Source organism: Xenopus laevis, chromosome 9_10L, assembly GCF_017654675.1.
Source record: "Xenopus laevis strain J_2021 chromosome 9_10L, Xenopus_laevis_v10.1, whole genome shotgun sequence".
NCBI lineage: Eukaryota > Metazoa > Chordata > Amphibia > Anura > Pipidae > Xenopus > Xenopus laevis.
The window spans coordinates 35,860,359-35,999,059 of record NC_054387.1 but is presented as its reverse complement, the minus strand read 5'-3'; the positions used below and the strand labels follow the sequence as shown (position 1 = coordinate 35,999,059).

Below are 138,701 nucleotides of genomic sequence, written 5' to 3'. Positions count from 1 at the left end.
TAATGCCCTGAAATTGGTGGAGATCAGTTGAGATATTTTACTTCCCTTGCATAAAAGATGTCTCCTCTGGAACCCCACAAAGTGTTGGACACTAGCAGACAGGACCGCCATCAGAAATCGCAGGACCCGTACGACAAAATTTCCTGGGTCCCCTGGGCTGCACCCACCGCAAGTCTCACCTACAGGTCAGCCCTCCCCACCACACAGTAAAATAGCATAGCAGAGGTTGCATCCACTATTATGCAAAGGTGCATTCTGCATTTTTCATTCTGAAGGTTTATGTAGGAGAACAACTATGCAAGAGCTACCCTTAGTACATCTCTCCTTACATACTGTGAGTAAGGGGGTTCTAGTGTTTCTTTCCAAATTCCGTGTTCAAGCTTACTCCTAGGGTTTCTGAAAGGGGCTTCTCATCCTATTATAGAAATGGCGTAACTTAAAGTTAACTGACTCCACAGTAAAAAACAACAGTGCCCAAAATATTGGTACAAACTCTGCTTTGCGCACATAAATTGAAATTGCACATCAGGCAGGGCCTCCACTAGGTCCACCAGTAGCTGCTAGTTATTCTGTATCTAGTGCTATACCCCTGTACAGGCAGACTTTTATTTAATAAGAGATGACACCGGGGCTTAGCAATGGTCTTAAGAATACTGGAATGTGTCTGAGTAAAAATGTCCAAGACAGTCTGTGTCTAAAGATGGACTGAATCAGAATGTAGTTGCATCCCTAACGGCATCTGAAGATTAGGATACATGCCACAATCCATTCCTTCCATTGTCCACATTATATTCACACCCTGCCCTTTATGTTAAGCCGGGGACATATGGCAACATTCCCTGCATTGTCCACAATATATTCACACTGTGCCCTTTCTGGTAAGCCACATCTTATTCACGGTAATGCCATGAGATAGTCCTTTATTGCCCCCCCAACAAAGAGATTCCTTACACTAGCAGGATATACTTCCAACATCAGGTCTAAAGTAGACATTGTATTCCATTGTATTAAACCAAGCCCAAACTTTGCAAGTTGCAACCTATCTTCCATTAAGAAACCCTGTAATTGATGTCAGCGCAACTGATATGACTGAGAGCAGCTGAAGTGTTGGGTTTCTTTGCTCATATACATGCATGTTGTTCCTGCTGATGTCAGTAGTTTGCAGCACTTAACACCTTGTTATTATCAAGTGCAATGATTTTGTGAAGCAGTTCCCCTTCACATACTTGACATCTCTGTAAATAGCAGGGCTATTACACAAACACAGGGAATAATGCACCCACTGTTCACCACTAAAGCATAACAATATCATACAGGCTATAACTTCATATCATACTAAAGTAGGGGTTATATTATACTTTATTACACAAGCTTAGTAATGTGATAAAAGAGACGTAATTAAGCACAACATATCTGTCCCCTACTGTTAATTATAAAGATATTAGAAATCGTTAATGTGCATTGATAGTATATAAAGAAATCCACAATGATAGCCAAATAGCATTGCTATTTTCCATTAGGCTGATGGCCTCAATCGAAATATCATAGAGACAATGACTCACTCATGCATCTGTCTATGTCAGGAAGGAAAAGCACAAGACTGGAAAGGACATACTTGTGGGGAGCAGAAGAGAATATGAAAGGGTGATAGAAGAGAGCAGAGGGGGAAAGAAAGGAGGGCAAAAGCAGTGGAGGAATAAATGAACATAGATAGTAGCAGGTCCGGATTTGTGGAAAGGCTGCCAAGGTCAAGGATTACGGCAGCAGGATTTTTGGGGGCGGCATGCTGCCCGACCGCACCCACATTGGTTCAGATATACTGGGGATGTGCAGGAGATAAAATAGTTTTTAAAATTTCCCGTGCGCCAATCCCCATTGCTCCGATTCAGACGATGGAAATCTACACAAATCAAAGGGAGGGGACAGGGCGACAAATGTCCGCTATGTAAATCCAGCCGTGAATAGAAGAGGAGAGTGAGAGGGCACAGCAGAAGAGAAAATGGAAGTTTGAAGAGGAAAGGGTTGAGAAGAAGGTGAATGAGTATGAAAGCAGAAGAGAAAATGGAGACGATGGAAGACTGTGAAGGTGAGGGACTAAGAAAATGAAAAGCACAAGACTGGAAAGGACATACATGTGGGGAGCAGAAGAGAATATGAAAGGGTGAGTCCAGAACAGAGGGGGAAAGAAGGAAGACAAAAGCAGTGGAGGATTAAATGAACATAGAAGAGGAGAGCGAGAGGGCACAGCAGAAGAGAAAATGGAAGGTTGAAGAGGAAAGGGGGGGTTGAGAAGAAGGTGAATGAGTATGAAAGGAATGCAGAGAATTGGTTGGGCAATAGGGAAAGGGAATACAGAAAGCATAGGAGAAATGAACAAATCAACAAAAGTGGGAATCTGGAAGAAGTAGAGAAAAGGGAGATCAAGAAAAACAGGAATGAGTTTAAAAAGGAAAGGGAGACTGATATTTTAAAAGTGTAGAGTACTACGTAAAAGAAGGTAAGGCTGGAAACAAATAGGAAAGACAAAAAGGATAAACAGAAAGTTTGGAAGAAGAGAGAAGATGGTGCATAATGCTGTAAGTCTGTGCCCCCGGCCACTCATGTACCTACCAAACCAGTGGCCACAACTCACCAGATTCAGCTATTTCCGAATTATAATCTCCCATATATGGCAGGACGCTATGTCCATTCATTTAGATGAGTTCTGTGAAATATCATCTCCGCAAAGCCAGCTGATACAATTCCTTCAGTTTGCCTCCTGGCAGCAGAATTCAATCTGGTCAATGCGAAGTATTTTATCACTTGCTAAAGAAGGACCAAATTATTATTTTTATTACTCTAATTAGTAACTCTCCTGTAGGGAAGGGAATTATTTATGGCAGGGTCTATTTCCCACAGGAAACCAGATCCTGACATTTTTTTTTATTCACAGCAGAGAGAAAGAAATGCTCCATTCCAAGCCCAGAGGGGGATTCAGTCTCAGCCAAAACATCTGCACTGAGCAATCTTATCTTCTTGAGAATCACTGACAATCAGTAGGGCTTATTTGTGAGCACAAATGCATTGTGAAAATTTCAATCATCGGTTTTTGGATGCCATTTTTCTGTAGCGCAGTGTGTAAATGGCTGCACTTATTGTGATCCCTAGCAACCAATAAGCTGTTTGGTTTTAAACAGGTGACCAAGCAATGCTACCTGCTGATTGGCTGTAATAGGTTATTGCTCCTGGACAAACTTAGTAGAGTTTTCCCCAATGAAAAGGCACCTATCCTGACACAAATCTCCATTTGCAAACAATTAATCTTATTTGGACTGAGATGCTACAGCTGTTATAACCCTTAAAAGATAAGGAAACCCACATTCACCATTGAATTGAAAAGTTACTTTTGTTTCTTTGCTTGGTGCTCCTTTAGGAGAAAAAAATAAACCAGCCTGGGTCAAAAAGTATAATTCTGCCACCTTTTTACTTTCCCATGGGTCCCCAGTGTAAAAGTAGTGGCTGATTTTTTGAAACCTCAGAGTCGCAGTAAAAAAACATGATCACAGAGAAAACTGCATTATTTTTTTAACCACAAGACTTTTAAAGATTTATCAAATTATAAATAAAAAATAATTTTGAGATGCTAAAGAAGTCAATGGGAAGTATTTGGAGCATTCAAGCAAGTTTGTTTTTGGAGTTTTCTGCTATTGCAGTTTTTTCTGCGGTTGCAATAATGCAAGGTTTTCGCCCCCCCCCACCAATAAATTCAAATTTGAATAAATTTGCTTAATAGTATCTTTTGTAAAGTGAGTGTCTTAGCCCGAGGGGGGACCATGGGAAAGGTAAGTACAATTGTGGCATTTTTTTTTTTTTTTGCTGGCAAGTGCATTTTTTTTTCTAAAAAAAAGCACTGACCAATTTGATTCAAAGTCTGGCAAATACCCATTATATCAAGTTAGGGCAACCTTACCCGCAGTGCTCCAGCTATTGTTAAACTACAACTCCCAGATCCTCAAACCAGCCTAAAGGCTGCCAGGGCATACTAGAATTTGTAGTTCAGGATATCTGGATGGGATTGCAGTCCATGGCATCAGCAGGTAGTATTACCAGAAACATCTGTTGCTATGGACCTCATTCAAACGTTACTACTTTTGTTACATTACTCCATAAGAGCATTGTTGCTTTCTTTAAGACCAGTGCTAATAGCTTCAGCAGTGTCACTGCCATACATGGAAGGTCGGTTCTGGTCAGGGTTTTCTCCAGAGATGACTAAAGCCTGGCACTGTTCCCTAACCTTCTAAACATCAGCAGAGGGCATGAATTCCCAAGCAGTAAAGTCTGCGATCAGATATATCTCCCCAATTCTCTTTAAACTGCATCTCAGACAATATACAACATATAAATAGCTACCAATCGTAGATATCATTTCATTATTCTACCTACAGTAGCTGGCTACTTCTACCGCAAAGGCAAATTTGGCAAGTCCTAGAAGCAGCAGTTTCTTTTCATGACGGGACAGGGATCTCTAATAAATGTAAGCTAGCACGTTGTAGCAGCTGATAATGATAAAATGCCTTTGCTTTAGTCCCAAGCAACGTATAATAGAAGCCTATTTATGAAATTTCACTGATCTTTATAAGAGGGCAGTGACCTTTACTTATTGCATCCCCCTTGACAGCTTATGGAAAATGGGAGATTTATAATGACTCTGGGTACACTGTGCTGAAGCCAATTTTAGCTTAGTCCAATAATGGTTTAATAAACAAACAGATCACTGGATCATCATTAGCAATAAATGTGTGTGGTCAGCACTTCACCAAACCAATACCAAGAATAATAACAGAATACTTGGTACTTGAAAAAATGAGAAATTAAATAAATTAAAAGTACTTTCCCAAAGACTATTATCCACACTGCTACTATAGGCACAATCTCCCCCTACTATACCTGCTATTCCACAGTCACACTCCCTTCCCAGAGACTATTATCCCACTGCTACTATAGGCACCATCTCTCCCTACTATACCTGCTATCCCACAGTCACAGTCCCTTCCCAGAGACTATTATCCCACTGTTACTATAGGCACCATCTCTCCCTACTATACCTGCTATCCCACAGCCACAGTCCCTTCCCAGAGACTATTATCCCACTGTTACTATAGGCACCATCTCTCCCTACTATACCTGCTATCCCACAGTGCCTTCCCAGAGACTATTATCCCACTGTTACTATAGGCACCATCTCTTCCTACTATACCTGCTATCTCACAGTCACACTCCCTTCCCAGAGACTATTATCCCACTGTTACTATAGACACCATCTCTCCGTACTATACCTGCTATCCCACAGTCACACTCCCTTCCCAGAGACTATTATCCCACTGTTACTATAGGCACCATCTCTCCCTACTATACCTGCTATCCCACAGTCACACTGCCTTCCCAGAGACTATTATCCCACCGCTACTATAGGCACCATCTCTCCCTACTATACCTGCTATCCCACAGCCACAGTCCCTTCCCAGAGACTATTATCCCACTGTTACTATAGGCACCATCTCTCCCTACTATACCTGCTATCCCACAGTCACACTCCCTTCCCAGAGACTATTATCCCACCGCTACTATAGGCACCATCTCTCCCTACTATACCTGCTATCCCACAGCCACATTCCCTTCCCAGAAGCTATTGGCCCTGTTGCGAGGGGTAGAGCAGTGTTGCCTGCACAGGTAATGGCTACAGTTTTGGTGTCTTAATGAGCCTTTCACAGTCATCTTGGTAACAGCTGCTGCTCTATGGACTCCCATTATATTCTGTTCCAGGACAATCACCACAGCAAGAAATCCTCTGAAGAGAGCTCTTTAATAAGTACACCTAGCTCTGTAGCACTACTTACCCACTACACTTATATACCACCATAGATGGAAAGCTGGTGTTGGCTACTCAGCCTATAGATCTGAAATAAATCACATACATGTTCAAAGGATTGTAGATAGCGGGGAGTAATTATTCAGGCACTATGTAGTGTGCTGTTTGGGCCTATGTGTACTTTTGAATCCCAATCCAGGCCTGCTTGATGATGAAACCTACAGTAGGTCTATAGCGCTCCCCTGTGTGGAAAGATTGCTAATGCACGTTAGGGCAGAGTGGGAGTGAAAAGCAGGTATAGTGATGTGTGATGAATCCTTCCTTGGAATGCAAACTATTCCCAGCCTGAAGGTCTGCATGTCCATTTCCAGTGAGAGCAAATGTAAAGGGGAGGGGGTACATACCACAGCACAGAGGAGGGGGACATGGAGGGTACAGTGTCTACCTAAAATAGTAACATTCCTTGTGAGGACAGTGCTGCAGTCTGACTTCTTGTTCACGATGGATATAGGGAGGGGGCTGCAAAGGCTTAGTCATTCCTGCTAATATTCATTCCCAAGACCCTTACAGACTACAGTGAAGACAGATATATTTTTACCTCCTGTTGTTAGGTTGTTTCATATAGCTCCCAAAATTACTAATGTCACAGAATGAAGTCAAGTAAAGGAAAGGCCAAGAATCTCTCAAGAACGAATGGATTTCAAGAGCTCGTAAATTATAGCTTATAAAAAGTCCCAGCAGTATTGAAAACTATACTAAATAGGACTGTACATTGTCAGCTAATAATGCCTTGCAAGAAAGAATAAACTGTAGAAAATTATAAAAATACCATTTATTTACCTTATATATGGCACAAATGATAGATAGATAAATGATAGATAAATAGATAAATTATAGGTTGTATGATTCCACAATGTCACACATTTATGATCATTATTTCCATTACACATATTTCTAAAGCAGCAACATATTCCACAGTGCTGTACAATAAATAGATGTATATACTGCACACACAAGATTATATGAAAAATCAACCAATAGCCAATACAGTGGTATGAAGGAGGGAGTACAGTCCATGGGTCAATCACTAAGGGTGAGATTTACAGGTCTGGGATTAGTTATCCAGAAACCCATTATCCAGAAAGCTCCAAATTATAGTACAGCCATCTTCCATAGACTCCATTTTGAACGAGTAATTCACATTTTAAAAAATTATTTCCTTTTTCTCTGTAATAATAAAATAGTATCTTGTACTTCATCCCAAATAAGATGTAATAAATCCTTATTGGAGGCAGAACAATCCTATTGAGTTCATTTAATGTTTCAACAATCTTTTAGTAGATTTAAGGTATAGAGATCCAAATTACAGTAAGATCCGTTATCTGGAAAACGCCAGGTCTCGAGCATTAGACTGTAAACTCTATGGGGCAGGGACTTCCTTCCTACTGTAGCCCTTATCACATAGCACTGTGTCCTTATATGAGCTCTGTGTACTGTGTATACTTATGGTATTTATTGACTGATGTCCTCCTTGTGTGTACTTTTATATATTGTATTTTAATTTATAATGTATTTATACTGCGGCTCTTCATTGTCAATGTATGAGTTCCAGCATGCACCAGCATGGGGTGGTTCATCATTAAGTTAACTTTACAGGAGCAGCCCCTCTACAACGTGTTTTAATATGATCAGACTGTTAGCTCCACTGGGGCAGAGACTGGTGTGTAATTGGTACAACACTGCTGAATACTGTATGTCTTTAGTATGGTAAAATGTTAATGGTTTAATACAAATGTTTAAGTAATGGTAAATACATATGTATACATATGTTTGGGTTGGCCACTAGGGTGAGCTAGAGGATAACAGTTCTGAGGAAAAGTCCCCAGTGGGTAGAGAATAGGAAGTCATAAAAGGGAAGGTTAAGGGATTTTTGGGCATAGGGCACTGAAGCAGTAGAGTCATCTCCTGGAAGAGCTACTGAGCCTAGATAGTGAGAGGTCTAATGGTAAACAGTACGCTCTAGGAAGTGTAAGTTAGCTAGGTAACTAGCATGGGCAGCTATGGCCCTAACTAGGAGTTAGTGGGCTTAGTGTTCCCAGCGGGAAACCCACCAGCCAGGGCTTAAGAGGAGAGATTGATCCGGATACAGCTGGCCAGGGCCCAAGAGGGGTGCATACAAGTGTGAGTCCACCCCCGGCAGTTACGGGAAGATTCATATGTTTAAAGCCTGGAGATTGAGCCCTGTGAATGTGCTGCTGTTCCATTGAAGGCCGTGACAAATAAATAGGATGTGTTTGACTTCAACTCTCTGATTCTTGTATCTTAACTGAAGATTGAAGGGTTAATATGGGTATATAGGAGATAGTTGCCCCTGTTACATGCTGGTGCTAAATAAAAAATAATAAATATGATGGTCTATTATATAGGCTGTTCTAAATCTCTAGTCTTCAAAGTTGTCAACAACTCCCTGCTTACTGTGGAGTTCTTAAACCGACCCACCTAAAACTCACTAAAATACAAGTGGTAACACAACTGTGTGTAATTCCATGCTTTGGATTGTAATGCTTTCGTTTTCACCAAGAACAAAGCTATTGTTTGCTCCTTGTAGTGGGGTCTATTATTATTGCTCTTATTATAGGGCATCAAATGCAATTTTGTCAGGTGCATCTTTCCTTCACACCCACAGTAACACTGGGATTATTGGAAAACAAGCTTCATGGTCTGTGTTGCTGTGCCCTTTTACAGCAACGTTTTAGCCCCACTTAGGGGCACAGGACTATATGTAAAGCTCTTTGCCCTCAGAGAGACATTGCCTTCCACTTCCTGGTTCCTTGGCAGAGAACTCTCTTCCCCAGGTGATGACATCACTCCCCTCACCTGCAGTTCATTAGCACTGCCCATTCTCTTTACATTCTGAGACTCACAGAGCATTCTGGGAGATTTGTACCATCCCTCCACAATTCCCCCAAACACAGTGCCACAATATATAAAGTTCAGCCCAAACTTGCCTGCGGCAGGGGTCCACGTCGCTAGTGCAGAGAGCTTAAAACCGTAAATTTGGCTCTTAGTTACCAAGAGCGGCAACCAGGGGGGTGCAGCCGTCTGAGGCAAGTGCCTCAACTCGCCTCATTGGCGGAGCTCCCCTGAGTACCCCCATAGGCCCCCCAAAGGCCAGCTTTACAAAGTAAGGGAACGGAGAGACCAGGAGCTGTTAACAATAGTTCATTGAATTTAAACAATAAAACTGAAATAACCCCTAATAAAAAAAAATCAGCAATTTTCCCCACCTATTTCACACATGTTTACAACCTAGGAAAGAGCCTATGTTGCCTATCCCTTGTTCCAGGCCTGATTTCAACCTGCGGACCTTGTTGGGTTGGGCAACAATTGAACAAAAATTAGTGATTTCTTTTTAGAAATGTATTCAGCCTCAGAACAGAATCTGGTTGCCACTGGTCCCCAGCAAAGCAGAGAAGCAAAGAAAAAAAAAAAAAAAAAAAAATATTATAAAAACTGACTAATAAATAAAGTACGTTCTAGGTCTGCTTGAAGGGGCATGCATCCTTTAGTGAGATCTTCCCTAAGCTCATTGGTTACAGGAACATGAAAAATGTAAAGTTTTTCATGGGAAAGTCCCAGGGCCGGATTTCTATTTCCGGCGCCCCTAGGCCGTCTGAGTCATTTCAATCCCGCCCCCTCACCTAGGGTTGCAACCTGGCCGGTATTATGGGTGATGGGTGATCCCAATGTTATTAATAGGGAAAAAAGATAAATACATAGGAAAGCCGGTATTTTTTCCAGAAAAGGTGGTAACCCTACCATCACCAGGACTGGGGCTTTTGTGCGTGGGAGATTTAATTGATTGTCAAAATCTCCCGCTCACTCCGGCAACAGCATGCCGCCCCTAAAATTGTGCCGCCCTAGGCCCGGGCCTTTGTGGCCTCGACACAAATCCGGGCCTGGAAAGTACTGATTTTCACCACATACAGTATTGGACTGGTTTATAAAGCAGCCCCGAAATCCAGTATCAGAGGGCCAACACAGTTGGAGCCATTTATAAACACTGGGCAAATTTGCACCTGGGCAGTTATAAGATGTTTGCATTCATTGTTGTTCTTGCAGCTGGCTGAAAAAAGTCTAATCAATGATTGGTTGCTATGGGTTACTGCCCAGGTGCAGATGTGCCCAGTGTTTATAAACGAGGTCGAGTGCGACTGGATCCTCAACAGTTCAGTTTGAATGTTCTACTCTTTTGTGTACAGTCACACTGCCGAGGTGTAGAAGTTTTGTCCATACCAATGAAACATGGGCAGGCTTAATCAAATCAAACAATTCCTGCTAAAATCCAACTGAATGGTTCAAAACTGAAGGAGTGGCACCCTATAAAATAGGTTATACAAAGTTCTATATCCATGTAAAGACGTTTATGGCTTGGGCGAAATAATGAGGACAACAGATGTAAAAATTTCATAGCTTGAACTTTGAACCAATATGTTATTGTAAAATAAAATATGCTAAAGTAACAAAAGGGCCAACCAGAAAACCCTAGTAAAGGGCCATACGGGGGATCCAGCCTAACCCCGTCCCCCATCTTAGGGCCCACCCCCAATAAATAACGGTGCCAGCTCAGATAATAAACACGATTGTAGGGTAGAGTCATACGTTTGGCAGCAGTTGCTATAATCATCATTGCTATAATATAGCACAGGTAAATGTGACTCAAATTCCATAGGGGAAGGTGAGTCATCTAATAAGCTCCAATCACCCTTTAAAGATGCTGACATTAGTGATTCACCGGGAGTGAATTTGCAGCAAATTTCCATGAATAAATTTGCGAAATTGCAGGCGTTGAAAAAAAATTTGGACGAGTGACAGAAAAGTCGATCTTGTCAAAATCGCCGCTCGTCAACACTACTCGGACGCCCATTGACTTTAACACTAGCGTCAAAATTGCCATTGGCGTCAAAATTGGCCCATCACTAGCTGCCATATTTCGTATCTAACCCTTCTCTGTATGCTAAAAACACACATATATTGGTTAGTACCCCAGGGGCCCTCTTTACTCCTGTTCCCAGCAGTCACTTGGTCTTCTGTATCTATTGCAATGCCCTATTTCTATCCTGTCTTCTGCAAACCATGCTCTAATGTTTTTCACAAAACCTATTTGATAGAGTTGCTGTGTCATAGATGTGCTTTGGCATGGACATATTAGCAGTAGTAAGGGCAGAGAAAGCAGGTTATTACTTTGGCTCTGCACTGCACATTGGAATCTCTAAGGAGGTTAATGGCAGATAGTGGCGGTTGCTAGGTAACAGACATGTGGGAAGGAGCAGGTCCCTGCATGGTTCATCGTAGGATGCTCTGCCTCTCTCAGGAGCTCACTCGTTTTCTTTTCCAACGTGAAGACATAAACTCTTCAGTGGAAAAAAAGGGAAAAAGGAACAGGCTCCAAGTCACAGTGGGAAAGGAGGGGGGACCCCTGAGGACAGATCATCTGCTTGAGGGCACAGTATGCGTGTATGTGTTTGCAAAATGTCATATATGCAGATATTATACAGGGAATTATATTTACAGTAACAAATATGGAACATTTTCAGCTTTTTTAAAATGATTGTTATTGATTACTCTTTTGGCCCATTCACTAAATTTCTTATAAACAAATCGAACCTTGGGGTAAATGAGATATTTAAGTTACCAGGGGCAGCAAAAAAATCCACTCCTGATAATTTAAAGAGACGCAATTCCAATTTTTGAAATAGAATTTCGAGTGCAATTGCGCTCTTTGCCCTAACAATGCGGCCAGTGGTGTAACTAGATGATACTGGGCCTTTGCCCCACAGAAATGTGATTTTAGGGACCTTAACATATCCAGAGGTTGACCTGCTATACCAAAATATGTTGAAATTGCTCATTAATTAGGGCCTCAGGGGCTCCCTATACTTCCTGGGTCCCCCTGCAGCCTCAGGGTCTGCTTCCTCTGTAGTTACACCCCTGGATATGGCTCCATGACCCCCTATGATGCGGCATTCACTTGGCCACCTGAGGCTCCTAAAAATCCCCTGGCAACCAGTGGGGTCAGCCAAAAAGTTGTGGACAGTTATACTGCTATGCTCGTGTCAACTGTGTAAAGTAACCTTTGCAAAGTCCAGTATCCCATAGCAACCAAACAACAGGCAGTATATAATGGTTCATAGAAAACACCTGGCTGGCTGGTAGAATTGGAGCAAAGTTTGCATACACTACGGCTACTTGGATGCAGCAAACAAACAAAAGCCCAACTGCTGCTCTGGATTTGCCAGGGCTGGGCCAACAGTGTGATTCACACTACAAACAGGAAAAGATGGCATCTAACTAAGTCTAAAATAATCAATTTGTCCAAGTATCATTCGTGGGGAAAAGTTGAACCTTATTTGATGGGGAGTCAAGAGATAAAGAGACTGGGAGGAACTAGAAAAGGTTGGTGGTGGATACAGGACCACACTGAGATACAAAATAGGTCCTGGCATTTCACGTACACAGAGGCCCAAACAGCCCCCACAGCCCCACTAAATTGTGACTGTTTATATGTAGCAAATCTGTGGCATTTGGCTTTGGCAGAAAATTTGTGAATTTACCGAGAAATTCGCGAAAAGTCGGAATATTCACCAAACGCATTGAAGTCAAATATTTCTGATGCACGACACGAATGACAATTTTTATATGTGCGACTATTTTGTCCAAATGCATTAAACTCAATGGCCATCCGAATAATTTACAAAACTGCGGCGAAAATTCGCAGACCAAAAAACGCAAACATTTTTTTGCCGGTTTCATGAATTTATTGGCGGCCAGCGAAATGCGGAAATTCGCCGTGAATCCATGCCTGGGCGAATTTATTCGCCCATCACTATCTATATGGCATCTTTCAGCAGCCCCTCTGGCATTTGCCAGAATCCACAGATTCAGTCCAGCCCTACTAGGTGGGTATGTTTTCTAGTGTTGAGATACTTTACCTTCCATACTGACAGTTCAACCCCTTTTACACATTAAGGTCACACGTGCTCTGTGAGAAGACATGTAGCATGTTCTAGGGGCTGCTATTTTTAGGTGAGGTATCTTAGGGGTCTTAGGTGGCCTTCCTGCAGGAGTAGCAAACAACTGCCTATGGGGTTAATTCAGTGTCGGACTGGCCCAACGGGAATCAGGAAAACTCCCGGTTGGCCCAGGTATCAGTGGCCCTCATGCTGCTAAACATTTGGCCTATTTCATGGCCATTCCTTATTTCTAGGTGAACAAAGAGTGTATGGCCAGATATCGATCGGTCAAGTTTGATTTTTTTTTTCCAGGACCACATTGGCTAGGGCCGAACGAGCGGATTCATCCGTAGTGGGCATATCGGGTTAAGATCTGCTCGTTTGGCGACCTTGCCAAACGAGAGGATCTTATAGTGTATGGCCACCTTAAAGGTGGCCATACATGAAGAGATCCGCTTGGTTGGTGATCTTTCACTGATATGCCCACCAACGGCAGGGCTATATTGGGTTAATCTGGACATTCGGCCCTAGGGCTGAACAATTGGATTACAATTAGGAGCAATGGGCTCCGACGGGTCAGTCAAACCTTCCCAATCGATATTGTGGCCAGACATCAATCGGGAAGACCCGTTGGAAGCCCCCATACACTGGCAGATAAATTGCAGATATTGGTCTAAAGGACTGATATTGGCAGCTTAATCTGCCCGTGTATGGTCACCTTAAGGTTTTCGGCCCGTGAATGGCCACTTTAAGGTTTTTTAGTGGGCTCCTGGATTAAGGTTTTTTGGTGGACTCCTGGTCTTAAGGTGGCCATACACTATAAGATCCACTCGTTTGGCGACATCGCCAAACAAGCGGATCTTTTCCCCGATATGCCACTAACGGCAGGGCTATATCGGGGGTAATCTGAACGTTCGTCCTTATGGCCGAACAATCGGATTACGATGAGCACAATGGGCTCCGACGGGTGGGTCGGGAGAAAAATAAAACCTTCACGATCTATATCATGTCCAGATATCGATCGGAAAGACCAATCGGAAGGCTTCATACAAGGGCAGATTAGCTGTCAAATTGGTCTAAATGACCGATATCGGCAGCATTATCTGCCCGTGTATGGCCACCTTAGGTTTTTTTTTAGGGAACCCCTGGTTTAAGGTTTTTGGGTGGGCCCCTGTTGTCTCAGTCCGACACTGGGTAAATTACCTATTTTTAGGAAACCATCCAACCAACCCCTAATATTGATCTAGTGATGGGATAAGCCAGTTGGAGAGGTATCAGTACTGGGGGCAAAATTTAAGGTTATTCTCTATAATTTGGATATAACTTAAAGCCAGCCCCTGCGCTCCTCTCCTTTCTACCCAGTTGGCCTCGCTGTATCTCCACTGTGCCAGTCTGTTCAGCACCTTAAAGAAGAAATCGGCAGCAGGGAGGAGATCGCTCGCAGGAGCAGTCGGCCGACTGGAGGTATGATGGCTTGTTAGTGGGAGGGAGCGCTACATCCACGTAATTGCGGACTGACAGTTGGGACTGACAGTGGGGAGGGCGCAAGGCGCACAGTTACATTTCCGATAAGTGTTTCCCACAGTAGGGAAAGCGCTTCCCGGGGGAATCCGGCTCTATGAGACTTTAATCGGCACAACAGCTGCTTCCTGCCATTATCCTATTAAACTGGCGCTGAGCTTCATGTACACCGGCCGCGACTCCTTCCTCTGCTTCAATCGCTGTGCGACATCGCGCCCGCTAACGCCGCCGCTACAGTGGACATGATATTGGTGGGCTCCGCTGGCAGACGGGCAGGGGGGCAGGTAAATTTACACGGATTGTGGGTGCAAATTACAGATACGATCATGTAGGGTGGGATATTCCCTGGGTACTGCAGCCCAATATGGAGGGGTAGGAACCGCCATGGGCGCTTTATAATCGCCAGTCTGTGGGGCTGGAGCCTGTTCCATTTAACTGGTTGTTTGTTTAAAAGAAAAGCGAATTAATTGACCGTCAAGAGAGTTATGTCAGGCTATATGTGCAGCAGCCTGTACTTGTTATTAGGATATCACCAGGCTAAGGACAGGGGCCTGTTTCAGTTGAAGAATATTACTCTGCTGTGCAACTAGAACAAGAATTTCCATGTATAGGGAGAATAGTCTTTACCCCAGGGCATTGGCAGAAATAAAAACTATTGGGGCCCCCAGTAAAATTATTTTAGGCCCCCTTTAAACTTTGGGTGCAAGATATTTTCATATAATGAAACTATTCATTAACAGTCAGTGCCCTCCTGGGCCCCACAGTTCCTCTATGATTGTGTCTCTGCCCCTGGTTCTCACTGTCAGTCAAAAGACAAAAACAAAACCAGGTGGCCATGTTGCCCTATGGGGTATTGTCAGGCTATTGGGCAGAATTATGTAGTTGTAACATAGTAACATAGTACGTTAGGTGGAAAAAAGACACACGGCCATCAAGTTCAACCTTCTAACTTTTTGTTTGACCTGCCTAATTGCCAGTTGATCCAGAGGAAGGCAAAAAAACCCCATCTGAAGCTAAAAAAAAAACCCCATCTGTTCGTCTTGGTGAGAATTTGCCAGATTTGGAGGCATAGGGGCTTTACCCCTGATGGAATGTTTGCAGTGTGTAGAACAGGGCAGTACCCCATTGTGGGGGGAGGGTGCTGTACCATTGGTATGGTGTCAGTAGGATATTTACCGTTTAGAAGGCAAGAGGCTGTTTTTGTGCAATTCTTGACTTGTCAATGTTACGGTATGTTGTTGTATCTACCAGTGAGAATACTTTAAAGAGGCAGTATACTCCTTTAGGCTACAGGAACACCAGGCTGAATCACAGTCTGCTGATAAGCACAGGCTAAACACAGCCCCTATGCTCTGTGTCCTGCTGGCCCAATGCAACCCTACATACAGAAAGTTTTGGTCCTCGCACGCCATGTCTTATAGGCTAGACAGAGATGCCTGGTGCTCAATGGTGGAGGTCCGGCCACCTCCCAATAGACCATGCAAATGAAGAAATCCAATGGCACACAGGACTTATGCAACACCGTAAGTGTTTATTATGGAGTGCAGTGCAATGTTTCGGGCAAACCCCCTTTGTCAAGCATGCTTAACAAAAGGGTTCACCCCGAAACGTTGCACCGCACTCTGCAGTAAACGATTAAGGTGTTGCATAAGTCCTGTGTGCCATTGGATTTCTTTGTTTGCCAATCCAACCCTAGACCTGGAACAGTGGGCAAATGACCTTTGGATTTGAGCCTAGCAACCTTCAAGACAAGGCAGGGGAGCCACAAAAGTAGAGCAAAATGTTCATTTACACCAGAAAATCAGCTATCATCAAATTTGAACCGGCCTTAACCCAATTTCATATTTCTGGTGCCAAAATGTTTAATTTATGTTAAACTATTGGGGTTACATGGTTTTGCTAGTTTTCTTTCTGAATTTAACATTATTAACTTATTATTATCAACACAATTATTGTTGTTAACAAGGGAACACCAACGTCAGTGTAAGTGGTGCTCCAGATTCATTAAAAAAAGGGGAGACCAGAATGAGTGCACAAAAAGACTATACTCACCAGATGGAGTAAGACTTTTGTGAAAATTACATTTTAATAATGAAAATTTTACTCCAGTTTCAGTTTACTCTACTTTTGTAAATACACTCTATGAACAATCTTCTCGCTTCCTACCAGGTGCCCTACCTGTAAGTGGATCACAGACTCACCATGTCTGCTCCTGAAGTTTCCAATGCAGGACCAACTCTGCTGCACCCCAACACCAGGACTTTAACACTACGTGGAATCAGGGGACATGCAGCAGAAGAAAGCAGCCAGGGAGCAGTGTCAGACTGTAAGAAAATGCACACCTCCCTTAACAAAGTGACTGCCTGCTACCGCCAACTGGTGCTGTGTGTTGGAGGCACGTCCGACTGTACTCGACTGAGGGAGGAATTGGAGGAGAGCAGGAAAAAGGCATTTGATCTGAGCACTGGTAAGTGACTTGTCCTGCAAGTAGAAGAAAGAGATCAGAGTATGGAGTGAGGGAGTAAAATTAATGGCAATGTATCATGCACAGCAGTAGAAATTATTCGATTTGTCAGATAGGTCATGTATTATTATGACCTGTCAGATAAAGCAAGTGCATGGGAGGAACTGAAGTTTGTCCAATAAAGGCAGCGTGTTTGTGGAGATGGGGAATGTAAGGAGACACATCGAAGATAAAGAGGTTTCATAAGAGAGTCTGAAGCTTGTCAGATAGAAGAGGTGCATGAAACTAGAGGAAGCTTGTAAGATAAAAAAGGTACACAAAATGAAATGGAGCTTGTTGGCTGGACCATGTGCATGAGAGAAGATGGAGCTTGTCAGAGAAAGTAGTTACACAAAATGAAATGGAGCTTATTGGCTAGACCATGTGCATGAGATGAAGCTTGTCAGAGAAAGTAGTTACACAAAATGAAATGGAGCTTGTTGGCTAGACCGTGTGCACAAGAGGAGATGGAACTTTCCAAATAAAGCAGGAGCACAAATGAAATGGAGCTTGTTGGGTAGACAGTTTACATGAGAGAATATGCAGCTTGAAAGATAAAGCAGGTACACAAAATGAAATTGAGCTTGTGTCCACCATGTGCATGAGAAGAGATTGAGCCTGTCAGATAAAGCAGGTGCACAAAATGAAATGGAGCTTGTCGGGGAGACCATGTACATGAGAGGAGATGGAGCTTGATAGCTTAGCTGTGGGTGCTTGTGAGACAGAGCCTTTGCATGAAAGGAACTAAAGCTTGCCCTAAAGAAGTGCATGAAATACATTCTAGACCCCTTTGTTGAGGGAAAGGTTTTTTTCATTCTGGTAAATACACTACTGCAGCATTTGTAAATTTGTTGTTCAAACTGGACCTCACTGAGCATCCAGAAGCTGTAACATTGTTATATTTTTGCAGCCGTACAGGGTGCACTCCCATTGTGTGGTCTGTATGTGTAGGAATTGAAGCTTGTCAGAAAGAGCATGTGTACGAACGGAGATTAAATTTGTCATGGAGTGTGGTTGCATGAAAACAAGAGATGGTCTGATAGAGCCGGTGTCTGAGCTTATTAGAGAAATGGTAGCTTGTTGTGCTGATCAGTTGGTCGACAAGGGCTGGAGCTTAACAAATGCATTAAAATAGTTGGAGCTTGTCTTGAGGTTAGGTGCAAGAATAAAAATATGTTTTGCCAGAGGAAGCAGGTGCATGAGAGGAGATGGAGTTTGTTGAGTAGAGAAGAGATGTGGCTCAATATAGAACAGTTGCACAGGAAAAGCTGGAGTTATTGGGTATTGAGAGTCCATGATATGAGATGGGTGTTGTCAGATAAAGCTGATACATGAGAGGTGAAAGAACATGTTGAGAAGGTTCATGAGGATTGCTGGATCAAGGGAAAAATAGTTAAATCTGTGAAGTATTATGTACAGTTTTACATATTTTTGAATCACACAACTGTGCTTACTGTAGATCTGAGGAACATGCTGATGGTCTTATTAATGAATGAGGGGATTAGCCAAGAAGACCGTGTCAAGCTGGAACGAATTTGGGTTCTCTTCCTCTCAACACTTGAGTTCTTCCAGCAGGATCTGTGCAAAGCCCACCACCTTTGCCAGCTTTTTCCGCTGCATGGACGACGCAAGAGACTAGTAAACACAGGGGTGATTGGCAAGACCTCAGAGGTGGCCTACAGGGCTAGGAACATTAAATCTCCCAGCAGTAGCAGAATGCAGGAGAACCAGCAGCGAACAGAGAGACCCTGCTCTCCAGACCTCGCTGGGCAGATCGAACACATGGAGAGGATGTTACATGACATGCAGATGAAAGTCAGTATCCCTATCTGGACTGTGGAGGCCACAGAGGAGGCCTGGGCAGAAGTCGCTTCCACTTGTGATTTAGATGAGTGCTCAGACAATGAGATCCTGGCAGGAGAGGACATTACCAGCAGGGGTTGCTGTGCTCATGGCCAGTCTCTGCCCAGGCCTCTTTGTATGGTCTCATAACATATCATGCATTGCTTACAACACTGCAGTAAATGTCTTTAATGAGGGTGGAAGCAATAAGTGAGTCAAAAACAGCAATCTACTCATGATGTTATATCCTCTGATGTCTTCAATTGTGATGTGGTCTGACCTCAGGATGCCTCTATATCCGTCTGTCCTGTACTTATATGAAAGAATCATAGACCAAAGAGTTCAGGAAGCTACTACAGTAGTCAAAATACAGCATGCACATTATTCAGCTAACCTACGGACTGCTGCTGAAACCATTACCATATTTATGAAGTTGTGGTGGATGAAGGGGGTTGTGCTGTAGAAGGGAAATTATAAATAAATTATCCACAGGTATCTGACACTCTTCCCATGTCCAGTATATTTTATGAGATTATTGTACAAATACTGTATAATTCTACAACAGTTTCTTAAAGGAGAACTAAAGTTTGACAAGGAAGTAGGGTAGAAATACTGCACATTATGTTCTGGGGTTCTGTGGCAGCCCAAGGCAACCACAGCCCTTTAGCAGTGAAGATATATGTCTCTGCATGTGCTCCCCATTAGCGATGATCCACTGTACATGCTCTGGGCGGCTCTCAGTTACCGGAGTTTAGGAACCGTCTCACAATATACTGTATATATAGAATATAAAAGTCACAATCTATGGCTGTTTATTAATGAATCGAGATTGGCATTACATGCATAAGTGCAATTAGCATCAGAATTTAGGCATGATTTGTGACAACCCCTTAGCTTAGCTTCTCAACAGCTGCCCCGAGCACAATGAGCATGTGCAGTGTCACTGACACTCCTAACAAAGTCCAAGATGTTGACTTTCTGTGCACAGCTTTGAAGCTCACCCTGCAACCTTGGTAAATCTTTATAACGATTTCATTGTCAAACAACAAAACAAGACCTTCAGTTGCAGAGTCAAGATAATTATCCCTGTTGCTGATGGGAGTGCTGCATGGTGAAGAACTCCACTCTCATTGTTGACACCACATTAATGGGATGCCTGGGCCACGTTTGAACCAGGGCTGCCCATCTTGATGCATCAGAAGTCTTTATTTCCCCTTTACAGCTGCAATAATCTTTCAAGAGCAGCCTCAGCATCCTGCCAGACTACATTGTACTTATAGTAATATGCCCATGTTATGACTGCTGTCTAGCCTGCAATAGTGCACCCATGGGCAACCTCATACACAAATACCCCCATCCCTTGGACAACAGTAACAATTATTTATGCTATGCGCTGGCCACAGTCACTTTCCAACCAAATTGTACCATACAAACAGCCACTTTTTAATTAGGAATGCTTCACAGCAATGCAGTAAAGAAAGCTGCTGAAGATCCTCCAGTGATTATAATCACTTAACCGATACCCTGCTTCTGTTAGCAGAAAACTGCACCGGCCCAAGGTGCTTCCCAGCAAGTGCCACAGAACAATCATCTTCCTTCTTCAATGGGCCTCGGGCCAACACATGTCCAGGGGGCCCGTGCTTTCTGCTAACAAGAGCCCCAGGGTATCAGGTGATTGTAATCTTTTAGCAAACATCACTACTTTCACCTTTCCTTCTTCTTTAACAGAACTCAAATCAGTTCTGACTCAGTAAGGGCTCTTACAAATGAGCGTTCCGTTTTTCGGCGTTCAGCCGCAGGGGAGCGCAGGAATAGACGCATTTCATTATTTCAAATGGGGCTGTACTCACACAGGCGCGTGTAGGCGCCGAACGCAGGAAAAATGCATGTTGCGTCTCAACCTGCGTTCAGCGCCTACATGCGCCTGTGTGAGTACAGCCCCATTTGAAATAATGAAATGCGTATATTCCTGCGCTCCCCTGCGGCTGAACGCCCAAAAACGGAACGCAGGGGAGCGCAGGTAAAAACGCTCATGTGTAAGAGCCCTAAAGGAATGGGATCCAGAAACCCATTATCCAGAAAGCTTTGAATCACGGAAAGGCCGTCTCCCATAGACTCCATTATAATCACATTTTTTTTTAAATGATTTATTTTTCTCTGTAATAATTAAACAGTAACTTGTACTTGATCCAAACAAAAATATAGGAAGCAAAATCAGCCTATTGGGTTTATTTAATGTTTACATGATTTTCTAGTAGACAAGGTATACTTGTTTCGAGGGTTAATATTATTTAACCCTCGATATTCGACTGGGAATTAAAATCCTTCGACTTCGAATATCGAAGTCGAAGGATTTTAGCGCAAAAACTGCGATCGAACGATCAAAGGAATAATCGTTAATCCAACGATCGAAGGATTGTCCTTCGATCAAAAAAATTTAGGCAAGCCTATGGGGACCTTCCCCATAGGCTAACATTGGGTTCGGTAGGTTTTAGATGGCAAACTAGGGGGTCGAAGTTTTTTCTTAAAGAGACAGTACTTCGACTATGGAATGGTCGAACGATTTTTAGTTAGAATCCTTCCCCTAGGGGTTTATTTATCAAAGATTATGTTTTAGAAGTTTGTGAGGTTTTTTTATACCTCGAAATTAACTCCCAATATTTTCTAATTTAAGAAAAAATAAAAAGTGAATTCTGGGGGGGGGGGGGACAACCTGAAAACTTAAATCAAGTTTTCCACAAGAAAAATCTAAAATTGCTTGAATTAACAGTTTTCAAACAAGACCCACCGAAAAACCCCAAACATCATGAAGGCTATTAAAATCTTCAAATGGTTCAAGGGAGCTCGGCCATTGTCTCCTACATGACCTCAGCAGGTTTTAGCTGGCGTTTTTTTTCTGATTCAAGTTATTTCTAGCTTTGGGGAATAATAAATCTTGAAAATTTCTACAAAAACCAGAAAACACCAAGTTTTAATACAACCCCCGAAAAATTGTTTTTTCACCCGAAAATTTTGAATTTTGACTGAAAACTACCCTTGAAAAACAGAACTCAACTTTTGATTAATCTGCCCCAAGGTGTGTTTGGCGTAGAATATATTTCAGGGCAAATTCGAGCCTGTATATTTCCACTTAATACAGTCAGCTGCCCCTCTAAGCAGTGATGGTTTCCAAAAAACCCATTAGTGGATTTCAGTTGGGGTCAATTAGAAATTGAAAATTACGCAAGAGTTTATATTAGGCAGCAGAGACTTCAGTGCAATTTAAAGAATCCCAGGGGGCCACCACTTACCATTATACTAAGTGAGAGCATTATGCACAGGGGAATATTGGTGGAAACACACATGTATAGGCCTGGTCCCTGCACTAATTTCAGCACTGCTTAATTGAACATGCTGCTGCGAGAAAGGCTAATAGAGTTCTAGAAAATGCCTTTCCCCGACGTCGGCATAAAACCCTGTTTATAAATGAATGAGGAGGGCACTGAAAGCAAAAAAACGATTTGCTGAGAAGACAATTATGCAGAACAGTAGCATCCACCCTGATGTGTCTTCCTTGCAGGAGGATTTGGATAGTGGTAATAAGGGCAGCCAAGCAGCAGATAAGATGCAAGGATGATAAATGGCAGGTTACGCATCTAAGAAGACACAATTTGCTCAGGAGCAGTAACCCATAGCAACCGATCAGCAGGAAAGTTTCTGGCAACCGATTTTAAAGCAGACATCTTATTGGTTGCTATGGTTACTGCACCCACATAAACTTATTGCCTCTTATTACATATGGGGGGGTATTTAAAAATAGCTAGTGTGCTTTTAGGGGTTTAAAGTAGGGATGCAACAAATCCACTATTTACGATTCGACTGGATCTGCTAATCCTTGATGAAAGATTTGGCCAAATACCGAACAGAATCCTGATCTGCATATGCAAAGTAGGGGCAGGAAAGGAAAAAATCTTTGATGAAAAGTCACGTGATTTCCCTACCCCCCCCAATGTACATATACAAATTGGGATTCGGCTCAGCCAGGCACAAGGATTCGACCAAATCCTGCTGAAAAATGCTGAATCCCAAACCGAATCCTGGATTCGTTGCATCCACAGTCTAAAGCTCCCCATGCGTACTGCCAAAAGATTAAGTTGGCAACTTTATGGGCCAGTGTTTGGGGGCCCTCAGACGGGCTTCCCTGATTTTTGGCCAAAAGTCAGCCAGGTTCGGGTTTAAAAAGCCAGTCGGATCAAGGACCGCATCTGTTTATTTATGTGGTCCTCTATCCCACCTCCCGTATTCTTCTCATTGTGATTGGGCTCTAGGGCCCAACGATCGGGACAGCTTATCACCCACTTCAAGGTGGGCATATCTGAGAGAGATCCTCTAGTTTAGCAACGTCAAACAAACAGATCTTTCTATGTATGGACATCTTAAAGGGGAACTATAGCAAAAATGATAAACTTCCTCATACTGAAGTAAAAAACTTGCTAAATACAATTAAAAAATCTGCATTGTTTCCGAAATAATCAAGTTTATTCCTCTCTCAGCATCTGTTACTCTTCCTTCTGTCTTCATCCAGCAGTTGGGTGTCAGATGAATGATCCAATAGGTCTTATTGGGGGGCTCCCTTTCCTAGCAGATGTATTAGAGCTCACTCAAATAACGGATTCCAGTACAAACAAAAGCTAACAAAATAACTGCATGTAGACAGAACATCTGGTGATTTCAATAGAGAGCTCCCCTTTAACATATTTGAGCATTCATCCGACACCCAACTCTTAAATGAAGGCAGAATGAGGAGAAAGATGCTGAAAGGAATAGTGAAGATAAACTTTTCAGAACAGTAGAGAATTTAATTGATTGTATTTAGAGTGTTTCTCATTAGTATGCTGAAGCAAATATTTTAAAAGGCCTTTGAGAATTTCCCCTTTAAGGCAGTTATCCCCAACCAGTAGCTTGTAAGCTACATGCATGTTGCTGCCAGAGGCATCAAAGCAGGCGCTTAATTTTGAATTCCAGCATGTTTGACAGATGGATGTGGCTGCTAAGTGCACTTCCGCCTTAAAACATGCAAAGGTTTTTACCTTGCTTGCATCAGCATTGTGTGCCAGAGACTACTACTCATCTTAACGATAAGGCTAAAACTAACCTTAGTGTTATCTAGAACATGCATCAGATGAAATTATCTAACCACACAGCAAAGACGATAAAACAGCTTTATTTGTACAAACTTCCATTAATTTAAGCATATATTACAGCGTACATGTACAGCGCACAACATGCAAATGAGACTGGAAGGGAGGGGGTGGATCAGATTTCTTTTTCTCGGACCTGCTTCTGGTACTGCTCGTGGAGGTGCTTCTTGTAAGCTTAAGAAAAAAAAAATGCATTGTTAACACTATTAAAGACCAAGTACACCAATACAACACATATTGCTGCAACTGTTCCAAAAATACCAAGGCATGTCGATTAGCAGGAAAGGAGATGCTCTTACTCTGCCGATTTCACACCACCCTATCTAAAGCATATCCAGCAGTGTAATGATGGCCGTACTATTTAAGAATAGTTTGCCAAAAAAGCAGATCCTTGGCCAGTAGGATATGGCCATCTGATAATAGGTACTAATTAAGGCCCTTGGTTGTTCACCTTCCAAAACCCAGTTCAGTTTTCAGATTGTTAATCGAAAATACTTAATGTCTTTCCATGTTTTATTTAGTTATTGTTGTTTCCCCCCCCCAAAAAAAAAAAAAAGTTTAGTAGTGTTCCAGTCTTTCAGCTAGTGATGTGGGGGATGGCCCGATATCCGTGGGTTGGTCGGGTTCGGGCAGACAGTGAATTTGGGCCATGCTTTTCCTCAAGTAGTAAAACACTGGCACTCAAGGAACATCATGCAGGGTTACCCCTTGCTGGTTTATTAGGTTCGAAAGTGCAACATTTCGGGGCGAGCCCCTTTATCAAGCATACCATGCTTTTCCTGCCACTCATCCCCAACAATTATGCGGAATCCCCATCCACTACACTGAACAGCTCTGTTCATTAAAAGTACATTGTCATGCTAACCTCAACCCCTTTCAGTACTTGCTGGAGGATAGAGGTAATTGCTCATTTCACAATGACCGCACTTACCAGTCTGATTCTGCCAGAGTTCTGCAGCGTATGGATTCAAAGGACTTTCATTATTCGGCTCTGGAGAGAGATAAAGACAGGTTTGATGAAAGTTCTGCAACACTGCACATATACAATAGCCCTAGTAAACAGCGAGCCTCCATGCACTACAAATCCTTATATACTAATCAGCTAGTACAATTTAACTTTCTTTAAAGGGAATGCATGCATACTTGTTAAAGCTGTAATTGGTCAGTATGCCTTTTAAGCAACAGCATTTCTGTGCTTATTGACAGGACATGGTACTTTATGGAAGCCAGGCTATTAAGAATTCTTGCCCCCTTTTATTTGCATGCAGGGTACTCTTCCAAAGTCCTTATGGTGGGGGAACCCAAAGAAACCTTCTTTAGCAAGTATAGAGAAACAGCCCATCGAACAATTATATAAGGAACCAAAGGCCATATACATGTGACATGCATGCTTCTTTTATGCAGTCTTAGCCTAGAAACTACGACAGTTTCAAATAAACACAGTCATTGAGCTTTGTCCAAAAGGTGTTCACTAAAGGATAGAATATTGTCCTAGATCATTGTCTATAGCAGGGGTGTCCAAACTTTTTTCACCAAGGGCCATATGCGGTAAAATATACAAACAGCCGGGCCACTCACTGTGGACACGCCCATTGTGTGGCCACACCCCCTGATTACCATGTTCATTTTACAAATTTTAAATAAGTAACACACATACACACACAGACAGATACACACATACAGACACAGTGAAACACATACATATAGTGACACACAGACAGATACACACATACAGTGAAACACACACAGTGACACATACAGTGACACACAGTGAAACACATACAGACAGATATACACACAGTGGCACACATACAGACAGACACACACAGTAACTCACACACTCGATCTGTAACCGACTCCCTTGCCTGGCTGCAGTCTCACTAAATCCACCCATCCCCCAAGCCAAGCACCTAGCAGTTACTCACAGTTCATCAGATGCACGAAATCCAGCCATGTTTTCAGTTGTTTACCGGCACCCGCCTCCCTCCCCGCACTACACTAAACTCCAGCCACGGGGAGGGCGGAGTTTAGGACAAGCTTCCTCGAGTCTACACTGAAGCACTGTAGGTTCCGCCCCTCAATGACGCCGTGGTAGGAAACTTTTTTCTGGATTCTGAGAGGGGGTAGGGATTTTTGCACGCTGCGGGCCAATTATAAATGGATATCGGGCCGCATTTGGCCCGCGGGCCGTAGTTTGGACACCCCTGGTCTATAGGGATTTCACTTACCTCCCAGCAAGCTCTGTAATGACAAAAGAATGGTTCGGACGTCATAAAGCGCTGACCATTTGTCTTTCAGGATGTCAAGGCAGATGTTTCCATGACTATCCACATTTGGATGGAAGCACGGGGTGACAAATTTCACAGTGGGAGCATTGTAAGGGTAGCCACTGGGGAATTCCAGGGACAGCTTATACCTCAGGTCCTCATACACCTACAAGACATTGAAAAAAAGAAATAAAAACCTTTGTCAAATCAGTATATCCTAAATAAGATTCTAGTGGAACTTATCTGCACAAACTCTACAGTCCTCAGGAAGACCCATGGAGAAGAGACCTGCACAGGTCCAACTGGGCAGACCTGCACTTCAAGCCACTACCCACAATGGGTTTATTTTTACTGACCCAGGTCTTACTGTGGTGGAACACAGGGAGATGTAGTCCCCTGCGATAAAATCTTCGCTACTGCGGGCAACTAATCTTCCCAAAATTCCTTCCCACCGGAAGATCTTAAAGTGGAGATGTACTACAAATTCCACTTACAGTAAAGGGAAAGTCGGGCAGGCTCTACCTCTGCCAGGTAGGTATCTGCATTCCTGAGCAATTGCTATCTGACAGAATTATAGTATGCCATATGACTTTCAAACCGATTGAAGATCAAAAGCCCTTGCAGCTTCCCAGAAAGGACAGCAGCTATCAAAACATGTCATGAAGTCTTACCGTGCCAACGGCTCCATCAATAGTTCCAATCCACTTAAACAGGTTATCAGATTCTGGAAATGCCGAAATGCCCTTGTCTCCAGACATCTAAGCAAGGAAACAGGCTGAAGTTTCATATAAAGCCGCAGAAGTACCAAGCACAATCATTACTATGTATTTAATGCTCACACTCACCATTAAGGTCATCAGCTCCTGCTGCAACCTGCAAAACAACAAAAGGAAATTAGGTGGCTTTAGAACTTTGCAACATTTATTACGTGCACAAAACCATTATGAATTTGTTACGGGTGTGCCATTAGCTTGGGCAGACCATCTTTTAATTTGTTGCCCTTTAAATTTTGGAAAACGATGTCAGCAGTAAAAAACAAAAAAAAAAACAAAAAACTAAAATTAATCCAAAAATTATGGAGACAGGTGCCAGCATTCACTAATGATGAGCTTTGTATGGGAAAACCCTCACATTATTGCAGAGGCAATAAATAATGGATGATTAGTGGTACAATATTTATGGCTATTGACAATATGTATAAATAATTTATAGACTTCCTTACAGTAATTAGTGGTGAAGAATAAGGGGCAAAGAATTTAACAGAAATAGTAAAATTAGATCAATGCTAAACTGAATACTTTATTTAGAATCGGGATAATCTGGTTATAGACAATATGGCTAAATAATCTCAATAATTGAACTACAGCAGTGGAGAGACACAAGGTGGGATACGAGTCTTAGTATGAATATACAGGGACGTATCTATTCTACAATTGGCCTTGTACACAGCAAGGAACAAAACAAAAGGAGTTCCTCCAAAAAAAATAAAGCAGCAAGTTAATAAAAAAAAATACAAAGCTTATTAGGACATTGCCTGACATGTTTCGTGCCTGTTGGGGTACTTACTCAAAGGCTGCCCCAACAGGCACGAAATGCGTCAGGCCATGTTCTAATACTACTAATTACTTGCTGCTTTATTTTTTTGGAGGAACTCACATTTGCGGTTTTGTTCCTATGTGTATGTACCCTTGGACTGGGGTGAACAGTTAGTATGTCCTCCTGTTTATATTCTATTTTTTGATACTAAATATTTCTGTAGTGTTTATGGGCTGATTGCACCATTTCGCCTTGTAGTTTTACTTGTACACAGCAAGACTAGTTTAAAAGGGATACAGTCATGGGAAAAACTTTTTTCAAAATGAATCAGTTAATAGTGCTGCCCCAGCAGAATTCTGCACTGAAATCCATTTCTCAAAAGAGCAAACAGATTTTTTTTTTTATATTAAATTTTGAAATCTGACATGGGGCTAGACATATTGTCAGTTTGCTCTTTTGAGAAATGGATTTCAGTGTTCTCTGCTGGAGCAGCACTATTAACCGATTCATTTTGAAAAAATTTTTTTCCTATGACAGTATCCTTTAAAGAGCACCTGTTAGAAAAAAAATTGCCTCCCCCACTAGAGGGAGCTCACAGTGCAGGGAGACATTGTGAGATATCAATGTCCCATCACAAGCATGCGACAAAACCAGACCATCAGCAAAAAGCTCTCCAGGGCTTTTGGTATAGTACTCGCTAGAAGAAAGTATTTGTCTTTGAAAGAAGAAATTTTTATTTGAGCTATAGTCCAGAAACCTTCAACCCATACATTTTCTAGCTACAGTACAACAGGACCCTCTAACTACCTAAGCTATTTTTGATAGCAACTCAGCAGCTTTACACAAGCACCAGGACACATTGGATGGTAAAATTATATATAATATACAGAGATTGAAAAGTCAGTGATTAAAGGGCAAGAAACCCCACTGACTGCCAATTTGTTATGCATTTTAAATGTGCCCGCCAGCCAACAGGGCTCAGTTGAGGTAAAACAGGGTAAAAGCACTCGTTTCCCAGGGAGCCATACATACAGCCAAGTCAGTGGGGTTTTCTTTGCCTTGTAATGGCCACGTAGACTTTTCAAAACTCATTTATTCAACCGACTACTGGACAAGTAAGGATGACCGCAGATGTGGTACAAACACAAAAAAGTTAGCTGGGATAGGACCGCATAGATAATGGGATTAAAAGGGCTGGTCACTTTTGAGAAAACTTAGTATGATGGAGAGCGTGATATTCTGAAATAATTTGCAATTGGTTTTCATTTTTTATTATTGAAGGTTTTAGAGTAAGCTTTTAATTCAGCAGCTCTTCAATTAGCATCCTAAAGGAGAATTTAACCATTTTCAAAAAATATATACTTAACCCTCTGCGCAGATTCAGGCATCGGAGTTCCACGCAGCCTTCTTACGGCTTTTTTTCCGGCAATTTTCGCGAGTTCTGGCACACGCGCAGTTGTCACAAACATGCAAATTGCTCCCAACTGCGCATGCACTGCTTCGCCGGTCTCCCACACAGCTCAACTAAGACCCAGAAGAGGGCTGCATGGAACTCAAGATGCCTGACGCTGCGCCAAGGTGTAAGTATAAAGTTAGGGGCATTTCCCTGGAAGGCAGCTATGGGAGGAGGTGTGTCTATGTGAGTTGGGGGGGGGCTAGATTTTTTTTTTTTTTTTTTTTTTTTTTTTTTTTTTTTTAAGACCGTTGAATTCTCCTTCAAGCAATCTGGAAACTATGGTTCAAGTTACCCTAGCAACCATGCATTGATTTGAATAAGAGACTGGAATATAAACAGGAGGTGGCATGAACAGAAGGATCAATAATAAAAAACAAAAACCAATAAGTTTGCAGCCTTAGAGCATTTGTTTTTCAGAAGGGAGTCAGCGACGCCCATTTGAAAGATACAAAATGAGTCAAATAAAAAGATATCGATATTTAGCAATTACAGTGCAGGGCAGCTCCAAGCATTTTCCAACTGCTTTGCAATCCCCGTTTTATCCCCATAAAGAATCAGGGTTATAAATGGCACAGGTTCTTACAGCGGGGGGCAAGTAATAAATAACGCACACGTTTCAAGGCGTCAGGGGACAAATGACGTCACCAAGAAGTATGACATCACTGAGCATCATTTCAGGATATTATTTACAGGAGATTAATAGCTCCTGTGTGAGAGAGATAGAAATACACACTCAAATCAACACTTAACATGAATTAAGGTAAGAAATGGTAAAGCACAGCTGAGCAATTAGTATGATATAAAAATCTGTGCAAGGCCCAACTACACTGCTATTGTCATGAGCACAGCTGCCTTTGTGTCCTCCCGGGACATCTCTTCTCACCTCTTTCCTACAGAGCCACGAGCAGCCGACGTGCCCGACTCTTGTCCTTTCCTTGAAGCCACAGAACTGGCCGCAGCTGGATCCACATTCTGGGAAGCCATTGTTATCTATATATAGATACAACAAAACCGGCCCTGTACGTTGCAGTGTTCGCTTATCACTCCCGGGCCTCTTGCCGATTCCTGCGCTTCCTCCTTGTCCTGTAAACTAAACCCACCGCCCTCTGTTTGAATTCTCGAACTTCAACGTGATCGAGCCAATCAGCGTCGCTTAAATATTTAATTCAACCAATCAGAATGCTCACAGAACGGTTTCCGCAGTGACCGGCAAGTTGCACGCGTGAAGCGTAGGCGTTTCAAAAACAAAGGCACGGGATTGGCTAAAACGAGAAGCCCCCACGCTTTACTGTGATTGGGAAAGCTCTGTTGCCAATCAAGCGGAAAAGAAAAAAGTTTTATAGGCGTGGGAGTTCTGTCAGGAAGGGAGGACTCCATTAACATTAGGTAGTCATTTAGTTTTAAGTTTCACATTTATCTGGGTGTTGTTACTACGACGTGGAAAGTATTAATTACATTGAACAACGTTCAGTCAATTAAGTCTGCCTGTGGTAGGAAGTTTAGTCGACCCAGTCAAGACATTAGAGGCGAATAAAGACATTACAAAGTGAATAAAGACATTACAAGTGAATAAAGTACCCCTTTTGTAAAATACAAGGATATAATTTTGGATTCAGCCGAACCCCCGAATCCTTCGAGCAAGATTCAGCCAAATACCGAACTGAATCCTAATTTGCATATGGGAAGGGGAAAACATTTTTTACTTCCTTGTTTTGTGACAAAAAGTCACTCAATTTCCCTCCCGCCCCTAATTTGCATATGCAAATTCGGATTCAGTTCGGCCAAGCAGAAGGATTCGGCCGAATCTGAATCCTGCTGAAAAAAGGCCGAATCCTGGATTCAGTGCATCCCTAGATATAATACACAAAAGCCATGAATATTTTGTAAATGATATAGTGAATAAAGTACCCCCTCTTGTAAAATATATAGTGAATAAAGTACCCCCTCTTGTAAAATATAGGGATATTATAAGTTACCGAGGAGTTTCATGACCATATAAAAACACGAGGCCGAAGGCCGAGTGTCTTTATACAGGTCATGGAACTCCGAGGTAACTTATAATATCCTCATATTTTACAACTGGGGGTACTTTATTAATTATAATACACAAATTTTAGTGAGTCATGTGACAGAAATTACATCACTACTCACCGTTTATAACTGATGACATCACTACTCACCGTTTATAAGGATATAATTTACAGGATATTCATGTCTTTTGTGTATTATAAGGATATTATAAGTCACCGAGGAGTTTCATGATCATATAAAAACACGAGGCCGAAGGCAGAGTGTTTTTCTACAGGTCATGGAACTCCGATGTAACTTCTAATATCCTCATATTTTACAACTGGGGGTACTTTATTTTAGGGATGCACTGAATCCAGAATTCGGTTCGGGATTCGGGCAGGATTCTGCCTTTTTCAGCAGGATTTGGATTCGGCCGAATCCTTCTGTCTGGCCAAACCGAATCTGAATCCTAATTTGCATATTCAAATTAGGGGCTGGGAGGGAAATTGCGTGCCTTTTGTCACAAAACAAGGAAGTAAAAGATGTTTTTCCCTTCCCACTCCTAATTGCATATGCAAATTAGGATTCGGTTTAGTATTCGGCCTAATCTTTCGTGAAGGATTCAGGGGTTCGGCCGAATCCAAAATAGTGGATTCGGTGCATCCCTACTTTATTTATTATAATACACAAATTTCAGTGAGTCATGTGACAGAAATGACATCAGAACTCACCGTTTATAACTGATAACATCAGAACTCACCATTTATAAGGATATCATTTACAAGATATTCATGGCTTTTGTGTATTATATCCTTATAAACGGTGACTAGTGATGTCATCAGTTATATATGGGGAGTAGTGAGTAGTAGAGGTATGTCATGTTTGCATACCTCCCAAAATTTTGGAAAGATAATAGAGGGACAAAAAAATTAGCTGCACATATCGTTGAAACATTTTTGACCACACCTTTTTTTTGTGGTCACACCCCCAAATTACCATGTTCATTTTAAATTTTTTTTTCAAAATTTGGCAGGTTATGAAAGTTTGAACATATTTCTGTGTTTAATTTTCAGTTAATACAGCTTTGCTAACAAAGGTGAATTGCCCTTTAAGCTGTTAAGCTCTGCCCTTTAAATTGTTACAGTTACTTATTTGCATATCTCAAAATGATTACAAAGTATCTTATTTGCACCTGGAGGTTGTTCTGGGCTCTCTGTCAAAAGACAATTAAGTTAAAAACTTTGCATCTTTTTTTTTGGCTGTTCAGTGCAGAGAAAGTCGGGATTTTCTAGTACAAATGCAGGACTGCTAGTTGAGTTGTCAAAACCGGGACTGTCCTGCTGAAAACGGGACAGTTGGGAGGTATGTGTTTGTCACATGACTCACTAAAACTCGTGTATAATAATGAATGAAGTACCCCTTGTTGTAAAATACGAGGATATTAGAAGTCACCTCGTAGTTCCATGACCTGTAAATATGGTTACGGATCTCCTCAGTGATTATATAAGTGGATCACCGTACCAGAGGCCATCCCTTCAGACAAGAAGAAAAGAACTTTCATTTGAAGCAACGTAGGGGGGTCTTCACAGTCAGGACAGTGAGGTTGTGGAATGCACTGCCGGGTGATGTTGTGATGGCTGATTCAGTTAATGCCTTTAAGAATGGCTTGGATGATTTCTTGGACTGACATAATATCAAAGGCTATTGTGATACTAAACTCTATAGTTAATATAGATATGGGTATATAGAATTTATGTGAGAGTAAGGAGGGGTATGTGTATGGATGCTGGGTTTTGGAGGGGTTGGACTTGATGGACTTTGTCTTTTTTCAACCCGATTTAACTATGTAACTATATTTTACAATAGGGTACTTTATTCACAATATAATACACAAAAGCCATGAATATCCTGTAAATTATATCCTTATAAACGGTGAGTTCTGATGTCATCAGTTATAAACGGTGAGTTCTGATGTCATTTCTATCACTGAAATTTGTGTATTATAATAAATAAAGTACCCCCAGTTGTAAAATATGAGGATATTAGAAGTTACCTCGGAGTTCCATGACCTGTATAAAAACACTCGGCCTTCGGCCTCGTGTTTTTATATGGTCATGAAACTCCTCGGTAACTTATAATATCCTTATATTTTACAAGAGGGGGTACTTTATTCACTATATAATACACAAGAGCCATGAATATCCTGTAAACGATATCCTTATAAACGGTGCTTAGTGATGTCATTGGTTATAATCGGAGCTTAGTGATGTCATTTCTGTCACATGACTCACTTGTGTATTATAATAAACAAATCCCCTGTTGCAAAATATGAGGATATTAGAGGTCACCTTGGAGTTCCATGACCTGTATAAAAACATGAGGCCGATGGTCATGGAACTCCTCAGTAACTTATAATATCCTTATATTTTACAAGAGGGGGTACTTGATTCACTATACTGTGAAGTTCCATGACTATCGACCTTATACAGGTCATGGAACTCCTTATAACTGATGACATCACTAAGCACCGTTTATAATATAATTTACAGGATATTCATGGCTCTAGTATATTATTATATAATACACAAAAGCCATGAATATCCTGTAAATTATATCCTTATAAACGGTGAGTTCTGATGTCATCAGTTATAAACGGTGAGTTCTGATGTCATTTCTGTCACATGACTCACTGAAATTTGTGTATTATAATAAATAAAGTACCCCCAGTTGTAAAATATGAGGATATTAGAAGTTACCTGGGAGTTCCATGACCCGTATAAAAACACTCGGCCTTCGGCCTCGTGTTTTTATATGGTCATGAAACTCCTCGGTAACTTATAATATCCTTATATTTTACAAGAGGGGGTACTTTATTCACTATATAATACACAAAAGCCATGAATATCCTGTAAATTATATCCTTATAAACGGTGAGTTCTGATGTCATCAGTTATAAACGGTGAGTTCTGATGTCATTTCTGTCACATGACTCACTGAAATGTGTGTATTATAATAAATAAAGTACCCCCAGTTGTAAAATATGAGGATATTAGAAGTTACCTCGGAGTTCCATGACCCGTATAAAAACACTCGGCCTTCGGCCTCGTGTTTTTATATGGTCATGAAACTCCTCGGTAACTTATAATATCCTTATATTTTACAAGAGGGGGTACTTTATTCACTATATTACCTGAGTGGCATACAACTATACTTTGCTGGGATCAGTGCTTCACGTATTGCTGAAAAGGATTTCAAATAATAAATTCAACCCATGACCGGGGGTCCTTTTTCTGTGCCGAATACCCAACCTGGCACATTTTTGATTCACCGTAACGCAATAAAACACGGTGAAAGGTGTAATTGACCTTGTGTACACAGACATTACTAACAGGCAATTTGACAATCAGTGCCGCCCTGAGGTGACCCAGCCTAGGCATCGCTAAGTGCTAACATTCTGATTTAAAAAACAGAATTTTAACGATTAGGGCAATGACACATAAGAGATTAGACACCTGTGATAAATCTCTTCTCAATTTTGATCATGTAAATTGCAGTAGTAAAACATATGCGCACATTGTTTTTCCAGTTGCCTCACAAAGATACGGGGCACCAGGTAACCTGTTGGCCGATGCTGCGCTGAGGAACGATTCTCAATTTGCTCTTAATTTGATCACTATTGTGTCTACCAGGTCCCATGTGGGAATCTGTAGATTCTGGCAAATTCCAAAGTGGCTGCTGTAAGATGCCATAGGCAGTCACTATTTATTGGGCTGGTGGTGGGCTGTTTAGGCCTCTGTCTACTTGAAATGCCAGACCTGTTGCGTACCAACCATTTTAACAAATTGTTCAGTATAAAAACTGTGTAAATAGATAGGCTGTGCAAAATAAAATATGTTTTCATTATAGTTAGTTTGCCAAAAATGTAACGTATAAAGGCTGGAGTGACTGGATGTCTGATATAATAGCCAGAACACTACTTCCTGCTTTGCAGTTCCCTTGGTTTACACTGATTGGTTACCAGGCAGCAACCAATCAGTGACTTGAAGCTACATGGGCCATAACTGTTGCTTTTGAATCTGAGCTGAATGCTAAGGATCAATTGCAAACTCACTGAACAGTTATGTACCATGTGCCCCTTCAAGTCGTTGACTAACTCAGCGTTAGAGAGCTGAAAAGCAGGAAGTTCTGTTCTGTTCTACATAAAGTCACTCCAGCCTTTATACATTACATTTTTGGCTAACGAACTATATTAGAAACATTTTTTATTTTGCACAGTTTATCTTTTTACCCAGTTTTTATTCTTACAGTGAACTGTTCCTTTAATACATTTTAATGGTGACACTAAATAACTGGAGAAGGAATGGTGTTGCAAGCTTACCTATGATGGATAGACAGAAAAAAGGCAAATAGTGTGCAAAAGGCCTACAGCTATAGCCTAATAATCTTATGTCTTCCCAGAAATGGACTATACATAGTAGCTTCCCTCTCACCACCCATATATAACCTGTTTATAAGTATTACTTATCGTACATCCATTTTCAATTAAACGTTTTTAGAGAAGGAATTCGTAGCTTATCGTCTGCATTTAACACCCCCCTTTCTTCATTTATTTGTGAGCTGCTGGAATTTGCCTCAGACAGCCTGTCCAACAGGTATTGCTCAAAAGGTGCAGGTTTGCATAAGGTCTAAAGAGCTCCTCCTCCTGTTTCAATATATATATCTATATATATATATCTATATATATATATATATATATATATATATATCTAAATGTCCAGTTAGTACCCGCACTCTTTCCTTTACAATTTCGTGGGTGCAGCGGTCAAAATAAAAATATGTAGCCTTCAAGAAGGACCAGCACTCCACTTGTTCAGGTGATCAAAAAATCTTTTATTTCACATCAAGCGTGTATCCAACGTTTCGGCCCACATTGGGGCCTTTATCAAGGATGAATTGCAAGTGAATGGGTGATCATATTTATACACATACAAATTTTCAAAAAAGGGCGCCAAGATGACGTCATCATGACATAATTGCAGTGATTGGTGCAGTTCTTTGTACAATGTAAATCAAGTGCATGTCTTATTAAAATGCAGCCACTAGATGTCGCTGGTGTTGCTTTATCTCAGTGCTGTTTCAATATATTGGAACAATCATAATTGTGAATAAATACAAATTTGTACAAAAATAAAATCCACGATAAAAAAAATTTTTTAGTTGTTGCTTACTTTATCTCGAACGGCAGATACATTGTATGGCTTCCTAGAGTAAAGAAAAATAATTGCACATTACTAATGTTTCCATTTTCTTTAAGGTAATTTATATCTCACTGTTTCGATACATTGTCTATCCTTATCTATTCTTATCTAGGAACCTTACTGCCAATTGGAAAATGGGAAATCTTCACGTAAGGAAACAGCTGAGAATCAATTGGCCATTTAATCCCTTGGGCGCTACACAGTCCAGCTCATGGATCCAGTATGCCTCTTTTCTTAGAAGCATATTGTCATAGTCCCCCCCTCTTGTTCTTTTGGGGATCTGATCTATCGGCATACATCTGAATGCTGCTGGACTGTGCTTTGCCTCCGCCCAATGTTTGGCCACCAGCTGTTGTGAGATATCTTGTCTCTTAGCTTTTTGCACCCTGTCAGGGTCCAATGCCGCCCTTATGCTCGATCTATGCATCGCTATACGTTCCTTCAGCTGTCTAATGGTTTTCCCACAGTATATGAGGCCACAGGGGCATTTGATTATGTAGACCACCATAGAGCTTTCACAAGATAATCTTTGCCGAATTTCATATTTTTTACCTGTATGAGGGTGTGTGAAGTTGGCACCTGTTATCAATGTCCCACATGTTACGCAGCCAGTGCATTTAAATACTCCTGGTCTATCTGTTAGGAAATGGGCAGGCTTTATTTTTTGATATTTCTGGACAGGGTCTGAAGGACTCAGTATCTCTTTTAGGTTTCTGCCCCTTCTGTGACTAAAGACAGGTTTTTTGGATATCTTTTTTGAAATCAATTCATCACTAGCTATTAAGGGCCAATGTTTCATTACACTTTTTTTGACCAGAGAACTGTCTGGTCCATATTGGCTCATGTAATAGACATTGTTTTTATTACCCTTATTTTTATCAATGTCTAATTGCCCTTTCATAGCCAGATCTCTGTCCAGGGAAAGAGCCCAATTTTTTGTTTCCAATAGTAATTTTTCGGGGTATCCTCTCTCCAAAAATTTCTTATGCATGGCTGACAAGTCCTGTTCTCTTCTAGTTATGTCGCTATCAATTCTCACTACCCTTAACATCTGTGACTTTGGCAAGGAATTCAATAAGTGTCTGGGGTGGTTGCTGTGGTAGTGTACAAGCGTATTCCTATCCGTGGGTTTTGTATAAAGACATGTCTGCAGGGTACCTTCATCTTTATATATTTTCACATCCAAAAAATCCATACACTGTATGTTATATTTTACAGTAAATTTCACTGGACTATCCAGTTCGTTTAGGCCTTCCACAAAGCTAATCAGACTGTTTTCAGGGCCCAACCACAGGAAGAAGACATCATCGATGTATCTCCTGTAGAAGGCGCCATGCTGTCTGAAATGTATATTATTGAATACATGGTCCCCTTCAAATTTGTGCATAAATGTATTTGCATACATCGGCGCCATTTTTGATCCCATGGCTGTCCCGGTGCTTTGAACAAAATATTGGGTCTCAAATTTGAAATAATTCTTATATAAAATGAATTCAAGTAATTCAAGCATAAATTCAATGGGAGGCCCTTTATAGAGTGGATTATTGGTGACCAGTTCGCGCACCGCCTCCACCCCTGCATCATGTGGGATGCAGGTGTAGAGGCTCTGCACGTCCATTGTCACCAAGATCGCATTTGTTGTGTCGATATCAATACTCTGTATTAACTGCAAAAAATCATTTGTATCCTTTAGGTATCCATAAATGTTCTGTACACATGGCTGCAATAAAAAGTCCACATATTCAGCAATGCCTTCATTAAGGGAGCCGTTTGATGAAATTATGGGTCGCCCTGGAGGTCTTTGAGCATCCTTGTGAATTTTGGGTAGTGTATAAATCACTGGACGGACAGGGTGTGATGGCAAGAAATAACAATACATGTCTCTGGAGATCCACCCATTATTTACAGCAGTCTTGAGGATTTGATTAAGCTCATTGCTGAATTTTAATAAGACATGCACTTGATTTACATTGTACAAAGAACTGCACCAATCACTGCAATTATGTCATGATGACGTCATCTTGGCGCCCTTTTTTGAAAATTTGTATGTGTATAAATATGATCACCCATTCACTTGCAATTCATCCTTGATAAAGGCCCCAATGTGGGCCGAAACGTTGGATACACGCTTGATGTGAAATAAAAGATTTTTTGATCACCTGAACAAGTGGAGTGCTGGTCCTTCTTGAAGGCTATATATATATCTATATATATATATATATAGTGAAAAAGGATTGCGGCACTCACAGGGTTTTAGTGAAAAAACAAAAAATGTTTTATATTAAGCCTCAACGTTTCGATCCCCCACAGGGATCTTCGTCCTGTGGGGGATCGAAACGTTGAGGCTTAATAATAAAACATTTTTTGTTTTTTCACTAAAACCCTGTGAGTGCCGCAATCCTTTTTCACTGCTTATTTCCCATGCTGGCACCCAGGTATTAATTTTGTCTACGGAGTGCACCATTCCTTTGGTTATATATATATATATATATATATATATATATATATATATATATATATATATATATATATATATATATATATATAGCGAATAAAGTACCCCCTCTTGTAAAATATAAGAATATTATAAGTTACCGAGGAGTTTCATGACCATATAAAAACAAGAGGCCAAAGGCCGAGTGTTTTTATACAGGTCATGGAACTCCGAGGTAACTTCTAATATTCAAATATCCTCATATTTTGCAACAGGGGTACTTTATTATAATACACAAGTTTCAGGGAGTCATGTGACAAATTACATAAGAACTCACCGTTTATAACTGATGACATCAGAACTCACCGTTTATAAGGATATAATTTACAAGATATTCATGGCTTTTGTATATTATATAGTGAATAAAGTACCCCCTCTTGTAAAATATAAGGATATTATAAGTTACCGAGGAGTAACTGTTAGCTGAAAAGTGTTTTTTTTTTATATACCTTTGGCCTCGATCATCCCAATTGCTTGGCAAGCGGAGCTGGGAAAATTCAGCTGTCTGAGCAAGTCTCTCTATAGCTGTTTATCCACTCACTTTTACGCGATGGAAAAGAGGGTAAATACACTGTTAAGAAGTATTTGCCATTGCAAGAAGGAATGAGTCTTTAATAGCTTTAAAATATAAATAATCCTTATTGTAGGCTAGACATTTTGTCTACTATAGGCTGTTATCTTGTGCTAAGGAGCTGTTTTCTGGTTACCTTCCCATTGTTCTTTTGTTTGGCTGCTGGGGGGGGGAAAGGGAGGGGGGTGATGTCACTCCAACTTGCAGTACAGCAGTAAAGAAGTTTATCACATGACTTGGGGCAGCTGGGAAATTGACAATATGTCTAGCCGCATGTCAGATTTCAAAATTGAATATAAAAAAATCTGTTTGCTCTTTTCCCATGACAGTATCCCTTTAAGATAATTGAACGGGAGCAACTTGGGGAGGCCCATACAGTATATCAAGGTCTAATTTTGAATTCATGTGAAATTTTTTTTAATTCAAATATACTCAGAATTTCGACTGGGAGATTATTTAAAGAAATAATTGAATGTCTTATATTCAATCGAATGGTTCTGACCAGTAAATTCTAATCGTATTCAATTCATATTAAATTCGTACAAATCAAATTTTTCTCCTGAAATTTGAAGAAGGCTATTAAAGGCGAAGGAAAGGTTAAAACTAATTAAGCCTTATCAGAAAGGTCCATCTAAATATACCAGTAAACCCCCAAAGTAATGCTGCTCTGAGTCCCCTGTCAAAAGAAACACTGCATTTCTTTCCTTCTATTGTGTACACATGGGCTTCTGTATCAGACTTCCTGCCTTCAGCTTAAACCTCATTGCCCTGGGCAAGAGCATGCTCAGTTTGCTCCTCTCACCCCACCCCTCCCTTCTGTACTGTAATCTGAGCCCAGAGCAGGGAGAGACTCAGGCATGAAGTGATGTCACACCATGTTAATACTGCAGCTCCTATCCTAAACAAACAGAGAGTTTCTAGAGCTTTTTACTCAGGTATGGTAAAACATTCTACAGAATAAATATAGCATTCTAGCTTGCACTATTGCAGCTAATCTATTGGCAATAAAATGCCTCCATAGCTTTCCTTCTCCTTTAACATCTCAAATGGTTCAATGGACCTAGGGTTGCCACCTTTTCCCAAATAAAATTCCGGCTGGTGGGGGCGGATACAAAAAGGGGGTGTGGTGTGCCGTCAAAGGGGCGGGGTTATGCCACAACGGGGCGGGGCCACGGCACAGCCAGGACAAGAACCGAAGGACAAGGTAAGTTTTACAAGGGATTGGGGGCTGGCCGAGGGGGTCTTTTTAAGGGTATTACAAATTTACCGGCAGCTACATTGCCGGTAAATTTGTAACACAGGCCCCGACCTTGGCAGGTGTTTTACCGGCTAGGCAACCCTAGGGTGGCAACCCTAAATGGACCTCTGCCAATGACTTGTACATGAACTCGGCAGGTTTTAGGTGGCCAATATTCAAATTAGGACTGTTTCCATGGTCGAGTTTTGATAAATCTCACATTCAAATTTACATTCGAATAGGGGATTAAAATTCAAGTGTGTGAATTTTAAAACACAAAAACATAAATTTACTATTCGACCCTTGATAAATTGGCCCCCTAATGTTTGGATTATTTTTTAGTAGACTTAAGGTTATCCAAATTATTTAAACATCCCTTATATCTGAGAATTCTAGATAACAGGTCCCATACCTGTACAATGTATCGAATCTTGAAGCTTCACATATATGGAAACCTACAAAAACATGTGGGGAAAATACTAAGCACAACTTGGGATTCCTAAATTCTACACGTATAGTCAAACAATATAGCATGCTAACACTAAAGAGACAAAGGGTAAGGCTAATATCACACGCAATGAGAACCAGCTGATTTGACCCTGTTGAACCAGGTGTATGTTTCTCTGCCCCAGGGGAGGCTTCTGTATCTTTGGGCTTTATAACTAGCTCTGTGACAAGGGTCAAGAGAAACCTTTAAGTTTAAAATTTATGTTGTCCTTTAATACAGAAAAGTGAATTTAGTATTTTTTTTTTTAGTTTTGCTAAAACCCTGTGTTAACTCTACAGACTACCAGGGGCCCCCATATAGGGTTGCCACCTTTTCATAAAATTTCCACTGGCCGGTGATGGGGACAGGCCGTGGTGTAAAAGGGGTGGGCAGTGATGTAAAATGGGCACACCGTGATGTAGAAGGGGGTGGAGCCACAGCATGCAATGGCCAGAAGACGGAGAAAAGGTACGTTTTGAGCGGATTGGGGGCAGGCCAAGGGCTTTCGTTAAGGGTATTACAGATTTAATCCATCTCTGTGGAGTGCACTTCCCAACATCTGGTTCAATGAATCCACTGTAAGTAAATTTCCTACTGCTGCCTATACAGTATTGGTGTGAATCACACCAATTACCTCCTTAAAGATCTAAAAAATAAAAATGCTAAATGCTAGTCAGCAATATAAACCGACAAAAAAAAAAACAAGAGTAAGCTTTTTTTTTTTTAATCGAATACATATATTTTTGGTAGGATGGCACACGTAGACCTGCAGAGGATAGGATAGGAACTGGGTAGGATGCAGGAGACCCATGCAATGCCACTAAATGGTGTTCAATTATGTCATTTTAAAATGGTTGGGGATTTTACTAAAAATGAAGCACCATATGCATTGGCTTGTACAAGCCCAGATTTACAGCAGCTCAATGACAACTCAGAACTATTGGGGTTATGTAATAAAAGCTACTCAGTTTGCCCAGGAGCAGTAACCCATAGCAACCAATCAAGCAGGTAGAATTTACCAGTCACTTGTTTAAAAGCAAACATCGTATTGGCTGTTACTGCCCCATGGCAAACTTAGTGCCTTTTATATCATATGGTGGTATGTCTCCTATGTTATTGCCTGTAGCATTAAATAATTATGATTTAGGACAGCTCTTTTGCTGGTATTGGTGGCACTGCACATGCTTAACGTGCTGCTTACTGGGCATGTCTGAGTGCTGATCTGTGTGCACTATTCTCCTTTTAGGCTATCAATAGTATGGGCTGAAGATATGAAGCTTCAAGATGCAGCTTTGTAGACATGGATCTTTACTGAGCAAAGATACTTGTACCTCAAGGTTAGTACAATAGAGCTACATATTTTCTATTCAAGTTTCATATGGGGCTTCAGTTAACATTTTGAATGCATTTTCGAATACTTTGTATAGTTTATGCTCCTTTGTGTGCATCTTCAGTAGCCAGGCACAGAAGCAGGAATGTTAAAAAAGCTGGAAGCTTGCTAATCTTGCTCTGTTCTGAGCAATTCCATATACTTTCTCATCTTCACGATCATCCATGTTGGTGCAGAAAATGGCTTCAACTCATCCAGCTTCAGCTCCAGACTATCCCTGGGAGATAAAAAAAAAGTTCAGAAACAGGAACCAGTAAGTAACGCGTAGGGTAAACTGGGCTATACATGGAAGAGGAACTTAAAATGAAAACTAATAGGAATAAGCTGTAATGGGAACAAGAGGTCTAAAAAAGAGTGGAGGGGAGGAAATCAAGTTTTTTTTTTTTTTTTTAGAAATGTCATACTTGTAATCATCATTGGCAGCCAAATCCAGGATGTCTTGTTCCATAAGTAGATATGCCTACGGCAAACAGAATTAGAAGATTATAAATTTTGTAGCTGGGATGTCCAAATCTTCAGGCTGTTTTTTTAGGGAAATGGAACATGGGAATTTGTCGACAGCGGGGACAAATCTCCAGAAAATGCATTCCCACAAGCAATAATGTAAATTACCCATGGGAAAACATGCAAATTACTTTGGCTTTCCAAAGTTGCCTGAAGTTGCCTCTGAGGAAAATTCAGGTGACTTGGGAAAACAAAGTGACATGTTACTTTTAACAATTATACTTTTACTAGAGGTTCTTATGATCCCCACTAATCCCTGTTTGTTACAAATGAGTAGGTATGGTCTAACAGTCCTTCCCTGGAAACTCAGGATGTGGAGCGCCAATCACAACTCTGAGATGGTGCACATAGTAGTAAGTGGATAATAGTCTCTGGAAAGGGACCGTGGCTGTTGGATAGCAGGTATAGTAGGGAGAGATGGTGTCTATAGTAGCAGTGGGATAATAGTCTCTGGGAAGGGACTGTGCAGTGGGATAGCAGGTATATTAGGGAGAGATGGTGTCTATAAGAAGCAGTGGGATAATAGTCTCTGGGAAGGGACTGTGACTGTGAGATAGCAGGTATAGTAGGGAGAGATGGTGCCTATAGTAGCAGTGGGATAATAGTCTCTGGGAAGGGACTGTGCAGTGGGATAGCAGGTATATTAGGGAGAGATGGTGTCTATAAGAAGCAGTGGGGATAATAGTCTCTGGGAAGGGACTGTGACTGTGGTATAGTAGGGAGAGATGGCGCCTATAGTAGCAGTGGGGATAAAAGTCTCTGGGAAGGGACCGTGGCTGTGGGATAGCAGGTATAGTAGGGAGAGATGGTGCCTATAGTAGCAGTGGGATAATAGTCTCCGGGAAGGGACTGTGACTGTGGGATAGCAGGTATAGTAGGGAGAGATGGTGCCTATAGTAGCAGTGGAGATTATAGTCTGTGGGAAGGCACTGTGGCTGTGGGATAGCAGGTATTGTAAGGGTAGATGGTGCCTATAGTAGCAGTGGGTATAATAGTCTCTTGGAAGGGACTGTGATTTAGAAGGTATAGTAGGGGTAGATGGTGTCTATAGTAGCAGTGGGATAATAGTCTCTGGGAAGGGAGTGTGGCATAGCAGTTAAATTAGGAAAGGATGATGCCTATAGTAGCAGTGGGGATATTAGACTTTGGGAAGGGACTGTGGCTGTGGGATAGCAGGTATAGTAGGGAGACATGGTGCCTATAGTAGTATTAGGGATATAATAGAAGCTAATTGTTACTGGTGAAAAATTGCTAGTGAGTAAATTATGCCAGTGAATATGTGATATCTGGCACTGTGGGGCAAAATGGCAACATTAAACCTTCATATCCATTTCCATTTTTGCAGCCCTTTCAGTTAAGTTAAATGTTCAAGTACAAATTGCAGCCCCCACTGATCGTTTGGTTAGGGGTTGGACATGAAATCTATTTAATCCAATGTCTCACCATCTTTCCGCCAGTAGCCTTCATGTGCTGCTGCTCGGTCAGCCACTGTTTATCCTGAGGGTCGGCTGCATACTGAGAACCCAGAAATGTAACAAAGAATGAATTAGAACTGGAGATGAGTATATGAATATAATACGGCAAAAGACAGGTTTTAAACACAAATTAAGCAGACGAGACAAGTGCAAGGTCAGCAGACTTTTCAAGTGAACATCCAATAGATAGTTCCAGGCCTACCTACCTTAAATAATTCAGGGTGCTTAATGTAAATTCTCCCTCTTGTACCTCCCATTCCTAGGGCCCTGCAAAGAAATCAATCAATTTACTATGTGAACTGACACCACTACAAATTTATTCTATAAAGTTTCTTAGAATTACATTTTCCTTCATTATGCAAAAAACTGATTTTATGTGAATACTTCTGTTTAATGCCTACTTACCACAATTCTGTTAAGGTCTCTCCAGTCTACAATGGTTACAATAAATAAGTTGGTTCCTTTAATTCCTTTTACACTTTGGGGAAGATTTATTAAGGGTCGAATTGAAAATTCGAATTCTCAATTTTTTTTATGGTCAAAACTCTCAAATTTGAATTGTGAATAATCCAAACTCGATTCGAATTTTAATTAGAATTTCGAGATTTATCAAACCCTGGCCATTTAAAAATTAGAATTCAACTATTCGCCACCTAAGACTTATGTTTAAGTCAATGGGAGTGTTTGAACATGTTACTAGACTTCCTGACATTCCATTTTTTTTTTATTCGAGTTTAGTCGAATTTGATTTGAATTCGGTTCGAGTTTTCAGGTTGGTAATATTCGTTTGAGTTTTACAAATTAGATTTTTTTATCCAATAACCCCCCAATCGAATTTTGAGTATATATGAATTAATTAGAGTTAAAAAGAAAATTCACATGAATTCGAAATTCGACCTTTGATAAATGTGCCTCTACAGGTCTGTGGAGATGCTTCCCAGCTGGCCTATTCAATACATAGTTACATAGTTAGTTACATAGTTAAATGAGGTTGAAATTGTCCATTAAGTTTAACCCCTCCAAATGAAACCCATACACACCCCTCCATACCCTCACATATATACCCATATCTATACTAACTATAGAGTTTAGTATCACAATAGCCTTTGATATTATGTCTGTCCAAGAAATCATCCAAGCCATTCTTAAAGGCATTAACTGAATAAGCATCACAACATCACCCGGCAGTGCATTCCACAACCTCACTGTCCTGACTGTGAAGAACCCTCTACGTTGATTCAAATGAAAGTTCTTTTCTTTTAGTCTAAAGGGGAGGCCTCTGGTACGGTGATCCACTTTATGGGTAAAAAGGTCCCCTGCTATTTGTCTATAATGTCCTCTAATGTACTTGTAAAGTGTAATCATGTCCCCTCGCAAGCGCTTTTTTTCCAGAGAAAACAACCCCAACTTTGACTGTCTCCCCTCATTCCATCCCTCTAACCAGTTTAGTTGCACTTAGTCTCTGCACTCTCTCCAGCTCATTTATATCCCTCTTAAGGACTGGAGTCCAAAACTGAACTGCATACTCCAGATGAGGCCTCACCAGGGACCTATAAAGTGGCATAATTATGTTTTCATCCCTTGAGTTAATGCCCTTTTTTATAAAAGACAGAACTTTATTTGCTTTAGTAGCTACAGAATGACACTGCCCAGAATTAGACAACTTGTTATCTAAACCCAGATCCTTCTCATTTGAGGAAACTCCCAATACACTGCCATTTAGTGTATATAATACATGTTGGAGCTGTGGTGATTTGTCCCCACTAAGCTTCCATTGGTCTTTTTTCTCCATGTTCAGGACTTGCACCTTGCGAAGTAGGACAATAAACCTGCACAGTGTTACCCAATGTAACCCCACAAAGCAAATGTGCAAAAAATATAGAAAAAGGAAGGCCATGCTGGTGGAAAATTGATGATAAATTATGCTGTTTGGGGCTGAGTGGCAAATCAGACAGGTTTAAAAATTCCCATTGGGATGAGGAAAGTATTAGCTCATTAATGCTGTCGACAGCTGCTAAACCACTGGATCAGCCCAATATAGCCCAGCTAAAGGTGGGCATGTCGGGCAAAGATCCGCTCTTTGGCGGATTTTCATTTGTATGGCCAGCTCATGTTACACAGCAGATAAGCTCTGTAGAAAAGAATGTCTGTTATCCACTATTTAACTTGTGCCATATAGCCTTTTTTAAATTTCTTTTACCAGTGCAGGGCATCAGTACGATATTTTCATTACTTTAAAACACTTTCATTTTTGGTGTTACTTTTCCTTTAATGATAAAAAGGATGTAGATGGTGGAAATGATGTTAGTGTATGAAGGCATTTCTCACTTGTTTGCTCTTGAACCAAGTACAAAAGTGGTCCTTTCATCGAGTCTTGCTGGGTCCCACTGTAGGAGAAAATCAACAGGTAAGAGAAGTGAGAGGAACTCTTTCATATAGTCCAATAACCTCACTCACTCCCATATGTGCATGCATTTCACATTACCTTTGGCCCTTCACGTTTAATTGGCTCAGTAGCTTTAAACTTCATTCTGGAAATGAAAAAAAGGAATATATAAAAAATAAATAATCAAAACAACCTTCCTCACTTTAACAACTGTTTAAACCAATCTCTTTGCAGCAGAATTTAAATGGGAACTATTGCAAAAATGGAAATGTAATACAAGCCGCATCAAACAGAAATAAAAAAAAATTCTAACTATAATGTTATAATGTTTCTAAAACAATCAAGTTTATCTTTACTCTCAGCATCTGTCTCTCTACATTTCCTCTCCATTTAGAAGACTTGTGTCAGATTTTGATTGACAGATATAATATATAATAGATTTTAGAGGGGTTCCCTTTCCAAGCAAATGTTTTTTAGCTAACACTCTTATAACCAATTCCAGCTCAAACAAAATCACTTTGGTCTAAATCTTTCATGTACAGAGAAAGGGGTTCAATTGATTTAAAAGAATGAGCTCTAATACCTCATCCAGGTAAAAGGAGCAGCCCCCAAAGGCTATATTAGATCTATTAGATGTCAATCAAAATCAGACTCCCGACTCCTGCATGAAGAGAGGCCGATGTTGAGTGGATGAAGAGTAACTCGAGTACTTCAGAAACAGTACAGGATTTTAAATCGATTATATTTAGAAGATGTCTTATCTATATATGATGGTGCTTATATTACAGTTTCAAGATAGAGCAAGTTTTATCCTGCACAGCAAGCTTTTCAAAACCACAGCCCACAGGCTGTTATACTGCTGCAACACACATCATGCTGCAGACAGTTCAATGTGGCTTGAAGTAAGTGGGCCTTCTGAGTTTTACTCATTTGAAATGAATTTGCATCCACCGGTGTTCAGCTGGCTCCAAGCAAGACATAAAGCACAACTACCATTGGGTTATTAAAGTAATGTTGTGTAACTTAAAGGACCAGTAACATAAAAAATTTTTTTTAAAAAATTCGTTAGTATACATCAAAAAATATACACCAACCCAAATAAAACTTTAAAATTGAAAAACCTTTATTAAGAAATAACTTACCGAATCTCCACTTCCGCTCCTGTACAGAAAAGGCGACACGGCGATGATCCATCCTGCGGCGCTCTATTTCTTCTCCCTGGCTATCGCCCATATTGTACTGACAGCGTGTGAAGCTGCGTTGTGCATTGCGGATACCTCGATGTACTGTATGAAACAGCCTGAATGAAAAGAATCCCAGGAAAAGCACAGCCATGGAAGGACTGAGTGGGAACTGTGCAAGCAGCCACTGTCGGGATTTTATCTCTCACCCGGCTCTGGGGCGCCATTCTGGTGCGATTGGATTTGGATCTCACCAAGGACCTCTGTACACGGACATTACCTCTCTAGAAGCCGCGAGGCCAAGGACCTCTGTACACGGACATTACCTCTCTAGAAGCTGCGAGGCCAAGGACCTCTGTACACGGACATTACCTCTCTAGAAGCCGCGAGGCCAAGGACCTCTGTACACGGACATTACCTCTCTAGAAGCCGCGAGGCAATGCACGGCTCCCCTGTCTTCTTCCAGCGCGTCCTATGGCTACACGGCTGCCTGTTATCTCAGTAAGTAGTATTCATCTGGGCGCACATGTATTATGTTTCATTTCCAGCAGCCCTCAAGACTAGATACATTAAAGTGTAGCTTTGGTAGGCGAGTGTGTTACAATGTAACTAATTATACATCCTTGTCGCAATACAAGCAGAAGATGTTACTGTTACAAATGAGTGTCCAAGTCCAGGGACCTGCCTGATAGGAACTGGTAAAACTGGGATAAAATGCAAATTCCTTTGCCCTGGAGGAGAATTCTTCGCTGGGCAAGGGGTTGCTGGGCTCTGGGTATTTCTCGGCCGGATGATAAGACCAAGTTTTCTGTAAATTTATGTTGTGGGACTGAGATAACCGGCAGCTGTAGCCAAATGACGCGCTGGAAGAAGACAGGGGAGCCGTGCATTGCCTCGCGGCTTCTAGAGAGGTAATGTCCGTGTACAGAGGTCCTTGGCCTCGCGGCTTCTAGAGAGGTAATGTCCGTGTACAGAGGTCCTTGGTGAGATCCAAATCCAATCGCACCAGAATGGCGCCCCAGAGCCGGGTGAGAGATAAAATCCCGACAGTGGCTGCTTGCACAGTTCCCACTCAAGTCCTTCCATGGCTGTGCTTTTCCTGGGATTCTTTTCATTCAGGCTGTTTCATACAGTACATCGAGGTATCCGCAATGCACAAAGCAGCTTCACACGCTGTCAGTACAATATGGGCGATAGCCAGGGAGAAGAAATAGAGCGCCGCAGGATGGATCATCGCCGTGTCGCCTTTTCTGTACAGGAGCGGAAGTGGAGATTCGGTAAGATATTTCTTAATAAAGGCTTTGCAATTTTAAAGTTTTATTTGGGTTGGTGTATATTTTTTGATGTATACTAACGAATTTTTTTAAATTTTTTTTTTGATGTTACTGGTCCTTTAAAGAGCAGTGATTTCAAACTTGGAGCCACCTAGTGGCTGCAAAACGTCATCTCCAAGATTTCCCAGCAGGTGTTTGGACATTGTAGTATTAGAGCACAGCATACTAAATACATAGAAAATTCTTTCTAAACAACTTGGCATTTATATACTTGTGAGCAAAAGTTCTGCCATACTGCTTGCAGTATGCGTACAACCACTCTCCTTAATGGATTCCTAATTCTCTGCCTCCCTTCCCCGCACACATATACACTTCCCATAGAGAAGTTGAGGGCTGACACAACCTGCTTTTCAGGTGCTGGAAATGATATTGGCACGGTCAATAACAAGACCAGGCAGGTTTTTTTTACCTGTAGCCACTGCCAAGTGCAATACCCTGCTGTGTATATTTGGAGTGCCCAAATTCACCTATCATGTTTAAACTGGATAATTGGATTAAATGCAAGATATGATGGCTGGCATCTGAATTTAATTTTCTATAGATACAGTAAGCCGTCTGGTTACAATGTGTTAGTAGGCTGTATATGCTTATTGGTGGATTAGTTGCCCTTCAGTTTCCAAATACATCACACTCTTTGCTATTACACACTCTATGTTATTCTTAACTATATACTAATTTTTTACTTACGATGTAAATCCTAAACTGGCTCGGTCACTGGACACTGTTTGCCCAGGTGGCCTCCCCTTTCTCTGTAATAGAGATAAATGTAATTAATATGCCATCATCCAAAGGGAAAGCTGTTCTGTCCCACCACACCCGGAAGCTGTAGATTACCTTTTTTGGCACTGGGCTTCTTCGCATGGACAGATCATCCTCTCCTTGTCTTGCTCTCTACATCACATTAGTATCAAATTATTATCACTGAAATGCCTGTTATCGGTGTTACACCCTGCCATTTTCCCAAAACACAAAAAACTGATGTCATTAGCAGATCTGTATTCTCACCTTTATGGAAGAATTGTCTAATATTGGCCGTGACACTCCCTTCTCTTTGTCAGTAAAGAGAACCTTTGCCTGGATTGGAAAAGTTGAAATTAGTGGCTGCTTTGCACATTTTCTACTATGTAGCAATAATCACAGGGTGAATAGCTTTTTGGTTGCTTCCTAATCATGCCAGTCAGAATCATTCCATGACTAGGACTTTGTAGCAGTTTCCCGTGTGCCACAGTCCTTAGTGTTCAAAATGGAATATTATTTTAGTTCGGTAAGCATCCAAATGATAAAATATTTCTGCACAGAGAATATGGGGCCACCCTTTAATGCCTTGAAAGCTCCAAATACATCCACTCTGACAGCTTATCATTTCCAGAGGTTATGGTTTTCCAGTTAAGGAAGCATGAATTCCATACATTTTGGATTCAACCAAATACTGCATACAAGATTTGGAAGATGCTGAACAGAACCCTATGTACCTGAGCTGTAGAAACTCTGTTGAACGAGCTCAGTTGCTTTTATCACACTGTCAAATGTACCGCGCATTTAAAATACATTTATTCGTTTTGATGAACCCAACCTTTAAAATAGTTATTCAAGGTAATACCTGCTCCAAACAGTTACGACAGGTCTCACGGATTAATTGCTCGGGGTCCACCTGCTCTCCAATGTTATCCCTTACATTACTTGCAGCCTTCTGAAAGAACTTAATGAGAAAGTAAAAATTAAAAGTTAAAGTATGGCCTAATGAACTGGACTGGAGATACTAAACAGAAGACAAAGGTATCTAAGTAAGAAACTTGGAGGTGAATCCTGCCTATGAATATCGATAAAGGAAATGCGCAAGCCGAAAAGGTTTGATCAAATACATTTCCAGGGGTTCAACAAAACTTAATGTGGTACGTGGATTACTTGCAAACAAATAAAGTAGGTCAGGTATGATCTGACAGTTCTTACCTTCATGTACTTATCAAAAACACTCTGTATCTCCTCATTAATGCTTGGCTGCAGCACTGCCCGTAACAGATCCATTGAAACTGCAGGGTCTGTGAAACTGAAAGAGGCAAAGACCTATTATACACACAAAAGAGGTCAGTGCACAGGGACTGATTTAAAGTTCAGTGATCTAACAATAAATAGTAACAAAAGATCCAGAAAATCATATAGGACATGATTGTATACATGATGACAGTAACACCCACCACCTTCTACTGAATTATGTAGAGGTGCAATATAAAAAAAAAAATGGAACTTCCACTTGTCTAAATGCCTCGTTGCCAGTTCGTACTTACCGGGTTTAAGTGTTAAACAAATTCTCAACTAAGATCCCAAATCGGGTTAGAAATGAAATAATTTGCCTACATCACAACCGAGGTAATGCATGCAGCACAACTGATACTACTGGGGTCCGGACTTCAAAACGGTGTATGCTGAAGTCACATGATCAGGCTTCAAACGCCCAGTTCCTAAAACCCGGGACCCGTAGGTCAAATGATAAACTTTTAATGTGGGATCTCATATGCCATATGATGGGGATCCCATCATGCATTAGAACCCTCACACTAAAGCATATACTAAATAAATGGTTTATTCCAGGGACATTATTATTGAGTGGAGCACTGAGTGATTCACAGTAAAACTGTTGAATTTTTTACAACAAGGAGATCTGTATTCCTTTACTATTTCACTGGTAAATGGGTAAATGTTTTTCTCTGATTCTTTAAAAAGTATAGTATAGTGTAGTCTTTTTTAGGAGTTCATTAGAAAGCAAGCCCAGTCTCACCTCACAGACACATGAGAGCGGCGTCCCCTCCGCTGCACCTGACGATGTTTTATCATAATGTTCCATGGGTTCTGAAGGAAAAAAAAACATTTAATATCAGTGAATATATAGGATATTATACAGTCTACTGCATGTCTATGGCTAAAAATAAACTGTACAAGAGACAACTCAGTACCAGGAGGGGCAAGTTGGACAAGTGATGAAGGAACGCCCCACAATCTTGGCAAATTGTCAAGGATAAACTTAGGGGCAGATTTATCAAAATGTGATATTAGAACTCACCAGAGAAAAACTCACTCACTTTCTACTACGATTTTCAGAATCGGATTAATCAATAGAGTTCATCATTTGATAAATATGCTTTTAAAAATCCCATAGGAATGATTAGAAAGTGAGTGAGTTTATTCTACTGGGGGTTGGAAATGGATTGCAGGTTTCCTGTTGTAGCCCACGAGCAGTCAAAGAATTTTAGTAGACATACTACCTATAGTGAAAGGATAGGAACAGACCAAAAGGTTCTGTAAAATCTGAAGCATGAAGAAATTTCTGTGAGCACTAGCAATGTCACTTTAGACTTGAGACTACAGCTTGCCACTTGTTGTTACTAGGGATGCACCGAATCCAGGATTCGGTTCGGGATTCGGCCGAATCCTTCCGCCCAGCCGAAACGAATCCTAATTTGCATATGCCTGACTTTTTTCCAGAAAACAAGGAAGTAAAAAATGTTTCCCCCTTCCCAGCCCTAATTTGCATATGCAAATTAGGGTTCGGATTCGGTTCGGTATTCGGCCGAATCCAAAATAGTGGATTCGGGGGTTCGGCCGAATCCAAAATAGTGGATTCGGTGCATCCCTAGTTGTTACAATAATCAATTTACTATATAGTCACACAGGACCCAAATCCATAACAGATCATAAGAAGCATATGTGAAAGGCGTTAACACCTAATTTATTTGGCAGAAAGGCGCTCAATATTTCAGGAGGACTGTCAGTAGTTGACCCCTTTAACACCTGCTGATGTGCTGTGGGTAATAACACTGCTGCTTATGCCCATTTAAGTAAATTGCTGATGTAAAATGTTTGATAAGAATGGAGGAAGGGTAGCTACAGAGTGGTGACGTGCAGAAAAAGCTCCTAATAGTGATTTACCCACAGTCCCTCACATCTATATACACAGTTTAACTACTGTATATAACACTTGTCAACTGATGGTACAAAACACTCACTAATTTAGAGGCTGCTTCATTTTGCACATTACTGGGCAAAGGGGGCTGTAAGTATCAACTGGGGCATGCAATAGGACAAGAAAAAAGACAGCAGTGTATAGATAAACATATACACAGTAGCTATGGGCTATCGAAATATACTGTGTGCTTACAGAGATCTGTCGAGTAAGAAGTGCATCTTCATACCTGCATTGGTGGGTTGTTTATATCAGCACATATATGGCCAGCATGAAAAAACATGGAGGGAACAAAAAGGCTCAGTGGCAGGGCTTCATCCCTTGCAAATGTGCATTTATTGTGCCATTTTACACAACATGTTTTCAGACAAGTGCTTGCAAGAAACGAAGTCCTGCTGCTGAGCTTTTTTTAATTCCAACTACGTTTTTTTTTTTTGTTGGTATTGACTCTTTTTGCAGTAGGGGGAAGGAACCATGACAAAAGTCTTTAAACCACATGCAAGGCTTTACTATATTACTTCCATCTATGGCCAGCTTAAAGGAACAGTAGCACCAAAAAAAATGAAAGTGTTTTAAAGTAATGAAAATATCATGTAGTGTTGCCCTGCACTGGTAAAACTGATCGGTTTGCTTCAGAAACACTACTATAGGTCATATAAAAAAAGCTGCTGTGTAGCAAGGGCAGAAATTTAAAAAAGGCTATATGGCACAGGATAAATAGTGGATAACATTATGTTCTACAGAGCTTATCTGCTGTGTAACCTGAGCCTTTTCTCCTTTGAATGGATGCCCCCATTGCTACACAGCAGCTTATTTATATAAACTATAGTAGTGTTTCTGAAGCAAACACAGCAGTTTAACTAGTGCAGGGCAACACTGCATTATATTTTTATTACTTTAAAACAATTTCAGTTTTTGATGTTACTGTTCCTGGACCAATATATCTATATCCAAACCACTAAGTAAGCCAGTAAGTTTAACTTCATTTTCTATGTAGGTTTATGAGATATTAGCAACTATACACTGCTAATACTAGGCTTTCTGCTTAGTGGCTCCAGTTACACTCCTGCAGCGGGTTGTGTACCCGCACAAACCTGCAGGTAGAAGTTTGTGGATGCGGGTATAGACTCGGGTCGGCGGTTCTGCACGGCCCGCGGGTCTTCTCAATAGTGTTTTTTACTCCTTTTTTCTGGTAACGCCTACTTCTGACTATGTCACTTCCAGTTTAGAATGACAGCACTTCCTGTTTTACTCCTTTTTTTCTGTTCACACCCACTTCCGATGATGTCACTTCCTGATTCTCGATGGTCACGGGTTCGGGTTGCGAATATGGTACTTGCGGGTCGGGTAGTGGGTCCAAGCGAGTAAGAATGTGGGTTGCGGATGGCAGGTTGTGGGTACTGGTTCCAAATAGACCCGCGCAGGACTCTAGCTCCAGTTTAAGAATGAGAGAACCAGATCCAGGGTCAGTTACCCCTAATGACCCTGAACAAGACTCACTTAGCGGAAAACCTGATATGTATACATACCTCACAACTGTCCTGTTTTGAGCGGAACAGTCCCACTTTTGACAGCTCAACCCGCTGTCACGTATTTAAACTGATAAGTCCCGAGTTTCAATTTGATCTGCTGCACTGAATAGCCAGAAACAGATATGAAGTTTCTAACTTAATTGGGTCTTGGAAGACAGCCCAGAATAAATACTTAACATACTTTTGTAACAGTTTGATAAGATAAGAACCAAGCCTCACAGCTGAAAGGGCAATTCACCTTCATTTGCAAAACTGTAATAACATAAAAACCGCAGAAAATGTGTTCAAACTTGTAAAATGAACATGGTAATTAGGGGGCGTGGCCAAAATGTTTTTGTCCCTCTTTCTGTTTCCTAAATGTTGGGAGGTGTGTGTGTATAAAGTATAAAACTGCTAACAGCTAAGAAACCACTAAAACTGAAACAATATACATAACAAAATTACTCAGGAGAGCGGTATGATTTTACAATCTTATCTATTTGGGTTTAGATCATCTTTCATTACTCTTAACCTGCTACCAATTACGTAATGACACTGACAGTACGTGACAAGGTAGTAATGAGTGTACACAGACGCTCAAATACACAGACAGGAAGAGACAAATCAGTACAGGCCACTCCCTTTCCGCCCTCACCGCGGCCCGGTCCCCGGGGTCATCCTCATCCCCGCTGTGCGATAAAGTCTCTGCATCTTTCCAGGCTCCCATCTCTAATCCCGGACATCAATCACAACACAGTCGCCCTGACGTCACACCCATGCGCCTGCCTTCCGTAACCATGGAGACCGCAGCCCACCTCCCCGGGCGCAGGCGCTCTATACATACTGATGATGATAGTAAAGCAGAACGTTCAATAGTAGACAGGAACACTGGCATTACGTCTTCTATTATTAGCCTGAGCGTTCATAACAAAATGTATGCTTAAAACTTGTGATTTGACACTGTTAAAGGGGTGGAAGACTATTTTTTGACCAGCCCCATTTTGAGGCCACACCCCCTAATTACCATGTTTGTTTTACAAAATTTTGCAGGTGAACATATTTCTGTGTTTTTTTTTCCAGTTATTACAGTTTAGCTAATGAAGGTGAATTGCCCTTTAGGGTCTGGCCACACGAGCAGATTCGGGGAGATTAGTCGCCAGGCCAGGTGACCAATCTCCCCGATCTGCCTTTCCCTGGCTAAAATGTAAATCGCCTGGGGGCAGGCACACGGAGCTCTTCGTTTTCCAAAGTCGAATGTAATTGCCTCACAAGGAAACTTCAAGCGACTTCGGAAAATTAAGCGCTCCGTGTGCCTGCCCCCAGGCGATTTACGTTTTAGCCAGGGGAAGCTAGATCGGGGAGATTAGTCGCTGCGAAGAAGAGGAGATGTCGCCTGGCGACTAGGGTTGCCACCCGGCAGGTATTTTACCGGCCTAGCTGGTAAAACACCTGCCGGGGCCGGTATTACAAATTTACCGGCAATGTAGCTGCTGGTAATTTGTAATACCATTTACAAAATCCCCTGTCCGCCGATGAAAACGTACATTTTCTTCGGCTTCGGCGGTGGCCCGCCCCTTTCGTGACGCTACTCCACATGGCTCCGCCCCTTTTACGGCGCCCCAGTCTGTTCCGCCCCTATTTGCATCACGCCACGCCCCTTTCTTTTCCGCCCCCCACCATGGCCGGTAATTTTTTTTAAAAAAGGTGGCAACCCCTTCTGGTGACTAATCTCCTCAAATCTGCCCGTGTGGCCAGACCCTTAAGCTGTGTTTCTTATCTTCTGTTGTGGCTGTTCTGGCTGTTCTGGGCTCTCTGCCAAAAGCCATTGTTTTTTCTGGCTGTTCAGTGCAGAGACTTTCCAGTACAAATGAGGGACTGCAGGTTGAGCAAAAGAGGGACTGTCCCTCTAAAAATGGGAAAGTTGGGAGGTATATGATAGAAAGTCTAATTCTAAGCAACTTTTCAATTGGCCTTCATTTTTTCTTTTTTATAGTTCATTTGCCTTCTTGCTCATTTGCCTTCTTGCTCTAAATGTTTCCAGGTTTCTATTACTAATCTCATAATAAATACTTTGTAAGGCTACAGATGTATTGTTTTTGCTGCTCTTTATTACTCATCTTTCTATTCAGGGTCTCTCCTCTTCATATTCCAGTCTCTTATTCAGATTAATGCATGGTTACTATGGTGGTTTGGACCCTAGCAACTGGATCCCTATAATTGCATACTAGTGATGTGCGGGTCGGATTTTACCTGGCCCGGACCCGCCCTTCCATAGCCCGTGCCCGCCCACATCCGAATTCAGGGTTCCCTTTATAGACCCACGGCGACCCGCCCCGCCAAAAGGGGTGGGCGAGCAGGCGCGCGACTATAAAGCCGGAAGTTTGAAGGTGGCAAAGAGGAGTGCGAGGTCGGCCCGAACCTGCCCGAATCGCGGGTCCTGTGGGTATCGGGCCAGCTCGCACATCACAATTGCAAACCGGAGAGCTGCTGAATAAAAAGCTAAAAAAACACAAATAAAAAGAAATGAATAAGAAATAATAAGAAATGAAAACCAATTGCAAATGGTCTCAGAATATCACTCTCTACATCATACTAAAAGTTAACTCAAAGGTGAACAACCCCTTTAAAACATTATTCATATGCTTTGGAACTGTAACTATAAATCCATACTTGTAAATAAATGTATTTCTGAACTATGAGAAGTGTTCATCTCTACACATAGAATTTCAATATGAATTGCTTCACTGAATTTTATGTAGATTCTTAGCTTCATTATAGGGGGAAAGGGGCTGTACCCGCAATCACTGAATAGAAATAAATGTCAGTTAGTTTCAAGCTTTTGTTGGTCTCCAAGTTTAGCAGCCTTTGCTGTTTTTAGGTGTAGGTGCGACTAGTCTACAAATTTCTTTTGGGCAAGCGCATTATCAGCTGTGGCAGTTTTGTTTCAGCACTGTCAGTTACTTTGGAGAACTTATACTACAGTACTGTGGAATATGTTTGGTTTTATAAGTACAATTATTAAGATATAATTTAGACTATTACAAAAACACGGGGACTGTCTCTTAACAAAGGTCTTGGTGTGATACTAATTCTTTAGTTTGCCATTGTATAACAAAAGAAATACCTTCTAATAAAAAGTCAGTGGGGAAGGATGGATGAATGTACATGTTAAATAAAAAGGATATCAAAAGTCACTGAAGAGTTCCATGCCAATATAAAGGCACAAGTACACAGACTGAGTGGGTTTATGCAGGTTATGGGAGTTTGATATGATGGAAGTTTGAGACGAATGGCTTGGGTTAATTGCTTAATGTTATTAGCTAAGTGTAGGTTAAGGGGAAATATAAAAGTAAAGGTTGAATGCTGTTGGTGAGGTAATAAACTGAGAATAGATTGGGCATTTTATACAGGTATGGGATCTGTTATCCAGAAACCTGTTATCCAGAAAGCTCAGCATTACGGAAAAGCCACCTCCCATAGACTCCATTTTATCCAAATAATCCACATTTTAAAAACGCATTTCCTCTTTCTCTGTAATAATATAACAATACCTTGTACTTGATCCAAACTAAGATATAATTAATCCGTATTGTAAGCAAAACCTACCTTTTAGGTTTATTTAATGTTTACATGATTTTATAGTAGAGTTAAGGTATAGAGATCTAAATTATGGAAAGAACCATTATCCGGGATACCCCAGGTCCCGAGCATTCTGGAAAACCGGTCCCATACCAGTATATGTATACACAAATTTGAGGTATTAGGAAAACTAAATTAGCAAAGGCAGAGGGAGAATTTATAACGGAAACCAGTTATCCAAAAAGTTCGCAATGACAGAATCCAAATAATCCAAATTTTTAAAAGTATTCCCTTTTTCTCTGTAATAATAAAACAGTACCTCGTGATTGATCCAAACTAAGATATAAATAATCCTTATTGGAAGCAAAAGCAGCCTATTTGGATCAACAAGCAGTTGTCTACGGTTGACTTAATTCATCCAGGGATCCAGAGGAGGGGGTTAGAGGGTGCCAAGAGCAAATAGTGGCAACACCTCATATTTTTTCTACCAGAAAATACGTTCATAGTCTTTTGCAGCCTCTACCCTGTTAAACTAAGCATTAGAAATCCTTCCAACACATATTAGACAACAAAATACTTACATTAATATATTCCCTACCTAGTGCTGTGACCTTCAAACCTATCCTTATAGGATCCCTTGCCCCTGCTAAGGGTTGGGCAGCATCTGATGATAAGGATATGGTTGCCTGATATCCTCCAGGCCTGCAAGAAAATTTCATCATTTAAAATGTATTATTATTAAATTACAACCTTTAGGGTCTTGTCTGATTCTATTAATCTCAGCTTTTGGTCCCAATTTCAGCACAAAGACTATGGAATGTGCTAATTCAACCTTTTTGTCTGCGTAGATTTGTTGTGTATGTGAGATTGTGTATTGGTGACACACATCTATGTCCAGTCCTGTGGTTTGTGGACTTTTTCTGTTTAACTCAAATAACAATGAGGTCCATCAATAGGTCTTGCGCCTCTATAATAAACTCAGAAATCCCCAAAGACCTCATCTTGCCTGATCTTCCAACTCAGATTTCAAATTTTGCTAGGACAGCAATTACGCATTATCCCCAAATGTTAACCCGATTTAAAGCCAGATCAACCTCCCCAGAGATGGACAACAATGTTTTGGTTCAAACTTTTTTTATAGGTGCTTGGTAGAGGTGACTGCCTAGCTTTTATCCTTTTGTTGGAATATTGGGGATAAGTAATACTAAATTATGCACTTTAGATGCTTTCTGTTTGTAATATTAATACTTCTTACATAGAAACATACCATACATTAATAGAAAAGAAAACAAATTCTTACCTTAGGCATTATACCTCCAAGGATTGCTGTTGCAAGTGGTGGAATTCCTGGTACCTAAAGGATTTGTTACAGAAATATAGAAAAATGTGCATATATTCTCAGTATTAATGTGTTACCATAAATGTACATATACTTGCATGCCCCAAGCTGTGTGGGGCCACAATGTTTGTCTCTAAACACAGCTGTGTGGTGGCAAAGCAGGTTGTATGCACGTTTGGCAAAACATGGGCAAAGCTGTTTGGGGGCACTCTGTTGAGTAAATCTGTTGGACAAAGCTGTTTTTGGGCACTCTGTTGAGCAAATCTATTGGGCAAATCTGTAAAGCAAAGCTGTGGGGACAAAGCTGGTTTGGTGGCACACTGTTTTGTGCACAGCTGTGTGGAGGCAAGCTGGTTGTGCCAGCTTTGGGGGCAGAGCTATGGGGGAACAATATTTTGGGCAAATCTGTGTTGGTGGAAAGCTGTGAAGGGGCACACTTTTGGGCAAAGCTGTGTGGGGGCACACTGTTGGACAAAGCTGTGTGGAGTTAAAGCTGGTTAGGGCACACTATTGGCCAAAGCTATGTGGGGGTACAGCTAGTTGGGGGCACACTGTTGGGCAAAGCTGTGTGGGGTTAAAGCTGGTTGGGGCACAGTGTTTGGCAAAGCCGTGTGGGGATAAAGCTGGCTGGGGGCACACTGTTGAACAAAGCTGTGGGGGGGGGGTTAAAGCTGGTTTGGGCACACTGTTGGCCAAAGCTGTGTGGGGTAAAGCTAGTTGGGGACACACTGTTGGGCAAAGCTGTGTGGAGGTAAAGCTAGTTGGGGGCACACTGTTGGGCAAAGCTGTGTGGAGGTAAAGCTAGTTGGGGACACACTGTTGGGCAAAGCTGTGTGGAGGTAAAGCTAGTTGGGGGCACACTGTTGGGCAAAGCTGTGTGAGGGTAAAGCAGGCTGGGGGCACACTGTTGTGCAAAGCTGTGTGCCTTTTTACTCGCTACCTTGGTGTCCTCTGAACTTTTGGAACAATGTTTCTATTTTTCATCCTTATGTGCACTTGATTGATTTTTCAGAATTTGTCACCAAAGTTAACTTTGTTGAGTGAAAATCGATTTGAATCACAGAGAATAACACAAATGCTCATCTATGTCTATCTATATATTATTATATCACTGACACTTTGGTTTTGTATACATTTTGGCATGGCCTGTGATACACAGCTTGTAATGTAGATATCATAACCACCAATTATTATTACAGTAAAAAAAAAAAAAAAAAAAAAAAAAAAAAATTAGATACAATATCATACAGAATAAGGTCCACACTCTCAGGAATTAGGAAAAACGAAAACATTTTAGTTTTTCCTAAGTCCTGAGAGTGCGGACCTTATTCTGTATGATTTTATATATATATATATATATATATATATATATATATATATATATATATATATATATATATATATATATATACACATGCATACAGTACATTCCTTCAAAGAGATGGTGTCTTTAGTTGCAGTGGGGATAATAGTCGTAGGGAGACATGGTTCCTGCAGTAGAAGTTTGTTTTGTGATGGTAAAGACTTCTGAGTTCCTAGTCATCTGCTTTAAAATAACGGAAGCCCTACTAAGGACGGGCCTGGAATTAAGAACCAATTTTCCCTTATGGCCCAAAGTGACGGCATCCTCAGTGATAATGTCCAGCTTTTTGTTAGTATCAATTCCCAGATGTTGGCTTAATCTTGTTCCAAAATATATTTATTCTGAAGCAGATCACAATGGTTCAGTAAAAGGGAAACAGGAATCAATGGGAAAATGTCCAAAGCCGCATTGATTAACTTTCATTCCAACTGCACTTTGGCCACTGTGACCTATTTCCGGATCAATACATATTAACCAGTAATCCTCCCAAATGCCAGTTCTATTATGTTTTCATTCTCCACTGCTATTGAATTTATCCTGACAGTTGCTCTGTCTAATGAATAGACTGCGGGAGGTGCGAGTGGAAGATTGTGGTGCTGCTGTGTGCCAATGAATGCTTTATTATTCATTGCTCCTATATGAGTAATAAAGACAAAAATATAAAGATGTTAATATTCTGAATTCACTCTCTGCCTGTAAAGCAATTCTGTGAAAACAGACGGGGGGGGGGGCTTTATAATTATAATCCCAGTTCCCAGCAAACCTACCATATAGCAGAGGTCATTTATTAAAGAATACCAGGCAGAGATATTGGAAGGGGACACTATCCCCTCATTTTTATGCAGAATCCCACTCAGCACAGGGGAATGGCTGCTAAGAGGTATTTGATTTATTACCCATTCAGCTGACATTGACCCCAAAAGGCAGCAAAACACAGCCCTAAGCAGCTAGGCTATGCCCCAAGATAGATATTTGCAAGTAATATGTCACACTGGGAGATTAGTAGCAGCTACTTTTAGCTGCAGTTTTTATTGCTTTTCTCGTGACAAGTAGACAATCATTCCCCGTAGAAACCTAAGAAACCTTTTCCCAGCCAGCTGCAAGTAGAATCTGCAAATTGTCCCCATGGAAATTAGCCTATAGGCTGTATAACACAATAGGAGGGCTACAGTAAGGTACATCCAGAAAGCTATAAATTACGGGAAATTCAACTCAAAATTTTTAAAAACGATTCCCTTTTTCTGTGTCATAATAAAACAGTACCTTGTAATTGATCCCAACTAAGATATCATAAATCCTTATTGGAGGTAAAGCAATCATATTGGGTTTATTTAATGTTTAAATATTTTTTAAGGTATGGGATCTCTTGTCTGGAAACCCGTTATCCAGAAAGCTCCTAATTACGGTATGGCCATCTCCCATAGGGGTATATTTATCAAAGAGTGGAGTTAGAGTTCACCACAGTCCTCTAGAGTGAAATTCCACCACTCTCCGTTCATTTCTATGGGATTTTTAAAAGAGTGTTTATCAATGAGTGAAAGTGAAAGTTCATCCTTTGATAAATACACCTTTCAAAATCCCGTTGAAATGAACAGAGTGACGGAATTTCACTATAGCAGACTGTGGCGATCTTTAACTTTACTCTTTGATAAATATACCCCATTGACTCCGTTTTATCCATATAAAACAGATTTTTAAAAAATATTTTATTTTTCTCTGTAATAATAAAACAGTACCTTGTACTTGATCCACTAAGATATAATTAATCCTTATTGGAAGCAGAACCAGCCTATTGGGTTTGTTTACATGATTTTCTAGTAGACTTAATTCAAATATGATACTTGATCCAAACTAAGATATTATTAATCCTTATTGGAAGCAGATCCGGCCTCTTGGGTTTATAGACTTAAGGTATAAAGATCCAAATTACAGAAAGATCCGTTATCTGGAAAACCACAGGCCCCAAACATTCTGGATTGCAGGTCCCATACCTGTACTTGGGTATCTATATCCAAATTATGGAAAGACCCCTTGTAAAAATCTGTAAAACACCAGGTCCCCAGCATTCTGGATAACATTACAAATTACTTATAGAAACCAATCAGCAGGAAGCAATTACTGGTCACCTGTTTAAACAAGCATCTTTGGTTGCTATGGGTTGCAGATCCTGGGTAAATGTAGTACTATTATTACATATGGGGGTTAATGTATTTGTTATAGTTCTTTCTCAGTCCATTATTACCCCCCTTACTTCAGTGTAGCTCAAGCTGTCTCTTTCATAAAGATCTTCAAGTTCCTTTAGGGCTTAGGGGGTCCCTACTGATCCCAGGGCTGGAAGTAAGGGCAGTCAAGGTAGGTATGTGCCTAGGGAGGAGAAGGGGGTGGGAGTAAATACTGGGGGTGTCTGTACTATTGCCATTAGGGATGGGCGAATTTTTTCGCCGAAAAAATGACGCCCATAGATTCTTATGGTGTGTGCGTCAAAAAAAAAAGGCGCGCAAATTGCCACATTTAATTTTGGTGTCAAAGCACCTCGACCTTGCTCTTCAAGTTTTTTAGGGATTAGGGGGTCCCTAAACCAGATCCCAGGACAAGAAATAATGGTATACAAGGTAGGCACATGCCTAGGGTGCATGGGAGTAGGGTGGGGGTGTCTGTACTATTGTCATTGTAGTGCTACAAATTGCCACCCTTGATTTGGGTGTCAGAACACCTTGACCCATCTCTTCAAGTTTCTTAAAGGATAAGGAAAGCTACAGAGGCATTTTATTGCCAATAGATTAGCTGCAATAGTGCAAGCTAGAATGCTATATTTATTCTGTAGAATGTTTTACCATACCTGAGTAAAAAGCTCTAGAAGCTCTCTGTTTGTTTAGGATATCAGCTGCAGTATTAGCTTTGTGTGACATCACTTCTCTGGGCTCAGATTGCAGCAGACAAGGGAAGGAGAGGGGGAAGAGGAGCAAACTGAGCATGCTCAAGCCTGGGGCAAGGAGGTTTAAGCTGAAGGCAGGAAGTCTGATACAGAAGCCCATGTGTACACTACACTGGTATATTTAGGTGGATCTTTCTGATAAGGCTAACTTAGTTTTAACCTTTCCTTCTCCTTTAAAAGGTAGGGGGTCCCTAAACCTGATTCCCAGTCCATAAATAAGGGTGGGCACGTACCTAGTGCAAACAAGAGGGAGAAGGTGAAGGTGGCAGAAAACTAAAGAAAGTGAGTGAGAGCTGAGAAGGGATAAGTTGAGTAGCTAAGTCAGTGGTGGAAAGGGGGAAAGTATAATAAGTACAGTGGCACCAGAGGTGTGAACAGACAGAAGGGTGGGCTGGAAGGCTGCTGGTCAGAACCATTTCTGCTCTCAATGCCATTTTTGCCTTTTAGTATCTTGGTGGGTTGAGTTGGAGCTGCATTGTTAGTGGAGAGAGTGCAATACCATTGGCCAGCAATAGTACTTGGCCTGGCTCTGTCTGATGGACAGATATTCAGCCAATTAGGTGTATCCTGTAGTCTTCTAACTAGGAATGAGAACACAACTATTGCTGTGTTTTTTTCCCTTTCCCTCAGTTGTAGACTGCTTTCATTATGTGCGTGTTTTCTAAGCAATTCTCTCTAAGGTATTCTCATTTCAACTTAGACTGTCAATTGCTCAGAGTGCTGTGGGCAAGAGTAGCTTCATTTCCAGACTTCAGAGATTTGACCTAATTTCAGATACCACTGCAATTTTCACATTTCCAACTCTCTTTTTTTTCCCAGACAGAATCAAACCACCCCCGGCCTTTTTTAAACTGTTTGTTGTTATTCTTTTCTTCCTGAAGATGGCAGTGTTGCCCCTGGCTGCTCACCATGAGGCTGCTGCAGATTGTGGGAGATTTATTCATTTCATGAGCAGTATATTTTTTAATGTAATAATATGTGCAACTCTGGATTTTCACTTCTACCAAACTACTACAGTTTAAATCCTTGGACTCTTCTTGGGATAGTTGGGTAATCTATATACACATGGTAGTAACAGGAATTTCTTGAGTAGCTGGGGGTACATGATTTATATAAAATGTATACTGTTCTTCATCGTCTCTCCCTACTATACCTGCTATCCCACAGTCACAGTCCCTTCCCAGAGACTGTTATCCCACTGTTACTATAGGCACCATCTCTCCCTACTATACCTGCTATCCCACAGTCCCTTCCCAGAGACTATTATCCCACTGCTACTATAGGCACCATCTCTCCCTACTATACCTGCTATCCCACAGCCACACTCCCTTCCCAGAGACTATTATCCCACTGATACTATAGGCACCAACTCTTCCTACTATACCTGCTATCCCACAGTCACACTCCCTTCCCAGAGACTATTATCCACTGTTACTATAGGTACCATCTCTCCCTATTATATCTGCTATCCCACAGTCACACTCCCTTCCCAGAGACTATTATCCCACTGTTACTATAGGCACCAACTCTTCCTACTATACCTGCTATCCCACAGTCACACTCCCTTCCCAACAGAAACTATTATCCCACTGCTTCTATAGGCACCATCTCTCCTTACTATACCTGCTATCCCACAGTCACACTCCCTTCCCAGAGACTATTATCCCACTGTCACTATAGGCACCAACTCTTCCTACTATACCTGCTATCCCACAGCCACATTCCCTTCCCAGAGACTATTATCCCACTGCTACTATAGGCACCATCTCTCCCTACTATACCTGCTATCCCACAGTCACAGTCTCATCCCAGAGACTATTATCCCTCTGTTACTATAGGCACCATAACTCCCTACTATACCTGATATCCCACAGCCACACTCCCTTCTCAGAGACTATTATTCACACTACTACTATAGGCACCACCATCTCTATTTACTATACCTGATATACCACAGTCACAGTCTCTTCCCAGAGACCATTACCCCACTGTTACTCTAGGCACCATCTCTCCCTACTATACCTGCTATCCAACAGTCACAGTCCCTTTTCAGAGAATATTATCCCACTGTTACTATAGGCACCATCTCTCTTTACTATACCTGATATACCACAGTCACAGTCTCTTCTCAGAGACCATTTTCCCACTGTTACTATAGGCACCATCTCTCCCTACTATACCTGCTATTCCACAGCCACAGTCCTTTCCCAGAGACTATTATCCCACTGCTACTATAGGCACCATCTCTCCCTACTATACCTGCTATCCAACAGTCACCGTCCCTTCCCAAAGACTATTATCCCACTGTTACTATAGGCACCATCTCTCTTTACTATACCTGATATACCACAGCCACAGTCCCTTCCCAGAGACTATTCTCCCCACTGCTACTATAGTTACCATCTCTCCCTACTATACCTGCTATCCCACAGTCACACTCCCTTCCCAGAGACTATTATCCCACTGTTACTATAGGCACCATCTCTCCATACTATACCTGCTATCCCACAGCCACAGTCCCTTCCCAGAGACTATTATCCCACTGTTACTATAGGCACCATCTCTCCCTACTATACCTGCTATCTCACAGTCACAGTCCCTTCCCAGAGACTATTATCCCACTGTTACTATAGACACCATCTCTCCCTACTATACCTGCTATCCCACAGCCACAGTCCTTTCCCAGAGACTATTATCCCACTGCTACTATAGGCACAATCTCTCCCTATCCAACAGTCACAGTCCCTTCCCAGAGACTATTATCCCACTGTTACTATAGGCACCATCTCTCTTTACTATACCTGATATACCACAGCCACAGTCCCTTCCCAGAGACTATTCTCCCCACTGATACTATAGGCACCATCTCTTTCTACTATAACTGCCATCCAACATCCACAGTTCCTTCCCAGAGACTATAATCCCACTGTTACTATAGGCACCATCTCTCCCTACTATACCTGCTATCCAACAGTCCCTTCCCAGAGACTATTATCCCACTGTTACTATAGGCACCATCTCTCCCTACTATACCTGTAATGCCACAGTCCCTTCCCAGAGACTATAATCCCACTGTTACTATAGGCACCATCTCTCCCTACTATACCTGCTATCCAACAGTCCCTTCCCAGAGACTATTATCCCACTGTTACTATAGGCACCATCTCTCCCTACTATACCTGTAATGCCACAGTCCCTTCCCAGAGACTATTATCAGTTTGTGTAGTTCCTGCATACTGCTCTGCACTCTGAATGCAGCTAAATAAAATCCCAGCTAGCATGTACATTGGCAGTAGAGATTTTTTTTTTTTCATAATGTTCCAGAGTAACCCCAGTGCAACTAGTTGTGGCTGCACCTAGCTGACTTCCAAGAGGAACGTATGTAAACAATTCATTAAATGGTAATTATTTGACTTTTTAGTCAATCTGTATTATTGCTGGAGATACAAAGTTTCCCTAAAGGTACTTGTCACCAGAATTTAGGTTATATTTTGATGAAAAGTTCAAAACTTGCAACTGAAAAATGTGCACAAAAGGTGGAAACTCCAGACTATGTCCCTGGTCTGACTCAGTTAACCAGTGATGTTCTTTGTGGGCTCAGTGCTCTAATGTATAAATATTATTATTAAAATGTATTTTTAGAGTGCCAACATATTGCGCAGCACTGTTAAATAAATGTATTTATACAAAGAAATCACATGAATTACATACACAGAACATACAGAGTTACATACATAATGACCAGTGCCGGTACAAAAGGTGAGGAAGGCCCTGTACAAAAGAGCTTACAATCTTAAGGGGAAGAGAGTAAGACACAAGGTGTGGGCAAGATCAGAAATAGTAGGTAAGAGGTGTAGGCTTCTCTAAATAAGTGTCTTTAAGAGATCTTGTGAAAGCAGAAAGAGAGAAAGTCTGAGAGACCGTGGGAGAGAATTCCAGCCCTTGCAAAGTCTTGAATGCAAATGAACGTAAGGAGGTAATGAGATATTCCAGAATATTATGCACTGAGGGAATACTGGCTGGTGTTATACTGACAACATACCCCACCCCTGCAGGGCATAGTCATCTATTCAGTCTATAAAATACACAGGCATGTTTATAATTATGCCTTCCTGTAATTTATCTAAGGAATAATGTGCCCCCTGTTGTAATGTATAAGGATATTAGAAGCCACTGATGAGTTGCTTAATCATACAGGTTTATTATACAGATTAAGGAACTCCAACCTGACCCAAGGTAATGTTATACTTCATAGCAGGTGTATGTGATCACATAATGCCTTAGTGCCTTCTAATATCCTTAGAATTTACAGTAGGGTTAAAATATTCCTTATAATTAACGCGTTCCCTGCACTACATAAGCATGCTTGTGCTTTCACATGCGGTTTTACATTTTTGGGAATCAGACCCCTCTTTTAAAGTTCAACATTTGATCACTCCTCATCTAATAAGAAGTTATTATAAGGTATAGGATCTGTATCCAGAAATCCGTTATCCAGAAAGTTCAGAGTTACAGGAAAACAGTCTTCCATAAACCTCATTTTAAAAAAAATGATTTCCTTATTCTCTGTAATAATAAAACAGTACAGGTAGAAGATCTATTATCCAGAATGCTGTGGACCTGAGGGGTTTCCGAATAAGGGATCTTTCTGTAATTTGGATCACCATACCTTAGGTTTGCTATTAATCATGGAAACACTTGTTTTGCCACTAGTTACATAGTTAAATTGGGTTGAAAAAAGACAAAGTCCATCAAGTTCAACCCCTCCAAATGAAACTCAGCATCCATACATACACACAATGACTCCTCCATACCCTCACATAAATTCTATATACCCATATCAATACTAACTATAGATTTTAGTATCACAATAGCCTTTGATATTATGTCTGTCCAAGAAATTATCCAAGTCCCTCTTATAAAGGCATTAACTGAATCAGCCATCACAACATCACCCGGCAGTGCATTCCACAACCTCCCTGTCCTGACTGTGAAGAACCCCCTACGTTGCTTCAAATGAAAGTTCTTTTCTTCTAGTTTAAAGGGGTGGCCTCTGGTACGGTGATCCACTTTATGGGTAAAAAGGTCCCCTGCTATTTGTCTATAATGTCCTCTAATGTACTTGTAAAGTGTCCCCTCGCAAGCGCCTTTTTCCCAGAGAAAACAACCCCAACCTTCACAGTCTACCCTCATAATTTAAGTCTTCCGTCCCTCTAACCAGTTTAGTTGCACTTAGTCTCTGCACTCTCTCCAGCTCATTTATATCCCTCTTAAAGGGGAAGGAAACCTAGTCGGCACAAACCCCCCACGCCCCCTCCCGTTTGTTGCCCATCCTCCTTCCTCCCCCCTGCCTACCCGTCCCGCTGGGCAAATGCCCCTAACTTTTACCCTTCTGCGCAGGTCCAGTCCAGGGAGTTCACCGACGACATCTTCTTCCACGCGATCTTCTTCCTGCTGTGAACGGCGTTTTGGCGCATGCAGTAGGATCATTTCGCCGGTAAGGATCTACTGCGCATGCGCCAAAAATCACGCGCATGCGCAGTAGATCATACCGGCGAAATGATCCTACTGCGCATGCGCCGTTCAAAGCAGGAAGAAGATCGCGTGGAAGAAGATGTCGTCGGTGAACTCCCTGGACTGGACCTGCGCAGAAGGGTAAGTAACAAGTTAGGGGCATTTGCCCAGTGGGACGGGTAGGCCAGGGGGGAGGAGGGAGGGGGGGCAACACACGGGAGGGGGGGTGGGGGGTTTGCGCCGACTAGGTTTCCTTCCCCTTTAAGGACTGGAGTCCAAAACTGCACTGCATACTCCACATGAGGCCTCACCAGGGACCTATAAAGAGGCAAAACTAATACTAATATGAATTCATGAAGCTTAGTTGCTTTCAAGTAAAATATACTGTTTTATTATTACAGAAATTAAAAAAAAAATTAAAATAAAAATGAATTGCTTATAATGCAATCTATGGGAAATTGGCTGCCTGTAATTCTGGAAAATAGGTTTCTGGATAACAGATCCCATACCTGTACCTTGTACTTGATCCAAACTAAGATATACATAATCCTTATTGGAAGCAAAACAATCCTACTGGGTTTATTTAATGTTTTTGCCTATGGTAGTCAGATCCAAATTACAGAAGACCCCTTATCTTGAAAGCCCCAGGTCCCCAGTATTCTGCATAACAGGTCTCATAACTGTATTTGCAAACACTGATGTATCAACTGTTCAGTCATGGTGAATGTTCACATCAAATCTCAGTGTAAGACGCGCCGGGAGATCCTCCAGCCTCCGTACCTCCCGGTGCGTAGCTTCTGGGTTGCGGCGGAGCATCTATCGCTGACATCACAAATCTTTAGAGTGACGCCAGCGTCATGACGTCATCATTCCGCACGAAATTCTAATTTTGGCGCCAAGATTCCCTTTGAAAAGCCAATTCGCCATTTTTTGACAGTGCCCAAGCTTAGTGATGGGCCGAAAAATTTGCGAATACCCTGTGAAATTAGTGAAACGGCAAAAAATTCGCAGAGCGGCGCCGGCGTCTCGTTTTTGACGCCGGAGTCCGTTTTTTCGACGGACAGGGTCTTCTATACGGTGGGTCCGCCACCCTGGGTAGTTCCAAATAAATGAATAGAGGGCCATCTGAAGGACAGTTCCTGGTATATCAATTGAATGGGTATTTGCTCTCCTACATGTTCCTATACATTAAAGGGGAACTCCACAAAAACATAACTTAAGCTTTTTGAAAAATAAACATAATTTCAAGCAACTTTGCAATATACATCAATTAAAAAATTGGCATTTATTCATACTTGAATGGGTATATTAGGGGTTTCTGTGTTATTTGGGCCTCTTTATCAAATTTTGGTTTGGGCGGAGTTCCCCACTTAGCATTGCAAAACTAGTTACAGTGTGACTCGTGGTAAGTACGTATTTCTTATTTAAGCCCTCACTAAGGGGGTTATTTATAATAAGTATGTTAAAATCTTGAAAAATGTTAGTTTTTTTTTCACTAGAAAACTCAAATTTTTTAGTAGAAAAAAACCTTGAATTTTTCAAGATTTATTATACCCCGATGCTGCAAAAAGCCGGGATCGAAAATCTGGCATCTCAGACCTGTTGAGGTCCTGTATAAGTTAATGGGAGAGGCATCTATCTCAATTTGAAGTTCATGGTCTGCGCTGGGTTTAGCCCAAAAATCTGAGTTTTCTGGTAAAAACTCCAAAATGTGAGCAATTTGGGAAAAAAGCCTGAAGAACTTGAGCAATTTAAGGGAAAAGCCTAGAAAATTCAAGTGAGTTCGGGTTTTTCGCTAGATTTTATGGATTTTTCTGCAATCCGATTAGATCGAGTTTTTTTTATTAATAAATAAGCTAAAATCAGGCATGAGAGTTTGGTCGTGTTTTTTTTAAAATAAAATATGAGATAAATTCGGATTTTAGTAAAGAACCACCAAAATGTTGGACGGCAAAGAGAGGCTCAAAGCCTGAAAATCTAAAACCAACTGTGTGGCTGCCATTGAGTGGGGCTCCATCTGAAGGTAATAGGATAACATTTGAGGGTCAGTGTTTATTTACAGTCAAGCATTAATAGAACTATTAATACTGTATTTATATATCTAAAAAAGTCAGAAGAACTCTGCTTTAGTGAGTCAAAATGATGGACCCACCAAGCAGCAGCTGTAGGGAGGACAAGTGAGGGATGGTAGGTATAGTAGGGCAAGAGGGAATGGTGAAAGCTGTGCAGGGGGTGAGGTAGAGTCTATAGTAGAGGGGGAGTATAATACACTGTGTAAAGTCCCATGTAAATCCTTACTTTTTAACCCAATAACTATGATGATAAATACACATATAGGTAGACATAACTTCCATTGCACCCCAAAATGGGAGTGGATTGCTGAGAATAAAAATAAATTGGACAGATCTGGTATGTGGGTGCAACTGGGGCAAATCAGAGGCATGTAGGGGATAGGGAGCCTTAAGGGAACTCACTGAATCTGTTCACTCAGAAACCACAAAATAAATGCAATATCTACCACTCCACAAACAGTGGCACTTGAACCTTCTGATTATAGTGTATTTATCTTGTGTATTTGTTTTCCTCCCCCAGTGCAGCTCTGGGGAATAGATGTAACCTTTAAAAATAAAAGATAATAACAATCTTTCAGCACTAGACCTATAGTATGGCATTCATTCCGTATGAGCTGGGAGCTGCATCTTTCCCTTGGTCTGTCTGCGGATGCTGCATTGTGATGCATAGTGGCAGCTGGGTACTTTCTCTGTTTCCATGGCAACTACTGGGCCTATTTCATGTCCGCTGCATCTATTGCTACGTAGCTCTCCTCATCCTCCCTCCAAACCTATTACTTTCGCTCCAACCCTTTTCATCACTCTCTCGCCATTTCTGTCCTTCTCTCCTTGTTTTTCCCATTATTTCTTCCTGCCTCTGTATACCATTCTCTGTTTACCTCTCTCTCCCCCTCTAAACCGGATTGCTTCTGACAACTGCAAGGTCAGTAACACCCCCCCTACCATCACTACCCTAAGACCCCCTCACTCTTTGAGACCAATCAGGAATGAGGTTACATTGCATGAGACAGAGTGGGTGAGTGAGTGAGAGGAAGTATAGAGAATGCAGAGAGGTGGGCATGTGTGGGATGGTGTGCTACGTGTGGAGGAGTGTAGAATGTGGGAAATGTTTTTCTTCATTATAACCTAAATGTCTTTCCTCCATCCACTCATTTTTTGCCCCCACCTGTAGACACTCGTTATGTGCCATTCTCCACACACTTCTTGGCTTATATTTCTCTTCCTAGAAACTTCCAGTATCCCCAAACACCAATTCTGCAGGTCCCTCAACCAGGATGTCCAGCTCTGATGGAGATTCTTTAGAACCCCTGCTAGGCCCACTGGAGCTAGAGTGCAAGATTTGCTATAATGGTTTTGATGCAAAACAGCATCGTCCCAAAGTACTGGGCTGTGACCACCGCCTATGTGCCCGCTGCCTCAGAAAGATGGCCTATAGCTGGGGTCCTGGGACCCCCACTTCTTTGTGCTGCCCATTTTGCCGGCAAGAAACTCCTCTTCCAGAGGACCTGCAGCTCATACCAGATGACAGTTCATTGATTTCCAAGCTCAGCTGCAATGAGTGGACTCACAGGCGTGGCTGCTCTGTTGCCCCTGAGGTTCTCCTAAGCCCTGGGAACTTATGTGGGGGTCCTAGTTCCTCTGAATGCCTGGTCATCACCATCATGGAGGTTTCTGAGGAACCCCCAGGGCCTGGAGAAGATTTGCCAGTTTTGGATATCTTGAGTGTGAAGATCTCATCCAGCCTAGCATGGCTACCTGGTCGTTGTGCTCCTCATCGATGTTGCCCTTGTCGGCCAGTGCCACGAGTTCTTCTTGGTTTCTTGTGTCTTGTGTACTTTAGCTCATTGCCTCTTGGTGTGTACCTCCTGATGATTCAACAACTTCCACTTGGCATTGTCCTGGTTAGTTTAGTGCCATGCACCCTTGTGCTTTGCCTCTTATGTCAGTGTTTGTGCCATGAGTTGGCTGCTAGCCTTGTTGACTGACACAATTTTGTGTTCCACCCTATGAGCACCATAAATATATTGTGCCAACACAGTGTTACCAGCACACCCACTGTCTGTGCCAAACTTTCATACTGTCACATTCTTCTTCGAATGTCCAGTCCTACACTCTACTATACCCTTGGAGTGGAAACATGTACTACATATATACTCAGGTTATGCCAGACCTGTAATCTCCATCCTGCATTAAGTGTGTTCAGAGATTGTTCTCTGTTCTAATGTGAATTTCTGGATTTCATTACAGGCATCACCAGCCACTGTGTCCCTTGGTAATACATGTTTATAAAATCTGATGATCCTACATAGATATCCTAGCACCTGTATATTTGTTCCAAATGGCATCAAGAATTGTGTTAATGAATACACAAAGGTGCCGCTTTTAGCCTCAAATTATTCCAATGCTGAAGTCCCTTGTGGGTATTTTTATTCTCCATTGGTTGACAGATGTATATGCATGTAGACGTGTTCTGCATTTAGTCAGGTATATGTGTCCTGAGCTTAAAACAGTATTGGGGTAGGCGAATAGTGTCTCTGATCATGGCAATGAAAGAATAAATAATATAAACTTCTTTATCTAAATATCTATCTTAATAACAATTGTATTACTGCTGCAAGATAAACAATAATCAGGTTTAATAAAATTATCCAATCAAAATATTGATTGACCTATCTGTGGTTTTACACAGGTAGCCCTAAAGCCTACTGATGGGGAGCAGAAATAAGAAATACCATTAAAAAATTGCTTGCTAACAATTCAAATCCTGTGAATTAGCCATCATGGATGATGCGCAACTGAAAATTCACCACACACTAAGTATTGTTACTTGGGATAATTTCTTCATGGTAAAACATGGAGTGCAAAGCACCTTAACTTGTTTCATGTGCCATAGGCCTAACACAGCAGGGTGCAAGTTACTTAAAGGAGAAGGAATGCTACCGAAGCAGTTTATTGCCAATAGATTAGCCATAGTACAAGCTATAACACTATATTTATTCTGTAGAATGCTTTACCATACCAGTAGCTCTAGCTCTAGAAGCTCGCTGTTTGTTTAGGATAGCAGCTGCCATATTTGCTTGGTGTGACATCACTTCCTGCCTGAGTCTCTCCCTGCTCACTCATAGCTCTGGGCTCAGATTACAGCAGGGAGGGGTGAAATGGGAGGAGGGAGAGAGGAGCAAACTGATCATGCTCAAGCCCTAGCCCTGGAAGTTTAAGCTGAAAACAGGAAGTCTGATACAGAAGCCCATGTGTACACAATAGAAGGAAAGAAATGTGGTTTTCTTTTGACAGAGGACTCAGAGCAGCATTACTTTGAGGGTTTACTGTTGTATTTATATAGACCTTTCTGATAAAGCTTACTTAATTTTAGCCTTTCCTTCTCCTTTAAAAACATACAAGCAAGTGAACTGGCTCTTAATAAAAGTGACCCTAGTGTGTGTGAATGTGATAAGGACCTTAGATTGTAAGCTCTGCTGGGGCAGGGACTGATGGGAATGATGTATAATCTTTGTAAAGCGCTGCAGAATATGTCAGTGCTATATAAATAAAGGATAATAATAATACTGCATTCAACAGTAAAGGGACAATCTGTGTTTTACATGGGCTATGCATCCAGTGAAAGTACTTGGGCACAAAGATGTCCTATATATACGTATATTAAATTCAACTTGCATTCATATCAGCTCCTGCTTTATGAACTGCATTTAAGGGGTCTGCAAAATAATGCCCCCCACATCCCACCCCCATGGTGGCTTAAATGTGCATCTGCCAAACGCTATTTACAGTCCGGTGCAAGGAATGGTGCATTGTGGCGATTTTTTTTGCACTTTGCACAAATCATTTTATTAAGCCCTATAGTGCCTCTTAACACCCGCCACTAATAAATACATCATAATGTCTAAATCAGTCCCCACTGTATTCATGGGGGCAGACGTAGGTCTGTGTGCTTCATTTTAGTGGAGAGTGGAGTGGAGACCTACAGTAATTTATTTAGCATGCAGCGCAGGGTAAAAAGTGCAAAAACATTGTGGAATGTGCCCATATTTGCCACTTTGCACCTTGCCTTGCACATTGTAAACAACCCCTTATACCTTCCATGCAGCATGTTGCAACTCTGCTGAGGTATTTGGCTAAACCGGAAAAGCAAATGAGGTTCAATGTTAATAGCAGAAATAAGATAAATGCAAGTTATACACTAAATGGTAATATGTTGGGTGCCTCTTAATTGAAAAGCATGTGGGGATTTTTGTGGATAACAAGCAGTTTAACTCTAGGCAGTGTCACTCTGTGGCTACTAAAGCAAATTAAATTCTGTCTTGCATAAAAAGGGCATTAACTCAAGGGATGAAAACATAATGTTGTATCTTTATAAGGCACTAGTAAGGTCTCATCTGGAGTATGCAGTGCAGTTTTGGGATCCAGTCTTAAAGAATTATATAACAACCAACTAAGCTGGTAAAAGGGAATAGAAGAATTATGCTATAAGGACAGACTTTCAAGACTGGGGTTGTTTTTCTCTGGAGAAAAGGTACTTACGAGGAGACATGATTACTTTTAAGGGCAGAGACACAAGGTCCGATTCGGGGAGATTAGTCTCCCCGAATATGAGGCGATTTGTCGCCGGGCGACTAATCTCCCCGAATCTGACTGTGTGTCTCTGCCCTAACAAGTAGATAGATAGCGGAAGGATTCATTGATAAGAACAAAGAACCAAAGCCCACTTGTTTACACTTGAGGAGTTGAACATTTATTGAAGCAGCAAAAATGGCTCTTTACAGAGAGGGCAGTGTAGCTATGAAGACAGACTCTATTAATGCCTTTAAGAGGGATAAGTGGTGTGTGGTTCCCAAAATTCCCAACAGACACACACCATAACCAGACCTTTTTCAACCTGGGCCCTACTGATATCAGAAAGAGGAACAGAATCCAGGAATACTATCCCACCAACGAAGGGAATGTTATTGTTAGCTCAGTTGCAGCATTGTGGCAGGCAATAGTGACCTGCACCCAAACGGATGGACAATTTTTCTGCCTAAACCAACAGATTTTAGACTAGCCTGGACATTACTATTTTAAATGACTTCTTGGACAAGGACACTATTCAGGACCAAAAAAAAACTCAAGATGAATGTGTGTGTGAGTATATCATACCTCCCAACATTTTGGAAATAAAAAGAGGGACAAAAAAAAAAAAAAAAAAAAATTTTTTTGACCACGCCCATTTTGTGACCACACCCCCTAATTACCATGTTAATTTTACAAAATTTGGCAGGTTATGAAAGTTTGAACATATTTCTGTTAGGGATGCACTGAATCCACTATTTTGGATTCGGCCGAACCCCCGAATCCTTTGTGAGAGATGCGGCCGAATACCGAACCGAATCAGAACAGAAGGGGGAAAACATTTTTTACTTCCTTATTTTGTGACAAAAAGTCACGCGATTTCCATCCCACCCCTAATTTGCATATTCAAATTAGGATTCGGTTCGGCTGGGCAAAAGGATTCGGCCGAATCCGAATCCTGCTTAAAAATGTCTGAATCCTTAGCTGAATCCCGAACCGAATCCTGGATTCGGTGCATCCCTAATTTCTGTGTTTTTTTCCCCAGTTATTACAGTTTTGCTAATGAAGGTGAATTGCACTTTAAGCTGTGAGTCTAACTTCTCCCAAGAGATCTGTTATCTTATATTGTTACAATTACTTGCTTATCTCAAAATTGTTACAAAATTACTTTATCCGCAGCTGTGGCTGTTTTGAGCTCTCTGACAAAAGCCAATTAATTTAGAAACTTTGTATCTATTTCTGGCTGTTCAGTGCAGAGAAAAAACTGTACTTTCCAATACAAACCAGGGACTGTAGGTTGAGCTGTCAAAAGAGGGACTGTCCCTCTGAAAACGGGACAGTTGGGCGGTATGGTGTATATATATATATATATATATACCATCAGCAATCAGTTCCAGGGAGCCGGACATTGGAAGTAACAAATCCAAGCAAGGCCTCTGCCAGCCATTGGTGACAAAGCAGGGGATCCCTACTGTTAAAAGGTGATACGTGGCCAGTTCCACTTTATCTACTCAATGATTTCCATAAGGCCATGCTTTTGATGATGCAGCCTTTCTTGAACTACAGCAAAAAAAATTGTTCTCCCATACAGTATATCAGTGGCCTTTTCTCCTTAGTCTGATTTTGCAATTTATTTGGTTACACTATGCAAATTCCTAATGCTTAAATCACATATTCTTGATTCAAGCAGAAGTTCAAACCAGCAGAAATTATGTGTTCTAACGTCTTGTTTGTTTTTAGCCGCCCTGTTGCACACAAGTCATGTTTACCAATGCCGACATACTGTCTCCTTTCATCATATAAACATGATCAGCCCAAATGATCTGTGCTGGAAATACACCGTGCCAGGGGAATGCAGGGTGACTATGAATTGAGTTCCACACTTGCCTCACTTAAAGGGACATTGTCACCTTTTCTTTCAGCTATTTAAAGTTCTAGAAATGTCTAAACCTTTGTATTGTGACCAACAGATGGAGCTGATGGATTGAATCATGTCTAGATAACAAATTTAGTCACCCATGACATCCCCTACACAAAATAATTAATTCAAGCTTAACATTGGATCAGACAGATTGAGGAAAAATGGCCTGATTGGGAGGGTTCATATGTAGGCGTTGCCTTCATCTTTTCCTGTTCTGTCAACCATGTAGGTCAGGGAGTCCAAATATCTGTCTGCTTTGTTTTTGGACTGCACAAGTTTAGTGCAGCACCTTCTGCTTATTTAAAGAGGAAAATGTAACTTTGAAAGCAATGTTGCAGTTGGAGTTGAATTTATGTTTTTCAATTATGTGATTGTATTATCACACAAAGTCAACCTTTAAATTAATTCTACAGTAGTTACTAAACGGATATCTGTAAATTATTACTAAAAGTGTGTACAAATGATGTACAAATGTTGCAAAAGCTACACTTATATAGTGAATAAAGTACCCCCTCTTGTAAAATATAAGGATATTATAAGACAAGTTACATGACCATCTGAAAACATGAGGCCGAAGGCTGAGTGTTTTTATACAGGTCGTGGAATTCCAAGGTGACTTCTAATATCCTCATATTTCGTAACAGGGGGTACTTTATTAATTATAATACACAAGTTTCAGTGAGTCATGTGACAGAAATGACATCCTTAAGCTCCGATTATAACCAATTACATCACTAAGCAGCGTTTATAAGGATATAATTTACAGGATATTCATGACTTTTGTGTATTATAAGGATATTATAAGTTACTGAGGCGTTCCATAACCATATAAAAACACAAGGCCCAAGGTCGAGGGTTTTTATACAGGCCATGGAACTCTGTGGTGACTTCTAGGGGCCCATTTACTTAGTTCGAGTGAAGGAATAGAAATAAAAAAACTTCGAATTTCGAATGTTTTTTTTGCCTACTTCGACCATTGAATTGGCTACTTCGACCTTCGACTTTGAATCGAACGATTCAAACTATTGTTCGACTATTCGATAATCGAAAGTACTGTCTCTTTAAAAAAAACTTCGACCCCCTACTTTGCCACCTAAAACCTACCGAGGTGCAATGTTAGCCTATGGGGAAGGTCCCCATAGGCTTTCTAACAATTGTTAGGTCGAAGAAAAATCGTTCGATCGATGGATTAAAATCCTTCGAATCAAACGATTTGAAACGATTTTTCATTTGATCGTTCAATCAAACTATTTGCGGTAAATCCTTCGATATTTGAAGAATTTACAATCGGCAGTCGAATATCGAGGGTAACCCTCGATATTCGACCATGTGTAAATCTGCCCCCTAATATCCTCATATTTTGCAACAAGGGGGTACTTTATTTATTATAATACACAAGTTTCAGTGAGTCATGTGACAGAAATGACATCACTAAGCTCCGATTATAACCAATGACATCACTAAGCACTGTTTATCTAGTGGATAATGTACCCCCTACTGTAATTTATAAAGATATTATGTCACCGAAGAGTAATGTGACCATGTAAAAGGTCTTTTATATAGGTCACATAACTCCGAGGTGACTCCTAATATCTTTATAAATTTCAGCAGGGGGTACATTATGCATTATAATCTACATTTTGTGTGAAATGTCGGGAGGGGGGTCCGCGTCCAATTCTGGTTGCCAGCGTCCAATTTGGGTGCATCGGCATTTGAACAATTTGAACATGGCAGTATCAAATTTGGACATGCGGTGTCATATTCAGCGCCCGGGGACCCGTTATAAACGCGCGTTCTGATGTCAGAATGCGGCGTTTATATAGTGAATAAAGTACCCCCTCTTGTAAAATATAAGGATATAAGTTACCGAGGAGTTTCATGACCATATCAAAACACGACGCCGAAGGCCGAGTGTTTTTATACAGGTCATGGAACTCCGAGGTAACTTCTAATATCCTCATATTTTGCAACAGGGGGTACTTTATTTATTATAATATACAAGTTTCAGTTAGTCATATGACAAAAATGACATCAGAACTCACCGTTTATAACTGATGACATCAGAACTCACCATTTATAAGGATATAATTTACAGGAAATTCATGGCTTTTGTGTATTATATTTATATACACATCAATGCTTTATGAAATTTACTATGTCAGACCTGCAGCATATGGATGTTCTAGGTGTTTAAAAAAAGCCAGCAACCACAGCTTGTATTTACATACAAACAGGGCTGAACATTGGCAGATGAGTCTCCTGCCACAGGCAAGTCACTGCTGAGGAGTGTGCTCCATCTATGATTTTGCTTTAACAAAGTTTTAGCACAAGTGAGCCCTTTACTTGTACCTGTTTGACATGTAATGTGCCTGCCGTGTTGACCTTTGTATGCTGCACTCTGTGTCTTCTTCATATAAATAGACGCATGGGTGTCAGGAAATTTGGTTGCAACAATTATGTGTATGAGTTTGAAGGCTTACACATTTTTGCACTTACCAGTTGTGCCTTCTAATAATACAATATTGCTTGTAGTTTGGCTCATAGACCATGTTCATGTTTAAGTTAACTTTTAGTATGATGTAGAGAGTGATATTTTGGGGCAATTTGCAATTGGTTTTCATTTTTTTTATTATTTGTGTTTTTTTTAATTACTTTGATTTTTATTCAGCGGTTACATTAGGGTTGTAATGTGGAGGGGGAGGGGCCATGACATGCTGGGGCCATGACATATAAGGATGGGGCTATGATGCAATCATCGGGAATCCTGAGCCGTTTTCCTTATTTGGAAAACCATGCAGGAAGTTTTTGACCCGGGCAGCCCTTCAAAATACCGGGCTGTCCAGGTCTAAACCGGAAAGGTGGCAACCCTAGTCCACATTACCCTAGCAGCCATGCATTGATTTGAATAAGAGAATGGAAAATGAATAGGAGAGGGACCAAATAGAAAGCAGAGTAGAAAGTAGCAATGACAATACATCTGTAGCTTTACAGAGAATTAGTTTTTAGATGGGATCAATGACCCCCATTTCAGAAGAAAAAGGCAAATAATTAAAATATAAAAAAGAAATAATGAAGCCCAATCAGAAAGGTTGCTTAGAATTGGCCATTCTTTAACATAAACAACATAACTTAAAGGTGAATCACCCCTTTAAAGGACAAAGGCAAAAAAAACATACTATAGGCCTCATTTATGTTGTGGGCACAATAAAATGGGAGCAATTGTTAAGCCAGTCAGAAGTGCACCTATTGGCACAGGGGAAGCCTGGAGCTGCTACTACCACCAGTGACATAACTATAGAGAAAGCAGACCCCACAGTCGCAGGGGAGCCTGGGGAACAGGGGGTCCCAGACTGTGGGGTCTGCTTCCTCTATAGCTATTAAAAACCAGCCGCTCTCTTACCTGCGGCGAGGAAGAGGGACGCAAGTCAGGCAGTAGTGGGCAGAACATGGGCAGGGCAGAAGCAGGATGGGATGTGGTCGGGGGGATGGGATCGGAGTGCGCTGGGCCCTGGGCTGAAGATTTTTTTGCAGATTTTTTCTAGTTACGCCACTGACTATTACCCTAAATGTGGTGGTAATGCCAGGGTTCCTACTGCTGCAAGCTGTATTGCGCTTACAAAAAGTCATGAGCAAATGCATGATGAAAAATGAAAATCTCCATTCTGAAAACTCTGACCACAGCTTGGGTGCAATTCGGCAAAACCAACGAATTGCATTGGTAGCAATCGCGGCTTGGCAGTAGTTACGCTGTAATTATGGCAAAAAAATAAATAAATATCTGCCTTATTACAACAGCTGCTGTCAGATATTTAACTTTTAGTTGCAATACTCTGTCAGCCACTGTATGGAAGAAACATTCTAGCAAAGCGCTCTCAGTATCAACTTATGTTAATAGGAACTGTTTCATCATCAAAAGCCAGACACTAAACTGCGGCTTCATTCCATTGCGGGAGACTGTGGTTGGCATAGCAACAGAACCAGGAAGTGAAGTCTGTATGCGGAAATCAGCAAAGCACTGCAACCAACATCAGGAATTGAAAATCAGCCTTGTAGCATCAGCTAATATTACAGGCCAACCTAATTTTCTGCCGGATAATTTGTGACGACCCCTAAGCTCAGCTTCTCAACAGCTGCTCAGAGCCCACTGAGCATGTGAGTGTCACAGACACTTCCAAGATGGTGATCCCCTGTGACAAGTTTGAAGTCCTGGATCATTGCTGCTATTGACAAGCTGATACTTAACACTGATGCAATAGGTTCAGTATATAAAATATTGGATTTTAGCCATATTCATTTTTAGGGTTTAGTTTTCCTTTAAGGAAAGGCTAAAATTAAGTAAGCTTTATCAGAAAGGTCTATATAAATACACCAGTAAACCCTCAAAGTAATGCTTCCCGGAGTCCTCTGTCAAAAGAAACACAGCATTTCTTTCCTTCTATTGTGTACACATGGGCTTCTGTATCAGACTTCCTGTTTTCAGCAAAAACCTCCAGGGCTAGGGCTTGAGCATGCTCAGTTTGCTCCTCTCTACCTCCCTTTTCCTCCTCCTCCTGTGCAGTAATCGGCCCAGAGCTATGATTGAGCAGGGAAACTCAGGCAAGAAGTGATGTCACACCAAGATAATATGGCAGCTGCTATCCTAAACAAACAGAGAGAGCTTCTAGAGCAGTTTACTCAGGTATGGTAAAGCATTCTGCAGAATAAATATAGTGTTACAGCTTGCATTATTGTGGCTAATCTAGTGGCAAATAAGCTGCTTCGGTAGCTTTCCTTTTCCTTCAAGTCTACTAAAAAATCATTAAGATTAATTAAATTCAGTAGAATGGTTCCCCCCCCCAATAAGGAGTAATTATATCTTAGATTGGATTAAGTAGAAAGTACTGTTTTGTTATTACAGAGAAAAAGGAAATAATTTTTATAATTTGAATGATTCGATTTAAATGGAGTCTATGGGAGATGGCCTTCCCGCAATTTTGAACTTTCTGGATAACGGATCCTATACCTGTATATGCCAGTTACAAAAGACTGAGGATTCTTCGCATTGAAAATGCAACATGTTGATTATTATACGTTTACACGAAGAAAGGATCAATTGCTTTATGTGAATGCAGGAACCACTAGAGCACAGTCTGTCTGTTCTTTTAATCTTTTAAATATCTATAAATAGAAATCTAAACCAACCCCATCTGCTGCTACTGGGAAAGAGGATGAGAAGTAAATATATTGCGAGTGGTCTGTCTTAGCTGCAGTATATGCATACCCCCTCCCCTTCCCTGAGCACACAACAGGGACTGCTACACAAAGCAAGACAATACAAATATACAGGGGGATTTGAGCAGAGAAAGCAGAAGTAGAAAGATTTCAGTTGATCTATGAAAGCAGAAGAGCCCAGGAATAACAGGCACCAAGGGTCTCTGACCAGAAATTCATACAACAAGAGGAAGGTGACAGGAAGGGATTACTCTGTATTGTGATTATCTATGTTCTACAGAAGATTACATCCTAAATCTGCCCTGATCCTTATTAATCTCATAAAGAAAGTGGGAGTCAAATCACAGATGAAATGTTTTCTCTGCCCCGGCACAGTGTGTGGGTAAAAGGACGGTGTAGACTGCAGCAGCTATATTTTATAACAAATACTCCTCACCGCTGTCAGCTTTCCTCCACTTTCACTTTTTAATAACTGAAATATTTTTTTTTTGTACATTTGAAAAAAATCCAAGAGTGGCTGTTGGCAGGAACCGCTCCGATTCATAAAACAACCACATTTACGCATGCGTCACATAATGGATGAGGTAAACAGTAGCAAAATATATATTATCTTCTGCCCTCCTAACAGCTAAATAATCCAGCGGCTATTAGGCGGCAGAAGGTTAGGTACATTTTATACAGAATAAAACAAAGTGCATTGAAAGGCAGCGCTGGTAGGGATTCGATCCCAGCACAGGCGAAGGTCAGCTCCAGCTGAGATGTACTCACTCCCCTAGTGTGATAATATCATATTCAATCTCATGCGGAAGAGGCTGCTCCGTTTCTGTGCTAAACACCGTCTGGGCCATCGCTGCATCTGCCACGGCTAGGAGAAAGACACTGGGTAAGAATACAGCAACCACAACATGAACAGCTGACATGTACCAGTCACACGAGATGAGATTTACCTGTGACAGCAGAGTGCGCTGCAGCTTGGAGCTGTTCTTGCGTAATGAGCTGCTGAGAAGGGGACATGGGGACAAAGTGGATCTGCAAACACCAAATCCATTGTTAGAATGCAGAATAAGTGCCAAGTCATTTGGATATTGTAGAATTCTAAAGAGGTTTGGTTGTGGTGCATTAGCACTGCTCCTCTTTAGCAGTACCAGGAAGGATTGAACATTAGTGTTTTTTTAAAAAAAAAAGAGCCAGTATATTTTTATTTTTACTTTTCCTTTATATTTGCCCAATGTAAATATTAATAGGTGAATGTATAGTTATTACCCTATCGCTTTGGGTTTTCCCTTGCTATTATAACGGTGCCAAAAACTCTGTTGCCCCTTAGTATGGCATAAAATTATAATGTTCATTAACTGGCTGGCCAAGAATGTTCTTTATCGCCTCCGGTATCCCTTTTTCCGTAATATAAACCTCTAGAAAGTATCCAGTAGAGAGAACATGCAAGCACAGAATATTCAACTCTCAATGGGGGTGTGGTCCGTTAAAATCATCCAACAACAGAAGTAAGAACCTTCTACTAATACTGCAAAGATAGTTGATATTTTGGAGATGGATCTAGGAGGAAGGATTGTTTGCCTCTGTGGATATTGGAAATAATTACCTGGGGGTCTTGCAGGAACGGAGTGCCTGATTCATACTGAATGTGTGTTATCTGACCATCCTGGACCTGCGCGTCATGAATAAGGAAAAAACAAAATGAAAACTTTTTCAGTGGCAAATAAACACATACAAGCACAATGCAGAGCTGAATATTTTCATGCTGAAAGGAAACCATAGACTGATTTTATTCATATAAAGTTAACCATCTGCTGGTGTAAAGAAAGTACAAAAGTTACAAAGTAAAACTAGGTATTAAAATAAAAAACCTTCCAACCTGGATACTAGAGAACGCTTCATTACACCAGCCTATATGAATTACTGTATAGGTATGAACTGATGGTGGATTAGATCAGATTCTCGTTTGTTCCTAATGATTACATTGAAAATTTGCAATTTGAGGTTTGTTACCTGAGTAGAGACTGTGCAAACTCATGGCTGGAAGGCAGGTCAGGCCAAACAGAAAAAGCCTTCCTGCAAATAATCTGCTCCAAAATTTGTTCCAAAGCAAAGATGCAGTTCATTGGTTTCTTGAACTTATAAAAAATTCATACCTGAATATGATGTCCATCTGGTAGCACAACATATTCTTGAGGAATTAGGTGAGGGATATCTTCCTGAGAGATGATGTACTGTACCTAGATGGGGGAAGATATAGCGAAAAATAAGACATTATTTTAGTAATTATGAGGGCTGCAGCAGGCTGAAAATCTCTGAATTTGTATAGAGAGAGGTGAGAGTTTATGATCTAGTTACCTGGTTATCTGCTGTGACCAGTTGTTGCAAGGTCTGTCCATCCGCAGTTGTGATCTCTTGAATATAAGCTGTATCTTCCTAAAATCAGAAAAAAATGTAATCAGAGCTGAATCCAACAAACGGAATCACCTACAACCAGGCCCGGACTGGCACTCTGTGGTTTCTGGCAAATGCCAGAGGGGCTGCTATAAGGTCCCATAGAAAGTCAGTGTTTAGTGGGCTGGTGGGGGCTGTTTGGGCCTCTGTGTACCTGAAATGCCAGGGCCTATTTTAATTCTCAGTTCAGACCTGCCTACAACATCTGAAACGGAGACATGGTATGACCTACGAAAATTGGAGCAGGAGCTGGACAATAATATAGTTAGAATATTTCCCAAATGAACCAGCTGGAATACAGACTTGGAATGATTTCATAGAAAAGAACTAAACCAAATAAAGGAAATGTGAAAAGGGAGGATCAGCATTCAGTCACAAAGTATCACCAAAAACAATATCTGTCCTGCAAACCTGTCCGGCCATGGCTTCCTCTTGAGTCAGGAATATATGCTCCCCTTCTAATGATGGTGCAGGTGTTAGATCTGTAAAGACCGAATGCAAAAATGATTGGGTTCTACACCTCACCCTACAACCTCTTCATTAAAACTCATTTCTCCCATCCCTCCCTGACCTTCATTCTCTTGCTGCTCATTGTTCTTTCCTTGATGCAGCCTCTGGATGTGGAACTTTAAGTGAGCTTTCCTAGTAAACCTGAAATGGACAGTAACAGGGACGGGGACATAACAAAGATGGTTATATTAAATGTGACAAAGTATGCAGGGTTGAGGAGAGAATAGATGTGAGAGAACAGCACAAGCATCAGATGATAGCGGAGAGAACTGGTAAGGAAATGTATAGGAGGAAAGTGAAACCATTCTCACCTCTGCCCACATACGTGGCACGAGTGTGGCCTTTGGTTGGTATGGATCATTGAATGCCTACGCAGATCTCTCTTATTTTTGCAGGCAAAACTGCACTGGTCACAGCGGTGAGGTCGTCGATCGCTATGCACAGACATGTGATTCTGAAAGAGGCCACACATTGAGGGATAGCTGCAGAGCATTACAGGAAACAGTAGGCAGGAAGAAAGAGGAAATATTAGCAGAAAATGGGATGGAAAATGACAATTATGGCATAAGGGTTTATTCGGATTCATGTACTGTGGTCTTACATGTGTTCTCAGATGTATATTCTTTTGGCATGGGGGGGGTAGGGCTTCTCAATCAGCTGATTTATTTCATATATTGTTTTTATAAGAGTTGGCTGCTAAAACTGCCTGTTGTTCCGCACCCCTTCTCTCGTTTTAGAGGACGTTCTGGTCATTCTCTACACCAGTTAATTCTAAAAAATGTCTTTAGAAAGGTTAAATCAAAAGCATGCTATTTTTGTACGCTCAACTTGTGTGAGGTAGGTCCAGGTAACCCTTGAGCACTGAAGGCAATTGGCCTGAAGGCAGAAGGGATTATGTTAGGCCCCTGCTAAGTGGACCTTGCTAGGCAATGGTTTGCCCCATGAGGTATTGCCTTCATCAGATTATAACCCTTAGACCAAGTTTATTGATGACTAAAGACTCGCTAGAACCCCTGACCATCATCCACACTCCAAATCCCAGGCATTTGGAAAAAAAATAATACTGGTTTCCCCTGGCTAAATTCTAACTCAAATTCCCCCATATATTTTCTAATTCTGGCTATAAATCTCAGCAAGTAGATTGTGGGTGCACTGGAGCCAGAGATTTGGTAAGGCCTCTACCACTGCCGAAGTGAATGATGATGGAAGGCTGCAAAAGAATGCATTCTTACCCTCACTTCCGGCCAGTTTGCAGCAGTAAAAATGCAGTCCGGGCATTTAAACCCACCGCTAGGCACATGTGCTCTCTTGTGAATCTCCATCTCAGATCGACCCAAAAAGGTAGTACCACAAAGCTTACAGCAAAACTTCTTGGCTGCAGGGGCAGCAGGAGAATGATCTGAAGCGTGCTGAAGAAAAAAAAAGACAAATATTGGTTATGCAGGGGGAGAGTTAGGTGAATGGAAGTGCTCAAATGAATTAGGCATGTCACTTGGGAGTCAGGTGGTTGGAGCCATATCACATGGGATGCTAAAAAAAAGCGCACAACAAAACAATGTTACATAATTAGGCCTCACCTCAGCTTGCTGGGGTTTGTGCAGGAGTTTGCCCTTTAAGTTTTCTCCTAACAGTGTTGATCCCAGAGAAGCAGTTGTGTCACTGCAACCAAAAACAGAGAATATAAACAATGTCAGAGATTCAGTGCCACACACCCCGATCCACCACCCTCTTCTTTATTCTGACATGATTGCTTTCTGTCCCATTTAGCTATTGCTCAGTAAGTCTGTGCATGCCTGAATGTGAGTAGCTTTAAGGTCCTTCAAATATAATGTTCTCAGCAGTTAGCAAATCCCTGTCTTGTCTTGATTTGCATAACTTTATCTGCATCCTCCCACCCATATAAACCTTTTCTGTTTCTATATTTCTTCCCCTTTCCACTGTCCTATCTTCAGGCCCAGTTCAACCCTTCTCTCCCATGTGGTTCAAACCTGCACAGTGAAGTCTGAATATTTTCTGAGTTTATTAAGCTGTATTCGGCAGTCGTGAAGGCATTGTCGATAGTGATCTGCTGTACAGGCCCTTCATATCCAACCTCTTGAACGTCTGCATCCTCATAGTCGGCCTCTTGCACACTCGTTACTTCATTTCCTTCCACACGTAGAGTTAGGACCTGAGCCATGTGGGGTTCATGAGCAATGCTCTGCGAGTTCGGAACCTCCCCACTGGATCCGGATTTTACTACTGCCACCTGGGAAAAACAGTGGTACCTGCATTGATACAATATTCTGTGCATACACATAACTGATGGGGATACACAGGAACAACATACCGTTTGCTTCCTTTTATCCATATAATGTGTCTATTAAAGGGGCAGTAAACCAAGTTTTTAATAAGTGCAATAAACTGAAGTGGCTCTGAACACACTTTTTGCATATTGTTTTAATCACAGAAAAAAACTAGGGTTTTTATTATTCCTTGAGCTAAACAGGGCAATGTATTTTTTTTTTTATTTAAGTGGCAATGGAGAATTGTTTTGCTTTCACACTTGCCATCACCCCTGCAATTAACGGAATTCGTTGAACTAGAGAGAATGGGTTTTGTATAAACAACAACTTCCATGCACCCCTTTGTTCTGATTGGTATGGCTTACAGATAAGAAGTTTTTCGCAGGGCACTTACTGTATATGTGCACTGGTAATCTGATTAACTACCTTGCAAGAATCAGGTTAAATCATGGAGTAGTTTTCAATTTCTCGGTTTAGCTCAAGAAATGAAAAAAAAGTAGACTTTTATTAATTAAATAAACAAAGAAAAACCAATGAGGTGTGGAGATGAAGAGATCTCACATTTTGTCACCACTTCCCCCCCCCCCCCCCACCCTCTTGAAAACCAGTTCAGGCAGACCAACAAGGTCCAGTACTGCTAGACTTCAAAAATTACTTCTAAAACTTCACCTTTAATAACCAATATTAAAAATGCAATACAAAATACAATCAATACACTGCACACATGCCCACACAGCACATCAGCCAGGCCAACCCTATTCATTAACATTGAACATGTGAGGAAATGCCCCTTTAAAGGGCATGTAAAAGCAAAAAAATAAAATCCCATTTTTACTATTTTTTTATATTTTTTTAACTTTTATTTTAATAAAAAAAGAATATCTCTCTATATTATACTTTAATTTTTAAAAAAATGTGTACCGTTTTTAAAAGAAACATGACTGTATGCAGTGAAATTCCCCCTTCGTTTTACTTGCTCTGACTGCTGCGGATAGGAAACGGATAGACGGTCCCTAACTGCTCTGCAGGGAAACGTTCATACTTTCAAACGGCAGGGAAGCAGCTTTGTTTGTTTCTGTAGAGCAGCTGTCAACCGTGAAGAGATTCTTATCCGCAGCAGTCAAAGCAAGTAAATGAAGGTGGAATTTCACTGCATACAATCAGGTTTTTCGATAAAAACAGTACAGATATTTAAATTTGATAATTGATGACGATCCCTAAGCTTAGCCTCCCAACAGAAGTGCAGACCACACTGAGCATGTGCATGGTCTTAGTCTTGCAAAGATGTTTAACAAAGTTACAAGATGATGACCCCTGCAGCCAACTTTGAAAACATAAATGATTTGTTTCATTAGGCTTCTGGTGGAGAAAGTTCATGTTTATGTTTAGTATACAAAATACAGCATTTCTGGCATTATACTATTTTAAACTTTAGTTCCCCTATAAGATGTCTCTTTCTTGTGCTAGTTGCCATAAGTTTACCTATCAACCCCCATAGTCCACCGATAGATTCATAATCCCCTTATACAAGATGCAGGTGTAATATAATGTACCTGAATGATATGCAGCTATGCCTTTAGCTATTTACACACCAGCAAGAGAAACATCCTCCTAAGTAAGCTCATATCCTATACAGAGAGATACCATAGTACTAAGTAGGGATGCACTGAATACAGAATTCGCAGAATCCTAATTTGCATATGTAAATTAGGGGTGGGTAGGAAAATCACATGACTTTTCATCACAAAAGAAGATTTTTTTGAAATTTTTCCTTTCCTGCCCCTAATTTGCATATGCAAATTAGGATTCGGTTCAGTATTCGGGCCGAACCTTTGACCAAGGATTCGGCCGAATCACAAATAGTGGATTCGGTGCATCACTAGTACTAAGTCACTGAATGTCTTTTATAGTATAGTCAGCCTCTGAAGGAATGAAGGCACCAATGGAACAAAACAGAGAGAGAGGTTTAGGGCATAACTGTCACAAAATATTTATAGAACAATCAGAATGACAAGAAGCGTCACAATCAGCCTGTCACACTACTAGTCATAATCCAGGCATAGTAGGATCTTAAAGTGACAGCCGTCATTTCACTGGGCCTCAATCGTTAATTGTCTCTGTCACAAATAAACTTGCAGTTGGCAAATCTATTATCCTGGCACATATCAGCCTCTCTCTTCTGTATATGGGAGTATAAGAAAAAAACTTAACAATGCTGACAAGACCAGTCCAAAACTATCCAAACATACTTGCAGAGGGCCTCCTGTGCCTTCCCTTCGAGTGCTCATATTCAAGAGGAGATCAAGGGCAGCCCGAGTTGCATATTCTTCCCCTTCCTCTCCTGCAAAACAGAAGTTGGGGATTAGACTCCTGTGCTCCTGCATACATTGACTGCAAGATATTAACTACATTTTACATCATCTGACAACCTGCAACAGGCCCAAAGGTCTCACCTTGCTCATATATGATGGTAGCAGCTCCAAGCCCGCTCTGTGATTGCTCCTCCGCTGGCGGCTGTGTTGTAGGCTGAAGTATTTGATAACTGAGCCCCGCTGCATCCATCTATTGAGGAACAAGATATAATATGTCACAGCCATTTCTGGTCAACAGTTCCACCATATGTCCCATTAGCATAGACTTTCTCTCCATCTGCTTGTCTAGATTTTTACCATTATCCTAGTCTGTCATCATCTTAAGCAATTGTCTAAAAAAACTTAATAAAGTTGCCAAGGCTGGTATTACAAATTTACCGGCAATGTCGTTGCTGGTAAATTGAAGGCAAACAACCCCTTTAAAGGACCAGTAACATTCATTTTTTTTTTTTAAAACAATTCGTTTGTACTTAATGAAAAAAAACCCACCAAGACACATTTAACTTTAAATTCGCAAAGATTTTGTTAAGAAATAACTTACCGACTATCCGCTTGTGCTCCTCTTCATAAACGGCAACGGCCATCGTGCGGCGCTCAATTTCTCCAGGAGAAATGGAGCGCGGCACGATGGATCGTCGCCCTGTCATCATTTCTGAAGAGGAGCGCAAGCGGAGAATCTGTAAGTTATTCCGTAAAAAAGACTTTGCGAATTTAAAGTTAAACGTGTCTTGGTGTTTTTTTTTTCGTTAAGTACAAACAAATTTACAAACAAAGTTACTGGTCCTTTAATGACATTACAAACACTTCAGTTGGTTTCAGATAGTTCACCAGAAATAAAGACTTTTTCTATTTCTAATATTCAAGTGGAAAGTTTCATTTTAAACCTTCTCATTAGTGATGTGAGGGCCAACCCAATACCCGCGGGTCGGGCAGGTTCGGGTCGACCTCGCACTGCTCCTCGCGGGTGGCTGGCAGGTGCGGGTTGAACTCTTCTCCTGCTCTCCCCGCCCGCCACCTTCATAATGCTGGCTTCTGACTTCCGGTTTTATAGTCACGCGTCTGCTTGCCCCACCCCTTTTGTGAAGTCATTGTGACGTCATCGGCGGGGCGGCTCTATAAAAATCCCCCGGAAGCGAGGGTGCGGGCAGGCGCGGGCTGGAGCAGGGCGGGTTAGGATCAGGAAAACCCTGACCCACACATCACTACTTCTTATGTCTTCCTGAAGCAACTTGGTTGTTGCAGGGGGGTCATCAGCTCTGCAAACTGTTCTAAATTGATACATTGAGTTGATATATTTCTTGTGTTTGTCCCTGCTGAGCAGAATCACTAAGTTTCATTACAGGCAGCTGTTAGAATTGATACAATAGTTGCTAATACTCAAGAGTTGCTGCTGAGAAATGTATCAACTAATGGAGCCAATTGTAACAGTTCTGAATCTGCACCGGAATTACTGAGCTGTCCAACTGAAACGCCTGAGACAGGGACATTAAAATTTAAACTTAGATTTTGGCAAAACATTAAAAAATAAAAAATGGAAAGCAATTGAAAAAAAGTCTATTTCTGGTGAACAATCTGAAAACAACTGAAATGGAAAACGTGTTTGGGAGGTAAACAACCCCTTTAAAATTGAGCTCCTGGCCACCTAAGCCCTTAACCCTCCCCAAATTTTCCTTTTTCCCTTCCCAATCTCCCCTTGATCCACTCTCCTTTGCCACACCCTTATTTACATCATGGCCCACCCACAAAATTTCTAGCCATATGCTTTTTAAAGGATTTAGTTCCCCTTTAACTTGTATTTCTCCTTTGTGTCCTCCCACCCTCACCTTTCAAGCTTCAGCATCATAACCTAACATTCAGACTGAATTCTTTGTATCATGCATTACATACATTGTTACAGTAAGGAAATGTACTGAATTTAAAGGGAGAGAGTGGTGTTCTGAGACAATTTGCAATTTATTTTCATTTATTGTTTTTGAGTTATTTTGCTTTTTATTCAGCTTTCGATCTAAGCAATCTGGTTGCAAGGGCCTATATTACCCTAGCAACAATGCACTGATTTAAATGACAGACTGGAATATGAATAGGAGAGGGGCATAATAGAAAGATGACTAATAAGAAGTAGCAAAACCAATAAAATGTGTAGCCTTGCAGAGCATTTGGTTTTTAGATGATGTCAGTGACCCCCATTTGAAAGTTAGAAAGATTCAGAAGAAGAAGGCAAATGATTAATTAAAAAAAAAAAAACTATGAACACAAAAGTGAAGGCCAGTTGAAAAGTTGCTTAGAATTAGCAATTCGTTAAAGGTAAACTCCCCTTAAAGGAGAAGTAAAGGTTAAAATTAAGTAAGCTTTATCAGAAAGGTCTATATAAATACACCAGTAAACCCTCAAAGTAATGCTGTTCTGAGTCCTCTGTCAAAAGAAACACAGTATTTCTTTCCTTCTATTGTGTACACACGGGCTTCTGTATCAGACTTCCTGTTTTTATCTTAAACCTCCTTGCCCCAGGCATGAGCATGCTCAGTTTGACCTCTGTCCCCCTCCCTCCTCCCTTCCCTGATGTAATCTGAGCCCAGAGCTATGAGTGAGCAGGGAGAGACTCGGGCAGGAAGTGATGTCATACCAAGCTAATATGGCAGCTCCTATCCTAAACAAACAGAGAGAGCTTCTAGAGCTGTTTACTCAGGTATGGTAAAGCATTCTGCAGAATAAATATAGTGTTATAGCTTGCACTATTATGCGGATCTATTGGAAATAAACGGCCTCTGTAGCTTTCCTTCTTCTTTAAATATAGTGCTTAGGGTTTTGGTACCAGTTCCTTAGCATATTTCCTTACCTCAGCCACTGTGTTTCACTTTTACTTCACTTTAAACCTTCTCTATGTTGGTATGACTTAATACCAGAGGAAATCATTAATTTTCCACTGTAATCTTTCCCTGCTAACCCCATGTAATTGTACAGCTAGCATTTCTCAACGTCACCCACCCCAAGGCTCCGCTACCCAGCTCCTCTCTGCTTACCACTATTTCCTGTGGCGAGGAGGCTTGGTTCCCTGACTGTTCATGTTGCTGCTTGAGCTCCTCAATTTCCTGCATAGAAAAAAAAGGTCTCCGACGACTGGGAATTTCCTCAGGGTGCCGCTGAGTCCACTCACTATACAGGAGTGGATGTCGGCTTTGCACATGGAGCCGAAGATTCTTCTTGTGTTTGGTAGTAAAGTGGCAATGGTCACATGCAAAGGGCTTCCCACCTAAGAGTAACAAACAGAGACCAATGACTTTGTTAGACCTCCCTGTAAGCATATATTTGGGCACAAAGATAAGATATGGATCTGGTAATCTACCAACCTGCATGTTTGGTGGCCATGTGGGACAGCAGAAAGTCCTGCCGGTAGGTGTGGTATTTACACTGACTACACTTGAAAGGCTTGTCGTTCATGTGTGTTAGCTGGTGATTTAGGAGTTGCTTACGATCCCCACAAATATATTCACAGAACTCACACTTGTACCTGCAGGAGAAAATGGATGTTTAAGTCAAAGTGTGTCACTTACCCTCACAAAGGCCTACGTGTTCCAATGCACATGGCAACCTGTCAATGGGTTTTTTACATTAAAGCTATTTGCCTTTCTATTCTGCCCATGTCTGGCAACATCGGATTTTTATTATATAATTCTATTCAGACCATTTCCTATTTTTATTCCAGTCTGTCCTGCTTACTAAGCCAAGATCCTAGCTTAAAGGGGTAAAGGGGTTGTTCACTTTTAAATTAACTTCTAGCATGATGTAGAGAGTGATATTCTGAAATAGTCTGTGGTTGGCAAATTATTCAGCTTTGTTCAGCAGCTCTGCAGTTGCTAGGGTCTAATTTAATCCAGCAACTAAACCGTGGTTTGATGTCAGTGACCCCCCCCCCCAATTTGAAAGCTGGAAAGAGTCAGAAGAGGAAGGCAAATCATTAAAAAACTATTAGTGATAAGAAAATAAAGACCATTTGAAATGTTGCTAAGACTAGGCCATTCTATAACATACTAAAGGGGTTATGTGATAAATGGCACTACGTTTGCCCAGGAGCAGTATCCCGTAGCAACCAATCAATAGGTAACTTGATTTACTGGTCACGTGTTTAAAGGAGAAACAAACCCCTTAAAAAGAAACCCTACCCTCCTACCCCACATAGACCCCCCTCCCCCCCCCCCCAGCTAAGCTGCTACCCCAGGCAAATGCCTCTACCAACGTTTTACTTACCCCTCAGTGCAAATTCAGGGATCGGAGTTCACGGCAGCCATCTTCCGGTTCTTCGGTAATTTGAGAACGAGATCGGCGTGGCAGAACATATGCAGTTGGAGCAATTTCCCGGATCGCGACAACTGCGCATCAGCCGAAATTGAGGGAAGTTGCCGAATCGCCGGAAGAAGACACGAAGACCACCAAGATGGCTGCTGTGAACTCAGATCCCTGAATCTGCACCAAGGGGTAAGTAAAAAGTTAGGGGCATTTGCCTGGGGTAGCAACTAGGCTGGGGGGGGGGGGAAAGGGGGTCTATGTGTGGTAGGGTTTTTTTTTTAATAAGGGGTTTGTTTCTCCTTCAAAAGCACACACCTTATTGGTTGCTATGGGTTACTGCTACTGGGAAAACGTTTTATTACATATGGGGGTACAAGTTAAACTGAAGGTTTAAATTTTAAACCAGAGACATGCAATGCAAAAATATAAAGAATAGAAAAAGTTTCCATTTTCAAATGTTGTAAGGATATGCCTGCCTCTATAATAGTAAGGGTTAAAGGAACAGTTCAGTGTAAAAATAAAAACTGGCTAAAATTGATAGGATGTGCAAAATAAAATCTGGTTTTGTAACCAATCGGTGGAAGCCAAGAGAGCTGCAAAGCAGAAAGTAGTGTTCTGGCTATTATGTTAGACATTCAGTCATTCCAGCATTATTGAAAACATATTTTATTTTGCACAGCCTTTCTATTTACCCAGTTTTTATTTTTATACTGAACACATCCTTTAATTTCAAGGTGTACTGCCCCTTTAAAGTCTTGTCTCTAAATCGCTAAGGCAGAAGATGCTTATAGTTTGGTTTATACATTAAACATAACAAAGAGCCGTTTTATTACCGAGAAGAAGAAAAAAAAAAAATCTTATTTTAAAACAATAAAGGCCTGAATTGGCATAAAAAAAAAGCATGTAATAGATTGGGAAAAACCAGCACTTAGCTGAAACCCACCACCTGGGGACAGCTGAAATAACAACACAGAGTTACGCAAGCCCCGAACTGCAACCAACTCACTACAACGCATTCCTGCCGCTGTCATCACTTGTCAGGGTTATTTCCCTTAACTAAAAGGCACGCCTAATAAATGTCCTGGAAATCTTGGTTGATGCAGTAAATAGCTGATACGGCTTTATGGGGTTGTAATATCACATGGTCCGGGATTAGTGGGAAGGGGTTAAGAAGTTGGTGGTATCTGTGAGTATGCTGTTGCTAATGGCTCTGTTTATAATATATTATAATGTTTATAATATGAGAGCCAACAATACCACGTTATTTATAAAATGATTATAACCCAGAGAAAACACTTAGGAAAAATTGCAATACAGCTCTTTTAATATTGTGGTATATGCACAGAGCATATTTTGCTTTCGCCCAGTAACACTCCACCGTTCAATCGTTCATCCATTTGTTTTTCTCTGAATGAAATATTAAAGGAAAACTATACCCCCAAAATGAATACTTAAGCAACAGATAGTTTATATCAAATTGAATGACATATTAAAGAATCTTACCAAACTGGAATATATATTTACATAAATATTGCCCTTTTACATCTCTTGCCTTGAACCACCATTTTGTGACTCTATCTGTGCTGCCTCAGAGATCACCTGACCAGAAATACTACAACACTAACTGTAACAGGAAGAAGTGAGGAAGCAAAAGGCAGAACTCTGTCTGTTATTTGGCTCATGTGACCTTACATGTGGTTTGTATGTGTGCACAGTGAATCGTACGATCTCAGGGGGCGGCCCTTATTTTTTAAAATGGCAATTTTCTATTTATGATTACCCAATGGCACATACTACTAAATAAGTATATTATTATGATAATGGTTCATTTACATGAAGCAGGGTTTTACACATGAGCTGTTTTACTCAGTATCTTTTAATAGAGACCTACATTGTTTGGGGGGTATAGTTTTCCTTTAAGAGGCATATTTAAAATGACAATCTACAAAGGTGTAACTGGCGCACCTTGCCATTTTTCTCTCGCCTATGTTGCTATTCTCTCAGACTGGCTCGGCCATAAACGTATTCATAACTTTCCATAGTAATCAACTTACAAGAAGCCAGATGGTTTGATCTTACGGGAGGGGGTAAGGGGTTATCCAAAACTGATCAGCAGTAACATAGTCTGTCCAGGGACAAGTAAAAGTCAGACTTGTAAGGTTAGATGTTGTTTTACAATCTAAATGTTTGTGTATGCGAGACACTTACCTGCTCTTCCCCACACACTGCAGGTGAGTCAAAAGGTGCATCTTAAAGGTATATCGCTTTTTGAAGGCTTTGCCACACTGCAGTTAAAACAGAAGCTATTGAGAACACATTATCAGCAAGTAACTACACGGATAGAATGCATGCTAGCCAGTTACCTTATCACACATGTGAGGTTTCTCAGCACTGTGTATCTTCATGTGTTGCGTTAACCTCTTTTGCATGGTGTATATACGGCCACACACGGGGCATGGGTAGGAAGCTGGTATTGAAGTCTGCATAGAAAAACAGAGGTGTTGCGGCTCAGTAAGGAAGAGGGCACTCAAAGGCTATAAAGAAAAGTACTTTGCATATCTGGCTTTGCCTAGCCCTTAGTACTCTAAAAAAAACATAAATGATAGTATGGCATGGGTTTAGCATAGCTGTGAAAGTAAATCTATAAGATTAAGAGCGAAGTGTTCACATACAAAGCAGGCAGGAGGTCTCTGTTCTGTAAAGCTTACATTCATAATAAACCGAGAAGCCAGTTGAAGACCAGAGAACAGATCTGGAAGGGTTTCGGTTTAGGCAAGAGTGAAGTCTCTTCTGTACATCCCATTCACAATTGTTTGTAGCATCTCAACATTTTTAAGCTAGAATTATATGGGCCATCTAAGAAAGAGACACCAAATACACTTCTTAAAGGAGAAGTAAAGCTTAAAGAAGAAGCAAAACCTACAGTTAAAAAACCCCTACCCTACATAGACCCGACCCCCCCCCCAGCCTAGATGCTACCCGGGCAAATGCCTCGAAGTCTTTACTTACCCCTCGGTGCAGATTCTGTCCAGCGGAGTTCACGGGCGCCAATATCAGCCCCTTTGGTAATCCTTGGGTCTTCTCCCCAAGCTTCCGCAATTTCTGTGCGTTTTCGGCACATGCGCAGTTGTTGCGATGCAGAAAATTGCTCCAACTGCGCATGCGCCGATATGGTACGTATTTCCCGAAGATTACCGAAGAGAAGAAGATGGAGCCCGTGTACTCCGCTGGACAGAATCAGCACTGAAGGGTAATTAAAGACTTAAGGGCATTTGCCCGGGGTAGCACTTTGGCTGGCGGGGGATTAGGGAGGGGGGGTCTATGTAGGGTAGGGGGTTTTTTAACTTTAGGGTTTGCTTCTCCTTAGAAATGTTGTACATTGTGTTTTGGGCTTTTGTATCAGCCCGATGCAACCACAGCCCTTTAGCAGTAAAGATCTGTGTCTCCAAAGATGCCCCAGTAGCTCCCCATCTTCTTTTCTACTGATTCACTGCGCATGCTCTGTGTTGCTGTCACTTTCTGAGCTTAGGGATCGATCGATAGAATAGAAAAGTCACAATATAAGGCTGATTAGTAATTAATACAGATAATTAATAAATGTCAGCACAGAAACCAGTGCAACTAGCATCGGAAATTTAATGATCAGCCCTGTAGCATCAGCTTATATTACAGACCAACCTCATTTTCTGCTGGATAATTAGTGATGACCCCTAAGCTTAGCTTCTCAACAGCTACTCAGAGCCTACTGAGCATGTGAGTGTCACAGACACTTTCCAAGATGGTGACCCCCTGTGACAAGTTTGAAGTCCTGGATCATTGCTGCTATTGACAAGCTGAAACTTTAGGCTGGTGCAATAAGTTCAGTATATAAAATATGGCATTTTTAGCCGTATTTATTATTAGGTTTTCATTCTTCTTTAAATATCGCAAGAGCTTTCCCTCAGGACCATCCCCCTAAAACTATGAACAGAATGTGAAATCATTGGGCAAGGACAAACCGATTAGCGGCAGATAAATAATGCCAGAGGATCTAAGCATCATACTGTCTATTGTAGGAAAATCACCAATGAAAAGTCTTGGGCTTGTCTGTTGCCTCGACTTAGTCTGCTACCTTTGCCTTACTAAACAGCAGAGAAAACAAAAGGGACTGGAGTGGTACATATCCCTGTTGAAATCAGTTTCAGGGTGTGGTAGCAGACGATGTAACTTGAGGATAAGGACTCTTGAGGACACAGGGAAACATAAGAGCAGACAGGGATGGAGGAGGCAATACCATGCAGCTGAGGTATAAGCAGTGTTGCTAATCATCAGTACATTTACTGGCAGTCAGTAAAAATGAGGTTAGTGTTTTCAGAGGCCAAGCTTAAATATTGGGTTTGATGTATTTACCTTCTCAGATTTCTTCTTTCTAAAAGAAAAAAACAAAAAACAAAATGGGGGGGGGGAGAAAGAAGGAAATTCCATTATTGTACACAGTTTTTTAAGGGAATAAGATGCTTACCACATAGCAATGGCATGTGTTATTTATTTTTTGTAGACATCAGTATGAAAGACTTATACCTTATTTACAGCTTAAAGGGATACTGTCATGGGAAAACATGTTTTTTTTCAAAATGCATCAGTTAATAGTGCTGTTCCAGCAGAATTCTTCAATTTTTCAAAAGAGCAAAGAAATTTTTTTTATATTCAATTTTGAAATCTGACATGGGGCTAGCCATATTGTCAGTTTCCCAGCTGACCCAGTCATGTGACTTGTGCTCTGATAAACTTAAGTCACTCTTTACTGCTGTACTGCAAGTTGGAGTGATATCACCCCCCTCCCCCCAGCAGACTAACAACAGAACAATGGGAAGGTAACGAGATAGACGCTCCCTAACACAAGATAACAACTCCCTTTAAGGTCTAAGAACAGCACTCAATAGTAAAATCCAGGTCCTGATTCAGTTACATTAAGTAGGAGAAATAACAGCCTGCCAGAAAGTAGTTCCATCCTAAAGTGCAGGCACAAGCCACATGACTGGGGGCAGCTGGGAAACTGACAATATGTCTAGCCCCATGTCAGATTTTAAAATTGAATATAAAAAAAAATCTGTTTTCTCTTTTGAGAAATGGATTTCAGTGCAGAAGTCTGCTGGAGCAGCACTATTAACTGATGCGTTTTGAAAAAAACATATTTTCCCATGACAGTATCCCTTTAAAGGGGTTGATCACATTTATATCAACTTTCAGTGTTATAAAATGTCTTTTCCATTGCAACCTTTCAAATGGTTTTCATTTTTTTTTTCTAATAGAAAATGTTTCTAATGTTTTTACATTTTCTTTTCTTCTGCTTCTTTGCCGCTGTTACATGCCGAGAGACCCCTGCAGCCAAAAAACGATCGTTTTGTGAAGGTACAATGTTTTGGTCACTGTTGTTTTTTATTACGTATCTTTCTATTCAGGCTCTCTCCTATATAATCATCTTCCAGGCCTTTATACAAACCACTGCCTGGATGCTAAGGAAAACTTGACCCTAGCAACCAGATAGCTGCTGAAGCCCCAAACTGGAGAGCTGCTGAACAGAAAGCTAAATAATTAAAAAAATGAAAACCAATTGCATATAGTCTTAGAATATAAATGTCTATATCATATTAAAACTTAATTTAAAGGTGAACCACCTTTACTTCACTAACTGGAGATAGAATATTTATTTTATTGCACATTAGCAAAAACCTAATTTACCTTTTCATTTATAACTTAAAGTCTAGCAAAACATCTGCAATTACGCCAAGTGCCGGGGCTGTCTAACATTTTAAGAAAGTACTGAACTAAAAAAAAAAAAAACCGACTGTGACCCAAAATTAACAATCCATAGTATCAGATGACAAATGGCTACCTTAATTACATTATTTTAACTCATATAACACTACTAATTGTGATGAGTGCTGTATGCAATGCTCAAGTAGAATAAATCCATGCCCATACAGCTTTGTGCCTGAGGCACAGGGACATCTCCAAGGTCAAAGACTTCAAATAAAAATAGGCCTTTTCGAGCCAAAGTCAAGTAACCACTGAGCCGTGTACTAATCTTGCTGCAGGCAGTACAGTATTATGTTCATCTATTTCTCCCTAAAAAAAAGTTAATCAATGCAAATCAAGCAGACAGAAAAGGTTTTTGGTAACAGAAAACAAATGCTGCAAGGGGATGTAAAGTCAAAAAATGAAATTCCTTTAACTGGTCCACTGTCTAAAAATAAACCTATTGTCAATATACTTCCATTAAAAATTCTGTACCTTTTTCATAAAAATCATGATTATCTGCGCACCAGCTCCCCCTTCTCTCTATGCGCATGGACTTGCATGAATTCCTCAACACGGCAGGCCGGCCTGTGGCTGCTTTACTTCAAGATAAGAGATACTTTAGGTCTTTTCGTTCCTAAAGCTGACCTCCATGACAACTCCACATGCTTTCCCCGGACACTACAGAACGCGGAGGAGGGGAGATTGTTTTGAAGTAAAGCAGCCGCGGGCTGGCCTGCCGTGTTGAGGAATTCATACAGGCTGAAGTCCATGCACATAGAGAGAAGGGGGAGCTGGAGCGCAGAAATGTATGAATTTTTAATGGAAGTATATTGACAATAGGTTTATTTTTAGACAGTGGACCCGCTAAAGGAATTTCATTTTTTGACTTTAGAAAATTAAACCCTAAACTTAAAAAAACCCTACCCTACATTGACCCCCCCTCCCACCTCCACTCAACCTAAGTGTTACCCTGGGCAAATTCCCCAATGTTTTACTTACTCCTCGGTGCAGGTTAAGGCATCGGAGTTGACGGGCGACATCTTTAGTCGCTTCGGTATTCTTCATAATGAGACCGGATCTTCTGCAATTTTCGTGAGTTACGGCGCATGCGCAGTTGAAAATTGCTCCAACTGCGCATTCGCTGGCATGCTGGTCTCATTTCCGAAGAGAAGAAAATTTTGCCCATGAACTCCGATGCCTGAATCTGCACCGAGGGTTAAGTAAAACATTAGGGGCATTTGCCTGGGGTAAGGCTGGGGAAGGAAGAGGGGTCTATGTAGGGTAGGAGTTTTTAATATTAGGGTTGAATTCTCATTTAAACTTCCTGCACAAAAGGAGGATATCAGGAAGACTGGCCGACTTACCGGTCATCTCTATGCACAGCTGAGTGTCTGACCACATCCTTTTTGTAAACACTTGTGTACTCACACTCTTCACATTTGAATGGTTTGCTTCCCTTGTGATTATACATGTGCTCCTAGTATAAAACAGATATTATTACCGACAGCCTTATAAAATAATTATTGTCAGACTGGCCCTATGTTAAGTCTGATCCCATGCGCCAACCCCGGGTTAGATACCCTTTTACCAACCAACCCACTCACCTTAAGTGAGGACCAGCGCCGGCACTGATAATTGCACTGCTGACACCGGAATGCTTGTGGATCGTTACCAACATGTGACATCACGTGAAAAGTAAAATCATCATGTGTGAGGAAGCTGGAACCGCAGATTCTGCAGATGAAGGGCCTTAGAAGACGTTTACTAGGAGGCCTGTAAAACCTGTGGGACCAGAGATGGCAGCTGAGGAATGCCAGTGTCCAAATGCCTTCATTTTATTCTATTCTGTGCTGAGCACCAAATACCATTTGCTAAACCTTTGTCATTAAAATCTACGATAGCTACTAGATAAAAACCACATCTCCTGTAACAAATCCTACACTGAAACGATCTTCCGTTATACTAGACAAATCTACACTTTACTGCACTTTTTCCTTATAACTCACCGACTACCTCTGAATCTACGATACTTTTTCCCACGAAGATGTTTAGGAGGGCGGCCTCGCATTCTTTTGGGTGGACTCTGCTCCTCGGGCATTGGCAAGGAAGCGGGGTCCTTGTTCTCAAGGTCAGAGTTTGTAACACCCTGATCTATCTGGCTTTCATTGCTGGACAGTGGGATGGGAGCACTGTCTAGTTTAGGACCTGCAGGTACAACATGATTACTATCAACAACATAGCAAATGGGAAGTGTGTGGGTAAGGGGGTGTTTCTCACCATCAATGCGAGGAATCTTGCGTGGGCGACCTGGCTTCCTACGTGGTCTTTCTTTAATGAGTATCCCATGAGCTGATTCTACATTATGGTTTGGTGTATCTTCTCCTGGGCTATAATCACTGTCATCTGAAATAAAACAATGTATAGGTATCAACAATAAGTGATCAGTCGAGAGGAAATGGCAGTGGACAAAAATGTGTAAGAGTTTATATAGGCAACGTAACTTCTTATGGCTTTGGCCTTGTTTATTTTAGCTGATCTTTATTTGTAGATTGTGCTGCTGCCCAATTTTCTAAGATACAAGAACTAGAGGAATGCTTAAAGATCATGCAGCCTCTCCTCTAATGGACACTGGACAGTGAGCTGGAGCTGCTGAAAAGTACATATGTTTATGCCATTTATCTGTGTATATACATTAACGTAGGCCAAATAAGGCCCCAAGCATGTCCAAGGTCTCCATAAACTTCTTTGTATTGCATTACCCTTTCATAATCCAGCATCCAAACAGCAAAAATAGTTCAAAAACACAAAAAATCTTGGACTGTACTGCCCATTACCATTTGGGTCATCAATTGCACCAGCATCCACAATATCATCATCTTCTTCCTCCTCTTCCTCCTCTCTTGGCCTCACGACTTTCCCTTCATGGCTTCTATTTTCTTCTCTGGAAGCTGAAAAAATAATGTCAAGTATTCTATAGAATGCCAGTATCATCTATAAACCTCGTACTAAGTGAGGTGCCTTGACTGAATTCAAAATTTTGTCCTAGTGACTGGCATTATGAGCAGCAATCAGCATGGCTTCATGAAGGATAGGTCATGTCAGACAAATCGGATGGCTTTTTATGATGAGATAAGTAAGATGCTGAACAGTGGTGGGGGGGCAGTAGATGTGATCTATTTGGATACCGTGCCCCACAAACGACTGTTTTCTAAACTAATGTCTGTTGGGCTTAATGAAGTCGTATGCACATGGATAGGAAACTGGCTACTGGATCGGGTATAGAGGGAAGGCTGTTAATTGTACATTCTCTACTTGGAGTAAGGTTCTTAGTGGGGTCCCTCAGGGCTCGGTATTGGGTCCACTTTTATTTAACTTGTTCATTAATGACTTAGGGGAGGGTGTTGTAAGTAATGTATCAGTGTTTGCAGATGACACAAAACTATCCAGCCCAATTAATTCCATCCAGCATGTGGCAAACTGGCAATCTGGGCAGCTAAGTGGCAAATGAGATTCAATGTTGATAAATGTAAAGTCATGCACCTGGGATGTAAAAATATCCAAGCCACTTATACTCTTAAAGGGGAACTATCGTGAAAATGAAAGTTTTATATAAGCTTTATCATACTGAAATAAGAAACTTTCTAACTAGTACAAATTAAATATTCTGAATTGTTTCTGAAATAATCAAGTTTATCTTCACTATCCCTCTCTCAGCATCTGTTTCTCTTCATTCAGCAGTTGGGTGTCAGATATTCACCGACAGTTAGATCCAATATATCTAATAGGGGGCTTTCTTTCTTAGCAGATGTATTAGAGCTCACTCAGATAAGTGATACAAACTAAATCTAACAAAATATTTGCCTTTTGCACAAATCCTGCATGTAGAGAGACATGATGTCTGGTTATTTTAATAGAGTGAGCTCTAATACATCTTGCAGGCAAAAGGAGCTCCATAAGATATATTGGATCTAACTGTCAATGACTGACACCCAACTACTGCAAGAAGAGAGAATGAAGAGAAACAGATGCTGAGAGAGGGATAATGAGGATAAACTTGATTATTTCAGAAACGGTACAGAATTTATAATTGATTATATTTAGAAAACTTCTTATTTCAGTACACTGACACTTATATAAAATTTAAATTTTCACGACAGTTCCCCTTTAATGGGACTGCACTAGGCAAATCCATAATGGAAAAGGACCTTGGAGTCCTTGTAGATAATAAACTTGGCTGTAGCAAGCAATGCCAGTCAGCAGCATCAAGGGCAAATAAGGTCTTGAGCTGTATTAAAAGGAGCATTGATTCACAGGAGGGGGTTATTCTTCGACTGTAAGGCCCCATGTAGAATATGCCGTACAGTTTTGGTCTCCAGAGCTCAAACAGGACATTATTGAATTAGAGAGGGTACAGAGAAGGGCAACTAATCTGGTAAAAGGTATGGAAAATCTTAGCTATGGGGAAAGACTGGCGAAGTTGGGGTTGTTCACTCTCAGAAGAGGCACTTGAGGGGGTATAGGATAGCTATGTAGTTACCAGTAAGTCCTTCCAGCTCACAGTAGCTCATCCATTCCGATTAGAAGAAAGGAGGATCCGTTTAAATATTCGGAAGGAGGTTTTTTACTGTAAGAGCTGTGAAGCTATGGAATTCTCTCCCTGAATCAGTGGTACAGGCTGATACATTAGATAGCTTTAAGAAGGGGTTGGATGGCTTTTTAGCAAATACAGGATTATGGAAGATAGTCCAAGTTGATCCAGGGATAAGTCCAATTGACATCTAGAGTCAGGAAGGAATTTTTCCCCCTCTGAGGCAAATTGGAGAGGCTTCAAATTGTTTTTTTTGCCTTCCTCTGGATCAAATAGCAGTTAGGCAGGTTATATACAGACTTAAAAGTTTGAACTTGATGGTCGGGTGTCTTTTTTCAACCTAACTTACTGTTACTATGAATTTAAAAATAATTTACCGTTGTAAATACGTTTGGATATAAATCTCAACAAATACAGCTTTATTGAGAAAACAAACATATTTCAGCTTTACTTGTTCACAAGCCCTGTATAACCCAAATCATAACATTGCCAATATATATGTGTGCCAGAAAAACAGCCCCATGCAAATCAGGACACTCATCTGAATTTGTTGCTGCGCAGAACTCACTTACCTGCTTGAACATGGCGCTCTTTCACATGACGAAGCAAGGTGGCTTTGGATGTGCTCTTGTATTTGCACATCTTGCACTTGTATTGCTGCACAAAGACCACTTCCACCATTTCCTCTAAACTTTCCGCATCAGCCATACTTTCAGTAGCACAGGAAGAGCCATGGGCTTGGTAGTGTTCACCAACAGGCACAGAAGTCACCGTTACGGAGGAGGCTGCAACACATTCAAGAACCCATAAAACATTCTCTCACATACCTTGTATGAAACATTTAACACATGTTATTTATCTCCAGGCTCAAGACTTCAAAAATTGGCACCAGACACCACCACATCCTACTACCTATGGCATAAAAATGGCAAGCAAAAGCAGATTTTGCTGAACTCCCACAAAAGATGGAGCACAATGTAAGGAATTCCAATTAACATTTACATTTAATAATAGAGGCCATCTGTACATTTTGAGCTGTGCCTATGCATTTGGCTAAAGATTGTGATCAACAACACATCACGATTACATCACACATGCACCCAATCTGCTGCTATACTCACTATTATCTTGCTCCTGAAGGATCAGGTATTGGGTGATCTCAGAGTTGCTGCCTTCGGGATTTGTCACAATACAGCCTGGAATCGAAGAACTTTTTTTAAAGCGAGTGAGAAAAGATATTGGTGCACATGCATAAAACACATCATAGTTGATGAAGAAAGATTAAAAGAGCTTATCTTACCCTGAATTATCTGGGGAGCATTAATTATCCCATCTACAGAACCAGAAAAGGCTGTTGCTGGTGTGTCCGACTGAACCAGAATAGAGCTTGAGCCCTCCGAGAGAAGGGACTGATAAACACTACTTGATTCAGACACAGAACATTGGATGGATGGTATCGGTGCACTTGAGATCTTCTCCTAGAAAATAAAAAAAAAAAGATCCTCAAAGTAGACAACAAATATGAGAATTCATAAAAGACAAGCAGTTTATAGAAAAATAAAACAAACAAAGAAAAGAAGAAAGGCGGCATTTACTGGATAACTATGGTATACGATGTCTCTGTGCATTTCCCGGGTGGTATTTGAGCTGTGTCTTGAAGTCAAATCTTGGATATAGACGTGATCTGAACTCTGAATTGTGCCAGGTTCCTGGACATCCATGTTATCGGAGCTCTGAGCTGAAAAAGTCTGTCTTTTGTTTGGATCCTGAACATCAACATTGTTGTGGTTGCCACTCTTGGAGTCCGTTTCATGTGCAGGTTCCGTGCTCAGCACTTGTGAGGCCATATTATCTACTCTTATACTCTGCTCTTGAGAGTCCATTTTATTTGCATTTTGGCTGATTGTTTTGGAGCACTTATCTTGGCTTGGTGTCACATCTTTGTTGTGGGTGTAAAGTGGACATTGGCTCATGGCTTTCTTGTTTGTATCAGTGTCATCTGGCAGATTCACAGTTATTTCCATACTTGCTGAACTCTGCTTTACAGTTTGTTCTGGAGAGCCCATGGCATGACTCATGTTATGAAGTGTTTGTATTATAGCCAGTTCCAAGGTGCCCATGTTGCCTGGGTTCTGTTTTAGTTCTTCTTGTGAACTCAAGTGGTTTTCAATGTCTTTTGGTGTTTCATTTATAGCCAGCTCCTGGGTGCCAGTATTACCTGGGCTTTGTTCAATTACCTCTTGTGTGGTTTTACTTTCTCTAATTTCATTTATATGAGGTTCATGTAGGTCCAAGTTACCAGAATTATGTCTTATTTCCAGCCCTTGCCAACCTAATTGATTGTGATCTGGCCTTACATCCAGTTTTATATCTGGATCCTGAGTGCAGGTTTTATTTTGGCTCTGTATATTGCCCGACTCCGTCAAAGGTATGTCCATTTTATGGCTTTCTGTGCTGCCTATACCCTGTACCAAACCAGCCATTTGTTTGGTGGCATTTAGTGGTTCAAGCAGAACGTGCAAAGTCTCAGCATTAGTGACATTGATGCACAAGGGTTTGGTGGTTTCCTCCTGAACAGATGACTCTTCCATGATTAGACCGTCGCCATCTGATTTCATATTAACATCTCTAAATAGAAATAAAATATTAGGGTTATAATTAAGAGAGGGGATGAGTATGTGCATTACGTAAACATAAAGGTGGGTACATGCTTTGAAATAATGGTTTCTGTAATGCCTTAAGGCTTTAAAAATACTCTTTATATATGACCTAGACTATACAAAGAGGAAGTACTACAAAAAACAGTGGAAATTCCCTAGAAAGAAGCCCAAGACATGAGGAGATGTCATTAGTCTGGTCTCTGTAACAGTATGTGCATGAATCACTACTGAGGAAGTGAGCAGGTTCCAGGTGTGACTCAGACCCAGTGTCTACTTCCACATCAAATAATCACAAGTAAATACATGCCTAGCCCTCTCTCTGATAATTAGCAATTATATAGCAGGCTCTGGCCAGTTGCAAAACAGCAGAGACCAGGCCCTAAAGATATACAGATGTCTCAGCTGTTACAAAAATAGATATAGGTTTTTTTGGGGTGGGGGGGTTAATAAGCACACGCACAATAAAATGAAAATATACAAAGATTGCAGACTTTTTCATATTAAGAAAGAACTGTCTTGCAAACTAGAGCAGTTCTCTAGTTAGCAATTTCAGCAAATGACCCTAGCAATCATGCATTGATTTGAATAAGAGACTGGAACATAAATAGCAGAGGGCATGAATAGAAAGACGAGAGTAGCAATCGCAAATGTGTAGCCTTGCAGAGAATTTGTTTTCAGATGGGGGGTCAGTGACCCCCATTTGAAAGGTGGAACGAGTCAGAAGAAGGAGGCAAATAATTTAAAAAACGGCGATGGCCAATTGTAAAGTTTCTTAGAACTGGCCATTCTACAACATACTAAAAGTTAACTGAAAGGTGAACCACCCCTTTAATAATATCTGCAACCTTATTATAAAAACGAAGCACCACCTAACCCAATTATGAAACTCAAAGCCTTACATCCAATTCCAACTTAATGTTCACTTGGAATTTACTGTATGTGTGTTTACGGACCATGGGGCAAAAAAAACCCCATAAATACTAACTTTTCTCCAATCGCTGTATTTCATAACCACCAAGCAGTGTGCAGTATTTACTGGTCTGCTGTTGAAAAGGCCCTGCTCCGTGCCCGATTAATCAATATAAATGTCCCCTAATGTCTATTAGTCTACTAGACTGTAAGAACCTTGACTCAAGAGCCTGGCTTGTTGATGCTATGCCAAGTGTAAATGTTCTCTTGGGTTGCATCCACGAAGAAACATCACTGGTAGAATCTGTACTCATATACGCACACACATTGTACCTATACGTAGCAACTTAGTGAGTGCTGATGCATTACATTGGAACCATAGAAAAATAAGGAGTGGATAGCACCCCAATCACCTAATTAAACCCTTCTAAAGTAGGAGAGCAGCTAGATCTTTAGTTGTGGCACGGCCAAAGGCAAAACAGACTTTACAGTCAAGATCACCATTATTGCTATAAAGCAGACCATCTCCATCATGCCCTGCTATAGTGGTAGCCCCTCAGTGTTTCTATTTAAAGGGACACTGTAATGGGAATTTTTCATTTTTTTTTTAAACATGTCAGTTAATAGTGTTGCTCCAGCAGAATTCTGCACTGAAATCCACTTCTCAAAAGAGCAAACAGATTTTTTTTATATTTAATTTTGAAATCTGACATGGGGCTAGACATATTGCAAGTTTCCCAGCTGCCCCCATTCATGTGACTTGTGCTCTGATAAACTTCAGTCACTCTTTACTGCAAGTTGGGGTGATATCAACCCCCTCCCTTTCCCAACCAGCAGCCAAACAACAGAACAATGGGAAGGTAACCAGAACAGCACTCAATAGTAAAATCCAGGTCCCACTGCGACACATTCAGTTACATTGAGTAGGAGAAACAACAGCCTGCCAGAAAGCAGTTCGATCCTAAAGTGCTGGCTCTTCCTGAAAGCACATGACCAGGCAAAATGGCCTAAGATGGCTGCCTACACACCAATATTACAACTAAAAAAAATACACTTGCTGGTTCAGCAATGAAATTTTATATTGTAGAGTGAATTATTTGCAGTGTAAACTGTGTAATTTAGAAATAAAAAGGACATCATAAAAATCATGACAGAATCCCTTTAAATCGTTGTTCTGCAACACTCTGCCATGTGCACAGCCCAGGGCACTCACCCCTATTCAGAAAAACAGCACTAAGAATGGAAACACAAGTATTCCTAATCAAACGTCATTGCTGCCAGATAGGCAAAAAGCATTAGATTAGTAAACCAGGTTTCTTGTCTAAGGTTTATGATAAATGGAGACCACCAGGCCTGGACTCACAATCGGATTCTGGCAAATGCAAGCGGGGCTGCTGTAAGATCCCATAGACAGTCACTATTTATTGGGCCTGTTGGTGGGGGCTGTTAGGGCCTCTGGGTACTTGGAACACCAAGGCCAATTTTGAATTTCAGTTCAGACCTGGAGACTGCACAGAAAGTTGAAGTGGTAAAGGATGACTATGTTAAGAACTCACATTGCATTAGACTGTCTCCAACATCTTTTCTGACCTGACATCTGATGCACCGAACAGCCCCAATAAATAATGAAGGTCTATGGCATCTTACAGCTATGGTTGCCACCTTTTCCAGAAAAAAATACCGGCCTATGTTTTTATGTGCTTTTTTCCTATAAATAACATTGGCATCAAGCAACATTTTTACAGACCAGGCCGATAAAACACTGGCCAGGTGGCAACGCTACTTTACAGCAGCTCCTATGGCATTTGACCGAGTCTACAGATTGCCAGCCTGTCCCTAACTGTCATGTCCCTGACTGTCATCATGGCGCTTCCCTAAGAATCAAATTAAAATCCACTGTATGATGGCTTAGGGAAAGCCGCTGCTTGAAATACCCCAACATAAAAGGGTGACATGTAAATTGTACACCAACAGTATATCCACAATGACTCCTGTGTTGATATTCTCAGATGCAGCCTTAGATTTAATAGGGAACTCCATGTCATTTTATTATTCAGTACTACACAAGAGAATTGTGGGAGCTGCTATAGTGTTCAGGCATTGTCCATACACTCAGATCTGTAAGAGCAGAGGCAAGCCGTATGGCAGCGATTATTTACATGCAGATACAGATGTGTCCTAGGCTGATTCACAAATGGATTCAGAATCTCATGGGGCTTCTAGTTGCACGACACTGTAAGAAAGCAAGGAGGCTTCCCAGAAAGCTTTGCTGGTCACAAAAATCATTACAATGCGGCTCCACGGTGAGTGGAGAGAGTGAAATGAGAATGGGGCCTTCTATGAATCATACCGCCCACTCCGACTTTCGTACTACAACCCCGCACTCCCGGATCGCCGTTTAAATGTCCAGATCTTCGGCTCCTGCCGGCCAGCTAAACCCAAACGTCACAGCTCTCATCTCGCGAGAGGATGATGTCACACCCATCAGTATATAAGCGCGGTGACGCGGACGTAGCTGCTTTTACGGGAGGGGGCGTGATGTGTAGAGACGGGGTTGTTTCACAGTGTTCCACAAACACATGCTGCTGTGACTGAAAATAAAGTGTTTTAGTGCAAAAAGTTACTGGCAGCTGAAGGTCTCCGTTTGTTTTTTGTGCTTAATTGTTATCATTTAGGGGCAAAACAAAGGCTACTTAAGGGGTAGACGGTGCCAATGACCAAAAGCAACATTTGACCCCTTTTTTACTCAGTCCCTGTCACCTGTTTAGGTTCCCTGTCAGGTCCGCTGCAGAAAGTATCAGGGCGTCAGTGAAAAGCAGTGCCCGCAAGGTTTCCCCCTTTCATGGGTCAGGGCCACCACCAGAATACGCGGGGCGCCGTACGACAACATTTTCTGGGCCCCCCTACAAGTAAAAAAAAAAAAACATTGGTGTTCGGGGCCCCCAATTTGTCAAAAACAACAAAAAAAAACATTTGTTGGCCAGGGTCCCCCATAAAAGTTAAAGCATTGGTGGCCAGGTCCCCATAAAAGTTAAATAAAAAACATTGGTGGTCAGGGGTTTCAACTGAAAAAAAAGGCCATTTGGTGTTCAGTGGAACTTACCTTTAAAGGATGACTAAACCCTAAAAAATGAATGTGGCTAAAAATGCAATATTTTATATTCTGCACCTGCCTAAAGTTCCAGCTTGTCAATAGCAGCAATGATCCAGAACTTCAAACTTGTCACAGGGGGTCACCATCTTGGAAAGTGTCTGTGACACTCACATGCTCAGTGGGCTCTGAGCAGCTGTTGAGAAGCTAAGCTTAGGGGTCGTCACTAATTATCCAGCAGAAAATGAGGTTGGTCTGTAATATAAGCTGATGCTACAGGGCTGATCATTAAATTCTGATGCTGGTTGCACTGGTTTCTGTGCGGGCCAAGTGCTCCCCTCCATGCTCTCTTCCGTGCTCCCCTCCGCAATCGCTCGCACGGACGTGCGCGCTCCTGAAACCATTGTGCGCACACATGCGCACAACGCCGGAGAGGAGAGTTTTACAGCGCTGTAGGCAGAGCAAATCTGAGGGGAGGGAGGGGGGAAAGTGACTGGGGAGATGGGATAAAGCGTTTGAGGGGGAGGGAGGTGGGGAGGAGCGCTGGAGGAGTGGGAGGAGCAGCGAACACAGGGGGCAACACAGGGGAGGGTTTTTGCGCCCAGGGAATTTCCTTCTCCTTTAAGGGGGCCCGGCAAATCCAGGAAGTGTAGCACCGCTAGGGCCCCCCTTAAGCTTAAAAACACGTCCAGTACAGATGTACCCGCTGTGCCCCCCTGATGGCAGCCCTGCCCTGGAGGAGTTAGACAACCCTGATATTCACCCAGGGTAAGCTGTAAATAGAATTACAATTATTTTGAGCTCTATAAAGGTAATAACCACTTTTTCACAAGTTTAGCACACAACTGGAGAAGACAGTGGGTACAACTGATTAAAAATAAATAGTGAATTTTTAGGATTTTTTTCTCTGGGGTTCCAGTGCAAACAAGGGCCACATTTGCCACAATTTAGGGCAAAAAAATGTTTGGAAAATGCAATGACCAAAAGTCATCTTGAGTTTTTAGGCAATTTTTTTCACGTCACCAGAGGCTGCAATGTAAAAATAACCTGTTTTTTTTTACAAACAAGGGCCAGATTTTTCCCATTTTAGGGGAAGACAATGGGTCAAATTGAGGAATGAAGGTTTTTGCCTTTTTTAACTCTCATAAGACACCAGTGTTTTATATGAAAACTAGGACCAGGTTTTTCTCAGTTTATGGACAACAGAGGGGCTTATTAAAGAATAGACAGTTTAGATCGGTCTTGAATCAGATGGTCCCAGCATAGGCGTCCACACATATAGGGGCAAGGGGGCACTGCCCCCCCCAGGGCTTGTACTTCATGACTATCTTGCCCATGTGCATCTGTAATGGCACAACCCGGGACCCTGATTGGGAAGGCACTTACCCCACCATACGATTATCAGTGTCAGACTGGGACACCAGGGGCCCACCCAAAAACCTTAGACCAGGGGCCCACTCTCAGTACTATTATTCTTCGTCTCCTCGCTCAACCGCTATTCTCCTAGTCTCTTTTCTTTACATAATATAATACTATCATCTATTATTCCATCTATTTAGTCTTTTTGTTCTCATAAAAATAAAGAATGACCATGAAATATGCCAAATGTTTAGCAGCATGAGGGCCCACTGACACCTGGGCCCACCGGGAGTTCTCCTGGTATCCCGGTGGGCCAGTTGACACTGACAGGTAATTACACCTGGTTAAAACATTTTTATTATCATACCGTCTTTGTCTTTGTGTTGTCTGTGAAAATGTTATGTGCTGCTCAGACACCATATGATTTCAAGTATTTATATAACGTAAATGATACACTTTGTCCCAACTCACTGCAATGTTGCTTCATTCAGTAACTGCTTAGACATCCCACTATGCTGCACAATAAAAACCGCCTAGATAGTATCTCAAAAATTTGTATATTTCTTTTTTTTTAAAAGGTATCGTGTTGAGTTAGAAACATTAAGTATAATGTGCAGAACTTTTGAGTAGTTAGGAGTCCCTGAAATGGTGCATTTTGGTGAAGAGAAATACCACAAAACTGTCATCTTGGGCATTCCTCTGGGCTTACCAGAACTCTGCTGTAATATGTAAGTGTATAGAATCCCTTTTGGTGTACTTATCTAGATGTGCCAGAAAGAATCCAAGTACAGGTATCTCACTCCAGTGCTCTGATATACACACAATAGGCTTAACTTGTTCGAAAGTGTAGCCACTTTAACAATAGATATCACTTGCAAGCAGAGATAAGAGCTAATGTACTATTCCACGTTCTGAAATAAATACCACAAGCAGTGCTGTTGGTTCCCTTTACTACTCGTAAAGATTTCATGATATTGAATATTTAAAGGTACTAACATTTAATTTCAGATAATTTGTTTCTCTCCTAGGGCTGTATTTAAGTCCAATGCCATCCTAGGCACCAGACCTAAACACGCCCCCTACACTGTGCAGATGACATCACTTCCGCCAACCAATTGCCTGCATGATCCCTTTATCTATAATACCCTCATTCATACTGTATGTCTAAACTGCTGGTCTTCCTGTCATTTAACCACCCACAGTCTCAGTATTTGTAAGGGCCCGAAGGCGCAGTTGGAGTGCGGACCAAGGAGGAGGCAGGTAACAAACCAAAGTTCGTGGTAACAGAAGGATGAGACAAGAGAATAGTCGAAGTCCAGGCAAAAATTCAATCCAGGCAGCGAAGGGTCAATCCGAAATAACAGGCAAGGTTGGTACACAGGAATCAATCAATAATAAACACACCCAGGAATACACGAAGTAAGACCTATACTTGGGCAATATATGTAGTGTCCAGAAGGCTTTATATAGGCCAGGTTTGGCGCCAAAGTTTGGGCGCAATGGCGTCATGACGCTGACGCTGGCGTTCTGACGCCGGCGCCCATTCTGACGCCGGCGACCAATCGGCAGGCGGGAAGACACAGGCGTCATAGTGCTGCGACCAGCAGGATCCACATGGTGGGGCCAGGAGTCGCCATCTTGGACGCCGTCGCCATCTTGGACGCCGTCGCCATCTTGGGTAGAAATGTGAAGAGCTTTACATAAGGATCTCCAAAATTTGGAAACGAATTGGGAACCTCTGTCGGATACAACTTCAGCCGGAAATCCATGAAGGCGAAAGATATGCTGAATAAACAATTTAGAAAGTTCTTGAGCAGTAGGCAACTTGCGCAGAGGAATGAAGTGAGCCATTTTGCTGAACCTGTCGATCACGACCCAGATGACCGTATGCCCAAGGGAGACAGGTAAATCCACAATGAAATCCATTGCCAAATGAGTCCAAGGTTGGGAAGGAATGGGTAAAGGCAGAAGTAGTCCCTTAGGAGGAGAGTGACCAGACTTAGAGGTAGCACAAGTGGAGCAGGAAGAAACAAAGTTCTTAACATCTTTCCGGAGTGAAGGCCACCACACCAGGCAAGACAGAAGTTCGGTAGTCTTCTTAATTCCAGGATGGCCGGCCTGTTTGGAGTTATGGGACTGAGACAGGATGGAGTGGCGAAGTTCTGGAGGAACGAATGCGACTCCCAAAGGAGTATCGTCAGGAGCAGAAGATTGTGCAGATAGCAACTGGGAAGCCATGGTGGGAAATAAAGCAGCAATGATTTTGGTAGGAGGCACAATGGGTTTAGGATCCTCAGAACAAGTGTCTTCAGGAACGAAGCTTCTAGAGAGAGCGTCAGCCTTCTTGTTTCCGGAACCAGGGCTGAATGTGATAACAAAGTTGAACCTAGAGAAGAAGAGTGCCCACCTAGCTTGCCTGGGATTAAGGCGTTTGAGAGACTGGATGTATTCGAGGTTTTTGTGGTCAGTGAAGATAGACACGGGTACAGAGGAACCTTCCAACAGATGTCTCCACTTCTCTAGCGCTAATTTGACAGCCAACAGCTCACGGTTTCCCACGTCATAGTTCTGTTCAGGGGAAGAAAACTTTTTAGAAAAGAAAGCACAAGGATGCAATTTCCCATCATGCAAGGACCTTTGGGATAATACAGCTCCAGCCCCGACATCGGAAGCATCAACTTCAATGAAGAATGGTAGAAGAGGGTCAGGGTGTCTGAGGATAGGAGCAGAAGAAAAGGAATCTTTGAGGGTTTTGAACGCTTCTAAGGCTTCAGAGGACCAACATTGAGGTTTTCCACCTTTCTGGATAAGGGACAGAATTGGAGAGATCTTGGACGAAAAGCCTTTGATGAATAAACCTCTGGATAGCTTTGGTGCTGGTGGGGAGGGGCCAATCCTGGATCGCAGAAACTTTTGCTGGGTCCATCTTGAAGCCTTGTTGGGAAATAATATACCCCAGAAAGGGGATTGAAGAAACTTCAAAGGAGCATTTTTCAAGTTTGGCGAAAAGATTATTCTTCCTCAATCGAGATAAGACCTCCCGCACCTGGATCCGATGTTCAATGAGATTTGAGGAAAAAATTAGAATATCGTCTAAGTAAACGACTACACTCTGACCCAACAAGTCCCGGAAGATGTCGTTAACTAGCTCTTGAAAAACCGCAGGAGCGTTACAGAGTCCAAAAGGCATCACGAGGTACTCGTAGTGCCCATTACGAGTATTAAACACGGTCTTCCATTCATCACCCTCTCTGATCCGGATGAGATTATAGGCCCCACGAAGATCTAGCTTAGTGAAAATGCTGGCACCCTTGAGCTGATCAAATAACTCGGATATGAGAGGTAGAGGGTAGCGGTTCTTTACACTGATTTTGTTCAAGCCACGGTAGTCGATGCAAGGTCGTAGACTGCCATCCTTCTTTTCAACAAAGAAGAACCCCGCACCAGCAGGATAAGAAGATGGACGAATGAAGCCTCGTAGGAGATTTTCCTGGATGTACTCTTTCATTGCTGCAGTTTCAGATGGAGAGAGCGGATAAGTACGTCCTCGAGGAGGCATAGTGCCAGGAAGAAGTTCGACAGGGCAGTCGTACGACCGATGAGGAGGAAGCGTTTCTGCAGATTTCTTGTTGAAGACATCAGAGAAGTCTTGGTAAGCAGGAGGGATGGAGGGATTAGGAACCACGGAAGAAATCTTGACAAGGGGCTGAGCCGGAAGACAGTTCTGTTGACAAAAGAAGCTCCAGCGACAAATTTGAGTTGCGGACCAGTCAATGACAGGCTTATGGATGCGCAACCAGGGAAGTCCTAGGACTACTGGAGTTGTAAAGGACTGCGGTGAAAGAATGAGAAAGAGAAGGGAATATGGCAGCATAAACATGGGCACATTTAAGACGCACGATGAATGCTGCATTCCTTTCCATTCCGTTGGACCCTGGGCAGCCTGCAGACCCCAGCATTTGCAGTCTGAGGGATGGAATGAAAAAGAATGCAGGGTCTACCAAGTGGCTTAAAGGATTTCATGTGTATAACACCATATTTTTGGATAAAGGGGAGGAACCATTGGTGGAACTTTGGTGGCTGAAAGCACTGCTGGTGAAAGTGCAGTGGATGAAAGGGGGGCATCACTGGTGTAATTGAGATGCCCCATACTTACTGCAGTTTCCTGAGGATGTGGTGCCTAGACTGAGGTGCATCTGTATTTGTTACTGAGGAAACTGCTGGTGGTGCTGGTATCATGTGCCGTTTGTGAGTTGTTCCGAGGACCATCTGTAAAACCATACAAGATAACTCAGACTATGTATTTTTTTTACCTTAGCAAGTGATGTCCCTGTAAAATCCTTATACGGTTATGGGACCTGTTATCCAGAATGCTTGGGTTTTCTGGATAATGAACCTTTCTGTAATTTGGATCTTCATACCTCAAGTCTACTAGAAAATCATGTAAAAATTAAATAAACCCAATAGGATGGTTTTGCTTCCAATAGCTATATCTTAGTTTGAATCAAGTACATGAAACTGTTTTATTATTACAGAGAAAAAGGAAATCATTTTAAAAAAATTGGATTAGTTGAATAAAATGAAGTCTATGGGAGATGGACTTTCCGTAATTCTGAGCTTCTTGGATAATGGGTTTCCGGATAACGGATCCCACACCTGTAATATTTAGGAGCACATTAAGCACAAATCAGGTGATTAAGCAAAATTAAATGATTGCCCAAGTGTGGGAAAGAAAAGAATGGATTATATACTGCACCTGAGTATCTCTCATTGTTCTTAATCAATAAGGCCTTGTTGATCTTCTCTAGGTCTTTGTAGAGGTGTTTCAGGTGGGCCTTGATGTATCTATAGTCCTGCCAGAACTCATTCTTAAGGTGTAATTTCCACCATTTTGTAATCTTCACACAGTCCTTGGCCATCCACAGATCGTAGAGTGCAGTCCTGATGTCATAGGGGATCTTGTCCCTGATGCACTCGAGATAAGGGCCCGCGAGTGGATCCTCAAAATCCCTGATCTCAAAGATGTTCAGATCAGACGAGATCCACCGTGAGTGCTAGAAAAATGTAAGAGGCAAGAAAACATTGAGGTCAGGGCACACACTATGCTAAACCCTGTAAAATTTCTATTTTGTTGTATTTACACAGAAGATATGCCATGTTTAGCATTGGTTAGCCCATCCTTTAACCCCTTGGATACCTTTCTCAGCAGTCAGAAAATAAAATGAGAAAATTCGCTGTGAGCACCTTTACCTTTTCATAGCGCCACTGGTAGTAAAGCCGGCTACTTGCACTTATGCCCATCTTTGATGTTCCTGTAATATAAAATAGAGATTTGGGAAGGTTAGAGTTAACTTAAAGATGTAAAATAAACACAATAAAGAGCAGAGGTAAAAACAGCAGCATATTTACACATTATTTAATAAGAACCCTTTTCATTCAGAAACTATGGTTTTAATATGGTTCAAATTAGAAACAAATGCTTACTTATGTATATAGAATGCCCCTCCCCACCAGCTCCCCATGTCCCTATTTTAAGACAATACCACCCCATTTTATTTGGTCCACAAATCAGCCCATTATTTCTGTCAGGGCCCTACTTTCCTCTGGATCAGCAGTTACACAAAAAGGTAGACCTTGATGGACGTGTGTCTTTTTTCAGCCTCATCTACTGTGTAATACATATTAAGGATGGGAACAGGGCCGTCATTAGAAATAACGGGGCCCCATACAACAACATTTTCGGGGCCCCATGGGCCCCGCCCACACTTGCGCCGGAGCCCCAACCCCAGATCCCACCCACTCCACATCACAGTTAAAAGACCACACAGACATCAGCACTAAAAAAGTAACCCCCCCACACACACGTTATAAAAAGCTATTGATGGTCAGGGCCTCCTTATAAGTTAAAAAAAAACATATGTGCCAGGGCCCCCCGTACAAAAAAAATTGAGGCCCCAAAGAATATTTTTTTAAAAAAAACATTGGCTCCAGGGGCCCCCTTACAATTTAAAAAAAAATTGGGGCCTCAAAAAATATTTTAAAAAAACCCATTGGTGGCAGGGGCCTATAGAATATTAAAATAATACATTGGTGGCCAGGGGATTCACCGCTTCAAGACATCAATTTTGGCTGTTTTTGTGACTTCAGGTCTCTTCGGTGCTTCGGGAGTTCGGCTATTTTCGTAGCTTCAGGTATTTTCGCCACTTCAGGAGTTCGGCTTCGGCTGTTTTCGTGACTTCGGGTCATTTGGCTGTTCGGCTTTTCGGCACTTCCGCATTTCGGCTGTTTGGGACTTGAAAAATGGCCGCACGGCTCGGGCACTCTCAAGGGGGCCCAGCTCTTTCAAAAGTGCAGCACTGCTGGGCCCCCTTCATGCCCGGTACACTTGCCTTGTCCCCCCCTGATGGTGGCCCTGGATGGGAAAATGCAGGACCATTACCTTCCTCCAAATAACCCACAATGGGTTGGGCAAGTTGTTCTTCTGCTCCTGATGAAAGTTGATAGTCTTTAAAAAGACTTTTGTGTTTCTTCTTTATCTCCTTCTGCTCCTGAGAATCACTGAGAATCGCTGAGAATCACTAGGAATCGCTCGTATTTCACTTTATGGGGAGAGAAAAAGAGAGAAGAGATTGTGAACTGAACCCTCTCTGCCATATATCTGTATATACTGGATTTCCCTTAATAGCTCAATACTGCGCTACTGAATATGGTTGTGCCTTATAAATAACCAGTAAAACCTTTTTCAAACCTTAGGGACATAAAAGTGCTAATTTAGGAGAAGGCAATGGGGCGTATTTACTGAAAGGTGAAACTGAAAATTTGGAGTAGTTTCAGCAAAAAGGAAGATTCCCCTCAACCAGTTTACTAAAAGGAGGATACACCAAGTTTTGGAGAATTAAATTTGCAGTGGTAAAAATTCTCTTTGCATTGGCGTAAATTCACTTTCTTCAATGAATATTCTCCAATTCACGTGCACAAGAGCATATGTTCGCCAACAGAAATCTCTCCGGGTTCAGGCTGGTGAAATATCATTATAAAGATAGAGCAGCCACTTTTAAATCTCATTATCAACATTGCTGTTTATATGCCCATTTTCTCCATGGCGAAAATTTTCTAGAGAATTTCCACCACTACTGTTGTATGGGGAAAATATACTGATGAATTTTCACAGAGGCGTTATATGAGCTGTGTTGTGAAAATACACCTGGCAAAGGGATTTGAATTTTGGTGAAGTTAGATGAAGAGAAACTTCCCGCTTTAGTAAATGTGTCCCATGCTGTGAAGTTGACTAAAAATAATCTTGGGCTCCTTTTGTCTCGTTGGCATTGGAGGACCCCAGTGTTTTATGTATAAACTAAGGCGAGATTTTTCACAACGCAGGCTAGATGAGAGTTTTTTGGCCTTTATCATGTGTTACAAAGCCTATGGTGTACCAATGGATCACCACAAGTTGCCAGAAGAGCGTAAAAGTCCCAAGTATTGATTCTGCAGCTGTGTGGAACTGCACTGGAGAAAATTAAAAGCCTGGGATGTTAAAAGGGGCAATGGAAATATTCTAGAAGACTGGACTTGTCACAGTTTCTGTGTGTAGGTTTATGTTTGGTTCGTTTACAGCACATTCCAGCCAGGCATAGTGCTCAGGGGAGATATTCATTATTTTTTATATAGAGCTGACATATTCTGCACTGCTTTAAAGGAGAAGGGAAGGCTTGGTGCACTTGGGGATGTCAAATGTTAGGCACCCCCAAGTGATTGTATTGACTTACCTGAAACCCCGGCCGGTGCTCCTATCAGCAGAAAACTGCACCGGCCCAGGGTTCTTCCACTAAGCATCACGGAACGTTCCTCTCCCGTCTTCCTCTTTCTCCGCGCGGCGAACAGCCGAACTTTAACTAAAAAAAGTCGGCTTTTTCGTTCTACTGCCCATGTGTTTGTCCTGAGAAATTTGAAGAAAGAAGAATCCAGAAGAGGATTGCTCCGTGGTGTTCACTGGAAAAACCCCGGGCAGGTGCAGTTTTCAACTGATAGGAGCACCGGGCCTGTGTTTCAGGTAAGTCAATACAATCACTTGGGGGTGCCTAACATTTAACACCCCCAAGTTCAAGATGACTTTTCTTCTCCTTTAAAGAGATTATACCTTATTCACATGAGTCCCTGCCCCAGTGAAGCTTACAGTGATAGGTAAGCCTGCCTGTATGGTTTTTGGATATGCAATCAGAATACAAAGCTGCACTATTAGGCACTTTGTCAACATGCTTATCTGAGAGGGGCAGAATTTTATTTCTAATTTTGATATAATATATATAATATGATATATTTAATATGATTTTCGAAATTGATCATACTCTGGCCCTTTAAGAACTCGTATTCGACTAATCGCTACCTAAAACCTGCCAAATTACTGTTTAAGTCAATGGGAGAAGTCCAGGGACCAATTTTGAGTTATTTGCAGTCTTCCTGACAGTCACGTTTTTTAAAATTCGAATTGAATTTGATTCAAGTTTTCATGTCGATTCCATTCATCTGTGTTAAAAAAAATGTGATTCCTTTAATACATTTAGATTGGTCAAATTTCAAATTTATGGGAGTTTTTAAAAACTCACATGAATTCGAAATTCGACCTTTGATAAATGTGCCTTAAAGTGTTGGCTATTCAAGTAAATCTAATAATGTCCCACACAATAAGCAAAGGCATGTCTAGGTGCCATTTTTTTCAAGATGATATTTAAAAACAGCTATGGGAGCTCTTAACCCGGAAACGCAATATCCAAAACACTCTGAAACCTGAGGAGACGTATTATGGGAAAGCCATCTCATAGAGTTTATTTTAAGCAAATAATTCAAATTTCCTTTTATCTGTAATAATAAAACAGTGCCTTGTAGCACTTGTTCCTAACTGAGCTTGAATTAATCTGTGTTGGTGGCAAAACTGGGTTTATTTATATACATAAAAAATAGTATAATAAAATCCCCTTTAAAATGACATGAGGCCCAAATATTTTTTTTTAAATAAATCACCCATACCTGTTAGAAAAGTATAAATATGTTAATCATATATTTCCTGCCCTTCTTCTATGCATTTGGGGAGAGGCAGGGCAGACTTTTACTTTAAGTTTTTGTGCATTGTCTGGGGATGGGCATCAGATCCCCCATTCTGGCAAATAAACAAGATTTTGGAAAGATGCCAAGCTTGCCTAGTGTTGACAAAATGGTGACTGCCTGTTTGCTGTGTCTGTGAATTCCAAAACTGAAGGAAACACGATTTAAATAATTGATAAAGTGATAGTAAAGTTTATTTTGTTTTAATCCTTATTGGAGGTAAAACAATCCTAATGTAATGTATTTAAGGGTTAAATGATTTTATAGCAGATTTAAGGTATGGAGCTTTAAAGGAAAGGTCCGTTTTCCGGAAATCCCCTGGTCCTGGGCATTTTGGGCAGTGATGAGCAAATTTGTTGGATTTACTGTGAAATTAACGAAACTGCGAAAAATTAGCAATACGCGAATTTTCATGCCTGTGCTAATTTTTATGACGACGTTATAGTCAATGGGCGTACGAATAATGTTGATGCGCGGTAGTTTTGAAATTTTATTGACGCCGGCAATTTTTCGCAGCTCATTTGTGAATTTATTCAGTGGTGGTGAAACACATAAATTCACCACAAATTTGCACATGACGAATTTATTCTGGTGAATATATCCCATACCTGTATATACTGGCAATTACATTGCTCATAACATTCAGACAACCCCCTTGTTACAACCCCTGATCCACTCAGTTATTCCTATCTTTGGCCACCCTATGCTATGGGGATTATTTATTAAAATCCGAATGTTAAATTCTCGAAAAATTTGAGTTATTTTCACTAGAAAACAAGAATTTGTAAGCTACTCGGGAAAAAAGTCAGAAAAATCCAAGCAATGTGGGAAAAAGCCAGAAAAATTCTGATGCTTCGGGTTTTCCACGTTCTAATTAAATTTGAGTTTTTTTTATTAATAAATAAGTTAAAATCGGGCATGGAAATTTGGTCGTGTTTTTTTTGTTTGTTTTTTATAAAACATGAGACAAATTTGGATTTTAGTAAATATGTAAGTATTGTGTTTTAGTTCATTTTGTTCCTCTTTACAGTTTTCAGATGTTGGAAGGTGTTTGGCAGATTTTGTTTATGCACAGATAGATCTCAGTTCTGTGTTGTAGTATAAGCACTTCCATAAAAAATATTCTCTACAAACTGTAACACTTTGGGGCAGATTTACATATGGTCGAATATCGAGGGTTAATTAACCCTCGATATTCGACTGCCGAATGTAAATCCTTTAACTTCGAATATCGAAGTCGAAGGATTTACCGCAATTAGTTCGATCGAACGATTGAATGAAAAATCGATTCGAAGGATTTTAACCTTCCCCGTAGGCTAACATTGCACCTCGGTAGGTTTTAGGTGGCGAAGTAGGGGGTCGAAGTTTTTTTTAAAGAGACGGTACTTCGATTATTGAATGGTCGAATATTCGAACATTTTTTAGGTTCGATTCGAAGTCGTAGTCGAAGGTCGAAGTAGCCAATTAGATGGTCGAAGTAGCCAAAATTTCGAAATTCAAAGTTTTTTTAATTCTATTCCTTCACTCGAGCAAAGAAAATGTGCCCCATTATTTGGAAGGGACTGTGAAATGGGATATCATGGGTTTACTTTAAGGGCTAAAGCTGAAAGTGACACGAAAATGACCATTGCTGTGCTGCTTATTCCTGGTGCAACCTCCCTTCTTCGGCCCGTCCTGGCAAGGACACATTGCGTTCGCTTGCGAGCACGCAGGGCGCAAGCGAAACAGGGGTGGGTCTGGAGGGGGGCCCTGAAACTGCAGCCCCGGTGGGCCCTGGGCCCCCCAGTTAATAGTTCCTGCAGCTACTGAGCCAACAGATTGGAGCCTACAGCGAATGCTGAACAGTTTCCCTGGGAATCAGTCTTTATACATCTTCCTAAATAACGCAGTAAATGTTTAACTTTCATATTCTTGTATAATCTTCCGTCGCCTTTACACCCTTGGTTTTAAAGGGAAAAAAAGGAAAGCTTTCCTGAGCAAACAATCCATAAATATGTTTGTAAGTCACAATCTAAACCTTAACAGGAAATCTGGAGGCTTGCTGTTGCTTCATGCAGAAATCAAATTACCCAGCGCCTCTGTTGCTATCCCTCCGGTAATTCCTCTCATTGGATCCTTGCTTGCTCCAACTGCATTTTGTTCACGTGACACAGATATTAGAAAAGCCTTTTGGGGATTCCTGTATGTGATCACATGCTCTAATTAACTGCAGCATGAAGTGTTAACTCTATTCACAGTGACTTATCGGCAGCGGTTGGGTCCGGGTTTATTTTTAAATACACAAGCATTGTCATGGTGACTGTCTGTCTTTACTCTCATATATACAGTACCTCATTCTTCCACATCAATATGCTCTTGGCCATTTTTATATATTTCTTTTACTTATAATCTTATTTTTGATTGAGTTTAAAGTGATCGCATTAAACCCATTCTTTTTTAAAAAAAATCTTTATCTTCATTGAGTCTTACAATACATTATAGAACATAATAGATTGCAAATCGTCTCTAATCCAGATGATTAGTTATTCAGAATCGATTGTCCTGAAAGAATTACATGTACAGGTAAGGGATTTGTTATCCAGAAACCCATTATCCAGAAAGCTCTTAATTACAGAATGGCCATTTCCCATAGACTCCATGATAATGAAATAATCCACATTTTAAAAAATGATTTCCTTTTTCTCTGTATTAATAAAACTGTACCTTGTACTGGATCCAAACTAAGCTATAAATAATCCTTATTGGAAGCAAAACCAGCTTATTGGGGGTTTGTATTTAATGTTTACATGATTTTCTAGTAGACTTAAGGTATGAAGATCCAAATCATGGAAAGATGCGTTATCCGGAAAACCCCAGGTCTCAAGCAATCTACAATATTTAATCAATACAAAATTTCTATCATGTGACAGCATTTAGCTTCTCAATATCATAGTTAGAGATTTGTAAATACAATCAGTGTCGGACTGAGACACCAGGGGCCCACCCAAAAATGTTAGACCAGGGGCCCACTAAAAAAACTTTGGACCAGGGGTCCACTAAAAAACATTAATCCAGGGGCCCACTAAAAAAACATTAGACCAGGGGTCCACTATTATTCTTCCTCTCTTCACTTAACCTCTATTCTCCTAGGGGGTTATTTATCAAAGTCCGAATTTATCTCAATATTTTCTGAAAAATACTCAGACCAAATGCGCACAGGTTTTTTCGGCTTATTTATTAATACACTTTCCCGAAAATTTTGTTTGTGGGAAAAAATCGGAAAAAGTCGTGAAAAGTCAGATTCAGATCACGTTTTTTTTTCCAGATTTTTCATCTGATTTTCATGATTTTTTTGGATTTTTCATCCGAAAACTCAGATTTCTTATGTTTTTTGTTTTTGTTCGAAAACCCGAAAACTTCGGGTATTGCACAAAACCTAGCACACATTAAAAAATCATTGGGACTTCTCCCATTGACTTATATGCAACCTCGACAGGTCTGAGATGTCGGATTTTCTGATTCTGACTTTTCCATCCTCGGGGTTTAATAAATTCCAAAAAATTGGTGATTTATATAAAAAAAAACCACAAATTTTTCATGATTTTTGCATTTGAAGTTTAGTAAGTACCCCCCCCTAGTCTCTTTTCTTTACATACTATAATCTATTATTCCATCTATTTAGCCTCTTTGTTCTCTTAGAAATTATATTTAAGTTTGGATCAAGTACAAGCTACTGTTTTATTATTACAGAATAAAAGAAAATAATATTTTAAAAATGTTGATTATTTGGATTAAATGGAGTCTATGGGAGATGGTCTTTCTGTGATTCGGAGTTTTCTGGATAACGGGTTTCCAGATTACATATCCCATACCTGTATAAATAAAATCTGCTCTATGAAAAGAACCTATAAGCTGCATTTTTCACTCGACTTGTTTTCTTCTCCTAATGGTCAGAGACATCTCTCTCAACCTGCATTTTGTTAACATCATGAAGAAGCATCTTTTGAATTATTCCTTTCTCAGATGGATCGACTAGAGTGGAATAAGTAAACCATATGTGTTGCCCTGTACTGCTTTTTACTCAAGCTTTTTCTTAAACATGCTTGTGAATAAGGAAAAAGCGCAATTGCAGAAACATTTGAATTTTTGTAGTGATCATTTTTTTCAATCGGGGGAAACAATAATACAGTGTAGATTTGGCACTCCACTGTTCCTATAAAATTCTGACTAAATGCAATTTTATTTGTACAGGACATACCAAAATAGAGCCATTTTAAGCTGGAGTGTGCATGTTAGCTTGGAAGGGACCCTGAGCTGAAACACATAAGAACCAAGAAAAGAATTGGCCAATGCTCTCCTCACCTCCCCTTTTCTGCATTTCACTGGCAGCATATATAGCACCAGGATACTGTTACATCATTATATGCAGGGCTTTCATAAAGTCCTTTAGGATGAAGCCTCCTTTTTCTAGTCTCAATGGTTGCCCTCATGTCTACTGGTGAATAAAGTATTATTTTATAAAGTCCATGCCAAATACTACTGATATTGCAATTGAGAGCGCTCATAGAGCCTATGAGTAAGTCCCCCATTAGACACAAAACTTTTTTAATAATGTCCTAATATAAATTTAGATTTTATATATTTAATTACTGCCTTCTGATACACTTTGCGAGGCTCACACATAAATGCAGTTTTGTTTAGTTAATCATACCCATCAACTTGGGTATGTGCCTCCATATTGGATTTTATTTTACTTGAAATTTTGGAAACCTACACACCATGGATAATCCTGGTTTTGATACCCAGATATCTAATTGCCTTTGCTTTTCCATCCTGGGCCTCTACTGGACTCTCAGCAGCCATCTGCTGAAATGGTTATGTAGCAGCCCTTTTTGACCACCAACATTTTGACCTGCTTTGGTCTATCATACTAAGAAAAAGCCTAACCATGCAGTATATTTTTAGGATAGAACTCCATGGGTGAATTCCGTGCGATCCAACGCGCTGCGCCAAAACACAGGCGCCACTTCGGATGCAACGGAAATAAGGTAAGAGATGGAAATGACGGATGAAGTCCGGGCATTGATCCGACCCGTACCGACTGTCGGATGCAGACGCTGCGTGCAACGTCTGCATCCGACAGTCGCGACGATTCAACACTGCGACATCATCCGACAATGCTGTTACTTACCTTATTTTTGTCACATCCGACTTGATGCCTGCACAGCATGACGGATCGCGCCGAATTTGCCCGTGGAGTTCTACCCATATACTTCAACTCACCTCTCCTGATTTGGGGTGGATGCTATTTTTGGGCATTCACGGCAGGCTGTCTGTTAGGTTTGAACCTAAGTCCCTTGGCACACAGGGTGGATTTTAATTATGGCAGGTAGAAGGGGCAATTTAAATCACCACCAAAAGAATGAAATTTGCCCTTTTACGATGTAAGAAAAATGTGCTTTTCAGATGCAACTTACACAGCTTTTTGCAGGAAAGTGTCAGTAATGTTGATACTTTCTAAAACCAAACTGTTGACCCTCATTTACCTTTATGAGAGCCCAACATGCCTTCTTTTATTGCTGCTGAACCTGTGATGCTGGACTTAGGTGTGGTCAAAAAAACCCAAATATACCCTAAATAGCTAAAAGCTAATTTACTGAAATTAGCTTTTAGCACAAGGTTGATCCAGGGACTGTTCTGTTTGGGAGTCAGGAAGGCTTTTCTCCACCCTTCTGAGGCAAATTGGAAAGGCTACAGATGGGGTCTTTTGCATTCCCCTTGATCAACTAGAGGTTAGGCAGGTTACAGTTAGATGAAAAGGCTGGGCAAGTGTCTTTTTTCACCTTAACTTAATATGTTATACACTCAATCTAAGCTGTCCCTGTGCAATGTGATTTCTTGATGGATCATATATGTAGATAACCAAACTATATCGTTTCAGTCAGCCGCTCCTTAGTTCAATATCTAGGAAAGTGTAAAGGAGATTTACAGTTTTTAGGCCAGAACTGGTAACTCATATCTCAGTTGTCAGAAGAGAGTTACACTCATAGAAAGTCTCCTACAAATATCCTTGGCTAGGTGGTAATAGCAGGCAGTATTTATTCTCATCTAATACATGGCTGACATTTATTAAAAGGACTAAACACTCACGAGCCATAAGCTATTAAATGAAATCAATGGTAACTAAGGAATAAATCAATGCTAATCAACATTAGTCTAAAGCAGAACCCCTGCCCTCAGTAACACAAAGCCAGCCTACTCAATAGCTGCAATTAGAATTCTTGGAAATTCCTACAGGACTGAGTCATCATACATGCACCCAAACACACGTACCCAAAGACACGTACCCAAACATCTTGACCTAATGACACAAACCCATTCTAACACATTGCTTGGTTTCTTCAAATATGAGCGTGCAAGACCACATCACAAACTGACTCCTTACTACAGGGGCGCCCAAAAGGAAGATTGGGATCTACCAGTAGACCTTTAGTTGGTGAGCAGTAGATCTCAAGACTTTGCCAACAAACAGCTTGTCTAAACCACCCTCCTGTTTCATGAATTTCATTCAGATATTTATTATGTTAAGGTTACATAAGAAATAGACATTTGTTAAATATAGCAATATACATTTTCTCAAAAATCAATATTTAAGTAATATTTTCCATGGAACAGAATGCTAACAATGCTTTTATGGATGCAGATCATAATGGGACAACATCATTAAAAGTTGACCTCGCATTAGTAAAGTATGGGCACTCCTGCCTTACTATATCCTGCTTGTTTACTAATAATTAATGAGGCGCATAAGACACAGAAGTCTTTGGACAGGTCGTTTTTATAACTTAGATTAAAGTTGTCTTTATAAGGGCTGTGGCTGTCAAAGGCTAATATAAATTAGATATTTAAACCATTACTGTAATCAAAATCCCTAGAGGAGGATTGAGTTACATGAAGTCCCTGGGCAGTACTTCGCCCCAACCCTCCCAGCTGTGCTCTCAACTCCTTTTCACACACTCAACCTCCTGGACACCATGAGTCCGAGACAACCACCCATGTTGTCCTTATGGTAATCTGCCACTGGAAAAAACCCCTTTGTGCTGTCATCCATTCTTACAGTATTAGCTGTTAATAGGCTGAAGGAAAATTTAAGCAGTCTACTGAAATTTGCCCAAACAATCAAACCCAACGTTACTTCTAAGCCTAAAACAATTATGGTTAAAGGAGAATTCAACCCTAAACTTAAAAAACCCCTACCCCCTACCCTACATAGACCCCCCTCCCTCCTCTCCCCATCCTAACGGGCAAATTTACTAAGTGGTGAAAATTCGCCAGTGATGGCTTCACAGGCAACGCAACTCTTCGCCAGGCAAAAATTTGCTCAGACAACGCTAATTCACTTACATGAGAAGTTGCGTCCAGGGTGCCGAACACTGGCGAAGTACCGCCAGCGTTAATTTGGCAAGCAGAGCGAAGTTGCGCCAGTGTTGGCTAATTTGCATGCGGCGGAAAATTTAATTTGAATGGACGAATATGTTACAGCAAATACATTACACTACACAAGCCCAGGGAAGCTTAATAAAAGAAAATAGAGTTATAATTCCCTACACATGAGCCCACTGTATAGTTTATGTGCCATATGTTAGGAAATTTAGGGGGGAAGCCAGTTACCCCAAAAAATTTGTACGCTCTTTTGCAGCCTATCACCCTGAAAAAAGGAAAAGACGCCAGCGTTTTTTGGGACTTAGAAAAATTTTCAACTAAAGTGTGAGGAAGTCCTATCTACTCTTTTGCACTTCGCCTGGTCTGAGGTTGCGAAGGCAAGTCTGGCGCAAGAGGTAACGTTCGGTAAAATCCGCATCTTAGTGAATTTGCGCAGTTACGTCCGTTCACCCGAGCTCAACTTCGCCTGGCGATCAAGTGCGAATGAGCACCAGCATCAGTCTCTTTCGCTAGCGAAGTTACGCCTGCGCCCAGTAGTAAATCGGCGAAGTGCCAAAATGATGTCACACTGGCGAATTTTTGCGGCTGAAGATACAACCCATGAACTCCAGTGCCTGCATCTGCAACGAGGGGTAAGTAAAACGTTAGGGGCATTTGCCCAAGGTAACACTTAGGCTGGGTTGGAGAAGAATAGTTATTAACATTCCTAGACTCTACTCCAAGCTCAGCATTCAGATCAGATAGGATGACATATGTAGCGAACATGCATTTAATTGCCTATGTATTAGTTGAAGCTCCTGGTGAATTTAATATATCTGTAAGCTGTAGGGTGCCCTGAACAAAATAGTCTGTAAACCACTGCTTTAAGGCTTCTACTTCCCATAGAGTACTATTACATCAACTACTGGTGTGTGATCATTGTGGGGGGTAATGGAATAAAGTGTACCAATTGCTCCAGTTCTAGTAACGTATATCAACTAACAGCAGGCCTCATTTATGTGTGTACTGTTTGAATGCGAGCTTCTAATTGGTTGTTATGGGTTAACAGACCTGAACAACCCGCCTGTCGTAAATTAATTTACATTATTATACTATATCTGTAACGTAAGGAGGTTGCTCATAAGGTCCTGTGGTCCTTAATCACCAGGAAAGGAAAGGACCCTGAATGATGTTACTGAAGTTGTGGAATTTCATGCCCATGGAGATTTTGTGGCTGATTCTGTAGATACATATTTCATTTATTAGATTTGTTTTTAGCTCCTAAATTTATTCCAGTTCTTGCATTTTCTTGCTACAGTCTAGGAATGCACTGAATCCAAGTTTCAGTTCGGGATTTGGCCAAGATTTTTCTGCAGGATTCAGATTCAGCTGAATTCCAATGAAAAAAAATCAAGTGATTTTTCATCACACAAATAATGAAGTCAAACATTTTTAACCACGTGCTGTGCACACTGTTCTCCTTCCCACTCTTTTACCTAATTTGCATATGCAAATTAGGGTCCCGATTTGTTTCAGTATTCCAAAGAATCTTTCACAAAGGATTTGGGATTTGACCAAATCCTAAAATAGTGGATTTGGTGCACAGTCAGAGTGACTTTTTTCACCTTTTGTTTCACGTGACCAGTGCAATATTGATTTTCTGACAAATACAGATGGTCTGGTTTGGAGTAGGTGATATAGGAGTCTCTGGGCAATAAAGGGAGGCATGGGCCTTTGATTTAAGATTAAAAAAACTTAAATTAGGGTTGTCGCTCTCAAGACAGACTACTGGATCAAGCCAGAATAATGACCCAAACAGCTCATTAACACATGGGGCTGAGACAGGAAGATGGTGGAGAAGTGAAGGTCTAACCAACAAGGTACCAGGGTCAAACAGAGCTGTGCTCAAACAGATCCAAGGGCAGAAATGGTTAATGAGTAAAAAGGTCAGGGTGTGCAGGAAAGAGTGTAAGACAAATCCAAGCAGGGTCACAACAAGAAAAGCAAATCAAAATATATACCGAGTTTTCTAGGAGGAGACTGATAACCACACACTGACCAGATGATTGGTGTCTTAAAAAAGGGCAAAAAGGCACAAAAGGGGTTCCTGGGAGTTCAGGATCAAATGATTCTATAATTATATGTTTTACAGCCAAGGGGTGCAACCGAGCCAGAGGAGCAAGGGCACAGTCCCCTCATTACTGTCAGGTAAAATGTCAAGATGAGCTCAGCAGTATTATGACCTCAACTGTCAGGTTCCTGTATTGCTGTGTTACCATGTTTCCTCATAGGCCTCTGATATTGCCCAAAAAAGTACACAAATCTTTAGTAACATGGCTAACCACAGAACCAGTTTAGCACTTGACATACATATTTAACATCTGTGATTCATTTTGCAGGAACCATTAAACGGAATATTATTAGCCTTTTAGCCCCCCTTTTTCCTGCTCTTATTCAACCCTTTCCAGTTCTAAAATAAACATCCTGAAATCACTTATATGTTCATGGTAAACAACTCACTCTACCATCACCCCTGATCATAAACATAAAATATACTGTACTTAAAGGGATACTGCCATGGGAAAAATTTTTTTTTTCAAAATGAATCAGTTAATAGTGCTGATCCAGCAAAATTCTGCACTGAAATCCATTTTTCAAAAGAGCAAACAGATTTTTTTTCTGCACTGAAATCCATTTCTCAAAAGAACAAACAGATTTTTTTATATTCAATTTTGAAATCTGACATGGGGCTAGACATATTGTCAATTTCCCAGCTGCCCCAAGTCATGGGACTTGTGCTCTGAAAAGCATTTCTCTCCTAAAGTGCAGGCACAAGTCACATGACCAGGGGCAGCTGGGAAATTGTCAAAATGTCTAGCCCCATATCAGATTTCAAAATTGAATATAAAAAAATCTGTTTGTTCTTTTGAGAAATGGATTTCAGTGCAGAAGTCTGCTGGAGTAGCACTATTAACTGATGCATTTTGAAAAAAACTTGTTTTCCGATGACAGGATCCCTTTAAACATACTTCTCCCCCTATGTATTACTGCCTGGGCAGATTTGTTGAATCAAATCTAAAATCTGAAGCAGCTGAAGTGCTTTATTGTTTTTTTCATGTTTATGGGTACATATGTTTGTGTGTGTACATTTTTTAATTTGTGATTTGGTTAAACATACGGTGCCACGTGTTCTTTTCTTACCCCTGTCACTGTATGGCTGCAGAGACATAACTTCGCATTTTGGTAAATTAGCGTAGTGGTAGTGAATGTGCGCCTGGCAGAGTGGCGCAAAAGTTTACAGAAGCCTTCACAAGCAAAAATGTGCCCTTTAGTGAATTTGCCGCCATGTATGCTTATGCCATTATGGCTGGGCAAGTAGCAGTGGCACGACAATTCTTATTTTAAAATGGTTTCAGGGCGGATCACTGGCATCTCTTTTCCATATCTTTTTATTGGCTTTGTTTGTTTATTACCTTTCTATACCCCCTGGTTGGTGATCCTTGCAAATGCATTTCTCCTACTAGCTTGTGGCCTAGACTGTGAGTGCAGAATTTGCTGTTATAATTGCATGGGAAAGATAAAATGCTTATAGCATATTGAGCCTACTGTTTTTGCTAAAGTACTCCGCAGTCTAAATGACAAAACTCTACTAAGCTATTAATAGCATATGACTGTCTTTCCCAGATCAGGTCAGTATCCTTGCTATGTCATATTCCTGCTAGGTTCAGTATATTAATACTGTGGTTTTGAAGGTTATCATTGCTATGCCATTTACCTAAAATGTGCAGTATATTAATACTGTATTATTAATAGGGCTGGAACTAGTGGTAGGCAGAAAAGGCACCTGCCTAAGGCTCAATGAAAGGGGGCACTGGGCAGGTAGCTGTCTTCTGCCTACCCCTAATCCATGTTCACTGCTCTCCCTCCCGTCCAGCGCTTTCCCCTACCTCTCCCTTCCCCTCCCTCTCCAATGCTTTCCCCTCCCTCTCCCCTCCTGCACTCTCCCCTGCCCTCCCCTCTGGTGCTCTCCCCTGCTCTCTCCTCCTGTGCTTTGCACATGTGTGGGCACACTGTTTTGAGCGCGCACATGAAGGGCAGTGCAAGCAAGCGCGTGCACGGAGGGGAATGCGGTGACCGGCCAGGTCGTCTAGGCTGCCCAGTCAGCTTAACCCGGCACTGAGTATTACCGATCAACATTACTATACTAGGTTTCCACTTTGGTTTTGCAGGTTATCATTGTTATGTTATATTCCTGCTAGGTTCAGTATATTAATACTGTAGCATTACAAGTTAACACTACAATGCTATGTTCAGTATATAGATACTGTTGTATTGCTATGCTACGTTTCTGCTGTGTTCAGTTTATTAACTATTAAATATAGCAGGTTTAGTATATTAATACTGTTGTACTGCAGGATAACAATTTTATGCTATGGTTCAGCAGGGGCTGTTCACCTTTGAGTTAACCATTAATATGATGTAGAGTGTGATATTGTGAGAGTTTTCAGTTGGTTTTCATTTTTTATTCAGCTCTCCGGTTTTCTGTTTCAGCAGTCTGATTGCTAGGGTCCAAATTACCCTAGCAACCATGCACTGATTTGAATAAATAAACTGGAATATCAATAGGAGAGTCCATAATAGAAGGATGAATAATACAAATCACAATGTGTAGCATGAAAGAACATTGGTTTTTTAGATGGGGGTCAGTGACCCCCATTTGAAAGCTGAAAAGAATCAGAAGCCCAAGGCTAATAATTAAAAAACTATAAAAAAAATTAAAAATTAAGACCAATTGGAAAGTTGCTTAGTATTAGCCATTCTATAACATACTAAAAGTTAACTTAACGCTGTATTATGGTTAATGCTATATTATGAAATGTTAAAGCGGTTGTTCACCATCCAAATCCTTTTTTTCAGTTATGTTGTTTTAAGATTGTTCTCCATAGACAAAGACTTTTTTCATTTGCTTTCCATCTTTTATTTTTCAAGTCTAAAGTTTAATGTTCCTGTCTCTGGTGTTTCAGTCTGGCAGCTCAATGATCTAGAAGCGGAATCTGAACTGTTACAATTTGATACAATTAGTTGATACATTTCTCACAGTACTTGTGGAGTTTCAGCAACTATTGTATCAATTCTAACAACTGCCTTTAGGGTAAGGGCACAAGCTAGGATTCGGGGAGATTTAGTCACCTGGCGATAAATCTCCTCTTCTTTGGGCAACTAATCTGCCCGAAAAGCCTTCCCACTGGCTAGAATCTAAGGGGTATATTTATTAAAGAGTGAAGTTAATAATGAAGTTCCGCCACTAGAGTGAAATTCCGCCACTCTCCATTCATTTCTATGGGATTTTTATAGGCGTATTTATCAAAGGGTGAACTTTTACCCATTGATAAAAACGCCTTTCAAAATCCCATAGAAATTAATTGAGAGCTGCGGAATTTCACTCTAGTGGCGGAACTTCACTCTTTGATAAATTTACCCCTAAATCGCCGGCGAGATGGCACTTGGAGCGATTCGAAGTCGCCCGAAGTTGCCTCATGAGGAAGTGGTCCGAGTGCCATCCCGCCGGCGATTTAGATTCTAGCCGGCAGCAATGCCTTTCTGGGGGGTTCAGTCGTCCGAAGAAGAGGCAATTAGTTGTCGGGCGACTATATCCCCTCTAATCTTAACGTTTGCACTTACCCTTAGGGATTCTGCTCAGCAGGGAAAAAGATAACAAATGTAGCACCTAAATGTATCAATTTAGAACAGTTAAAGAGTCGGCAACCCCCCTCCCAGAGCTGCTTTAGAAGGTGAAAAATTAAACTTTAGACTTCAATATTAAAAAAAATGGTTACAAATAGAAAATATAAAGTGATTGGAAAAAGTCTTTATTAACACAGTTGTAGTGCAAGCTAGAATTGCGATGCTGTAATTCTTCTATGCATAGGGGCAGATTTATCAAGGGCTGAATTTCAAATTCATGGGAGTTTTTTAAAACTCCCATGAACTTAAAATTCGACCAATTGAAATTTATTAACGAAAAAAAAAATCTAATTTTCAAAACTCGGGTGAATAGAATTGACCCGAACTCGGATCAAATTCGATTTGAGTTTTAAAAACTCGATACGACTTGAATGTCAGGAAGGCAGCAAACAACTCCAAAATGATCCCAGGACATCTCCCTTTGACTTAAACAGCAATTTGGCAGGTTTTAGATGGCAAATAGATGAAAAGGCCAGAGTATGATGAATCTCAAAAATCTAATTCTAATTTTTTAAAAAAACTTGAATCGAATTTTAACAATTCCTTGGTCAAATTTGACAGTTTTGGCCATATAAAAAACTCAAAAATTCGAAAATTCGAATTTTCAATTCGACCCCTGATAAATCTGCCCTTTAGTTTTAAGATTGCAGTATTATAATTTACCATTACTATGCTGTAGGTTTATTTTCAGTTTATTTTCAGTTTATGTTTCATATTAAAGCTGTATTATTACAGGTTAGTATTGCTGTGCTAGGCCTAGGCAATTTCAGGATAATACTGTATTTTTGCTGAGTAAAATTCTGTCTTTATTTTCAGTGTGTTAATTCTGTATTATTGCAGGTCGGGGTTACTATACATAGTATATTAATCTTGTTTTATCTCAGATTAGCATTACTATACTTTTGCTATTTTTAGGATATTTATATTGTATTATAGTAAGCTAGCATGACTGTGCTTCTGCTAGTCAATACTGATTTTATAGCATTTATAGCATCACCAATATATTTATATATATTTTGTTAGGTTCTACACTTGTTGTGCCTAGGGATGGGTGAATTCTTTCGCTTTGTTTTGCCACGGAAATGTTGCCCATAGACTTTAATGGGCGTCGGCGACATTTCGCTGGCGGCAAATTTTTGGCAAAGCGAAACCAGTCACATTCGCCCATCCCACTTGTGCCTAGGTTAGTGAAAGCGTAAGTATTACTAGAACCATATTATAGTAACACTGTGGTTAGCATTCTAAGACAATAAGTTTGTTCATCCATTGATTTCAGTAAGTATCATTATGGCATATTATGGCATTTCTAAATTGTTTTGCAGAATTGCATTACTGGGCTTTTATTTTGAATTTTGTTACTGGGTGGCACTGCAATTTCATTGCTATACAGATTAGAATACTGTGTACCTTTGCATGTTAGAATATATATATTGTCACTGCAGTTATGGCATTACAATGATGCTTTAATTGTTCTGGATAGTAATTCAGCATGTATGGCCTCATTTTAAGCACCACCATTCCTCTGTTGCATTGAGGTAGAGTCCTGCGCGGAAACCAATTTGTTAAAAGGAGTAAAACTCGCTACTGAGAAGGCCTGCGACCCGACCTGCGACCCGCAAACCCGCAGAACCGCAGACCTGCGTCTATACCCGCACCTGAAACTTCTACCCGCAACCCTCAGGTTACCCACTTTTTAGCGGGTAACTCGCAGGTACCCAACCCGATGCAGGACTCTACATTGAGGGGTACATCACGCCTATGTTACAACTGGTTGATTAAACTATAATGTGCTTCTACTACTTTCTCAATTCTGGTGCTGCGCTGGGTATACCATGTTCAGTCTGATTTAAATTATCTTTGCAAAAATGCTAAGTGTGGTGGCACTGAATAGCTACTGCTAAGGGTTTACCGACATGATCTGGCATTAGAAGTATTTTGGGTCTACAGAAACTGCGGTGTGGAATATGGTCATATTGATTTGGTCTGGTTTACAACCAGTGAACCAAGTGATTTTTCAAATTTAGAAAAAAAAAAGGACCACTAGTATAGATATGGCAAAAAAAATTCTTTATGCTGGTGTTTCTACTGTCTCTTATTGCATACATCAGGGGGCACATTTACTATTGGTAGAATATCGAGGGTTAATTAACCCTCGATATTCAACTGTCGAAGTAAAATCCTTCGACTACGACTGTACAGTAGGTATGTTGCTATTATGTTTAATTTTGCAGTGGTGCTTCTGGTGGTATAATTCTTAATATCAATATTATTCTGAACAGTTAAAGGATCCGTTATCTGGAAACCCGTTATCCAGAAAGCTCAGAATTACATAAAGGCCATCTTCCACAGACTCCATTTTAGCCAAATAATCCAAATTTTTTAAAAGTGATTTCCCTTTTCTCTCTAATAATAAAACAGCACCTTGTACTTGATCCAAACTAATCCTTATTGAAAGCAAAACCATCCTATTGGGTTTGTTTAATGTTTACGTGACTTTCTAGTAGATTTATGGCACGAAGATCCAAATTACAGAAGGATCCATTATCCAGAAAACCCCAGGTCCAGAGCATTCTGGATAACAGGTCCCATACCTCTATAATAATTGAAGCATTTTGCATTTTCATCATCCCGTCTCAAGCTCAATGTTCATGAGACGTTTTGGTTGGAGCAAATTTGGAGATAGCTGGGCTGTCTAGATGGTAGAGGT

General features: G+C 41.0%; 5 protein-coding genes across 8 annotated transcripts; 2 read left to right on the top strand and 3 right to left on the bottom strand.

Moving 5' to 3' along the window:
* Positions 1-14,225: 14,225 nt before the first annotated feature.
* On the top strand, positions 14,226-19,234 carry rgs9bpl.L (RGS9-1 anchoring protein R9AP like L homeolog). 2 transcript variants are annotated; one of them, XM_041575421.1, is made up of 3 exons: positions 14,226-14,325; positions 16,552-16,849; positions 18,345-19,227. In XM_041575421.1, exons 2-3 carry the CDS (start codon positions 16,585-16,587, stop codon positions 18,875-18,877), a joined length of 798 nt encoding a protein of 265 aa, XP_041431355.1. In that variant the 5' UTR covers positions 14,226-14,325; positions 16,552-16,584; the 3' UTR covers positions 18,878-19,227.
* Positions 19,235-23,914: 4,680 nt separating this feature from the next.
* On the bottom strand, positions 23,915-30,282 carry ube2c.L (ubiquitin conjugating enzyme E2 C L homeolog; the record flags this gene model as incomplete). The annotated part of the gene is given in 6 exon segments (NM_001092877.1): positions 23,915-24,081; positions 24,839-24,898; positions 26,136-26,340; positions 26,846-26,932; positions 27,020-27,047; positions 30,050-30,282. Coding segments are annotated over 6 exon segments (540 nt in total). The 3' UTR covers positions 23,915-24,022.
* Positions 30,283-41,936: 11,654 nt separating this feature from the next.
* On the bottom strand, positions 41,937-55,709 carry dnttip1.L (deoxynucleotidyltransferase, terminal, interacting protein 1 L homeolog). Its single transcript, NM_001091925.1, is given in 13 exon segments — positions 41,937-42,830; positions 43,018-43,073; positions 44,561-44,632; positions 44,799-44,859; positions 46,921-46,979; positions 47,078-47,123; positions 50,181-50,242; positions 50,328-50,384; positions 50,499-50,567; positions 51,094-51,192; positions 51,444-51,540; positions 52,270-52,340; positions 55,618-55,709. Coding segments are annotated over 13 exon segments (930 nt in total). The 5' UTR covers positions 55,690-55,709; the 3' UTR covers positions 41,937-42,721.
* A 16,866-nt stretch (positions 55,710-72,575) lies between these two features.
* Positions 72,576-73,749, top strand: LOC108702004 (E3 ubiquitin-protein ligase RNF182-like). Its single transcript, XM_041577050.1, has 2 exons — positions 72,576-72,686; positions 72,991-73,749. Exon 2 carries the CDS (start codon positions 73,039-73,041, stop codon positions 73,747-73,749), a length of 711 nt encoding a protein of 236 aa, XP_041432984.1. The 5' UTR covers positions 72,576-72,686; positions 72,991-73,038.
* Positions 73,750-83,908: 10,159 nt separating this feature from the next.
* Positions 83,909-111,801, bottom strand: znf335.L (zinc finger protein 335 L homeolog). Of its 3 annotated transcripts, none has more exons than XM_018235172.2 (28): positions 111,650-111,801; positions 107,326-108,358; positions 107,031-107,208; positions 106,852-106,926; positions 106,303-106,515; positions 103,977-104,090; positions 103,420-103,545; positions 103,149-103,347; positions 102,747-102,924; positions 102,507-102,619; positions 99,751-99,769; positions 97,725-97,841; positions 97,570-97,646; positions 94,425-94,585; positions 94,098-94,327; positions 91,159-91,267; positions 90,955-91,046; positions 88,409-88,668; positions 87,998-88,079; positions 87,653-87,829; positions 86,732-86,874; positions 86,482-86,561; positions 86,322-86,392; positions 85,815-85,892; positions 85,613-85,696; positions 85,063-85,128; positions 84,410-84,491; positions 83,909-84,327 (listed from the first exon to the last, which is right to left on the bottom strand). In XM_018235172.2, the coding sequence occupies exons 2-28, from the start codon at positions 108,346-108,348 to the stop codon at positions 84,227-84,229; spliced, it is 4,248 nt and encodes a 1,415-aa protein (XP_018090661.1). In that variant the 5' UTR covers positions 108,349-108,358; positions 111,650-111,801; the 3' UTR covers positions 83,909-84,226. The 3 variants fall into 3 exon arrangements, 2 of the variants coding, with proteins under 2 accessions (XP_018090661.1, XP_018090662.1); XM_018235173.2 differs by lacking the exon at positions 111,650-111,801 and adding an exon at positions 111,459-111,641; XR_005964002.1 differs by lacking the exons at positions 83,909-84,327; positions 84,410-84,491; positions 85,063-85,128; ... (1 more) ...; positions 85,815-85,892; positions 86,322-86,392 and having other exon boundaries at positions 86,732-86,902.
* Between the last annotated feature and the right edge of the window lie 26,900 nt (positions 111,802-138,701).

Excerpts from the sequence above, each read along its gene's own strand:
- LOC108702004 (XM_041577050.1), top strand. The coding sequence starts at position 73,039 with ATGTCCAGCTCTGATGGAGATTCTTTAGAACCCCTGCTAGGCCCACTG.
- znf335.L (XM_018235172.2), bottom strand. The coding sequence starts at position 108,348 with ATGAAATCAGATGGCGACGGTCTAATCATGGAAGAGTCATCTGTTCAG. Across the intron at positions 94,328-94,424 it reads CATGGCCACCAAACATGCAG|GTGGGAAGCCCTTTGCATGT; the intron begins GTTGGTAGATTA and ends TGTTACTCTTAG. Across the intron at positions 86,393-86,481 it reads TGAGCAGCAAGAGAATGAAG|ATCTAACACCTGCACCATCA; the intron begins GTCAGGGAGGGA and ends CGGTCTTTACAG.
- rgs9bpl.L (XM_041575421.1), top strand. The coding sequence starts at position 16,585 with ATGTCTGCTCCTGAAGTTTCCAATGCAGGACCAACTCTGCTGCACCCC. Across the intron at positions 16,850-18,344 it reads GGCATTTGATCTGAGCACTG|ATCTGAGGAACATGCTGATG; the intron begins GTAAGTGACTTG and ends TGCTTACTGTAG.